Source organism: Vipera berus (genome assembly GCF_964194415.1).
Source record: "Vipera berus genome assembly, chromosome: 6".
In the NCBI taxonomy this organism is placed as follows: Eukaryota; Metazoa; Chordata; class Lepidosauria; order Squamata; family Viperidae; genus Vipera; species Vipera berus.
The window spans coordinates 13,403,436-13,528,818 of record NC_138208.1 but is presented as its reverse complement, the minus strand read 5'-3'; the positions used below and the strand labels follow the sequence as shown (position 1 = coordinate 13,528,818).

The window sequence follows — 125,383 nt, the reverse complement described above, 5'->3', positions numbered from 1 at the left end:
ACCTCCCGGCTAGACTACTGCAATGCTCTCTACATGGGGCTGCCCCTGAGGACCACTCGGAGGCTTCAGCTGGTGCAGAATGCAGCCGCGCGAGTTGTGATGGGAGTCTCCCGATACTCCCATGTAACACCTCTTCTCCGCGAGCTGCATTGGCTTCCGGTTGCCCTCTGGGTGAGATTCAAGGTGCTGGTGATGACCTATAAAGCCCTAAATGGCATGGGCCCGGATTATCTAAGGGAGCACCTGCTGCCAGCGTCAATTTCCCATCGTCCTGTGCACTCCCACAGGGAAGGCCTCCTCAGGGTACCGCCAGTCAAGGATTGCCGACGGGCGATCCACAGGGGGAGGGCGTTCTCTGTGGGCGCGCCTGCCCTATGGAATCAACTGCCAACGGAACTCCGGACTGCCCCCGACCTTCGTTCATTTCGCCGGGACCTAAAAACCTGAGCTATCTGGTCTGGACTGAGGGGTTTAATGTTTTTAAATTGTGATTTAATTTTTGTGGCTAGACTTAAGTCCTTGAACAGACCCATTTCAGTGGGGAGGCAAGGTGTGGGTTTTAAACAGAGTGTAAAGTCCGTGTGTACTGTATATACTCCAAAGGATTATAGCTCTCCTTAAGTAATTATCTGGGTTCAGAGTTCTTTCTAAATTTGTCAAAAATTATTTACTTTTTAAAGTGTTGAAAAGAAAATGCAGGCTGTGGCAAATGGAACACAGAAAACTCTTTAAAAATGAATTTATAGCAGGGAGAACATTCTGAAGAGGTAAGGGTTCAGAGCAAAATAGTTTAGTTGCAGTGTGTAGTAAACACAAAAGAATGGCCTTATTGTACATAGATTACCTTCAATGAAATAAGTAACACTATTTAGAGATGCTATGACTTGGGAATAAAGCATTCCAGATTTCTGATGATCTTGGCTTCCAATAATTCAGCAAAGTTGAAACCGTAATGGTAAAAATGTTCAGGAAATTCAACGGTTTAAGTTAGACTGAGAACCTGAAATTATGGTCCTGAGAGAACAATTCCATTCTGTGAACCAAGAAAACATACAGGGATGTATCCGTGAAATCGCCAGAAGCCAAACTCAACTTAAAAAAGACTTTACTAGTGTGAAAGTGAAGTGTGAGCATCATATCAGCCACAAACCCTTTAAGTATAATTTTTGAATTAATAGAATGTATGACTCCAGAAAGTTTTGGAACCTTATCATAAATAATACTCTAAAAAGCTTAAGAGGAGAAAACAAATAGGAGCACATAACCATTTCTTCAGAAATTATAGAAGTACTTTCAAAAGGGCAGATGTTCAGAATAGACTGAAACTTGAGCCATTACAAAAACAAAATTACTTTTGATAAGTTAGAAATTTTAAAAAAAGATAGAATAAATGGGTCTGTCATGAGAAACAATCGAGGTGAGAAGGCAGAATTTCAAATTTCAGAAGGGAAGGAGAGTGGTGGTCCTTATGTTGCTGAGGGAAGGAGGAAACTGAAATTTACGAAATAACCAAGGGGCTAAGAGAAAACTTGGCTAATTTAAATGAATTCAAGTCTCCAGGACCAGACAGTTGATTTCTCAGAGTCCTAAAGATTCTCCTGTTCAGCATGTTTTCGGTGACCTGGATGAGGGAGCACATAAAAAGTCGACAGATGACACCAAGCTGGGATAGGTGGCCTTTCAGGTGAGAGAAGACTCAAAAAGGTCTAGGAAGGTTTGAGCTGATGGCCAAAATAAGTAAGATGGCATTTAATAGAAATGGACAGTTTTGCAGCTGGGCAGGAAAAAGGTAAGAAACCAGGATAGGGTGTGGAAGACATGGCTTAGCAGTAGCACGTCTAAATGGGAACATTAAAAATGCCAATGCTATCTTGGGCTGGTTTAATAGGAGCATAAAGGTCAGACTTTGGGAGCTAATCCATTCTGCCTTGGTTGGATCCCACCAGGAATTGTGGTGGGCACCAGAGTCAAAAATAACAATAATAAATTGGAATATGTTTTAAGAAAGGCAAACAAGATAATGCAGGCTGAGAAATCTTAAGCCCTCCGAAGAATGGTGAATGGATTGGGGCATGTTAAGCCTTCAAAACAGATGGTTAGGGGTGATAGTTTATCCATCTTCAAGGAGCAGGCTCATTCTCTCTTCTCCCAGTGAGAAGAGCAAAATCTCCTAGGGAGGACCCTGACAGTGAGCCGTCAGCCTTTAGTAAGGCCACAACATGGTCACTTTTCTTGTTTTCGCATGCTGGCTGGGCAATTCTGGGAACTGAAATCTACACCTCTTTAGTATCTATGGAAATTCTCAGTCATCTAGGTCATAGTTGTCTCAAAGATGCTTTTTCAAAAGGCAACTGGACTTTCTGGTTTTTTTCACTTCTCATCCAAGAAGCTTCTTCAGCTCTGACTGGATGGTGGGGAAGGGAAGGATTTATACTCCTCGCAAACAGCTGGTCATTTGCATTCTTTTAGCACAGGGGTGTCAAACTGCCGGCCCACGGGCTGGACGCATCATGATGAACCCGCGCCCACCCCATTGCCGGCAATGGGGAAAAAGCTCCGATAAGTCACGCAACGTCATGTGACATCGCAAATTTGACATGTGTGTTTCAGCAGGTCATTAAGACCACCTGGAGGTTTATTTGTGTCATCAGGGTTACCTGAGTAGTACAAATGGGTGTGGAGCCTTCTTGAGGCTGTTGAAAAGACTGTATTGTAGACTATGGGATGGGATGGGATGTGGTGGGATGGGATGGGATAGAATAGAATAGATATTGGAATGACTAGAATAGAATAGAATAGAATAGAATAGAATAGAATAGAATAGAATAGAATAGAATAGAATAGAATAGAATAGAATAGAATAGAATATTCTTTATTGGCCAAGTGTGATTGGACCTGCAAAGAATTTGTTTCCCATTGCATAAGCTCTCAGTGTACATTCTTCATAAGTTGTGAAATACAACACTTCATCATAAATCATAAGATGCAACACTTAGTGGTAGTCATAGCTAAGTACTAGCTAAGATAGATGATGTTGTATCCCCTCTGTTGAGAAAGCTCTGTTCACTTCTGACATAAATCAGGGGAGTCAAACTGGTGGCCCACAGGCCGGAGGCGACATGATGAAACTGCACCCATTCTATTGCTGGCAATGGGGGAAAAAAAGTCACGATACATTGCAACACATCACCTGACATTGCAAGTGGGACACCTCTGACAAAGGTGCTCTCTTTAACCCTTCTTTCAAACCAGGGTGGGAAAACCAGAAAGTCCAGTTGCCTCTTGAAAAATCTCCTTTGGTACACCTCTTTAAGATTGCCAAGTTTGAAACACACTTTTCTGGTGGATCCTCCATTGAGCGAATGAACTCTCAGCCTTTAATCCCGACGTTTTTACAGTTCTAGGATTACAGGTAGTCCTCGACTTATAACGGTTCGTTTAGCCACCGTTCAAAGTTATAACAGCGCTGAAAAATGTGACTTAGGGCCGTTTTTCAGAGTTACGACCTAGGCAGCATTCCCCATGGTCTCGTAATCAGATGCTTGGCAACTGCTTCATATTTATGACGATGACAGTGTCCCAAGGTGATGTGCTCATCTTTCGCGACCTTCTGACAAGCAAAGTCAATGGGGAAGCCAGGTTCACTTAGCGGCAGAGGGGACCAGGAACTTCTGCTCTCACCCCACCCCAGCCTTCGTCTCAGGGTAGTTTTCGTACTTAGAGGCAAATGGAAAACTCAGTAGGGATCCCTTTAAGATACGGAAGGAAAGGCGAGGCTACACAGCCTTCAGCCCAGGGGTCTTCAAACTTGGCCCTTTTATGACTTGTGGACTTCAACTCCCAGAATTCCTCAGCCAGCCACGCTGGCTGAGGAATTCTGGAAGTTGAAGTCCACAAGTCATAAAAGGGCCAAGTTTGAAGACCCCTGCTTCAGCCAGATGGCAACGAAGAGGGGTTTTTTCGTTTTGTTTTGTTTTTTCTCGGCGTACCTTTGCTGCCCTCTAGTGGCCGCTCGGGCCTCTCGCACCTTAAAGGCCCTGCCGCTCTAGGAGAGAAAGAGCCGGTCGAAAGAACGGCCGGAAGTCTTTGCTAAATTTTCTCTCTCTAAAGTGTGTGTCTTCAAACTTGGCGCTTTTATGACTTGTGGACTTCAACTCCCAGAATTGCCCAGCTGGGAATTCTGGGAGTTGAAGTCCACAAGTCATAAAAGCGCCAAGGTTCCCCACCCATGGCCTAGAACAGGGGGGGGTCTTCAAACGTGGCCCTTTTATGACTTGTGGACTTCAACTCCCAGAATTCCTCAGCCAGCCACGCTGGCTGAGGAATTCTGGGAGTTGAAGTCCACAAGTCATAAAAGGGCCACGTTTGAAAACCCCTGCAAGTCTAAAATCTCACACTTGTGCCGAGGACCCGATCTCCTTCCGCCCTTTTTTCTTCTTCGGGCCAATCAGAAACGACCATCGCCTCGCAGCTTCCGGCAGTGGAGAAAAGAGGCGTCTTGCACGGAGGGCGGAGCGGCCGGCTGTCGAGGTCGAGGCCATGGGGACGGTTCACGCGCGGGTAAGGAGCGCTCGCCCGGCTGACCTTGGGGTGGCGGGGTGGTGGTGGGGAACCCTCTGACCGACGGTGGTCCTCTGGGCATGGGCAGAGCGCCTCCACGCTTAGCCCTCTCCTGCTTTCAATAAAGCGGGGACCCCCCCCCACCCCCCAAATGTGGCAGTGCGTCCATTGGTGGCGTTTGGTAGTCGACTTTAATTCTCTGCAACCTTAAAGCAGCGCCCGGAGACCTGCCTGCCCTCGTTTATTTTTTTATTTTTATTTTTTATTTTAATTCCATTTATATCCCGCCCTTCTCCGAAGACTCAGGGCGGCGGCTTACAAGCTTAGCAGTAGCCTTCATTCTACGTATATGCCTGCTTATTATTTATTTATTTATTTTATTTTATTTATTTTATTTGTTTTATATACCGCCCTTCTCCCGGAAGGACTCAGGGCGGTGTACAGAGCAGGCAAGTCTACAATAAAGCAGTAATAAAACAAATAAATCCCAGATCTATCAGGCCAGGCCGGCTTGCTGGAATAGGTAAGTTTTTAAGTCGCGCCGGAAGGTGCGAAGGTCGGGGGCCATCCGGATTTCGGCTGGCAAGCAGTTCCAGCGGGTTGGCGCACCCACCGAGAATGCTCTCCCCCTGGGGGTCACCAGCCGGCATTCTCTGACCGGTGGCACCCTGAGGAGGCCCTCTCTGTGGGAGCGCACAGGACGGAGGGGTGTTGACGCTGGCAGTAGGTGCTCCCGTAGGTAATCCGGACCCATGCCATGTAGGGCTTTGTATGTCATCACTAGCACCTTGAATTTCACTCGGGAGGCAACTGGAAGCCAGTGCAGCTCACGGAGGAGAGGTGTAATATGGGAGTATCGGGAAGCCCCCAAAAGTGTTCGTGCCGCTGCACTCTGTACCAGCTGAAGCTTCCGAGTGGTTCTCAAGGGCAGCCCCATGTAAAGAGCGTTGCAGTAGTCAAGACGAGAGGTCACAAGTGCATGGGTGACTGTACGCAAGGCATCCAGGTCCAGATAGGGTCGTAGCTGGCGTACCCGATGAACCTGGGTGAAAGCCCCCCTAGTCACTGCTCCTATGTGATCTTCTAAGGAGAGCTGTGAATCTAGGGCTTTCACACACACACACCCAAGTGGCATTATTACAAAGTCAGCTTAATTGCCCCCAACAATCTGGGTCCTCATTTTACCTGCCTCGGAAGGATGGAAGGCTGAGTCAACCTTGACTTTCTCCTGCAACAACCACCCTGCGAGGTAGGCTGGACGGAGAGGCGGGACCGACCCCTCCCCCCCCCCCGATCCTCAGAGCTTCCTGGTTTCTTACCTTCTTCACTGCTCCTCAGACTGGTGCTCATTTTTTTAGCCAATGTTCAAGTTGCGTCTCCCCCTTCCCCCTCTCCAAATAGACACAATGTATTCATTGGATAACACAAAGATGCTGTCAGGGTATATTAAAAAAAATAGTTTTATTCTTGGCGTGGTCCCACCCAGAGGAGCTTTCAAGAGATTGGCATCCCATAATCAAGACAGTTCATGGGTTACACGCTGTGGATCCGAGGCCACGCTTGGAGTACTGCATCCAGTTTTGGTCACCACGATGTAAAAAAAAAGATGTTGAGACTCTGGAAAGAGTGCAGAGAAGAGCAACAGAGACGATCAGGGGACTGGAGGCTAAAACAAATAAGGAACGGTTGCTAGAATTGGGTATGTGTAGTTTAATAAAGAGAAGGACGATGGGGTGACATGATAGCAGCATTCCAATATCTCAGGGGCTGCCACAAAGAAGAGGGAGTCAAGCTCTTCTCCAAAGCACCCGAAGGCAGGATAAGAAGCAACGGATGGAAACTACTCAAGGAGAGAAGCAACCTAGAACTAAGGAGAAATTTAGAACAATTAACCAGTGGAACAACCTGCCTCCAGAAGCTGTGAATGCTCCAACACTGAAAGTTTTTAAGAAGAGACTGGACAGCCATTTGTCTGAAATGGTTTAGGGTTTCCTGCCTTAGCAGGGGGTTGGACTAGATGACCTCCAAGGTCCCTTCCAACTACTACTACTACTACCACTACTACTACTACTACTATTATTATTATTATTATTATTATTATTATTATTATTATTATTATTATTATTTATTATTATTATTATATAGGTAGTCCTCGGCTGATGACAGACTGTTTAGTGACCGTTCAAAGTTACGACGGCACTGAAAAATGACTTACGACTGTTTTTCATAGTTATGACCTTTGCAGCATCCTCATGATCATGTGATAAAAATTCAGATGCTTGGCAACTGCTTCATACTTACGACGGTTGCTGTGTCGACCTGCTGACAAGCAAAGTCGATGGGGAAGCCAGAATCGAGTTACTAACTTACCAACTGCAGTGCTTCACTTAACAGCCGTGGCAAGGAAGGTCGTAAAACGGGGGCAGAACTAGCTTAACAAATGTTGCACTTAACAACAGAAATTTTAGGCTCAGTTGTGGTTGTAAATCGAGGACTACCCATATTGGTTCAGGTGTTATTCACTCTGGATTTTGGTGAGCCATAGTAAACCCCTGACCTAATGTGCAAATATTCTCCATCCGTGCTGGCTGACGTATTCTGGAAGTTGAAGTCCACACATCTTAAAATTGTCACAATTGAAAATTCCTGGCTTAACTGCCAGGACATTAAGACTCAATAAGTGCTGAAAACTACAGTTGAGTGTGGCAATGAAGGAATTAAGGAGATGACCGCTACGCAAAGAAACTCTGGTGCCCCACGCACTGACTTGTTGTCCTTCGTGGTTAACCCAGGGCTTGTCTGTAGAGACCCCAACTGCTTAATATTTGTAATGAAATAGCGATGCACACCTGTGTGGCATGAATGCATTACCCCTTGTATGTAGGTTTCCAGTGTAAAGGATGGCGATGCTACCTAGTTAATACATACACTTGTTTTTGGAAAAAAGAAACAGATCAGTAATCCAGTCGTTTATTTGATTGATTATAAGCTATTGAATCTGCATTTTCAGAGTTTGGAGCCTCTGCCCACGACTAGTCCTGGTTTTGGTGCTGTAGGCGAAGAAGCAGAACTTGTGGAGGTTGAACCAGAAACCAAACAAGAAATTCTTGAAAATAAAGATGTAAGTATTAGGGCTACCTGCCTTCCCCTTGATTAGGTAGACCAGGGGTCCCCAACACCTGGGCCACAGACCGGTAGCGGTCTGTGTCCTGTTAGAAACTGGGCCGCAGAGCTGGAGGGGAGCAGCAGGTAAGCGCATGAAGTTTCATCTGTATTTGCAGCCGCTCCTCAGCATGAGCATCATTGCCTCAGCTCCACCTCACAGGAGCACAAGCCCTACTGCATACAGCGCATCAGAGGGATCTAGGTTAGTGGTGGCGAACCTTTTTGAGACCAAGTGCCCAAACTGCAACCCGAAACCCAATTATGCATCGCTGGGTGCTGGGAGCGTGGCCACTGAGTGGGCGATACTCTAGCGACCCGATCCGGGCGTCGGAGGCCTGGAAAATCGGCCGGGGGGGAAGCGAAATCGCTTTGCAGCCCTAGATCTGGGCAGCAGAAGCAGTTTGCAGGCCTCCAATGCCCAGATCGGGCCTCTGGAGCATCGTAAAATTGCCCCACAGCCATGGATGTGAACTCCAGAAGCTTTGAAAACACTTCTGCTGCCCAGATCGGCTGAGGGGGGGAGCGAAATTGCTCTGCAGCCCTAGATCTGGGCAGCAGAAGTGTTTTGCAGGCCTCTGATACCCGGATTGGGCCGCTGGAGCATCGTAAAATGATCAGCCAGGGGGGTGGGGGCATGAAATCTCTCCGGAGGCTTACCTGGACACGTGCTGCAGCTGCCTCCACCATCCAGCCCGGATCCGCCCAGCTCTTGTAGTTGCTCCCTGACTCAGTGCAGAGAGAAAGAGAGCAAGAGTGCAGGAGCACGTGGAGAGGGGGCAGGGCAGCCTGGCCTCGCCTCCCTCTTGGGTGATGGCACGCGTGCCCACAGGGATGGCTCCGCGTGCTGCCTGTAGCATGCGTGCCGTAGGTTCGCCACCCCTGATCTAGGTTGTGAACTCCCCTCAACCAGTCTGTGGAAAAATGGTCTTCCATCAAATTGGTCCCTGGTACCAAAAAAAGGTGGGGGAACCACTGATAGGGTACTGTAAGGTATGCAGTAAAAATGAGTGCTGTTACAAATGATGCATCTATTTATTTATAATTTATTTATTTATAATGAGACTTGTATGCCGCCCTATCTCCCGAAGGACTCAGGGCGGCTAACAACAGTAAAATACAATAAATACAAATATTAAAAAAGAATTAAATTATGTCGAAGTCCCACTGAAACCAATAAAAACATTTAAAATCATAATTAAAACCCCATTATCATCAGTCCAGGTCGGCCTGTTGGAAAAGATACATCTTAAGGTCACGACGAAAGGACCGAAGGTCTGGGGCCATCCGGAGCTCCCGGGGGAGCTGATTCCACAAACTAGGTGCCCCAACAGAGAAGGCCCTCCCCCTGGGGGTCCCCAATCCGACATTGTCTGGCTGATGGCACCCTGAGGAGGCCCTCTCTGTGCGAGCGCACAGGGCGATGGGAAATCTTTCCTGGCAGCAGACGGTCCTGCAAATGTCCCGGGCCTAAGCCACGTAAGACAACTGTGCTTTACAGAGTTAGAAAGGTGTTGTTGTTTTTGAAAAAAAAAAAGTCTTACAATACTTCTTTTGGGAAACACAAGAAAAACTACGACGAAGTATTTAATGTTTTTAATAGGGGAGGCATTTTGTTTGATTTAACTTAATTAAAATAAAAGCCTGGGCTTCAGTTTTGAAGGAACAATTAAAAAATATTGGTCTTCTCACCAAAATTGCTTAGTCTAGATACTCCCAACTTTTAGGTAGGAGAGGATCTGCTTAATATTGAATGTATCTCTTCACAAAATCTGTGTCAAAATCTTCACGCTGATGGACTCTTTACTAATGCAATAATTTCTAATATCTGCCCATTATTTAATGCTTATTAACTTTGCTTTTTAGGTTATCGTTCAACATGTCCACTTCGATGGACTTGGAAGAACTAAAGATGATATTATCATGTATGAAATTGGTGAAGTTTTCAAAGCCAAAAATCTGATTGATGTGAGTACCCTTAACACGCTTTCCAAAAATCTCGAACAACAGTATTGTATTAACATCTTTATTTAATTCAGTAGAAATTTAGAAATATGATCAACTTGTGTGCCAAAAATCTTGCAAAACTTGACTTAAATGTTTTTAGTATTTTGGAAGCAGGTTCTGAGCTATGTCAATTTGGGATTGTGGAAAGGGACTGATTTTTTTCTCTCTGATGGACACAGATTTATGAATGTCAGGGATTGCTTGTAACAGTGTTAATTCAGAGCATTTCAGTATAAATTATCTCAAACTCAGCCTCTGATTTGAGTATGAAATGAGCTGCCACAGGTGTTTTAAGCTTCAGTGTTGCCTACTTTCATTAAACTACATGAAACGTTCTATAGTTAATGGCGGTGCCTTTGTGTGGCTTTTCCATGTTGCCGTGATCTTTTCCTACCCTTCAAGGGCTGTGGAAATTCTGCATCCAATCTTGAAATCTGGATCAGTAAATTACTGTATATAATATGTATCCGTGCACATATCTGAGAGAAGGAATTGATTTTCAAGACAGTAAAATATCTCTGGGGAGTTGGTTATTTTTTTTTAACGGAAGGATAAATACATAATATGTAGTCCAAAGAAATTAAAATCAGATTTTGTAGTTCCTGTACAGTAGTTGGGGAATCCAATTTCTTTTATGAAGATGCAGCGCTCACTGAGTTAGTTGTATTAATTGGCACCAAATTAATGGATGTCAATTTATCACTTTGGCATTGGAAATATTTGTACTAATTTGATTATGTTTTGAGATGTGAAGCTAAACCTTTTATATTTTGAAGGTGATGAGGAAATCGCATGAAGCTCGTGAAAAGCTCCTTCGCCTAGGAATATTCAGACAAGTTGATGTACTCATTGATACATGTCAAGGTAAGTGGCTGTTCAGACTTTTCTTAAAAGCCTCCAGTGTTGGAGCATTCACCACTTCTGGAGGCAGGTTGTTCCACTGGTTAATTTTTCTCACTGTCAGGAAGTTTCTCCTTAGTTCTAGGTTGCTTCTCTCCTTGATTAGTCTCCATCCGTTGTAGCAATTTTTTAAAATGTCTTACTAGTAATTTAAAACATGTGCTTTGTGGTATTGTTCACTGCTCTTTGTTCAGTCTACTTTTGAGCAACTCTTCCCAGAATCACGTAGTGTAGAACAACTGATAGAAAACTAGGAACTGCTATTTCACTCTAGAGATTTTAGGCATCAAGAGTACAAGCAATGTCAGCTAGGCTCTTCAGGAACCTGTTCGAACTCTCACTTGATGTAGTGTCTCCCACTTGATGTCAGGGCAGTTAAAGTGCTGTTTCCCCCTATTTTATCTATTTATAGCTAAGTCTTTTAACTTGCCAATCTTGGAGCAAATTTATAAATAAAAATCAAGTGAAATAAAAAGGAAGAGTGCAGCTTATACATAGTAATTTGTTGTTAGCTGCGAAGTCGTGTCCGACCCATCGCGACCCCATGGACAACGTTCCTCCAGGCCTTCCTGTCCTCTACCATCTTCTGGAGTCCCTTTAAGCTCACGCCTACTGCTTCAGTGACTCCATCCAGCCACCTCATTCTCTGTCGTCCCCTTCTTCTCTTGCCCTCAACCTTTCCCAGCATTAGGCTCTTCTCCAGTGAGTCCTTCCTTCTCATTAACTGGCCAAAGTATTTTGAGTTTTAGCTTCAGGATCTGGCCTTCTAAAGAGCAGTCAGGGTTGATCTCCTCTAGGACTGACCGGTTTGATCGCCTTGCAGTCCAAGGGACTCGCAGGAGTCTTCTCCAGCACCATAGTTCAAAAGCCTCAATTCTTTGGTGCTCAGCCTTTCTTATGGTCCAACTTTCACTGCCATACATTGCAACTGGGAAGACCATAGCCTTGACTATACGCACTTTTGTTGACAGGGTGATGTCTCTGCTTTTTAGTGTGCTGTCTAGATTTGCCATGGCTTTCCTCCCGAGGAGCAAATGTCTTTTAATTTCTTGGCTGCAGTCCCCATCTGCGGTGATCATGGAGCCCAGGAAAATAAAATCTGTCACTACCTCCATTTCTTCCCCATCTATTTGCCAGGAATTGAGAGGGCCGGATGCCATGATCTTGGTTTTCTTAATGTTAAGTTTCAACCCAACTTTTGCACTCTCCTTCTTCACCCGCAACAAGAGGCTCTTTAGTTCTTCTTCACTTTCTGCCATACATAGTAATAAGGCCCAGCTAATTCGATGGCCCAAGGCAAGGGATAAGCTTGCTCTTCCACCATCTCTCCTTCCTATTGTGGAGATGGAAGCTTGGGGATATTGCCAAATCTCTTTGCTGAGGATCAAAGCAATTGCAGACTTCATCCTGCATTTGCAGGAGTGAGCATGCTGAAGAAGAGCGATAGGGAATTTGGAAGGGCTTATCTTTCTTCCATAGGCTAGAGTTTGGATATTGCCTCCATGCCTGTTTTACCCAGTCCAATAGTCTTTCCAACGGCCGTTGCCTATTTAGGTGTTTCTTACTTGTTTTGAGGTCTGGTTTGTCCAAATTAGTTTTAAATTGTTATAGATCAGTGGTAGAACTCTTTGAAATTTTCACAGTATTTCGTAAGGAAGCAAAACCCAGTAACAGATGGAGACCTTTAAGCAGAGATCAGTATTTTAATTAACTATGTCAGAGCTTGAGCGTGGTGGATACTTGGAATCAGACTGCATATATTAGACTGGGAAATTGGGTGGCCCCTGGGGCTGTCTGCCCCCACTCCCATCTGGTACATGGCTAGAGTTGGGGATGCAAAGGGTCAGGTGTCTGGACATTCTCACTTTCCCAATTGAAACCTAAAAGAGAATGACGGTAACTTTCAGCCTGGGCCTCTTTGGTGCCAGTCTGGCCCTGTAACCACTACCCCAGCCTGCCCCAGCCTCACCGAGACAAGTAAATCACAAGCAGCTTGCCCAGTTCTGACATTAAAAATTTTGTGCAACTAAATCTAAATCTTATCTCACTGTTCAAATTGCGCATATCTTTTTGGCAAGGGGGTCAGGGCTGTTGTCTTCGCTAACAAATGCACATGTGTGTGGGTTTAGGTAATGATGCTCTTCCAAATGGATTAGATGTAACCTTTGAAGTCACGGAACTGAGAAGATTAACTGGAAGTTACAACACCATGGTTGGCAATAATGAAGGAAGCATGGTAGGTCTTGCATCATTGGCGGCTGCTGCTGAGTGTCAGCTCTGAAATATGACAGCTAGGCCTTTTAAATATAAAGACAGTTTGGCTTCATTTTGAGAAAATAATTTTCCAAGTGTACATTCTCCATTTCTCCTGCTTATTCTATAATTACTTAGACAAGTTCAAAGCTTTTAGATTAGTCCACCTTACACTAACGTAAGAAACACCACCTCCTAGAGTTGGACATGATTGGGCTGGGGAAGCCTTTACCATTACCTTAGAGTAAGACAGGGATAGGCAACCTTGGCTCTTTTATGACTCGTGGACTTCAACTCCCAGAATTCTTGAGCCACCATGGCTCAGCTTGGAAACCTCTCCCTTTCCCCTCAGCATGGCTGTCTCAGGAATTCTGGGAGTTGAAGTCCACGAGTCATAAAGCGGCCTAGGTCTAGGCCAGGGGTAGGCAACCTTGGCTCTTTTATGACTCGGGACTTCAACTCCCAGAATTCCTGAACCAGCATGGCTCAGCTTGGAAACCTCTCCCTTTTCCCTCAAGCATGGCTGGCTCAGGAATTCTGGGAGTTGGAAGTCCACGAGTCATCAAAGAGCCAAGGTTGCCTTCCCCTGGAGTAAGAGAACAAGAAGTAGTTTCTTTATTGTCTGGAGGAAGATAATAATGTTATTGGCTGACAATAACAAAATACCGAATGATTAATGTTAAGAACCAAAGAGTTGGATTTTTCAAGATTGTAGGAGAATGAAAGTTTTAAAAAGTTGATAGGAGAAGCTAATGGTAGAGAGCATGTATACGTATGAGCCACAGACTAGTTTAGCATCTATCATGTTTTACAGGTCCTTGGACTCAAGCTGCCTAATATTTTTGGGCGTGCTGAGAAGGTGACATTCCAGTTTTCCTATGGCACCAAAGAAACTTCATACGGTCTCTCTGTCTTCAAGCCACAGCCTGGTCACTTTGAAAGAAAGTAAGAGTTTTAAAGTACGTGAATGCTGTGGGCATATATTTTAGAGTCTCATATTAAAGTTCCCATTAGATCGAGAGGGCTTATTTCCAAGTAAACGTAAATGGGCCGTTCTTTAGGTTTTTGTAAGGTTCGAAAGACTTTTCTTCCGAGTAAAGACTGTATGATCATTGATAAGCATTAAATTGTGGGCTACTGTTTTTTAATCTATAAGATTTTTCTTTTAATCCTAACCTTAAAAGGACCAAAAAAAGCAACTCTCTGTGCAATGGTATGTTTTGTTCTTTAGGATCAAATCCTTCATAGAGACAAATGGAATAGAAGTGTTCTTTCCTTCTCAAGTCTATGTTTGAATTTTATTGCAGGGTTGTTGTTTTTTATTATTATTATTATTATATTTGGTGTCTTGTTTGTTTCTAGCATTTCTCTCAATGTATACAAAGTAACTGGGCAATTTCCTTGGAGTTCCCTTCGTGAAACTGACAGAGGGATATCAACCGAAGTCAATGTAGGTAAAATGGAGCCACATTGTCTGCTGCTTAGCGAATGATGGTGAATAACTGGGATGGCACAGTGCTCTTGACTGGATTTCAGAAAAGGGGTTTAGAGTTAGCAAAACAAACACCTGCAACTGTTTGAGCCCCTGGGTTTTCCAGTCAAACAGTGTAAAACCCCATTAGGTGTGCCTGTTTATTTTGTGATCCTGGAGAAAGAAAAACCATTCGGCATGCCATATAATAATACCTTTTTAGGAGTTGGATTTTGCCTTTCATAAGCCAATATCTGGCCAAACTGGTGAGATTGTTGATGGGTTGCTCCTTTCAGGTATAAAACACTCCCATTGTCTGGTAACCAAATATTCTGTCGCCTGGGGAATTCTGGGATTTGAAGTCCAAACAACTTAAAAATTGCAAAGGTTGAGAAAAACTGATAAGGAGGTAGTTCTTGACTTAACGGCCGCGTTGAGCCCAAAAATTCTGTTGCTAGGTGAGACATTTGTTAAGCGAGCTTTGCCCCATTTTACGACCTTTCTTGCCAAATTTGTTAAGTGAATCACTGCAGTTGTCAAGTTAGTAACACAGTGGTTAAGTGAATCTGGTTTTCCATTGACTTTTCTTGTCGGAAGATGGCAAAAGACGATCATATGACTCTGGGGACACTGCAACCGTCATAAATATGAGTCGGTTGCTGAGCGGCCAAATTTTGGTCATGTGACCCTGCTTGTATGTGTGAAAAACGGTCATGGGTCACTTTTTCAGTGCCGTTATAACTTTGAATGGTCACTAAATGAATGGCTGTAAGTCGACCACTACCTGTACTGTAGATTATGCAAACAGAAAAAGTTTTACTGCTATATAAATTTTCATAATTTTGTTGATTATTGATAATAAAGACATCCACTTTGTATATGTGAATTCATGCTTTATTATATGAGCTCAGTCTTCTTAACATTAGTTCCACAAGCGAACAAATGGAAGATGGAGAAAATTACATATTTTCCTCACCCAAAGTTTGAACTTACTTCTTTCAGTTTCCTATCTGGAAGACCAACCACACACTAAAATGGGAAACTGTCTGGAGAGAATTGGGCTGCCTTTCAAGAACGGCCTCATTTTCTGTTCGAGAAGAAAGTGGACACTCACTCAAGTCTTCTGTATCTGTAAGATTTTTTTAAAAATTTGAATGTGAATTTTAAAGTAACGCAGTTTGCCAAATGGTGGCTGTTTGACATGGTGAATGAGGCGATTTTTTTAGTGCTGAAAAAAAGGTTGGCGAGATGAATGTTGCCCATTCTTGTCATAGGAAACATTCAGGTCTACTGTTTCTGCAGAATTATGGAGACGTTTAATTTAAAATTGCCAGAGAATCCATTTTGTTTTCCTTTTGAAGGTCTCTTAACAATGAAATAAAGAATAATACATTCCAAGCAACTTTTTCCCAACTTAACAATGTTGGCGTTTAATTCTGTCTCATAAAACATCATACTTTGTTCCTTGTTTGTAGCATGCCATGGTAATTGATTCTCGAAACACTTCAATCTTGCCTAAACGAGGAGCTTTGCTGAAGATAAATCAGGTATTAATACCTCATTAACTGTAAGTTTCATTGTAATGTGGAGAAAAATAATGCTTTTGGATAGGAACAGGGAAAATCCAAATTGAGAATGGGGAAATTGAATCTGGCAGGGTGGTGGGTTGTTTTTTTCTTTGTCCCATCAAGTCAGTGTTGACTCTGGGCAACTGCTGGGTAAATCCTTGCAATATTCTTGGCAAGGTCTCAGACGTAGTTTGCCGTTGCCTCTTCCTAGAGCTGAAATAAAGGGATTGACCCAAGGTCATCCCAAGTTGGCTTGTGCCTCAGGTGGGACTAGAACTCACGATCTCCCAGTTTCTAGCCTGATGCTTTACCACTACACAGGTCTGGCAGTAGTCAGAAAGGAGAAAGGGAATGGTGAATCCTTGTCAATCACAAATTAAACCTGAGCCAGCACTCTGATGCAGTTGCTAAAAAGGCCAAGGCTATCTTGCGGTGCATTAAAAGGAAGCAAGGGTTTAGATCACAGGAAGTAATTTTGTTCTGTGTCCTGTACAAATAAAAGAGAATATGTGTAGCTCAGGGTGGAAGTGAGGGGTCCTTGCTGTTCTCTTGAGCTTGCTTGTTTTCTTGCAGACGTTTCATTACCCAAACTAGGTAACATCCTCAGTGCAAGTAAGGAGTGCGGTTTGCTGTCAGTATATATTCTGGTGGCTTGCCCTGCTGGTGGATTCGATCTCCTCACCAACGCTGACAGAACAAGCTAGACTAGAATACAAACTTAACAGCGAACCACAATCCTTACTTGCACTGATGATGTTACCTAGTTTGGGTAATGAAACATCAGCAAGAAAACAAGCAAGGTCAGAGAGCACCAAGTACCCCTCTGTATCCAGCGTCCAGGTTTGGGCATCTCAGTCTAAAATGGACATTGACAGACTGGCATTCAGAGAAGGGCCTAGAAACCAAGGAATAGCTAAAGGATCTGGATATGTTTAGCCTTCAGAAGAGACGCTGAAATGAAAATGTATCAAGAGTTTAGTTAGCTTGAAGAGTTGTCACATTGAGGAAGACAGGGCAGGACCACAGCCCATAAGTTAGAACTCCCATCAAAGGAAGTTGAGGCTGGACATCAGGAGGAACGTCCTGACAGTATGACAGTCAGCTGTTGGAATAGGCTCCACGTGATGTAGCGAGTTCTCCTTCACTGGCAGTGTTGTGACTCCGTGCCAGCCTGTGATCCCGGCAGCTGAGTCTGGGGAATCTGAGGAGGAGGAGGGGCCTGGGGAGCCATTGGAGGCGGAGGAAGGCTCTGATGAGCTCCAAGACTTACATTCCAGTGAGGAGCCTGGCCCTTCCGCTTGTGCTCAAGATGAGACGCAGCTGTGGGGAGGCTGGGTCGGACTCGGAGGACACACAGCTGGAGGACATGAGAGACGCCTGCAAACGAAGACAGGCCAGGAGAGTAGGCCAGAGGGAGGCAATGGGGTGACTCTGGGGGAGGCGGAGAAGGCATTGAGAAGCCACGTCTTGAGGACTGAATTACAAAAAGGGAATGTGTGGGCGGTGCTGGTTGCTGAAGACACTCGTTGCAAAGTACTCCATGGGATCGTGTTCTGTTGGTATTGCCAGTGAATAATTCTGTTTTGCATTGTGTTTCGCGTGGACAATTTTCTCTGTTTGGATTGCGTTTTGTTGCCTTTGTTTTTGGACCATTTGGCAGGTTGGTTACCAATATTTAAAAGGGATTTTGTTTTCTTCTGAGTCTCCAGCCTACTTGTCCAAAGGGGTTTTGTCCTTGTGCATTTAACAAGGACGTACGTAGGCTGGGATAGAACAGGCAGTCTTCCAAAGAGACTGGGTGGTTGTTAGAAATGCTACACTGAAAGGGGATTGGAGGTCTCTAAAGTTCCTCCAGATCAATGGTCCTATCATACTTTCTGCAGTGCAAGGTATGCAGTATAAATTCCTCCATCCAAATCAGTCATATAGCTTGGCGTTGTGCACAGTCGATCAGTTTTCGAAATAACGTTATTTTCATTGATAGCCAGCACTAAATGTATTAGTTTAAAATCAGTAGATGATTAGGGACCCAGTTTATTGTCTCTGAATTCCCCCTTCCCAAAAATATTCCCCCCCCCTTTTTTTCCCCAGGAGCTTGCTGGATATACGGGTGGCGATGTGAGCTTTCTGAAGGAGGATTTTGAACTTCAGTTAAACAAGCGCCTCATATGGGATTCCGTAAGTCCTCCACTTCGGCCTTTCATTCATTGTTCGTGGCAGGAAATGACTTTTCCTTCCTCGTTCTTTTGGAATGTCCTTGTCAGACCTGCTGCCACTTAAAACCTTTAAATAGAAATGATCCTTGGCTGCGTTTGTTGAGAAAGGTATATATTTTTTATTAGAAGTCAACTCTGTCGCAGTAATGCATAGCCAGAGCTGACCACCGTGCGCCAAAATCCCTTAGTTTAACTTTTTTCACCTTTAGTTACCTCCCATTGCCCACCCCCGTGTGACCAGTCTGATTAAGTCAGGATGTTTTCGTAATGGTCAGTTCAAGTGCAGGATGGTGTGCAGCTGGTGTGCTGGGCGATCTTGAAAGCAGCGTCTCGAATAAATACAGCACTTAACTTTCATTTCCCCCCTTGCTTCCCCCCCCTCCTCTTAGTTCATGGCACTGAATAATAGGGAATAGTCTATCACTGAATAGTAGGAAAGCACAAGCAGACATTGAGGTGGCAGCTGACAGTCATAGCATGTTTGGAATTTTTATTTTTAACTGCACAATTTGTAGCACTGAATGAATCGGTCAGTGTAAAATCAGTTCCTTGCTTACACCAGCATTTCTCAATTCCTAAAATTCCCCAGCCAGCAAGCGAGTTGATTCTGGGAGTTGAAGTCCATTCATCTTAAAGGTGCTAAAGTTAAGAAACTGGCTTATGTTGACAAGCTCTTTCAAAGAGAGGAACCGCAGAGACGTTATTGCTTTGGGTATGTCCTGAGGAGAGATTTCACTCATAGGTTCTTGGATAGCAGCCGCTCCCTATCCCAGGACAGACTTTTCCGAAACCTAAAGCAGTTTCAGAAGGATTTGGTAATATCGTAATGGAAGTTTGGAGATAACTAAAAAGTTTGCACGAGATAAAGCTTAGTTATTTTCATGAGATTAAAAAAAAACCTGAAACCAATTCAAAGTTGTTGTATACGGGATGGTCAAGGAAATAATGTACTGTATGCTTCTCTTTTGACTGACTTTTGAAAGTGGCCTCCAGCTTTTTCTCCTGCCTCCATCTCCCTAGGCCAGGGGTAGGCAAGCTTGGCTATTTTATGACTCGTGGACTTCAACTCCCAGAATTCCTGAGCCAGCCATGCTGAAGGGAAAGGGAGAGGTTTTCAAGCTGAGCCATGTTGGCTCAGGAATTCTGGGAGTTGAAATCCATGAGTCATAAAAGAGCCAAGCTTGCCTACCCCTGGCCTAGGCCGCTTTATGACTCGTGGACTTCAACTCCCAGAATTCCTGAGCCAGCCATGCTCAGGGGAAAGGAAGAGGTTTTCAAGTTGAGCCATGCTGGCTCAGGAATTCTGGGAGTTGAAATCCATGAGTCATAAAAGAGCCAAGGTTGCCTACCCCTGGCCTAGGCCTAGGCCGCTTTATGACTCGTGGACTTCAACTCCCAGAATTCCTGAGCCAGCCATGCTGAGGAGAAATGGAGAGGTTTTCAAGCTGAGTTGAAGTCCACGAGTCATAAAAGAGCCAAGGTTGCCTAACCCTGCCCTAGGAGGATCTGGCAGAGCTTTTGGAGAGCACGAATGCAGATGCTTTTCTGCAATGAAAATGTTTATTAAGAAAAGTGTGTGCGAAAAAAGTCAGTTTGATTAAATGTTTTATTTTATTTTATTTGCATATTTTGAATTGTCATCAATAGCTTTTATTTAAGAGATTTCTGTTTTTTTCTGAAGGTTCTCTCAGCTTCTGTTTGGGGTGGAATGTTGCTTCCCATTGGAGACAAACCATCTAGTATTGCAGACAGGTAAGTAAAACTGATTGGTGTGCTTTGGATTGGATTTTTTTTCTCCCTTCATTACAGGTAGGCACATTTTGTAAAATTCCCATGACATATTTCATACACCCTCCCTGTTGAGGTCCAGAGAACCTATTCCTCCATTTGGTGTAATGTAGGAGTTCGCCATTGAGCAGCGTTACCTAAACCAGTACCGTAGATTCCGGCGTATAAGACTACTTTTTAACCCGTGAAAATCTTCTCAAAAGTCAGGGGTCATCTTATACGCCGGGTGCTGAAACTTTAGGGACAGGGCTGGCTGGAAAACCTGGAGCGGATCTTCCATTTAGTCTGCGCAGGGAAAGCGGGACCAATTGGAGTAGAAGCTGCAGTCTGTGATTTTTTACAGGCTGGGGTCTGGGCTTTTTTCCTTCTAAAGTTGAAGAGCAGCTGTAGGCAGGTGGGGAATGCAAGAGCAATTCGAAAGGCAGGTGGGGAATGCGTAGCCAGAGCAGTAGCTTAGCTCTAAGGACACATTTGACTCAGGAACTGGGCGGGCTGGCTGGAAAACCTGGAGCGGATCTCCCATTTGGTCTTTTTTTTTAATCCCATTTATATCCCACCCTTCTCCGAAGACTCAGGGCGGCTTACAATTTAAAGCACAAATCAATGTGCTTAGCAATAGCCTTCATTCTATGTATATGCCTGCCTATTAGAGCTTTCACCCCCCCCCCCCACAAGCAGCATTATTACAAAGTCAGCTTATTGCTCCCAACAATCTGAGTCCTCATTTTACCTACCTCGGAATGATGGAAGGCTGACTCAACCTTGAGCCTGATGGGATGTGAACCTGCACTAATTGCAGGCAGCTGGGGTTACTTAAGGCTCTGCGCAGGGAAAGCTTTAGAGTGAATTAGGAAAAGTGAAAAAGTGAATTAGGAAAATAGGAAAAGGGTTGCTGGAATTGGGTATGTGTAGTTTAACGAAGAGAAGGGTGAGGGGTGACACGATAGCAGTGATCCAATATCTCAGGGGCTGCCACAAAGAAGAGGGAGCCAAGCTATTCTCCAAAGCACCTGAATGCAGGACAAGAAGCAATGGATGGAAACCAGTCAAGGAGAGAAGCAACCTAGAACTAAGGAGAAACTTCCTGACAGTTAGAACAATTAACCAGTGGAACAACCTGCCTCCAGACGTGGTGAATGCTCCAACACTGGAAGTTTTTAAGAAGAGACTGGACAGCCATTTGTCTGAAATGGTATAGGGTTTCCTGCCTTAGCAGGGGGTTGGACTAGATGACCTCCAAGGTCCCTTCCATCATCTTCTTCTTCTTCTTCTTCTTCTTCTTCTTCTTCTTCTTCTTCTTCTTCTTCTTCTTCTTCTTCTTCTTCTTCTTCTTATTATTATTATTATTATTATTATTATTATTATTATTATTATTATTATTATTATTATTATTATTATTATTATTATTATTATTATTATTTTTAATCCACTTGCACTGTTTTATGTTTACATGTTTGATGACAAACAGCCTTATGTTTATAAGTGACAGTTTTCCTACTAAGTACCTGCATGTCATAAGCATTTGAATTAAAATTACCATATTAAAATCAAATCTGATGTTTTTTAATTTTTATTTGGTGTGCGTTGGAAGAGGGGTAGTCTTATACGGCGAGTATAGCCCAAACCCTATAATTTAACAGGAAATGTAGGGGGTCGTCTTATACGCCCAGTCGTCTTATACGCCGGAAAATACGGTATTCTTCAGCCTCAACAGCTTTCAGATGTATGGGCTTCAACTCCCAAAATTCAGTTCAAAAGTTGCCGAGACTGAAACTCTGGATAAAACCAGGTCCAGTCACTTACAACTGTCATGATTTATGATGAAAATTCCAGGCTGCATTGTGGTTGTATGTTGAGGACTGCTTATAATAGATTAAAAATTGTTTATCGTGAGCATATAATGGTTTAGCAGTGGATAATAGCTAGCAGTCGTAATGGATTAGTATCTACTGTGCAGAAGAATATGAAGCTTCTGTTACATTTTTGCCAGTCAACAGTTTAAAAACAGCTTCTTAATAAAATAAGTGGATGGGCTTGTTCCAGGAATCCAGTTAATCAATCAGAAATAATCCAATTAGAAAACTTGTTGCCATTTGTAAAATAAAACTGAAATGTAAGACGTAGATATGAAATACATGTGCTTTATTTTAGCAGGGGAATGTTTCACTGAATTAACTGTGAAACTCTGAATAATGTCCTGTGCAGGCCTTAGACAATTTTATATTTGGTGACTGACTGATCCATCTTTCTTAGTACTGATAGCATTACTGCATTATTATGGTTCATCACATAGTCAGCCAGATATTCAGACACGGTTTGACATTTTTGTCTACCTGTCGAGTCCTTTCCAAGGACCTGGGATAAGCAGATGGATGTTTGTGATGCTAAAGGTATTGTTGCAGGATGTAAGCTGTTCTCAGTAAAGTTGTCTTTTGCAACTGACTGGTGATGATTTGCCAGTGCCAGTGGTATTCAAATAGAATAGAATAGAATAGAATAGAATAGAATAGAATAGAATAGAATAGAATAGAATAGAATAGAATAGAATAGAATAGAATAGAATAGAATAGAATAGAATAGAATAGAATAGAATAGAATAGGTATTGGAATGAATAGAATAGAAATAGGAATAGAATAGAATAGAATAGTATAGAATAGAATAGAATAGAATAGAATAGAATAGATAATGGAATGAATAGAATAGAATAGAATAGAATAGAATAGGAATAGGAATAGGAATAGGAATAGGAATAGGAACCTTGGAGGACTTCTAGTCCAGCCCCTTGCTCAAGCAGGACAACCTATACCAGGGGTCAGCAACCTGAAACAGTGAAAGAGCCACTCGGAACCGGTTCCCTCACAAAAGGAAAAACTGGGAGCCGCAAAAAATATGTGCGTATGCGTGTACATGCGCAGAACAGGGTTTGACTGAAGAGTGGAGCCAAGGCGAGATATGCACCTACCCTGCATATTTGAATTGATTGGTTGAACCTTTTTAGTCCCACTTTTTTTTTTGGACTGCACATGGCAGAGGACTGGGAGCCGCAGGAGACGGCTGAAAGAGCCGCATGGGGCTCCGGAGCCGCGGGTTGCAGACCTGTGACCTATACCATCTCAGACAAGTGATTGTCCAGTCTCTTCTTAAAAATATCCAGTGATGAAGCGCCCACAGTTTCTGGAGGCAAGCTGTTCCACTGGTTAATTGTCCTCACTGTCAGGAAGTTTCTCCTTAATTAATTAATTAATCTTGTCCAGTTTTTTCTCTTGTATTCTGCTGTCTCAGGTATTCCCACATCCACTATCCAGACTTTTTTTTTGCCTTTCTTATTGACAGTTGTGTGGCAGATGCCTGTCTGTTTGAATTCTAAAATCCCAGAGAACTTTAGCTTTTTCATTTTCTGTTACTTCTTCTATTTTACTTGCTCTGTTTTCCCACCACAGTTCTTACTTATAGGCAAATGGTATTTCTTGCAGATGGACGAATGCACTCGGATCAAATCAGTTTATCACAGCCATATGGCCAGAAACAGTAAAATAATGCACTATTGTTGCTACTTTGTCATGCCATTGTTTGTTTGTAGAACATAACTATTTTATTAGTAGTAATATTAATATACTAATTCAGCTTCAGTTGTTAATCAGAAAGACTCCCTCTCTTTAAGGTAGGGCCCTAGGTTTACTGCAGTACTTGCACTACCCAAGCTGCTGTAAAATGTTCAAGTTACAATTATTCGCTTAGCAGTTTGTAATATAGACAGATATTTCTCTTTCTTGATTTTTTTCCCTTCCACTTTTCCTTTAGATTTTATCTTGGTGGCCCGACAAGTGTACGTGGATTCAGCATGTACAGTATTGGACCTCAAAGCGAAGGTATGCATTTCTTTAAGCAGTTGCTTTGCAGTTGTGTTAAGAGGTCAAACAATTCTTGCCGAAAGGTTGCTTAACATTTGAGCAGTTTTACTTGTAATCTATAAACCTCCATCCTGGATTGTTGAGAAAAAGCAATGGAAGCTACGCTCTGGAGTCTGCCAGGATTTAGATCTAGAAAAAGAGGTTCTAATTCAAAGAAGAGGGAGATTTTCCTTCAGAGGCTGAGTAATTTCAGAACTGTGCCATCTTTGGCCTTGAATGAAGTTGTGCTTCCCAAGAGCACAGTCACAATTGGGAGTTCCTCCTGAGTTCTCGGACTCTGCTTACAGCGCAAGTGGGGACTGTGACTAAGGCGGCTTTTGCACAGCTTTGATTGGTGTGTCAGTTGTGAAATTACATGGAATGGAATGCCCTGAGCATAGTCACTGGCATCCTAGCGATGTCTAAATCAGAATATTGTAATTTGCTTTAGATAGAAGATTTAACCTCTGTCTAAATATATTCAATCTCTTTGGCTCTTCTCCAGTGAGTCCTTCCTTCTCATTAGGTGGCCAAAGTATTTGAGTTTTAGCTTCAGGATCTGGCCTTCTAAAGAGCAGTCAGGGTTGATCTCCTCTAGGACTGACCGGTTTGTATAAATATATTCAATCTTATTTCATTCTCTGACAAAGTGACTAAATTAGTAGACCAGTGAAATGCTGTGGACATTGTTGTTGTTATCTGCGAAGTCGTGTCCGACCCATCGCGACCCTATGGACAACGTTCCTCCATGCCTTCCTCTCCTCTACCATCTTCTGGAGTCCATTTAAGCTCACGCCTACTGCTTCAGTGACTCCATCCAGCCACCTCATTCTCTGTCGTCCCCTTCTTCTATTGCCCTCAATCTTTCCCAGCATTAGGCTCTTCTCCAGTGAGTCCTTCCTTCTCATTAGGTGGCCAAAGTATTTGAGTTTTAGCTTCAGGATCTGGCCTTCTAAAGAGCAGTCAGGGTTGATCTCCTCTAGGACTGACCGGTTTGATCGCCTTGCAGTCCAAGTCTTCTCCAGCACCAGAGTTCAAAGGCCTCAATTCTTTGGCGCTCAGTCTTTCTTATGGTCCAACTTTCACAGCCATACATTGCAACCATAGCCTTGACTATACGCACCATAGCCTTGACTATACGCACTTTTGTTGGCAGGGTCATGTCTCTGCTTTTTAGTGTGCTGTCTAGATTTGCCATGGCTTTCCTCCCCAGGAGCAAGCGTCTTTTAATTTCTTGGATACAGTTCCCATCTGCGGTGATCTCGGAGCCCAGGAAAATAAAATCTGTCACTACCTCCATTTCTTCCCCATCTATTTGCCAGGAATTGAGAGGGCCAGATGCCGTGATCTTGGTTTTCTTAATGTTAAGTTTCAACCTAACTTTTGCACTCTCCTTCACCCGCAACAAGAGGCTCTTTAGTTCTTCACTTTCTGGCATCCTAGCGATGTCTTAAATCAGAATATTGTAATTTGCTTTAGATAGAAGATTTAACCTCTGTCTAATTATATTCAATCTTTATTTCATTCTTTGACAAAGTGACTAAATTAGTAGACCAGTGAAATGCTGTGGACATGGTATACTTCAATTTCAGCAAGGCATTTGACAGAGTAGACCACAGCCTGCTCCTTGGTAAGCTAGAAAAGTGGAACAGACAGCATCACCACCAGATAGATTTATAACTGGCTAACAAACCGTACTCAACAATGCTGCTGTTGCTTTTTCTTTTTTTACCGCTTCCTATCTTGCAGTTAAGGGACACGGTGGCTCAGTGGGTTAGGACGCTGAGCTTGTCGATCAGAAGGTCGGCAGTTTGGCGGGTCGAATCCCGAGTGCCGCGTAACAGAGTGAGCGCCTGTTACTCGTCCCAGCTTCTGCCAACCTAGCAGTTCGAAAGCACGTAAAAATGCAAGTAGAAAAACAGGGACCACTTCGGTGGGAAGGTAACAGCGTTCCATGCGCCTTTGGCGTCTAGTCATGCCGGCCACATGACCACGGAGACGTCCTCGGACAAGCACTGGCTCTTCGGCTTTGAAACGGAGATGAGCACCGGCCCTTAGAGTCCGAAACGAGTAGCACGCATGTGCAGGGGAACCTTTATCTTTTACCTTTTTATCTTGCAGTTTAGTCTTCTCCATTGGCTATAACTGTGTTGCTACTGTTTGCTAAGATTTATCAGGCACTGCCTGAAAGAGGTCATTGCATTTCTTGTGTGAGACAAATTATCTGCAAGGCAACGGCGAATTTTTCTTTCAGATGAAGAAGGAAGAACCTTTTTGCTTTGGAAAACGTCTCTTGGATTTGTAGTCTGACAAACATTTTCTGCTGTTTTAGGCGATTACCTTGGAGGAGAAGCTTACTGGGCTGGAGGTCTCCATCTCTATACACCTCTTCCTTTTCGGCCAGGTCAAGGTGGTTTTGGAGATCTCTTCCGAATGCACTTTTTCCTTAACGCTGGCAACCTCTGCAACCTTAATTACGGTAAGGGCTGGACTACTGCAATGCGCTGACCCTGGGGCTGGCCTGGAAGAATGTTCAGAAGCTTCTGTGGTGCAAAATGCAGCAATGTGGGGGGTATGCTCTGCAAGCTGCATGGGTTGGGCCAGTGGCTAAGTCTTCCTATCTTCCTTTTTACTGCTCAGGTGAAGGGCCAAAGGCTCACCTGCAAAAGCTGGCCGAGTGCATCCGGTGGTCTTATGGGGCCGGCATAGTCCTGAGGCTGGGAAACATCGCACGATTAGAACTCAACTACTGTATCCCGATGGGAGTACAAAGTGGGGATAGGTACGTTGGCGTTTTTATGTTCTACTTCTACAGCTCAGAACATACCCAAAGCCTCTTCATGCTTCAAGATAATAATCCCATGTCAAGTAGAAAATACCTGGGCGCAAACATTTTTGGAATAGTCCAAACATCTGTCTACAACTTCAAAGGGTGTGTTTCTAAGTCAAAATGTTTTGTATACCCCTACCCTGCTGGAGAAGACTCCTGCGAGTCCCTTGGACTGCAAGGCATTGAAACCGGTCAGTCCTAGAGGAGATCAATCCTTAATTTTTAAGGGTAATCTCCAAATTTTGGGAGGTAAGGACAAGAATTACACATACCCTTATACATACCACTCAGCCAATTCAAGTAGTGTACTGGATCTCTTTGTGTGTCTAGAGATAACCCTGTCAACAAAACTGCGTATAGTCAAGGCTATGGTCTTCCCAGTTGCAATGTATGGCAGTGAAAGCTGGACCATAAGAAAGGCTGAGCGCCAAAGAATTGAGGCCTTTGAACTCTGGTGCTGGAGAAGACTCCTGCGAGTCCCTTGGACTGCAAGGCGATCAAACCGGTCAGTCCTAGAGGAGATCAACCCTGACTGCTCTTTAGAAGGCCAAATCCTGAAGCTAAAACTCAAAATACTTTGGCCATCTAATGAGAAGGAAGGACTCACTGGAGAAGAGCCTAATGCTGGGAAAGATTGAGGGCAATAGAAGAAGGGGACGACCGAGAATGAGGTGGCTGGATGGAGTCACTGAAGCAGTAGGCGTGAGCCTAAATGGACTCCAGAAGATGGTAGAGGACAGGAAGGCCTAGAGGAACGTTGTCCATGGGGTCGTGATGGGTCGGACACGACTTCGCAACTAACAACAAAAACCCCTGGGCTGAAAGGAACTGGATTTTTTGTTTGTTATTTTTGTTTGTTTGTTAAGTCTTTTTCATTTGACCTAAAATCAAAATTGGGCCTTGAGAGCAGAAGTGGGTTCTAGCAGAGATAAATGCTCCTTAACTTCCTACAAAAAAAGTATAGCTTTGATCCTATCTGTTAAAGCAAAAACATCCCAAGCGTTTCATTAGTCGGAACCATGACACTATCATTGTCATTATCTGTTTAGATTGCTAAGTCCACGGGCTTCTATATGATATGTAGAGAATTGGTTCTTTTTCAGTGATTATAGAGTAAAAGAATGAGTCATTCAGGATCACAATCTGATGTGTTTTGCACATTCCAAACCATTTTCAGGCACACAGAATAAGCTGCCTTTGTGAAACAAAAATAAAGGGACTCCTTTGATACATTAGAGAGATTGATAAAATGTACTGTAGAGACATTTGTCTCCCTGTCTATAGAAAGCATCCACAGCCTTTAGCTTTTAGATTTAAAACATTTATTTTTATTAATGCTAGATGTTGGAAAAGTGAAAATAGCTGTAGCAAATAGACACTGAATCACAAAATAAGCCTGTTGTACACTCAATGGTATTAAAAATCGACTTCAAGATTAAATCCTTTAGCAAATATATTTTTGTTCTTATTTTTCCTGGAATTTTGAACTGTCTTAGAAAAAAAACCATCTTTTTGTTGTTGTTGTTACATTACTTGGAAATTATAGATTTGCCAATCTACTCAGATCCACCTTGATCCAACCTGAAGACCATCTTCAACTCTGTTTTGTGTTGCAGCAAGCAAACCAAATAAGAGGCTGAAAATGGCGGTGTGAATTAGGTAGAAATGAGAAATTGTCCTTAATGTTGCCAGTATGATTTGTGATCTCTAGTCTGGATACTCAAGCTTACCGATGTAAGTTTGCAACAATTCCGTTTTTATTTAGAAGAGATTGTTTCATGGGGCTATCGCTTGGGTCAGTACAAAAGGAGGTTTTATTTTCCAGTAATTTATTTATTTATTTGAAATACTGGAGCGAAACAAAGTGTTTTGAATTTATTGGGAAAAAGAGGATATCATACCTACCCCCCCCCCTTTTTTTTCTTTTTTTCTTTTCCAGAATATGTGATGGAGTTCAATTTGGAGCGGGAATAAGGTTCCTGTAACGTTGGTGCCCTTTTGAAGTGTTGGTCCAAAAGGAGCAGCTGAATTTCAAGTGTGATGGGGGTGATAATCCCATATATATATTTTTTGAAATATAATTATGTATGAAGGATTAACTTCAATTAAAAACCCAAAAAATACTTTATGCAGTGTTTTCTCTTTGATTTGGTCAGAGACAATGTGACCTTTTCTATGGCCTTCAGACCTAGACTTTCATCCCATCACCATGGGATACTGAAATCTCTCAGCTTCCAGAGAAAAAGACGAAGACTGTCTGTCAAATTGTCACTCCACAGAGTAAAATTAAGAGTGAAAGCAGAGATATCAACCAGCTGCTACTACTTCTTGGCGACTTTCCTAAGGAGAAGATGCAGCAGCAGGCTGCTTCCGAGTGCTGGGTTGGTCTTTCTTTTTGAATAAATTGAATGCACGTGAGGAGAAAGAACACACTGTGCACAGATTCAAAAAGCTGTCTTTGAGATCATTTTTTTTTTAAAAAATAAACCTAAATCAAAAGGTAGCACCTTTTCCATCTAAGACATTTTATTATTAAAAAGCCATAGAATAATAATAAAAAAAATGTCATTACCAGGCAAAGTTAGTTATGTTCCCCCCCAAATACTTATTTTTAGCATGATTTCTGTCAGCTATGAGTTAGAACAGATTAGGGGCATGACTCACAGAATGACTAGAACTAAACTTTATTGGGATTGGCTTAGGTCAGGGGTAGGCAACCTCGGCTCTTTTATGACTCATGGACTTCAACTCCCAGAATTCCTGAGTCAGCTGACTCAGGAATTCTGGGAGTTGAAGTCCATGAGTCATAAAAGAGCCGAGGTTGCCTACCCTTGGCTTAGGTAGTAGAAGTCTCTCTGTGTTTTCTCTCTCTCCCCCCGCCCCCCGGAAATGCTGGGCGGCAGGGGGAAGCAGTCTGAGTAATAATTCCTGGACTACTTCTGCTTTTGTTCTTCTCCTAATGGCTTCTGGACAGCTTCTTTCAGATCATTTCCAAGGATCTCTGGATTTTCTGATCTTTATCAAAAAAAAAAGGGATCTCAGGTCAGATGCCAAATGAGATTGGGGTGTAGTTTAGTTCCAGCAAGATAGTTTGTATCTCCTTTATGTTGAATAAAAACATCTAAGATTGTGGATTTCAAAACATGATTATTTTTAAAGGCAGTCTTCCCCCCCCATAAACAGGTGTGCTCTTTAGGTTACATCAAGAAAAATGAATTCTTGGTTACTTCCAGAATGGATATGAAAGCATATAGTAGTATAGATTAGGTCAGTGATGGCGAACCTTTTAGAGACCGAGTGCCCAAACTGCAACTCAAAACCCACAGGTATCGTTGGGTGCCAGGTGCGCATGGCCCATTGGGTGGGCGTGGCTGTGGTGGTAACGACAGACTGGGTGGGACTAAAAAGTTCAATCAATTCCAACTTTGCGAGATCTTTTTTTTCGCCTACGAGAAGTTGAAATTGATTGATTAATTGAACTTTGGGGTTTTTTTGCACATGACGGTGGAGGCCTACAGTGAAAAGGTTTTATAAAACCCAGCTGAAGGCCTAGGACTGGGGTGATGGCGCGCGTGCCACCTGTGGCACATGTGCCATAGGTTCGCCACCACAGCTTTTAAAGAAATAGTCACAATTGCTGTTGATTAACTGATCAGGGACATTTGACTAGCAGCACTTGGCAGCTACCGTATTTCCCGGAAATAAGACCTGGTTTGTTGTTGTTTTTGCCTCCAAAAGAGGCCCCAGGTGTTATTTTGGGGGGATGTCTTTTCCACAGTCTCACCTTGTGGCGGCACCGACAGCCCCGCCCAGCCAGTCCAGTTCGGCCATTTGCCGCCGCTCGTGTGCAGCGTCCCCAGCCTTCATTTCACCATCGGAGGCCTTCAGGAAAGGCCTCTGAAGCCGAGAACTGAGCTCTGGATTGATGCGCAGGAGCCAAGGGGATGGGGCGCATGGGGCAGTTCCACCACACACTCCCCACCCTAGCTTTATTTTCAGGCATGCGCCTTTCCCCGCAAGGAGGGCTTATTTTTGAGGTAGGGTTTATATTAGGCCCACCCCCAAAATCAAGCTAGGTGTCACAGCCGTCCGCGCTGAAAGAACGACGACAACGTGGTACGGGTGACGAGGTTTTCTTTACTTCAGAAAAATCCTAGCAGATACAAAGTCAGTGTTGGGAGCTAGCCGTCCCAACGCGCCTTTTATACATTGGGGGTAATTGGCCCCACCCTTCCCCATGCAAACCAGCATCCGGCTGAGTCTGCTCAAAACCTGCCCCCTTCCCAACTCCCCACACGGCACCCCGCCCTTTGTGCCTGAGCTCCCACACAGCCTCCAGGTGAGTGTATGCCCTTAAACCCCCTGTCGTGCTCCCCCACCCACCTTCTGTACTCCCCTCCACCGTCCAGCGCGTCAGTGTTACAGCCCCCCTAGCAGCCCCCCACAACGCCCCGCTGTCCGGACTTCGTTCTGGCCCGCCCGCCGCCTCCGCTGAGGAACAGGCGGCTGGAGAGTCTCAGGACGAGTTGCGGCTGCCTTTCTGGCTGCCTGTGGGTCCTTTCGGCAACTCCGTCGACGCAGACACGCCGGAAAGCCCCGGAGCAGCTGCCCGTCGGTGCCATGGCCGTGGGACTTGTGCAGCAGCCCGTGGTGGCTGGCAGCCGTTTGACTGCTGGTTGTGCTGCTCCTGGGTGGCTTCAGCAATGAGGTTCGGGCGGGCGGTTTGCACGGCATTCCCCCTGCTCCCCTCGTGATGTCGAGCCCACGGGGCTTGACACTAGGTCTTATTTTCAGGGTAGGTCTTATTTTCTGGGACTTAGCCTCTTCATACCTATGGAAGGAGTAAGGGTGTACTTAGTTTTTCACATATGCCTTCTCCATTTTGGCTTTCTTTTTGTAAAATAAATGATGACATGGAGCAGACATGTCAAACACAAGGCCCGGGGGCCGGATCCAACCCGCGAAGTGGTTTCATGTGGCCCGCGAAGCCATCCTGGAAACAGTGAGGAAACGGCCCCCACTGCCTTGGCCCTGGCCCAGAGACCCTCCTTCTGCCAGAGACCCTCAGATCTGTCCCACTCCTGCCCAGGCCCCCATAGGCACCCTTGATGCCAACGATGTAGAGCTGGCCACGCCCACCCAGTAGGCCATACGCACTCTAGCCACACCCACCCAGTAGGCCACGCCCACCCTGGCCATACCCACCCGGCCCCCTGAGGGCAACCGCAATGCTGATGCAGCCCTCAATGAAATTGAGTTTGACACCCCTGAGTGTTGTTGTTCATCTGAAGTTGTATTTAACTACTTTTAAGAACTGCTAAAGAGCAGATGATTTTTACTACGCCCTGATACGTAAAACATGAGGGTGTATTTGTTCACATGACTGTGTGTTAGTCCATCATAGCAGGAAAAAAAAATGTCTGGTTATCTCTTTCCTGCTAAAATATTTTATGAAAAGTCACTCCTGGTTTTACATTACAGGTAATCCTCAACAGTTTGTTTAGTGACCATTAGAAGTTGGCAACGGTACTGGAAAAAGTTACTTATGATCATTTTTCACACTTATGACCACTGTAACAATCACGGTCATGTGATTTACATTCAGATACTTGGCAACTGACTCAAACTGATGACGGTTGCAGTGTCCCGGAGTCATGCAATCTGTTTTTGCGACCTTCCGACAAGCAAAGTCAGTGGGGAAACCAGATTCACTTAACAACCGTATTCCTAATTTAACAACTGGAGCGATTCGGTTAACAAAGGTGGCAAGAAAAGTTGTAAAACGGGGCAAAACTCACTTAACAAATTTCTCCCTTAACAACACCAACTTTGGGCTCGACTGTCGTTAAGTTGAGGACTGCCTGTAACGGAAAACAAATCCCGTTTTTTTCTTTTCTTGGCCTGGCTGGCTTCCCATTGCTGCCTTCTTTGTCTTCCTAGCCCCAGGGGTAGGCAACCTTGGCTCTTTTATGACTCGTGGACTTCAATTCCCAGAATTCCTGAGGCTCAGGAATTCTGGGAGTTGAAGTCCACGAGTCATAAAAGAGCCAAGGTTGCCTATCCCTGAGGCTCAGGAATTCTGGGAGTTGAAGTCCACGAGTCATAAAAGAGCCAAGGTTGCCTACACCCGAGGCTCAGGAATTCTGGAAGTCCACGAGTCATAAAAGAGCCAAGGTTGCCTACACCCGAGGCTCAGGAATTCTGGGAGTTGAAGTCCACGAGTCATAAAAGAGCCAAGGTTGCCTACCCCCGAGGCTCAGGAATTCTGGGAGTTGAAGTCCACGAGTCATAAAAGAGCCAAGGTTGCCTACCCCTGAGGCTCAGGAATTCTGGGAGTTGAAGTCCACGAGTCATAAAAGAGCCAAGGTTGCCTACCCCTGAGGCTCAGGAATTCTGGGAGTTGAAGTCCACGAGTCATAAAAGAGCCAAGGTTGCCTAACCCTGAGGCTCAGGAATTCTGGGAGTTGAAGTCCACGAGTCATAAAAGAGCCAAGGTTGCCTACCCCCGAGGCTCAGGAATTCTGGGAGTTGAAGTCCACGAGTCATAAAAGAGCCAAGGTTGCCTACCCCCGAGGCTCAGGAATTCTGGGAGTTGAAGTCCACGAGTCATAAAAGAGCCAAGGTTGCCTACCCCCGAGGCTCAGGAATTCTGGGAGTTGAAGTCCACGAGTCATAAAAGAGCCAAGGTTGCCTAACCCTGAGGCTCAGGAATTCTGGGAGTTGAAGTCCACGAGTCATAAAAGAGCCAAGGTTGCCTACCCCTGCCCTAGCCTAACCTACAGCCCGGAGATTTCCTAGTGGTCCCCCCCCCGCCCCCATCAGCCTCAAATCCCAGGCTTGGCTCAGCCAAGAGGCCGCAGCCACCTCCTCTCCCATCCCCGCCTCATCACGCCCCCAATCCTGTTGCATTTCGGAGTCGTTTTCCTCCAGCTTTTAAGAGCTAGAAACAGACCAAGAAGCCGGGAACCCTTTGTCTTTTTATCTTGCTTCCTCTTGAGTTCAGCTCCATACAGATTTAATACACATCTATGTGTTTATCTCTAGGGTTGCATTAGCAGCGACACATTTTAAATGGTTTGCCTTTTTCTAGGATGATTTTTCTACCTGACAGGCTTGCAGTTCTGAGATTTCTTGGTGGTCTCTCATTTTGAGATTAGCCACACTGTGTGCAGATTAGCATTCATTGCCTTGCCCTAGAGATGGGGGAATAACATAAGAAAAGAGACGAATTCATTTATGGATTAATATTTTTTAACAACCTTAAAATTTTAAAACCCAAACGAATAGAGGTAGTTCCCCAATTTACAACTGTTCCATTTGACAACACTACGTACAGTTGCAAGAAAAAGTATGTGAACCCTTTGGGATTACGTGGAGTTTTGCATGAATTGGCTTGGCTCAGCCAAGAGGCCGCAGCCACCTCCTCTCCCATCCCCCCAACCCCATATCACGCCCCCAATCCTGTTGCAATTCGGAGTCGTTTTCCTCCAGCTTTTAAGGACTAGAAAGAGACCCAAGAAGCCGGCAACCCTTTGTCAGGCTTGAGGGCCAGGCTGGGAGGGAAGCGGCGGGGCGGGGCAGCCCCTCCCGAAAAGAGGGACACCTCGTCTGGCAGCCGCAGCCGCAAGCGCCGGGGGCGGAGGAGGGAGCGAGCGGCCGTCTCCGCGCCATTGCCGGCGGGCTCTCGCCTCTCCGTCCAGCCTCCCCACCCGAGCGGCGGCGCCTTGCTCCTCTCCCCGCGCCGCCCGCGGACTTCCTCGCCGTAGCAGGGCGCTGTGAAGGGAGCCGGGCGGCGCGCCTCCGCGGCGGCGGCTTTCCTGCCTTCGCCGCGCCTGCCCGCCGAAGGGGCGGCGGCCAGGAGGGGTGGGCAGAGCCCGGCGCGCCTCCAGCCTCTCGCCCGCTTGTCCATGTAGCCCGGCGCGGAGAAGCCACCGTCCCGTCCGCCCCCAGCCCAGCCCAGTCGCCGTCGCGATGTCCTCCCCGGTGCGCTCGCCCCATCGGACGAGGAAGGACGAGTCTTTCCTGGGGAAGCTCGGAGGGACGCTGGGCAGGAAGAAGAAAGCCAAGGAGGGTGAGTAGCCAGCGCGCCGGGCGGTGGGTGGGGGGACAACCGGCGCGCCTCTTTCTCCGGCTCCGGCCGCGGCCGGGACTACCTTCTCCGGCCCCGCTTCCTTCCAAGCAGATCCATCGGCCGCGGCTTGTGCGAAAGGCTTCGAAACCGGGCAGGGTTAGGAAGCACCCCAGCCGGAGCGTCCCGGGTGAGTTAAGCAGCTCGGGAGAGACCTTGGGGTGGGATTAATCCGTTTCCCGGATTTGGATAAAGGGCGCCACTGTGGAAAGCACCCCCCCCCCCAAAAAAAAGGAAAATAAAATAAATAAAACCTCCTGCAAACAGCTGCAACCCTTTGCCAGGTGAACATCAGTACCTGGACTGGACGCGCCTGTGTTGTGCATGGCCAGCAACCCGCATCTGTAGGTAGTCCTCGACTTATAACAGTTCATTCGGGGACCGCTCGAAGTTACAACGGCGCTGGAAAAAGCGACTTAAGTTATGGCCGTTTGTCACGCTTGCAACCCGTTGTGGTATCTGTCCCCTTGGTCATGTGATCAGAATTCAGAAGCTTGGCAACTTGACTCATATTTAAGACAGATGCCCGTGTCTCGGGCTCACGTGATCATCTTTTCTGATCTTCTGACAAGCAAAGTCAATGCGGAAACCAGGTTCGCTTTAACAACCAAGTTACTAACTTATCAACTGCAGGGATTCACTTAACAACTGTGGCGAGAAAGGTTGCAAAGTGGGGCAAAACCCACTTAACCAGTATCCCACTTAATAACAGAAATTTCGAGGACTACCTGTACTCGAGAGGTGAATTCCACCAAGGAAATAGAGGTGAAGCCTTAAAAGTCTCCTGTTTGATCCCTCCCTTCGGCTTCCCTTCTCTACATTTCCAGTTACTTTGTGGGAATTCTCATAACTATTTGAGCCATGCAAAATGATCCTGAGGGGACTTCAGCTTCCTGGTTAATAGCATTTATGTATTTAGACAGAAGGGCCTGGCTGAAATCTCACTTGAGTTTTGCTTTGCTTTTCTGGAGGATCAGTAATACTGTCCTACTTTACAAGGTTGCTGTTAAGATCCCTGAGTTTATGCATACGACATAATGATGGTCATTTTTAAAAAAATACCTGGCCATATAATAGTTGAAATTTAAGTGAATTTAGATAGCTCAATAATTGAACTGGATGATGCCTGGCCTTTGTGTCACCAAGCTGTAGAAAGGGTTACACTGAAGTGTGGAAGTTTTTATGATGTGCAATCAACTAGGTTGCAAAATGAGAAGGTACAGATAAAATCTGTAAACCGAGTGAACCCCAAAGGAGTTGTTTTTTTGCTTTTTTTTTTTGAGACTTGTAACCTCACTGACCGTAAGAATCTTTTTATCTTGCTTCCTCTTGAGTTCAGCTCCATACAGATTTAATACATATCTATGTGTTTATCTCTAGGGTTGCATTAGCAGCGACAAATTTTAAATGGTTTGTCTTTTTCTAGGATGATTTTTCTACCTGACAGGCTTGCAGTTCTGAGATTTCTTGGTGGTCTCTCATTTTGAGATTAGCCACACTATGTGCAGATTAGCATTCATTGCCGACCTAGAAATGGGGGAATAACATAAGAAAAGATACGAATTCATTTATGGATTAATATTTTTAACAACGTTAAAATTTTAAAACCAAAATGAATAGAGGTAGTTCCCCAATTTACAACTGTTCCATTTGACAACACTACGTACAGTTTAATTTAATTTAATTTAATTTAATTTAATTTAATAACATTTATATACCGCCCTTCTCCCTGAGGACTCAGGGCGGTTCACAGGGCAGAATAAAATAGCGAATACAAACATTAAAATAAGATTAAACAAATTGCCCTAGTTAAAAACAATATAAATACAACACTAAAAACCCCCAGAAAAGTTAAAAAACGAAAAATAAAATAACCCCAACACTCCCCCTCAGGCTAGGCCGGCTTGTACAAACAGAAATGTCTTGAGATCGCGACGAAAGGAGCGAAGATCGGGCGCCATCCGGAGCTCAACCGGTAGCTGATTCCACAGCTCCGGAGCGCCCACAGAGAAGGATCTCCCCCTGGGGGCCACCAATCGGCATTCTCTGATCGGTGGCACCCTGAGGAGGCCCTCTCTGTGGGAACGCACAGGGCGCAGGGAGCTTGATGCCGGCAGCAGTTGCAAGAAAAAGCATGTGAACCCTTTGGGATTACGTGGAGTTTTGCATGAATTGGCCATAAAATGCGCTCTAAACGTCATGTAAGTCACAACAATAGAAAAACACAGTCTGCTTTAAATAATACTACACAAACATTAGCTGTTGTCATGTTTTAATTGAACATAAGATGGAAACATTCACAGTGCAGGGTGGAAAAAGTATGTGAACCTTTGGACTTAACTGGTTGACCCTCCTTTGGCAGCAATAACCTCAACCAAACGTTTCCTGTAGTTGCAGATCAGACCTGCACAACAATCTGGAGTAATTTTGGACCACTCCTCTTCCCAAAACTGTTTCAGTGTAGCAATATTCTTGTGATGTCTGGTGTGAATTGCTCTCTAAGGTCATGCCACAGCATTTCAATCGGGTTGAGGTCAGGACTCTGACTGGGCCACTCCAGAAGGCGTATTCTGTTCTGTTGCAGCGATTGTTTTGTTGAATTACTTGTATGCTTTGGGTCATTGTCCTGTTGCATCACCCATTCTCTGCAGAGCTTCAGTTGGCAGACAGATGGTTGTACGTTTTCTGCAAAATGTCCTGATAAACTCTGGAATTCATTTTCCCATCAATGACAACAATCCGTCCAGGCCCTGAGGCAGCAAAGCAGCCCCAAACCATGATGCTCCCTCCACCATGTTTTACAGTGGGGATGAGGTTTTGATGTTGGTGTGCTGTGCCTTTTTTTCTCCACACATAGTGTTGTGTGTTTTTCCCAAACAACTCAATTTTGGTTTCATCTGTCCACAGTATATTTTGCCAGTAGTGCTGTGGAACATCCAGGTGCTCTTTTGCAAACTTCAAACGTGCTGCAATATTTTTTTGGGACAGCAATGGCTTCCTCCGTGGTGTCCTCCCATGTACTCCATTCTTGTTTAATGTTTTCCTTATTGTAGATGTGTCAACAAAAATGTTAGCATGTGCCAGAGATTTCTGTAGGTCTTTAGCTGACACTCTAGGATTCTTCTTTACCTCATTAAGCATTATGCGCTGTGCTCTTGCAGTCATTTTTACAGGACGACCATGCCTAGGGAGACTAGCAACAGTGCTAAACTTTCTGCATTTGTAGACAGTCTGTCTTACCGTGGACACATGAACATCAAGGCTTTTGGAGATACTTTTGTAACCCTTTCCAGCTTCATGCAAGTCAACAATTCTTGATCGTAGGTCTTCTGAGAGCTCTTTTCTGCGAGGCATGGTTCACATCAGACAGTGCTTCTTGAGACCAGTAAACCCAAAACAGGTGTGTGTTTTTAAAGGGCAGGACAGCTGTCAGCAACACATCCAATATCATCACACTGATTGGAGTCAAGGTTGGCTCACTCCTGGCTCCAATTAGCTCTTGGAGAAGTCATTAGGCTAGGGGTTCACATACTTTTTCCACCCTGCACTGTGAATGTTTCCATCTTATGTTCAATTAAAACATGACAACAGTTAATGTTTGTGTAGTATTATTTTAAGCAGACTGTGTTTTTCTATTGTTGTGACTTACATGACGTTTAGAGCGCATTTTATGGCCAATTCATGCAAAACTCCACGTAATCCCAAAGGGTTCACATACTTTTTCTTGCAACTGTATGTGTATATATCCGAATTAGACTGTGTTGTTCCTCTGTGTCATATTTGTGTCTATGTGGGTATATGCATAATCTTATGTTTATGTAGGGTATATTGGAGATGGTTACCCTTTGAGAGCTGAATGCAACAAAATTTCATTTTAATGTATGCTGATTGGGGTACATTTAAAGCAGGGGTGTCAAACTCAATTTTATTGAGGGCCGCATCAGCATTGCGGATGCCCTCAGGGGGCCGGGTGGGTATGGCCAGGGTGGGCGTGGCCTACTGGGTGGGCGTGGCTAGAGTGCGTGTGGCCTACTGGGTGGGCGTGGCCAGCTCTACGTTCGCATCAAGGGTGCCTATGGGGGCCTGGGCAGGAGTGGGGGAGATCTGAGGGTCTCTGGCAGGAGGAGGGTCTCTGGGCCAGAGCCAAGGCAGTGGGGGCCGTTCCCTCACTGTTTCCAGGATGGCTTTGTGGGCCACATGAAACCACTTCGCGGGCCGGATCTGGCCCCCGGGCCTTGTGTTTGACATGTCTGATTTAAAGTAACAATAAAGCTTATTCTATTCCAGGGGTCCCTGTCTGGGTTGGTGGGAAAGGAAGGAGCAGGCACCTTTATGCGTGCATGCGCATACATGCAAATGTGGCAGCATGTCCGTGCATGCAAACAGGGCTGCGAGCATGCGTACTCTGCAAATGGGGCTGCTAGTGCCGGCACAAGGCTTGTGGCTCGGCTAGAGCCGGTGTGAGGCTTGCGGCTTGCAGTTTAGCTAGTGCCGGCGTGAGGCTTGTGGCTCGCAGCTCGGCTAGCACTGGCGCAAGGGTGTGTGTGAGCACATACGCAGTGGCCAGCCACTCACACGGACCGATGGCGAAGAGGCCACAGCTGGTATTGGGCTATGGCCCCTAGGCTGGGGACCTGTTCTAAGATATAAAGTCAGAAAAGGTGATTTATGATTTGTACTCAGACTTGCAACTGTTGCACCACCCCTGGGCTCACATGATTGCAATTCTGGCACGTGGCAACTGGCTCACATTTACAACCGGTTGCAGTGTTCTTCAGTCATGTGATCATGATTTGAGACCTTTTTTTTTGCTGATTTATGAGGAAAAAACACCCATTGAGGGGAGCTGGACTGCTGTAAAAATTGTTGTAAAATCAGGTCCATCTCGACTCACAACTGCAACAACTTAGAATGGAAATTCCGGTCCCAGTCGTGCTTATAAGTTGAGGATTACCTATATTAAAGATGCATGCTGGGCATAATTTGGAGGGGCAAAACTCACTTCAGTAAATGTCAACTTTTTGAACATGGCGGTGAAACTTTCTTGGCAACTACAGGTAGTTCTTGACTTATGACCACACTTGGAGCCCAAAATTTATGTTGTTAGGTGAGATGTTTGTTATGTGAGTTTTGCCCCATTTTACGACCTTTTTTGCCACGGTTGTTAAGTGAATCACTGCAGTTGATAAGTTAGTAACCCGGTTGTTAAGTGAATCTGGCTTCCCCATTGACTTTGCTTTATCAGAAGGTCGCAAGAGGGGATGAGATGACCCTGAGACACAGCAACCGTCATAAATATGAACCAGTTGCCAAGCATCTGAATTTTAATCCCATGATCATGGGGATGCTGCAAAGATCATAATTGTGAAAAACGGTCATAAGAATCACATTTTTCAGTGCTGCTGTAACTTTGAACATTCACGAAACGAACTGTTATAAGTCAAGGACTTTACAACCTGTAGAAGTGGTTTCCTGCTGCTCTCAACTAGAGTATTATTTTAAAAACTTTCTAGCCATTTTCTGTTGACCTCCCATCCAAAGACTAAGCCTACCTCGCCTTGTTTAGTTGCTAAGGTTGGCCAAGTGCTGTATCAATGAATTTCTGTCACAGGAAAGATTTCATCTGCTAGGTAGGTTGTCCCAAAGTTGCTTTTTCAGGAGGCATCTGGACTTTCTCCTTTTTTTTTTTTTGAAGACATTTCGCTTCTCATCCAAGAATCTCCTAGATGGTGGGGAATGGAAGGATTTATATTCCTTGTCGAGAGCTTGTCATTTTCATTCTTTCATAGCAGGGGTGTCAAACTGCCAGCCCGTGGGCCGGTTTCATCATACCGAAGCCGCGGACACCCCATTGCAGGCAATGTAAAAAGAGTCACGATACGTCACGACACGTTACGTGACGTGGCGAGTTTGACACCTGTGTTTTAGAGAGTGGTTGGGGCCATTTGGAGGTTTTCTGTGTCCTCAGAATCACTCGAGTAGTACAAATGTGTGTGGAGCATTCTGGTTGCTTCTTGGATAAGAAGCGAAACGTCTTCAAAGGAAAAACGAGAAAGTCCAGTTGCCTCCTGAAAAAGCACCTTTGGGACAAGCGTGACCTGGATGACTGAGAATCTCCATAGACACTTCTAATTAAGGGCAGATTAAACAATGGCTTAGCCTCGAAAGAAAAAGAGTGTGAGGTAAATACTCAGGATCAGCCTACCTTCATTCTCTTGAGTATAAGAAGAATAAGAGAGAGTTTTTAGACCTTTCAACAATAGAGTTCCTGCAGCGTTGTGTTCAGTACTCTTGTTTCCTGATCTGGTCTACTGCAAAGGTTGTCTTCTGTCACCTGCTGAATCCTTTCTCCATAAAGATGCTGGCTGCTGCTGAGGGGACATCATAGAATCATAGGGCTGGAAGTGATTTTGGAAATCTTGCTCTCCAATTCCCTGCCTGAGGCAGGAGCTCTTATACCCATGGTGGCGAACCTATGGCACGGGTGCCACAAGTGGCACACAGAGCCCTCTCTATGGGCACGCGTGCCGTCGCCCCAGTCCTAGGCCTTCAGCTGGGTTTTATAAAACCTTTTCACTGTAGGCCTCCACCGTCATGTGCAAAAAAAAGAGGTTCTATCAATTAATCAATTTCAACTTCTCGTAGGGAAAAAAAAGATCTCACAAAGTTGGAATTGATTGATTGAACTTTTTAGTCCCACCCGATCTGTCGTTACCACCGCAGCCACGCCCACCCAATGGGCCACACCCACCCAATGGGCCACACCCACCTGGCACCCAACAATACCTGTAGTTTTGGGGTTGCAGTTTGGGCACTCAGTCTCTAAAAGGTTTGCCATCACTGTCTTATACCATCCTGGACTGTGGTGTTTCTAGGCAACACATCTAAAATCAGGCAGAGTTTCATTGACACTGTTGTGTAATGCCTTCTTGACATTTTTGACTACACCCTGTAGAAATTTTGAGTTCGACCTGAAACGAGCTGAGCGTGCAACTGCAGTGTCCATCCCTAGCTGTGAGCCCAAGAATTGGTCTGAATTGTGCACTTAATATGTCTGTCATCTCTCCATGTTGCCTGTGTATGCTGCCTTTTCACCACCATCTCACTAGACTTTGCCCAGCCCAGTGAGGACCACCCCATTTGGAGGCTGATACGGGAGCCCTAAACAATTGCAAGGGTTATGGCAACCATTTTGCCTCTCCCTTCCCGATTTCTTTAAGATATATTTTAAAAGAAGATAAGAAATGTATGTAATAGAGGTAGGGAAATCAGATATTAACAGAGAAAAATCGGCAGATTTTTCACAAAACTAAAAAACAGTTCCCACACGTCCTTAGAAGCTTTATTATAGCATTAGGAGATATTTCACATTTGGGGTTTTTTTTGGTCAAAATCCACATGTCCCTGTTAAGTTTTAATATAAAATTATGCAGTTTAAGACCGTTCGGTTGACTAAAAAAAGAAAAAAAAACATTGATAGGAAATGATACTTTCCACTAATACTCCAAATCAGTGTTTCTCAACTTTGGCAACTTTAAGATGCATGGCTGGCTGGGGAATTCTGGGAGTTGAAGTCCATGCGTCTTAAAAGTTGCCAGGGTTGAGAAACTGTTCGAAATTTTTCAGTACATTAAAATACGGGCTCCAAAATCCTAATTTTGGGTGTGGCACAATTCTAGAGATGAGACTGTATCCCATAATGGTTTCCCTTTAAAATTAAATACTGCGTGGGATTTGCTCTGTAAAGACAACATTATTCTAGACCTCCAGGCATTGACTCTGCATTCTTTCCAAGCCTCTCCTACTTCTCCCCATCGTGAAGATTTCCTCCTCCCCCCCCCACAGGAAGCAGGAAGGATCTGGCAGGGCCTTATGGTTTCTTGGGGTTGCAGCTGCTGCTCCGGGGGTGTGTCATTTTGCCACCTCAATGGTGCTGGAGTGTGGCAGCTTAGACATGGTCACAGAGAGTGATTGGTGCTGACAATGCTGCAAAACGTACAGTTCCAGAGCCAAACACAATTAGTTTAATAGGTTAGATGTTGGCTATACGCTTAATAAAACAGAGCTGACTTCTCTAAAATGCACCGTGAAGGGCAATAGGGATCCCAGCTACTACAGTGCTTAAATGCTTATTGTCCAGAAAAAAGCAGGCAGTAAAAGGACAGATATACCGGTACTTTGTTTACAAAGTGGCTATATGTGAAATTAACACGATAAGTTATGGGCTTCATCATCTGGGATATGACTGATCTCAAAGAGCTAAGGAGGGCTGGAGCAGAATATTTTTGGAGGAAGGAAGACTAGGAGATGTAATTGGGAAGTTCAGAGCATCCTGGAGGAAGTCAGGGGCCAACCAATTCCACAACGTTGCCAACACTGTCATGTCTTTGACGTTGGGTGGGTATGTTTGGGTTTACGAACTGGCATTTCTATCAAGTTGGGGAGATTTCAGAGACTAAAAAAATTGGGCTGATAAATGAGCTATCTTCCTTTCTTTTTCAGTACAGGAAGTTCTCAACTTACAACCATTCATTTAGTGACTTTTTAAAGTTACGATGGCATTGAAAAAAATGACTTACGGCTGTTTTTCACACTTACGACCGTTGCAGCATCCTCATTGTTGCATGATTAAACTTTGGATGCTTGGCAACTTGGCCAAGTATTTATGACAGTCGCCGTGCTCAAGGTCATGTGATCACCTTTTCTGACCTTCTGACAAACAAAGTTAATGAGGCAGCCAGATTCACTTAACAACCATGTTGCTAACTTAATGCTGTGGTGATTCACTTAACGACTGTGGCAAGAAAGGTCATAAAATGGGACAAAACACACAACAACTGTCTTGCTTGTGGGGGTGGAGCAGAAACCCAGTAGAGACCACCAGCACATGGTATTGTCCGCTTGAAAAGTGTTTCCAGGACAGGCTGGGATTTTTTGTTTTGATCATCAAGCAAAAGGCTCTGAGTGAACTGAGAGTCCCGTGCATGGATGAAAAGGTTTCCATTGATGAATTAAGAGAGCATGAAAATCTTGTTGGTTGTCAGTAAGTAAGCAAGGACGCAAATTCAGCAAAATTTGGTTTTTTACTTTTTTTACCGTAGGTATTTTGAGCTCTACACAGAGTGAGCACATCTGCAGGCTTTGCAGACTCTTGATTAAATTGTGCAGTTTGGGCTACGTAAATAATGATCTCATTGGAATTGTTGGATTTTCCATTCTTTAACTTGGAGAGAAATGTCTAATTAGTCGATAGCATTATGCACCTCTGTTTACTTTCTAAAGAGTTTTTCCCCAGAAGAACTGGATCTGGCTTGAGACCCATGACCTTCTCCCTCTCTTTCTTTTGTGTGTAATTTGGAGAAGGGGATGCACTAGAAGAATTGGAGGGATAAAGGACAGAATTTGGAAAGGGGTGGGTGGGAGAGAATTAATCTGAAGAAATGAAATTACTCTTCTTTAATAATGCTCCTGGTTAAGTGAATGACCAATGTGTAATCCGTATGTCGAGGTGATTTGGAGGAGGAATCAAACTGCAAACTAAATTTGTGAAGCGGAACGATTCAGAGGAAGGGGAAGATAAATTCAAAATTGCATGGAGCTGATGAGACCCTCAGGGAAAAAAAAAGATGACAAGTGTGTGAGGAAGAAAAAGCAGTTCAGAAATTATGTGGCTTTGCAGAATTTTGCCAGGATACAGAGCTACAGATAGGAATAGTGATTGGGCACGGTATAAACTAGATTTGATTAAATTTTGCCTTCTTATAATCCCTTTGCTCACTGTTCTTTTTTTGCACATTGCGTAATTTTGCATAACCCCAAAGCAGCTGTGCACGTGAAAGCATGTGTGCGTGAAAATAATGAAATAATAGTGAACAAAAAGTTCTTCCGAACATGCCATTTGTCCTGAATGGTATATAGGCAACCTCGGCTCTTTTATGACTCATGGACTTCAATTCCCAAAATTCCTCAGTCAGCATGGCTCAGCTTGGAAACTCTTTGGTTCTCTCTTCTAGCCATTTGTAGAATAAATTCCAGCTTTGGTAGTATTCTGTTTCTTCTTTATCTTTCAGCCTCATAGTTAATCTGTCCATCTCCACGCATTCCATTATCTTTTTTATTACTTCTTCTTCTGAAGGTATTCGTTCATTCTTTCAGCATTGCGCATAACCTATTCTTGCTGCGGTTATAATATGTAAAACCAAATATAGGTTTTGCTTATTAATCTTTTCTGGTACTATACCTAATAAAAAAATTCAGGATTAAATACTACATGTTCTCCTAATATTTTTTCTAGCCAAGCATGTATTTTTTTTCCAATAGGCCTTAACTTTGTCACATGTCCACCAGATATGATAATACGTACCTAAATTATGTTTACATTTCCAACATTTACCTGATACATTTTTAAACATTTTTGCTAATCTTGATGGAGGCAAGTGCCATCTATAAAACATTTTATACAGATTTTCTTTATACGCAGTTGACATTGTCAATTTATAATTTCTCTCCCATAATTTTTGCCATTTTTCTAATTCTATATTACAACCAAAGTTTTTCGCCCATCTAGAATAAGGCCATTTTAATTTAGTTGCCTGAGAAGGCTGCTCTTTGTGAAATCTATTGCCCTTCAGACTGATTATTTGTACAAATATGTCATACCTAATTTACGTAGGACAACTGGCAGCCAAGGAACGGAAGAAGTTGAGTTGCTTATTGTTGCCCATTTGCCCAAATTGCTTGATTTTGTGACCTTCAGCTAATGTTGGAAGGCATGAACCAGATCCAGTTCAGAAATGTTGGGATGGTTTCTGTTCCTTCCCGCACCCCTGATTTTGGACCTGGCCTGCTTTTTACAAGGGGTTTCACTTGAAAAAGCCACCCACACAGCAGTCCAGAATGTGCGTTCTATTTCTCTGAGTTGTAGATCTTCTAGGACACAGGTCTGCAACCCGCGGCTCCAGAGCCGCATGCGGCTCTTTCAGCCTTCTCCTGCAGCTCCCAGTCCTCTGCCATGTGCAGTCCCCCCAAAAAAAAGTGGGACTAAAAAAGTTCAACCAATCAATTCAAATATGCAGGGTAGGTGCATATCTCACCTTGGCTCCACTCTTCAGTCAAACCCTGTTCTGCACATGCGTGCATGTACGCGCATGTGCACACATTTTTTGCGGCTCCCAGATTTTCCTTTTGTGAGGGAACCGGTTCCGAGTGGCTCTTTCACTGTTTCAGGTTGCTGACCCCTGTTCTAGGAAGAGAGTTGTGTTGTGGAAAAAAGTCAGGCCTGGTAGCACCATTTCCAACTAACACGTTTTGTGAAAAGGCAGAAATTTTTATGAGCTCACGAAAATCTTTTCTTAAAATGCATGACAGTAATTGGAAAAGTGCTATCAGATTCCGTCTGATCCATTTCTTTCAAGTAGATCTCTTATGCCCAGAAGTATGAAGACCTCGGAAGCCTTCGGCACGCCACAAAAAAATTCAGGAAGATGTTCTGGATAAAAAAAATCAATTATCTTTGGCCAGTTCTCCAAGTCTGAATAAAATAACTTCCTATTAGAATTGTCAGTCTTTTCCCAAAAGAACAGTTTTTCAGGAATTTTTCAGCTTTTGCTCTGTCTTACCACTTACTCATATTATTGGACAGATTAAAGTTTCTTAGGGTTCTCTAGATCAGGGATCCCCAATCCCCGGTCCATGGACCAGTACCGGTCTGTGGCATGCCAGTAACCAGTCCACACAAACAAGGAAAACCCCATCCACGGGATGCAGGCAGCACACAAAACCACACCCTCTGGTCCACGGAAAAACCTCTCTACACAGAACCGGTCCCTGGTTGAATTAAAATACTGAGAAAAATGCTAGTGAGTTCCTTCCTCTTTTTTTTAAGTGGGTACAAAATTCCCCCTTCAGTGGAAAGATCTGTTAAGGATTGTTTGGCCTATGCGAGACAGACTGTTTGTCAAAAGCATTATTTGCAGAGTGAGCATCGCTTCCAGATAGGAAATTTCATTTTTGCCCTTTTATCCTTTCCTTTCCCGGAAAGGGAGATGATAAGAAAAATCCCTGTTGAATTTGCGGACAATAGACCTGTGTCACCTTTGGCTTGGGGGGCCTCTCAAAAGCACCAGTTGCTTTTTTTAAATGGAAAAAGAATTACAAAAGATTATGAACCAAGCAGGATCAAAGATATGTAACACCAATAAATGACTTAACATACAAGTAGTAAAATTCAAGGAAGCAAACATGGGATCTGGAATGCCAGGAAAATTAGGTTTTTTAGCTTATTATTAAGTTACTCATTTATGTTTCTCATCAGTTATTTTAAATGAAAACTAAACATCACCGTTTAACTTAAAAATACTCGATTTACACAATATAAATCACTAACCAGTTTGGTCTAGCTAGCACCAGGCTAGAAACCAAGAGATGATAAATTCTTGTCCTACTTAGGTATGAAAGCCAGCTGGATGACTTTGGACCAGGGGTCTTCAAACTTGTCTCTTTTATGACTTGTGGACTTCAATTCCCAGAATTCCTCAGCCAGCATGCCTGGCTGAGGAATTCTGGGCGTTGAAGTCCACAAGTCATAAAAGGGCCAAGTTTGAAGACCCCTGCTTTGGACTAATCACTCTCTCAGCCTAGTCTACCTCATAGGGTTATTGTTGTGGGGAAAACAGGAGAAATAAGCTTGGACATATTCACCACCTTATATTATTTATAAAATAAATAACTAGAAGCATAGTCTATATAATAAATTAGGTCAGCATTAGAAATCAAATGCTTTGAGTATTCAAATCATTCCATCTGCGCATAGCTGTGTCTGTAGGATACATTAAAAAAAGGCAAGATGGTGGCCATAATGAGGTCAAAGCTGTACCTGTTTTTTATGTGTGATGACACAGAGCCTTGGCCCCTCTGTTGTGGCCACCATCTTGACTTTTTTTTGAATGTATCTTACAGACACCCCTTACAAAAACATGCTAAAGTAAGAAATAACTTGACACTATTATTTCCTTCCCCACCCCCCTTTCCTTATGTCAAATGGGATTTGTTTTATTTGTGCCGATATAGTGCAGGTAAGCAGCAAACCTGTCTGAAATGAAACATTAAGCAGGTATGGATATGGTTAAAACCTGGACAGAATATCACTGGGAAATTTTAGGGTAGAAGACTAAAAGAAAAAAGAAATCTCAGCTGAAAATCCATCCTAGAAAAAAGAAGCTCAAATCACTTCTGTAGTAGTGTCCCAAGAGCTGTATGAGTTCATGAACTCCTGAGAGTTGAGCTTAGACTAAACAAGCTTTACATTAAAAAAAACCAACCACCTTTATTTAAATCAATATAGATGTTTTTTCTTCAGCATTCCTCAAGTTATTAGCGCCGGGAGTTTGCACAATTCTATCTGACATTGTGAATCCCTTCTTTTTGACACATCAGGAATTTTAAACCAATGTTTTTCTACAGGTGAAACTTTAATAAATAATAATCTGTTCAGTCTGCAAGAGGCTTGGGCCTCAGGAAAGGATTCCAAAGAACAATAAGTGGAAGTGTTTTGATCCAGTGGAATGTTTCAAAGATATAACAAAAAGATGGAGTAGCAAAAATGTTAAGAACGTTTTGGAATGTTTTTATTGAGATATTGTTCAAACCTAAAAGTACAGTAACTGAATAGGTTTCTCAAGGCTTTGTGTTGTTTACTTTTTTCGGCCATTCTTTTAGCTCTTTTCTCCAAAGTGCCATGTTAGTGGGACCTCATAAAAGATTATAGTTGAAATAAATGCTTCTTTTCAAAGAAGGTCTCATTTTATGACTGTTGATAATATGAAAATTTTGGACATGTCTATAAAATTTGCAAATACAATTCAGCATTATTTAGTGTTACCCTTGATTTTTTTTAAAAAAAATTGTCATGGTAAATACTTTCTTTGCACAAAATTGACGCGCTTGCATTTTAAAACAAAACAAAGATCTAAAGGAGCTGAATGCAAATGTTTTCCTTATACTTCCCTTATCTAGAATATGTGGGCAGTTGCGTTGACAGGTTCATCCTTGTGAGAAAAGATTGCAGAATTGTGCAATGACGGGAATATTTATTTTGACTTCCTTAATTATGACTTGCTTCCTCTGTAACGGTTCGGTGTTTAATAGCACCAAAAACGTACCCTTAAGATCCTTCCTTTTAACATTTTTTGTGAGGCTGTGGTGCTTAATCAGCATTTTAGGAATAATTGGAGGACTGGGTGGGTATTCCTTAGCTGAAAGTGGTAGAGTTAGACCGCTTTGTCAAAATTAAGCTCTAAGGCAGGGGTCTTCAAACTTGGCCCTTTTATGACTTGTGGACTTCAACTCCCAGAATTCCTCAGCCAGCATGCCTGGCTGAGGAATTCTGGGAGTTGAAGTCCACAAGTCATAAAAGGGCCAAGTTTGAAGACCCCTGCTCTAAGGCAGTGTTCTCAGCCTTGGGAAGTTTAAGAGGTGTGGACTACAGCTCCAAGGGTTCTGGGAGATGTAGTCCAGACCTCTCAACCTTCATAAAGTACAGGTAGTCCTCGACTTATGACCACAATTGAGCCCAAAATTTATGTTGTTAAGACATTTGTTAAGTGAGTTTTGCCTCATATGATTACCTTTCTTGCCACAGTTGTTAACTGAATCATTGTAGTTGTTACATAAATCTGGCCTCCCCATTGACTTTACTTGTCTGAAAGTCGCAAAAGCTGGTCACATGACCCTGGGATACTGCAGCCGTCATAAATATGAACCAGTTGCCAAGCATCCAAATTTTGACCACGTGACCATGGGGCTGCTGCAATGGTCTTAGGTGTGAACAACGGTCATAAGTCACTTTTTTTCAGTGCTGTTTTAACTTTGAACGGTCACTGAACAAACTGTTGCAAGTGAAGGACTTCCTGTAGACAAACTCTTCTATAAAGCATGACACAGAAAGAAGTGTGGGAAAAAGTCTCTTAATAAATACCCTATTTTTCCATGTAGAAGACACTATTTTTTCCTGCAAACACCCTGTTCAAAAATCAGGTGTGTCTTATACAAGTGCAGCGTCTTATACACGAAAAAATAATGGTAACCTCCGCAGCCCAGGGTATGCCTGTGTGGGTTCTTTACATGCCGCTGCCATGCTGCCTGGTGCAGGAGGATATCGCTGGCCCGAGATGCCGCCTGGATGGGGAGTGTTATGTATTCGGTCCTTGAAGGCATTAAGTGAGACGAAGTGTTCAAACAGCAACAAGTTTATTCTCAGTCAGAACATAACAACAGAAGCCCGCTAATAGCTGCTGTGCAGCTATTTATACGGTTGGCCTCTAGGCGGCTACCAATAGATTTAAAGTAGCAGTTTCCCGCCCAAAACCTACTTAACAGACTGGAGACAGCAAGTCTAGCTCAGCCCAGCAACTGTTACATAACATACAAAAGTAGGTCAGCCATTAAGCAAACAGGTAGACACAAAGCAAGTGATTTAAACATATAAGGCCAATACATTACAGGGAGAAAGCCGGCCCGAGATGCCGCCTGGTGCTGGAGGATCACGCTGTCCCAAGGATGCCGCCGGTCCCACTGAAGTTGCCTTCTATGACCCATTTTTCACCGGCGCAGCTCGGGCTGAAGCCACAATAGGCCCTGGGAAGCCGCCTCAGTACAGTGATTGACGGCCGAGGGGGTAGGCGGGACTAAGCCCGCAGAGCGCCATCTGATTGGAGGAAGTTGCCTCCCTTGTGTGATGGCACAGCCACTTGTTTTACTGCCACTAAAGATGTGGTTTGTTTAATATTTAAAATGTTGATTTCTGAACGTTTGTTTAGAAAATTGGGGGCCATCTTATACAAGGGTGCATCTTATAGACAGAAAAATATGGTAGCTTTTTACTTCACAGTCCAGCCTTGAAATATTCAATATTTACCAGTAGAACCAACTGTTTGCATTTCCATTCCACACTATTCAATAAGCAGTGCCATTTTTGATAGTTTGGACTTCTTGATTAGTAGGAGTAGTTTTATTTATTGAGCATGAACAAATAAGTGCAGTCCAAGGAATAAAACAATTGGTGCAATCATTTATTAGATTATATACTTACAGCCATTTGTTCAGTAATTGTTCAAAGTTACAATGGCACTGAAAAAAGGGACTTATGACCATTTTTCAAACTTATGACCACGGTCATGTGGTCAAAATTCGTGTGCTTGACATCTGGCATTTATTTATAACAGTTGCATAGTCCTGGGGGCCATTTGATCACCATTTATAATCTTTCCAGCCGGTTTTCCAACAAAGTTAATAGGAAAAGCTAGATTCGCTTAACTACCGCATCATCAACTTAAAATCTGCAGCGATTTGCTTAACAACTGTGGCAAAAAATGTGTTAAAATGGGGCAAAATTCACTTAACAACTGCCTTGCTTAGCAACAAAAAATTTGATCTCAGTTGTTGTAAGTCAAGGACTGTCTGTAATTAGAACAGCAAAATACAAAGTTCTTAACAAAAAGATGAATATATTTTCAAAAATAACAGGTGAAAATTATACAAGGTCTACAATTTATAGTATTTATGAATTTTAAACTGATATAATGTGTCATAGAGTCATAGTCATAAAAGAACTGTAATTCAACTTTGCTCTTTTGGAGCAGCAGTATCCAGGATGGCCACCAGGGGCAGACTGTTCTACTTGTTTGGCTCAAATAACAGAATCTTGAAAACTTGACAATGTCTATATATCAAAGAAAATCAAGGAATGGCAATCTTGAGTTTCTTTCTAATTGATTTCCCGGGTTTTAAAACAGACTTTTGTAACTGTGACTGCAGAGTTTCTTCAAGACTTACCCCAGCTGGTTGTTGTGGGGGGATAAAACTGGGGGAGGCTGACTTGTCCATACCAGTAAACCAGTAAAATGTAAACTAGCAGGCCTTGTTTTGCCGCAATGAAATATTATTTTGTAAGATTTTAGAAAGTCAAGTGGTTCAAAGAATTGAAGATGCAATTAATAATCCCTCAAAATGACTGGACCTAAGGTATGGTAATTTTTCTTAGTCAGGAACTGGATTAGAGTAGAGCTGAGCAGTTTACTTACTGGCTGGCCACAATCAACCAGTTGGTTGTCTAACCAACAGTTATCTGGAAGTAGTTGTACAAATAAGGCACATGAGGAAGAGAAGAGTTGAGGCCGCTGTGTGGTTTCTTCTGTTTTATCGTCTTCTGGTTTTTTTTCTCTTTTATCATCTTCTGCCTGATCTTCCTGCATAGTCATTTGTGTAAGTGGGAGGGTTTTGTTCTTAAGATTTCCAAATAATTGCTCTCCATTATTGCCAGCAATAGTGGGCTTTTGCAAATCCAGAACAGAAGCTGTTCTTGCACGTGTTTCTTTATCCTTGGAGGGACCGTCAGTTTAACAGTGAGTTGTTTGCTCCTCCTCTTCTGTTCCTTTTGCTTCAGAAGACAGTTAAACGCTTAATTTATCTAAGACTTACATCACAGAGAGGATACTAGAGTTAGTTAACACTGATTATTTAGCATTCCTCTGCTGACTTGTGCTCAGCCTGTAAGTTTGATTGGAGACATTTGCTTAGACAAAGTCTTATAGTCTTGACAGAAGAGCGATCTGTCCCAATTTGATCCCAGTCCTGTCTTGCTGAGAACAAAGGGCTGAGATAATTTAACAATGAAGATTGAGTTGGAACAGTCATTGCCAAATCCAGATGCAGTTTATCGTTCCCATCTGGTTTTTTTTTTAAATTCCCAGACTAGATTTGTGATCAGCCTTCCATCCAAATACCAATGTGGTTCAACTGTGCTTCACTTTTTAAGATCAGAAAAGGTTGGCTACTTCATCTGATATTTTTTTGCTTCACAGGAACCCCAATAAAGATGGAATTGTTGTGTTTTAATCTAAGCCATGGCCAGGCAGTCTCTGAGAATTGGACATGATTGGAAGAAAAAAAAAAATCTAAGCGTTTCTCAACCTTAACTATTTTAAAATAGGTGGATTTCAACTGCCAGAATTCCCCATCCACTATGTGTTTTTAAGTCCAGCCATCAAGCCTCCATAAATAGAGTTCAAGTTTCTTTTCTTTACCAAGGAAAATATGGGCAAGTTAATTTGAAAGTTTTGTTTCAGAGATTTGATTCTATGATGGTTCGTTGACAGAAGGAAGTCAAAATTCAACATACGATTCTGAATCATTGGAAATACATATCTTTTCTTATTCACCCTCAATGTAATATTTTTCAGTTTCTAGCCCAGAAGAATTTATAATTATGTTTTGTCAGAGGTGAAAAGAAGGAAATTAGCATAGCAAGCAAGAGGAATGAATACAGACAGAGAAGGTGTATGTATTTAGGTTTATTATGTTAACGATGATAGTACTAAAATTACTTTTGAAAATATTTTAGCAGGTAGTTAAGTGAAGGTGGCCACCATTTATTCAGTTCACTCAAGGTCCTCAAAGGAAATCAATGACTGCCGTTAGCAATCCAGCGAGACACCCAGAATTCACAGAAGTTCCAAGTTAAAGCACTATAAGCATGTTTCATCATCATCATCATCATCATCCTGTTAGCCATTGTCTATCCACTGCAGGATGAAGGCCACTTCCACATGTTTCCAACCTATACTTTCCTGAGCTTTCTTTTGCCAATTGGGCCCACAGTACTTGCTGATGTCATCAATCCATCTTATTGTAAGTCTCTTTCGTGGACACTTTTTATCAAGCGGGATTCATTCTATGATGTTTTGGTCCACTTGATCATGTTTATTTACACAAATGTCAATGTTAATAACCCTGAAAGAGAGAACAGAGAAATTTCTGACAAGGCTAATTGTTTGGCTTTATTTCTTGCTTGTCAGTAGCCATGCCACTTGTGATAAGTTGAAATTTCTAAATAGCCGATTCTTGCTTATTTCGGTGAAAATGTTTGAAATGGAGAATACATCAGAAAAACGACAGTAAAAAGAATGATGCTGGTTCCTATTTGCAGAGTTGTCACTGTTAAAATAGCAAAGTTCAGTGCTTTCATTTTCCATAAATCAAACACTTTATTTGCATCATGTGTTACTTTTTTTCTTTTAAAAAAAGGGTTGTTTATATGTAGCATTCTAACTGATGGTAAAACAGAGATCTTTTTAAGGTGGTAAGTTCGCCATCCCAGCTTGATTTACTCAGAGAGCAGCACTCGTGTCCCATAATTAGCTGCTCTATTCAGTGGCTTCACAACAGCTGCTGTTTTTCAATACTGTGAAGTTCAGATCTTAGACCAGAAATAACTGCAGCTAAAATTAAATAGTACTTATCATCTAGCTTCTTTTGAATATCCAGATTACCATTCAGAGAAACTCATTTGTAGAGACAATGTAGAAAACAGCTGCACTTTATTTTCAGGGACTATTGACTTCTAACTGCTAGATTTTTAGATTGCTTTGCAAGGGAACTTGTCCTTGTTTGCATAAGATAATGTTGTATTCTATGACTTTTTGGAGGGGCGGAAAGGACAGTTAGATTTCGAAGGTGAGTAGATAACTTAGTGTTCTGTGTTTCTGTCTGTGCTTCCTGAAAAATCTCTTTACGATAATGTGCTGCAAAGCATTATGGAGCATTATATACATTTAAGTGGTATTGTTGTAATGATGATGCTGATGCATGAACAGTACAGAACAGAATAACAGTTGGAAGGGACCTTGGAGGTCTTCTAGTCCAGCCCCTTTCCCAGGCAGGAATATACCTATACCATTTCAGACAGATGGTTGTCTCTTCTTAAAATCCTCCAATGATGGAGCACTCACAACCTCTGGTGAGTGTTGGCAAGTTGTTCCACTGATTAATTGTTCTAACTGTTAGGAAGTTTCTCCTTAGTTCTAGGTTGCTTCTCTCCTTGACTAGTTTCCATCCATTGCTTCTTGTCCTGCTTTCAGGTGCTTTGGAGAATAGCTTGACTCCCTCTTCTTTGTGGCAGCTCCTGAGATATTGGAATGCTGCTATCATGTCCCCCCGGTCCTTCTCTTCGTTAAACTAGACATACCCAATTCCAGTAACCATTCCTTATATGTTTTAGCCTCCAGTCCCCTAATCATCTTTGTTGCTCTTCTCTGTGCTCTTTCCAGAGTCTCAACATCTTTTTTACATCGTGGTGACCAAAACTGGATGCAGTATTCCAAGTGTGGCCTTACCAAGGCATTGTAAAGTGGCATTAACACTTGATGTGATCTTGATTCTATTCCTCTGTTAATGCAGCCTAGCACTGTGTTAGCTTTTTTGGCAGTGGTAGCACACTGCTGGCTCATATTTAAATGATTGTCCAATAGGACTCCAAGATCCCTCTCACAGCTACTACTATTGAGCAAGGTACCACCTATACTATACGTGTGCTTTTGGTTTTTCTTCCCTAAATGTAGAACCTTACTTTTTTCATCATTGAAATTTCATTTTGTTAGATGTGATGAAGTGGTGAAGACAAATATCTTTTTATTTCTCCACTAGGTATCCTGCTCTTCTTAAGAGTTCCAGGATGTTTGACAGGGTTAAAAGGACCAAAATCTACTGGTAGGAAATCTGATACATAATCCCTAGAGATTAATGGATCAAGATGGTCTCATCATGAGTTGTCACTGGAACTCCACTGGCTTTGCATGCCCTTTTATCAATTCCTGAAGATACCAGCAGGAGTTTTTCATACGTGCCATGCACTGGCAGTCTGGTAACCCTCTTTGTGATCTTAAGCTCAGCTTGAGGCCGTGAGAAATGCCAGTTGCCTTTTGTAGAAATGCCCCCTAACTGCCTACTGGGTGCAACTGTGACATATTTTCCTGTTTCCCTGGGGTATCGTGTTTTGATGGGTCTGGTATCTTCCATTTTCGTGGGCATTTGATGAGCAGTGGGTTAATCTCCTCCAAGGATTGAGAGCCAGAAGCCCCTGTTCACACTCAGAGAGAGTGGCAGCTGTTTAGCTCCTGGGTAAAGCATCCATTCTTCTTGAATTTCACTCAGTCTTGCCAGGGTATCTTCTTTTACACCCCTCGCCTCTGCTGGGATTTGCCACTGCTTCTGGAACCACTGTGACCAAATCAATCCAAGTTTGCTGGTCAGTTTCTGCCCTTTGAAGTGGCAACACTGCCTTTCGGAAGGAGGCAACCTTAATGCTACCGGATGCTAGTAAGGCACCTTGGCTCTGTAAAAAAAGCAAGAAAACAGGAGGTAGGAAAAGATATGAGTGAGTGCCTGCTTCTGTGTGGGTTAGCTGCACGAGGGAGATCTTGAAGATACCTGGGCCTTTTTCTGCTAGCATAAGGCCTGGTCTTTGCCATGCTAGGCAGATGTGCAAATGGCTTGTTGAGGAGAAAGCCTTCTTGCATTTCTCTGCCTCCCCCACGTCTCCCAGCTCACTCTAGGACAGTAACAAGAAGAGGATAGTTGTGTTGTGATTTATTTTTAGTTCCACATTCTTGATTCGGCTTCGGAGCGTGGAGATTGCATTGGGAAATGCTGGGTGCTGCTGTTTACACCGTGCAGAGGCAACAATTGGCCGAAAGTGTATCATTATAAGCGATGTTGATCATCATTTGAAGTGATATAATGATGCACTGTTATAGTACCCCAATATGGACTATGGTCAGCTGTTTCTAAGTTGTAACTGGAACTGTGCAATTTGAATTCCAAGAAAGTGCAGGAAATCTTATGACGGTTTTTTACCTGCAAAAAAAGCATTAATGGCAACTGAGGTTTTTTTTTTTTTGTAATATCAGGTCATTCAAATGTCTTGGACCACAGTTCCTATTATCCCCCTCTCACGTGGCTAGTGGCTGTGCAGGGTGTGATATTACAGTCTAAATCAATATTTCTCAACCTGGGCAACCTTAAGAGGTGTGGACTTCAACTCCTAGAATTCCCCAGCCCAGGAGAATTCTGGGAGTTGAAGTCCACACCTGTTAAAGTTGTCAAGGCTGAGAAACTCTAGCCTAAGATTATTTGAAGGGTGGTGCTAGGCTGGAGAAGGTGTTTACCGAACGAATTAAGCCTACATAATCATAATTGGTTGGAAAGGAAATCCTTGGTAAGTACTACAGTAAAACTGGGAAGTTAAAACGGGTACCTGGATTAAGGTAGGGAATTCAAAAAATCAAGAAGGCACTGCTGCTGTGTGATTTAAGTGTCACCTCTTTTTTTTTACATGCATTGTGGTCAAAACGCTGCCTTTTTTCGATCTCCCTTCCACCAAAGGATGCCTCTGCTGCAGAATCTAGCCAGAGAGCAAAGCCAATGACGCAGGGAAGTGACTCTTTCTGAAGAAAATTGCTGAGGATAGCCTGGAGGTGGCAGGGCTGGAATCAAAAGGATTCAAGCAGGATGGAAAAACAGTCCACCTTTGTTCACTGTTTGAGAGTTGGCCTCCTTCAGTGTAGTTTTATTGTCCGGAATGCAATAGTTGCTGCTTTAGCAAAAAGCAGAAAGGTCCATTTTATTCAAGGCCCCTGGTTTTTATTTAATCTGGCATCTTGTTTTGAGGCTGAGCAAGTTGAAAAGCCGTTGCAACCAACAGGACTGACTCCGTTGGTCTCTTGTCTTATTCTTGAAGAATCCAGAAATGCTTCATATCCAGCTCCAGTTTGAAACTGGCTCACGTCTTGAAGAGTCGTTGGAAAACCTGCTGTTCAATCATTGGATACTAATTTCTGGGAGACCTTTCTTTGGCATTTACAGCATGGCTGCTCCACTTGTGTTTTACTAATTACAATTCTCAACCATTTAGCATTTGAGACTCTTATATTGTTAATAGTCTTTAGCTCTTAAAATTGATTGAGTAACAAAATAAAAGACTAGGCTGTGGCTTATTCAGAATAGAATAGGAAATTAGAATAGAATAGAATAGAATAGAATAGAATAGAATAGAATAGAATAGAATAGAATAGAATAGAATAGAATAGAATAGAATAGAATAGAATAGAATAGAATAATAGAATAGAATAGAATGCAATGGAATAATGAATGGACTGGACTGGACTGGACTGGAGTAGAGTAGAGTAGAGTAGAGTAGAGTAGAGTAGAATAGAATAGAATAGAATAGAATAGAATAGAATGCAATGGAATAATGAATGGAATAGAGTAGAGTAGAGTAGAGTAGAGTAGAATAGAATAGAATAGAATAGAATAGAATAGAATAGAATAGAATAGAATAGAATAGAATAGAATGCAATGGAATAATGAATGGAGTGGAGTGGAGCGGAGCGGAGTAGAGTAGAGTAGAATAGAATTAGACCTTGGAGGTCTTCTAGTCCAGCCCCTGCTCAGACAGGAAACCCTATACCTATTCAGACAAGTGGTTGTTCAATCTCTTCTTAAAAATTTCCAGTATTGGAACACACACAACCTCTGGAGGCAAGTTGTTCCACTGATTAATTGTTCTAACTGTCAGGAAATTTCTTCTTAGTTCTTCCATTGTGTTTCAGCAAAAACAGAGGAAGATACATGAAATTAAAACAAATATTATTTTAATAACTTGGAGGAATAAAGCAGACTGCTTAATATACCTACCCCTTTTCATATGCTGCTCACTTACATGCTTAGTTTGTAGTTTAAATTTTGCTCTTGTTTCATAGTTATAAAGACATTAAGAATTTTATGTGACTTGGAAGTAGAATGATTATTTAGTATCCTATGACTATCACTGAGTGTTGTATGTGATGATTTATGATGATTGTGTTTCATGATTATGATCATGATTTACCCCTTGTTACTTGTATGTACATTGAGAGCTTATGCACCGGAGACAAACTCCTTGTGTGTCCAATCACACTTGGCCAATAAAGAATTCTGTTCTATTCTAGCAATGTTCAGTTCTCTCCAACAGATGAGAGCATAATGATTTACGTTTGATTTACCTCTCTGAATATATTATCTGAATTAGTTAGAGTCACTTGAGGAAGAATGAAAAGAGGTAAAATAAAAATGGAAAAGACTCTTCAAAAATTGCAGATCGTGGAATAGTTACGGAGTACAGCTACCCTAAAAGGTGGGGGTGTTTAGCATAACTTTAGTCAGACCATTCGATCCAAGCAAAGAAAAATACAATCAATAAAGCATTAGGCTCCTGGTAGAAGTGAATCAAATTTTAAGCTATATACCATTATGAAGTATTTTGGGCCTCTCCATTCTTTCAGTGTCTGATCTGCAAGAAGAAGGCAAAAATGCTATCAATGCACCGATGTCCCCTGCTACAACTGATCTTCATCCAGAAGATACGTTACTAGGTATGTATGAATGCAACATCACAGACTTACAATGTGAACAAAAGAGTTTTGTTTTCTGTGTGGATGATTGGAAAGGACCAATGATGTGATGCTCCTGGATCTTCTCTCTAGCTGAAATTTTGTTAAACAACATGAGATTTCTGAACTAAAATTAACAATTCATTAATGTAAGAACTGATGTATTCATATATGCTTCCCCCCACACATGCAATCCAAAATTATTATTTTTTATTGCTGACCTTACCCAGATCTGGAACAAAGATCATCTGAATTAGAGCTAGCCAAAGTTGAAATTATTTTCAAAATTTGTGAGTTTCGTACCACTTTCTTTGGATTTAGATTAAGTACTTTCTGAGCCTAATCCAGTAATTAATCCTGAGTAAAAATGCAAGCTAGCATCTATTATAGAAGTATGACTAGAGAAAGAGGATGAATTTTTATTCTCTCTTTGCTTCCTCCCTCCATTGCCTTTGGAAAACTCCTGTTTGAGAGCTACAAGGGTCAGGTCTTTTGCAAGCAAACCAGGGTTAGATATCACATGATCTGAAAGCCCGGTTCACTGACATGTCCTGTTCACCAACACAGTGTGACCCTTCATGCAGTGCCTTTTTCAATCAATCAATTAGAATAGAGCTGGAAGGGACCAGAGGTTCAACCTCCTGCTCAAGGAGGAGACCATATACCTGTGGTGGCGAACCTATGGCACGCATGCCACAGGTGGCACCCAGAGCCCTCTCTGTGGGCACACATGCCATCACCCCAATCCTAGGCCTTTAGCTGGGTTTTATAAAACCTTGTTGCTTTCGGCCTCCACCGCCATGTGCAAAAAAAAAAAAAGAGGTTCTATCAATCAATCGATTTCAACTTCTCGCCGGAAAAAAAAGATCTCGCAAAGGTGGGATTGATTGAACTTTTTAGTCCCACCCAGGCTGCCATTACCACCACAACCACGCCCACCCAATGGGCCACGCCCACCCGGCACCCAACGATACATAAGTGGGTTTTGAGTTGCAGTTTGGGCACTCGGTCTCTAAAAGGTTCGCCATCACTGCCCTATACCATTTCAGACAGGTGGCTGTCCACTCTTTTCTTAAAAAACCTCCAGTGATGAAGCACCTACAACTTCTAAAGAGAAGCTGTTTCACTGGTTAATTGTTCTGTTGTTCTGTTAGGAAGTTTCTCCTTAATTCCAGGTTGCTTCTCTCTTTGACTAGTTTCCATCCATTGTTTCTTGTCCTACCTTCAGATATTTTGGACAATAGGTTGACCCCCCCTTCTTCTTTGTGGCAGCCCCTCAAATACTGGAATATTGCAATCGTGTCACCCCATGTCCTTCTATTCTCTAGACTATACCCAATTTAGATAATTGGATTCCTTTTCAGGTTTATGAGATAACTAGTTTTTGCCATTTATAAATCAGATGGCAGCTGATATCTTTTAATAGCAATTTCTGAAACAGTGTGCTTGTGTTTGTGCCACGATGGCTTTAATGAAGAGCTTCTTTTTGAAATTGCCAGAGGAAAATGAAGAACGTACCATGATAGATCCCACTTCAAAGGAGGATGCCAAGTTTAAAGAACTTATCAAGGTGAGGAATGCTTCAACGCAGAGGTTTGCCTTTCTTTGATGTAGTTTACCTCAAAATGAAAGTGTTTTGATGTTGCATTTCTGGTAGCACAGAAAAATGACTGTTAGAAAATGTCTCCCTAGAAAATACATTTGGAGAAACTATCACAGGAGAAGCTATATAGTAATAAATTATCACTATATAGTAATAAATTTTAGGCAATAAATCCACTGTATTTCTTGTCCCCATTTTTATCTAAGAAGGAAGCTTAGTATGATATATTACAAAGAAAAAAGAAAAATCATAACCGTGTCTTAAAGAATGAACAGTAGGACTAAAATCCGACAGGCAAGAAATCCTTGATTCAAAAACCTAAGTTAAAAATATTGTCTGATTTGGCATGTTAGTATTTTCAGAAATGCCACCTTTATTATTTCTGCCTCCTTCTCTTAATATTGGGAAGAGATGAGATGTGGTAGATCTTCACCTGTATTTATTTGTGGAGAGGTTTAAGAAATTGAATTGTTGTAGAAGGCAAACATACATTATGTTTATTGTGCCAATGTTGGAAATGTTGTACTTTCTTCTCTGTTGATTTACAGAGCAAATTGTAGGTTGGTGTATTGCAGAGGAAATCTCACTTGGTTGCGGGGCAGCCCAGCAAGAAAATCTTATGCATACAGAATGCTGAGTGGGGAAATAATGGACACATCAAGTAGATAGATGTTTGGATGAAAAATGCCGTTAAAAAAATGATAGCCATCTTCTGGGATGACAATGATATGTTTTGCTAGTCAGTCCAGGAAAATGGATTGAAGTTTTAAGAACCACGGTGTCCATAGGATGTGATCAAAATCTGCAAGATTGTGGATGTGAAATCCTATTTGAAGCCTCACTTTTTTTGTACCAAGAGGCAGAGCTTTAGTTGTGAAGCTGTACCCACCCACTTGCAAAGCAGACGCCACCTGGGCACCCCTACTTAAGCACATCAGCGTTCTGCCCACATTTAGATTGCTCTGTACATTCCTTGATAGAATTTCTTTTGTGCAGAAGCATCACTCAAATAATTGTCAATTGACCCATCACAAGACCCTCACTTGACACACCCACACCTGAAGCCCTTACAAACTGCAGAACACTGACACTGACATCCCTTAAAACTCGGTTGAAGATGTTACCTAGCCTGGCAACAAAACATTCGGATACTAACCCACCATCTCGGAGAATGAACCTTCACCCTCAATAATTGTCATTTTATTTATTTATTTATTAAATTTATGTGCCACCCCACCCGTCTTCTCCAAAGATGACTGTGGATGGCTTACAAACATTAAAAGTACTACACATTAAAATAATAAAGAAAAAATATTAGTAATAAATAAAAAGATGCAGAGAAGGGGAAGAGGAACATGAAGCATATGAGGAGGTATCTCAATAAGTTACAATATTTCAGGATGTTTTTTTTCTTAGATCATACCTGATAAAAATGCAGTTTCATTTCAAATGTAAAGTCCATTTTTCCCCCATTATAATATGTATAACATATTAGGGTTAGGGTTAGGGCTAGGGTTGCCTTTGTTTATGACATTTCCAGCAATTACTGTATGATTTTATCTCTAGATATTATTATTGATGAATTTGTATACCATCTGTAGAAAATTTTTGAAATTTTCTTCTAAACTGTAACTTGGCATAAGTGTTTCAGACTTAATTCATAATTTTTCCCATTGTTACCATTCTTAAAGTGCACAAAACCTTTTTAAAATTTTATTTATTTGCAAAAATAAAAAGGAAGGATTTATATCAATATTAATCTTACATAGGCTTAGTGCTATTTATTTACATCAGTATTATGTAATTTATCAGTTTAGATTAGTTAGTCTGACTTTATGAGACAAACAGTAAAAGGTTACAAAATAATATAAACACATCATATTTCTAAATAGTTTTGTGCCTATTAAAAGCAATACAGGTAGTCCTTGGCTTGCAACCACAATTGAGCCTAACATTTCTGCTATTAAGTGAGAAATTTGTTAAGTGAGCTTTGTCCCCATTTGATGACCTTTCTTGCCACAATTGTGAAGTAAATTACTACAGTTGTTAAGTTAATAACCCGGTTGTTAAGTGAATCTGGCTTCCCCATTGACTTTGCTTGTCAGAAGGTCGTAAAAGGGGATCCATGAACTTGGGACACAGCAACGGTCATAAATATGAGTCAGTTGCCAAGCATCTGAATTTTGGCATGTGTTCTTTTTTTTAAAATAAATTTTATTGATTTTCTAATATTCCATTCACATATTTGAAAAGTAACGTGGTGGCAGGGTAGTAGTAATTCAATTACATACAGATATCATTAGTACAGATTTCAGATTGCTACCATAAACGTTTCCTCTCTTTCTCCCTTCATATATACTGTCTTATTTGTAAATTAAAGGGCAAGTTTTATCTTACCAATCACATAGAAAATAACTTTCTTACATATATCCATAGTTTTTAGTTTACACATATTCTAGTGGTTTTAACATACAATCTTTTAGACAATCAATGATCTAATAGATTTTTCAGTTTTAATTTCCACTAACCTTTAGATTTAACGTTTGATATTTATCGTTCCCGAGATTTTTAATATACTCCCAATTCATCTATCACCATTCCTCACAAAACCTAGTATTCAAAATAGACATCCCGTCTACTTAACTTCTCACCCTCTGTGTCAACAAATTAAGGATACAATATGATATCCTTCCTTTTTGCTAGTTTTCAGTTTTTTTAAGTAGTAATCAAAATTTCTTTTTATTTCAGTATTTAATACTGAATTTTGACATGTGTTCATGGGGATGCTACAACGGTGGTAAGTCTGAGAAATGGTCATAAATCACTTTTAACTGAACAGTCATTAAATGAACTGCTGCAAGTTGAGGGCTAGCCATATTCAGTTGCTTTCCTCACAGTGTTATTTAGATGACTTGAATATTTTTTTCCCTCTTTCCTCATTGTACAGGTCTTGATTGACTGGATAAATGATGTCCTGGTTGAAGAAAGGATAATTGTCAAACAGCTTGAAGAAGACGTCTATGACGGGCAAGTGCTACAGAAATTGCTAGGTGAGGTATTATGTGTGAAAATGGTGGATAAGGAGTTGGCCTGGATTAAGCAAACTCAGGCTTAAATTTTGACATAATTGTGTTCCTATATGAAATGGCCTTTGGCAATGATCATGTCGAATCCAAGCTTCTTCACTAGGCTTGAAAGTGATCCTATGCTGGGGTCCTTGAAGGAGGGGCAGGGACTTTGCCAAGGGAAGACAACCTTGGCTCTTTTATGACTTGTGGACTTCAACTCCCAGAATTCCTGAGCCAGCATGGCTCAGCTTGGAAACCTCTCCCTTTCCCCTCAGCGTGGCTGGTTCAGGAATTCTGGGAGTTGAAGTCCACAAGTCATAAAAGAGCCAAGGTTGCCTACCCCTGGACTTGGCAAACAAGCTTAGTCACCTGTTAGGTCCTTTTAAGGCAAAGAGGCCACATCAATGAATGAATAACCATATTAGCTCAGGGACTGGTTATTTTACTTTCCTATATGTATACTGTATCTTATGGCACAAATTTATGCGAAAATCAGCATAAACGTCCACTTAAAGCAAACCATAAAGTTGAGAGACTTTGTTCTGGAAAGATTTAAGCTTTTCTAACATGTGGAATATTCTCAGAATGAAGCTATGTAGGAAGATAAAAGCACAAAGTGGTTCTTGAAACGAGATGGTTCCCATGTGAACTGGATGGGGTGATGGCACTCAAGTGTAAAAGTAGCAGAAGGTGTGCAAAGAGAGAGAAGAGAACCAAGTTGTCATTGGCTAAATCTTGTTGGAGGAGAATTGTAGTTTATTTGTTAATTTAGCGTATGGCATATCATATAAGGAGTAGCAATATATATAAACATTTCACCTAGATTAGTAAAACACAATATAAATGTTTAAAAGATCTATGTTCAAATACCCATGTCTAGGCCAGGGATAAGCAACCATGGCTCTTTTATGACTCGTGGACTTCAACCCCCAGAATTCCTGAGCCAGCATGGCTGGCTCAGGAATTCTGGGAGTTGAAGTCCACGAGTCATAAAAAAGCCAAGGTTGCTTACCCCTCTAGGTCATTTGACCACTGAAGTGCAGCATCATTTATCAATCAGATACTGGACCAGTATATGCCCTCAGCTTACATCCAGTCACAATGTGATCTACAGTTTGACGTGCGACCCCGCAGTCACACTGGGAGAGGATACTATACCCCATTTATACAGAGAGTCCCAGCAGATGCCGTGTGAAGTGTAAATCCTATTCAGGATTGCCCATTGTTGACATGGTAGTTCAAAGCCTGGCACCTTTCTGTGGGGGTCACTTATATGTCTTCCTGTATCTGGGCATTCAGCAACCCATTTGGTTTCCATTGGGAATCGATGTTAAAGTTGTTGGGCAGATGTTGTGCAAGTGGGGGATTCCTGGATTTATCTTCCAGTTGATTCCTGGATTTATCTTCCAGTTGATAAATGAGAAAGATTGGCATGCACCAATAGGAGTGACTTGTTCCTAATTCTTCTGTATTCTTTCACTAGTGCTAGTGCATCTTGCCTTCGTAAAACTGGTGGTGATATATAGCTCAGAATAGAAAGCCAGCAAATTGGAGTGGTTTTAATACACCCGTTTATAATCCTCATGATGCCATTGAGTCTGGCGTCTAACTTACCAGTATGGTAGCTGCTAAGCCATGCAAGGGCACAGTATTCTGCTGTGGAGTAGATCAACCCTAAGGCTGCTGGCCTGAAGGTGGCAGCTGAAGCAGGCCATTTTATTTCCACATCATTTCTGGAGCATGTTATTCCTGGTGTTGATTTTTGCTGCTGTATTCTCTGTGTTATCTTATAGGAGAGAGTCCAGCGCGCTATTACTCCAACGTACTTTAGACGGGGATTATAAGGGAGTACAGTATGTTGGTTTTTTAAAAAATAATCTTTTGGGGCTTCATATGCTAGTTTGTTTTTAAAGCATGTAGTTATGTTTTGTTGGTGCTAGGAGTGAGCCTCCAGTCAGTGAATAATTTCTCCAAGATATTAAAATCTTTGGACAGGACTTGCCTGCCACCTCCAAGTGTTTTTCTTGTGGCCAAATTCATCAGGGTATCCAAATTTGTACCCCCTTTTTGCTGAGATATCTGGCATATCTGTATAAGCTGAGTAGCGTAGGTGTCACTGCAGATTCACTTTGTGAATCATCACATAATGGAAAGCACCATGCCTTGTGAGCGCCCTTACTTGCGCAACTCTAATACAGACTGCTCAGTGCTTGAGCGAGTGTTAGCAAATGAAGCTTTTAATTCAAAAACTTAAATAATGAACATTTGCAAATGTACATCTGTTTCTAGGTGTCCTAAGTTTCCTCTCTAGCAACCTCAATTGGGGCCTGGAACTCTTGTCGCTTCGTGAAACGGTCGCTAATAAACTGTGCTTGTGACCGTGGCTACAGTTTGACTTCAGGTTTTCCTTTGGTTTACCTCCCTGGGATGGTTGCAAATGTGAGGATTGACTGCGCCGTTGCTTTTTCCTCACTGTCATAAGTGCGAAGGGTCAATAAATGAGGTCTGCCTGTAGGGCCGAAGTTGTTGCAAAGGCCTTCGTAAAGACCCCTGCCTTCCCTGAACAATTTTTCTTCTGCTTATCTGTGTTTTCAATCTAGAAAAGCTAGCTGGTCGTAAACTAAATGTGGCTGAAGTGACACAGTCTGAAATTGGACAGAAACAGAAACTGCAGACTGTCCTGGAGGCTGTCTATGATTTACTTCGACCCCACGGCTGGACGATCAAATGGAGCGTGGACCGTAAGCATCAGACTTCGAAAAGCATACCAAAGAACCTACTGTGCTTTACTAATCGATTGTTTTCCACTCTGAGGGTCCGGGGGGGTGTGTGTTAAAAGATAACCCCAAAGAGCACTGAGGCACTATTGCTGGCAAGATCTCAGCGTTTCAAGATTTAAAGAGGGGGATCCATCTCTTACCTTTATTTCATTCAGTGTTAAGGAAAGAGCATGGAAGCTGTGTTGTACAATGAATTTGTTGTTGTTGTTGTTGTTAGCTGCGAAGTCGTGTCCGACCTATCGCGACCCTATGGACAACGTTCCTCCAGGCCTTCCTGTCCTCTACCATCTGCTGGAGTCCATTTAAGCTCAGGCCTACACCTCATTCTCTGTCGTCCCCTTCTTCTCTTGCCCTCAATCTTTCCCAGCATTAGGCTCTTCTCCAGTGAGTCCTTCCTTCTCATTAGGTGGCCAAAGTATTTGAGTTTTAGCTTCAGGATCTGGCCTTCTAGAGAGCAGTCAGGGTTGATCTCCTCTAGGACTGACCGGTTTGATCGCCTTGCAGTCCAAGGGACTCGCAGAAGTCTTCTGCAGCACCATAGTTCAAAGGCCTCAATTCTTTGGCGCTCAGCCTTTCTTATGGTCCAGCTTTCACTGCCATACATTGCAACTGGGAAGACCATAGCCTTGACTATACGCACTTTTGTTGACAGGGTGATGTCTCTGCTTTTTAGTGTGCTGTCTAGTACAATGAATATGGATTAGATAAAGTTGTTGTATTTGCATACTTTAGCATGCCGCCGTGCTGCCCATCACTGGTAAAAAAAAATAGGGAGTTCACCAGGATGGCAGGATGCCTCCTTTTTAGCCACTCAGATTAAAATGGGGCAGTCATAATTTTGATTCCAAATTTCATCTATACCTTACACCAGGGGTCCCCAATCTCGTGAGTTGTGGCCCATTACTCGGCTGTGACCTATTCGGAATCAGGCCGCGGGAGAGGCAGACCAGCGCATACGTGCGCACGCTGCTCCACTCGTGCAAGAGGCAGGCTGGCACGTGTGTGTGTGCGCTGTCCCACTGGCCGTGTGGTCCAGTTCCCCTCTCTCCCCAGGCAGACCGCCAAGCCGCACAGGTTGGGGACTGCTGCCTTACAGCATACCTTAGTCAGGAAAGCTAGAAATATGCTTAAAAAAATTAAATATGTTTTTCTTGGGATCACGTCAGCTACAAAGAGTTTCTGTTCAAGCCCAAGAAATACTTTAATGGGTTCCTGACAGATGTCACACATAGAGGGGGGGGGGGAAATAGCAAAATCTGCCAAATGGCAGTGCAGTGTCATGATCGAAGCCACACCCATTTTGCCTGCAGGTACAAAAGGGGTGGGACTTTGTGCCGCTGCGCCTGCCATTTTCCAGAATTTGACATGCACCTCACTTAACACCTAAACTTCTGTATGCTGCAAATCACATTCACCTGTGGCTGCATTTTGGGCGCTCGGGAACTTGATCACATATATGGCCGTTCGTAGCATCCCACAGTCCTGTTTCTAGCAAAAACACCCCACCCCGAATAACATAGCTTAAAGACTCCAGCCTTAGCTTTACGATTGTGGCACTCACTTAGTGATCATTGCAGAAAAGGTCATAAAATTGGGTCAGTCATGTGATGACCTGCTTTAAGTGACGATGATGACCAACTTACGACCATCACTGTCAGGCTCAATTATGGTCATAAGTCAAAGACTACCTGTAATAAGGTTTTTAGACCCGTTTACTGGCATAAATGGACTCCTACTTTTTCTGTCTGCATTCTTTATGAATGTTTTCCAGGCTATTCTTGAAAGAGAGCCTGGATTTACTGCACTGGAATGAGAATGAGGAATAGATCTGAGTGCTTTGTTGTTTTAAATTCATCCAGATCTTTTAAGAGGCAATGGATATGAAAAAAAAAACTGAGAAAGTGCAAACGTTTAGATTTAGAACGTCTCATCACATGTGACCTGGCCAGCTTTCCTAATCTGCAGAGCTCCCCTTATGCCCACAGTAGCAAAAATAAATATTAGCATGCTTCTGCCACTGATCTGATACAGCTTGGCTTTATGCCATTGCAGCTACTGGAAACCTCTGACCGTCTGTATCTCAGAATAGTACCTGCATTGGCGAAAGATTGGGAAGGGGTGTTACTGCCTTGTCCTGCTGCAAGTTCTCTAGAAGAAAGGACACTGATCTTGGACCATCTGGTTCTTGGAGTTCATGTGATATTTAATGGGAAAGCCAAGTGATTCACGACACTCACCAACTTTCACGGAAGCATTCCTATTCAGAGGCAAGCTGTCTTAGGCAGTGGCACAAAGCCCGAGATCTCGGCAATGTGTCCTTTGCTGTCAGTTTTATTCCCAAGCAGTTGGCTAAGGGAGGCACTTGGGATAGGCAGCTGGAGCCCACTTCTTGCCAGCTCAATCTTATGCATTGATCTGGAAGCCAGTGCCACTGAGTAGTTTCCAACTTTGACAACAAAAGATGTGAGCTTTTAACCTTGTTAACTTTAATTTCCTAGGGACGCGGTGGCTCAGTGGGTTAGGATGCTGAGCTTGTCGATCAGAAGGTCGGCAGTTTGGCAGATCGAATCCCGAGTGCCTCATAATAGAGTGAGCGTCTGTTACTTGTCCCAGCTTCCGCCAACCTAGCAGTTCGAAAGCATGTAAAAATGCAAGTAGAAAAATAGGGACTACTACGGTGGGAAGGTAACAGCGTTCCGTGCGCCTTCGGCGTCTAGTCATGCCGGCCACATGACCACAGAGACATCCTCGGACAAGCACTGGCTCTTCGGCTTTGAAATGGAGATGAGCACCGGCCCCTAGAGTTGGAAACGACTAGCACGCATGTGTGGGGGAACCTTTACCTTTTTTAACTTTAACTTGCTTCGAAACAAGATGGGCAGCAAATAAATTTAATAAACAACAACTTCCTCCCCCCTCCAAATTCCCCAGCCAGAATCCTGTCAGTTGAAGTCCACACATCTTAACGCTGCTGAGGTTGGGAAACCCTGCAATAGGGTTTTGGAGAAAGGGTCTCCATCCTAGTTTCCCTTTGGCCCTGTTGGGCTGCCTTCTCATGTTCAAGGTAGTCATCAGCCCCAGATGGCGGAGCCTGGGTGTGTGCGCCCCACAGCCAAACTTGAAGGACAGCCTAGTAGTGAGTTGGGTTGCCTTGAAGAAATGGGTTGGCTGTGGCCAGGGAACATTCGGAGAAAGGAGATCCGAAAGGAGAGATGGAAGAGGCAGAATGAGGCATCTCTTTCCCCTTCCCAAATTTGGGCCAAAATGGGAAAAAACAAAACAAAAAACAGGTTTCTGGTTTTGACATAGGGTTTGAATGGAATAAAGCTCCTTCCAATTAGACGGCATCCGCAAGGGTGGGAGGACCCCACAAATTGTGATGAAAGAAAGGCTTTCTAAAGATTTTTCTGGATTTACTTTTGTCTATGACAATTGCAGTGAAATGATTACATGCTCAAAGTGGGGAAAGACCCACAATGGACAAATGGATGGTGAAAATAACAGAACTTGCTGAGATGGTCAATTGGCAGCTTTTTATCTAAATTTCATGCTGATTGGAAAACCCTTATTGACTTTTTGCACGATACAGAAAACAAAAATGAAAGTACGATGTACATTTTTGATGTTTAGGGAAACATAGACATTATAAAAAAATGGAATAATGTAATCGTAAGGTAAGAGGTTAATTTACACTTACAACTTGTGCAAGAAAATCGGAACTCGTTTCTTTTATAATTTTTTCTGCACTTTTAGCTTGTTCTTTCCTTATTTGTTTTCCTTTTCTTCCAGATAGATAGATAGATAGACAGACAGACAGACAGACAGACAGACAGACAGACAGACAGACAATCAAGATTTTCCTGGAGTGGAATTAAATAGGCTCCCACCTAAAGACAGCCCAACGCGTTCAAAACTTGCCTTGATAATTTTCTTGGTTTCTTTCTTCAGTGATCCATGGCAAGAACCTGGTGTCCATCCTCCACCTGCTGGTAGCTCTGGCTATGCATTTCCGGGCTACTATTCGTCTCCCTGAACATGTTTCTGTGCAAGTGGTCGTTGTAAGGGTAGGTACCCAAGCAAGATGTTAAGCTTTTTGTGCCTGTGTAATTAAGCTATGTGGTACTGTAAAAATTTAAAAAAAGTAATACACTCACTTCAGATAGATTTGTTTTTTAAAAAAATAATTTTTGAAATGTAGACAATGCCAATAATGCCCATTGCTATTGGTTTGATCCAGTAGAGCAGGGGTCCCCAACTCCTGGTCTGTGGGCCGGCACTGGGTTGCGGCATGCCAGAAACTGGGCCGCGCAAACAAGCGAAGTCCCATGCGTGGGATGCAGGCAGCACGCAAAACCACGTCCCCTCCAGTCCGTGGGAAAACCTCTTGCTCTCCTTTGCACTTTTTCCTAAGTCTCAACATTTTTTTTTTGTACTGTGGTGACGAAAACTGGATGCAGTATTCCAGGTGTGGTCTTACTAAGGATTTATTAAGCAGTACTAATATTTCACGTGATTTTGATTCTATGCCTCTGTATATAGAGCCAGGGGCTGTATTAGCTTTTTTTTTTTTGCTGCTGCTGCACACTGCTGGTTCAAATTTAAGTGATTCTCTCATTTAAAGTTTTGTCCAGATGTGGGTGCGATTTTTTTTCTTTTTGCTAAAGGCAGGAAAATGTATCTGGTTAGGTTGTCTCCTGCCTTCAGAGAGGTTTCACACTTTCATTGGTTTGAGAAAAAGGAGAACTGGTCCTTCTCTCATTCTGCTCCTCTAGTTAGCAAAAATATCACAATCACTTTCTTGTAAGGTTTCATTCCTGTGCACTTCTTCAGTTAGTTCTTTTAGCATTTCACTAGTCCTGACTCTGATTTTCTTCCAGAAGCGAGAAGGCTTACTTCAGACGGCCCATGTGACCGAGGAGATCACTACTACAACGGAGTAAGCTCTGTGTTTTTATTGCTGTGTGCACAAAGTTGAGTTGCTTCCTTTTGGCTGGCACGTAGAATTATTCTCTGGTATCAAATCAGAAAGCATCGCTTTCTTTATCCTCTTATTGGGACTCTCTCTTTAATAATTGTAATATTTATTAATTTTATTTAGGCAATTCATTTATCCACCCATCTCACAACAGTGACTCTAAGTGGCATGAGTAAGCATTAAGAAGCAAACACCCCACTCCGTCCCCAAAACGTTCAATAACACTGATTACCAATACTGATACACCAAAGCAATTACAGTTAGTCCTCATTCAGCAACCGCATCCTTCAGTGACCATTCGCAGTTATGACAGTGACGAAAAAACAACTCTGCAACCTATTTTCACGTATATCATTTCTCTTCTCCAAAGAGAAAAGGCAGAGCAAAGCTGAAGTAAGATCAGCACAGGCGCTTAGTGACCACTTCTGAGTTGCTGGTCTCAATTCTGGTTGCCAAATGAAGACTACTTGTATATAGCACATAGGTAAAGGTTCCCCCGCACATGCGTGCTAGTCGTTTCCAACTCTAGGGGCCGATGCTCATCTCCATTTCAAAGCCGAAGAGCCAGCGCTTGTCCGAGGACGTCTCCGTGGTCATGTGGCCGGCATGACTAGACGCCAAAGGCGCACGGAACGCTGTTACCTTCCCACCGTAGTGTTCCCTATTTTTCTACTTGCATTTTTACATGCTTTCGAACTGCTAGGTTGGCAGAAGCTGGGACGAGTAACAGGCGCTCACTCTGCTACGCGGCACTCGGGATTCGACCCGCCAAACTGCCGACCTTCTGATCGACAAGCTCAGCGTCCTAACCCACTGAGCCACCACATCCCTATATAGCACACACCAAGGGTAAAAAAAAAGCATTCCAGGGACACTAAATAAACAGATCAGCCAACACGCTCACTATCTTGCTAAGATCTGCCAGCCTTGCTCTTCCTTTTCTTCCCTCTCCGTGCTGAGGAGAGAGATCTTACTTCCTGTTGCTCTTTTCCTTGCTCATTTTTCCTTCTTTCCTCTCCTTCACGTCTCCCAGAGCTTGTCCTTCCTTTTTTTTACCTGGCAGAGTTGGGGAGGTCCCAGTGGTGGGATTCAAATATGTGAACAACCTGTTCTCTGTGTGGATGCCGCTTCTGGAAGTCCATTCTGGGCCTGGGCAACAAAAAAATTAGCTGCCGAAGTGGTGCGAACCTGCTGAATCCCACCACTGGCTGGCAACCTTGAGGTGCTGACTGTGGTGATTTTCTCAGCCAGGTCACCCATCATGGGTCACTTCCTCTCCTGGGTAGTTTCCTGAAGTCCCTGTCTGTGTGTCACTCAGCGGTCTAGCATCGCTGGTCATGATCCTCACTAGGTAAAGGTAAAGTTTTCCCCCGCACATACGTGCTAGTCATTTCCAACTCTAGGGGCCGGTGCTCATCTCCGTTTCAAAGCCGATGAGCCAGCGCTTGTCCGAGGACCTCTAAAGTAATTTTGCAAGCTGCAGAGGCAGATGTAGGATGCAGGTTTAAATCCCCTGGTGTGGTGTCCTGATTTCCCGATGAAGTTGCTAGAAGTTACCCTAAAGTGAGGAGTCTTCAAACTTGGCCCTTTTATGACTTGGGGACTTCAACGCCCAGAATTCCTCAGCCAGGCACGCTGACTGAGGAATTCTGGGAGTTGAAGTCCACAAGTCATAAGTGTGAAGACCCCTGTCCTAAGCAAATAGGCAAAGCAGCTTGAATGCCAGAGGAAAGCTGAGAGGAGCAGTTTAAACACATAAAGGGGCTTCTTTGCTGATAGTGAGGTTCCAGGTCTTCCTGTGGGTTCCAGAGCAGCAGGTTGATCCAAAGAAGAGGTGATGAGTTTTCCTGGTGTCCTGGTGCTACTCTCCTGGATAGCCAAGCTTGATTCCCAAAGCAGTCAGGGAAGAACTTCCAATTGGAACCAATGTTGATGGAAGCTGAAAGGCTGGTATAAGTATGCAGAAAAGAGCTTTCCCCACAAGTATTGTCCCTTTGTCCTGCTGTGAATTCCAGCATGGACTGTCTTCTGGCTCCTGTAGCTTATTGCTCCTCTCTTTTGGAGAAGGAACAGATTTTGGTATATTCTCCTTTTCAGCTGTGTCCTTTCTCCAAAGGGAAAAAAAAAGTTTTTTTCAAAGCTCTTTCCTGTCACCCGTCTGGGATAACTCTGCTTTCTGAAATTCCCGATCTTGAGCTTTTCCCCTTCAGAGGAAGAAATGGCATGGTGGGGCAAGAAACGTCTCCATCCTTGTGAGTGGGAATTCAGGACAGCCCCTCTTACCGTGCAGGCAGCAAAGCAGACCAAAGACATAGAGATTAGAAGGGGACAGAAATGGATGTCTCAATGGAAGCGGAAAGTCCTTGGAAATTCATACTGTCATTCCATGATGTGCCGGGAGATGGACAGCAATTCTGTCTGGCTTGAAAAAAACTCTGCAGGCTAGAAACATCAGATCAAGAAAAAAAAACTTAAGAACTATGAACGTTTAGAAAGTCATTAATTTTTTCTTTAAACTTCTTGTTTCCAGAATGATGATGGGACGGTTTGGTAAGTAAAAGATCTTAACTTGGAAAATAACAGTACCTTGAGAGCAAGATGCCAAGTGAAATTGTAGCTTAAATAGTGGCTTAAACTCTTCAGATTTATTATGATTAACGATATGAAATATTTATCATTATCACCTCTGCGTTAAGCATTTTGTGTCTAGGTTGGCTGTAGTTTTGCTCAGTCCAGACCAAGGGTCTTCAAACATGGCTCTTTTATGACTTGTGGACTTCAGCTCCCAGGCCTGAGATGATTGAATAATGACATTATCACAGCATTCATCCAGCATAACAAGGGCAATGAGGTTTTATTTAAACACTGATTGAGAATACTGGAAATGCATCTGATTTTTAAAAAGCAGTAATTCTTCAGTATTTTATTCAAACTGCAAATGTCATGATTCCTCAAAAATGTAACCATTGGCATGTAATCCTAATTCATATTCTACTACTTTGGGGAATCTCTTGCTGGCATTTATTAGACTCCACTAGGATGCCACATGCTCCTTGAAATCACCACACAATGATGAAAAGATCACACAGCAATGTCACGAGTCAAATTATGTTCCTTCTCCTCCTAACTCCTTTTCATCTCTCATGGCTTAATTCAATCTATTTTGCCTTGCATTTCAACTGGAGAATTTGTTAAATTGGGAAAGGGGAGGTTTTAATCTTTCCCCTTTTCCAGAATTTCATACATTCTATTTAGAAAACACATTTCATCTGGAACTGTATGTCTAACACAGGGGTCTTCAAACGTGGCCCTTTTATGACTTGTGGACTTCAGCTCCCAGAATTCCTCAGCCAACATGGCTGGCTGAGGAGTTCTTGGAGTTGAAGTCCACAAGTCATAAAAGGGCCAAATTTTAAGACCCCTGGTCGAGACCATTGCTCATGCTGGAGACAAAGTCCTGCTGGTCTTCCCTATTGCATCCTTCCATTTTCTCTAATTTCTGGGCTTCTCAATCAGCATGCTGGCTCTGGAATTCTATGAGTTGAAGTCCACATATCTTAAAGTTGGCAAGGTTAAGAAACATTGGATTAAAACGTTGTTCTGCTACTGGTTAAATCCTGACAAACCTAGAATGCTGTGTTGACCCATTAGGAAGATGAGGGTTCCTGGAGAGAGTGGGTGTGCATATATCTGTGTAGTTTTGTGCTTTTAGGTGTGAGAATGGTTTGTGTGTGCAAGAGAATGACTGCTATTTGCAGTTGTAAAATGAATTACTTTCATAAATGGGGTGTTACATTTTACAGGCAGCTAAATTTAACCAGTAGTTGTTAATTCAAGTAGGTACTTATTTTCCTGGTGTCTGCTGTTTTGTGGGCCTGTGGCTTCTGACACATATCTATGTCCACATATCTCTCGATACACATTGTACACGTATAGAAGTATAGTCTTACATACAGGCAGATGTACACATTTATAAGTAGGAAAAATCCACGGGATTTGGTTGGGAAACAAGGTAGCATATAATATTTTTGTCTTGTGTTGACTTTTATTTATTCTTTTAGAAAACAATATCATCTTAAATTTAAAACCATCTTCCTTTTAGATACATATGCTTAGTCATGTTTTTATTTTATGCTGTGCTGTATATAAAAATCATTATGTATAATTCTTTCCATTGAATTCTCGGCATTTTAACAGCCATTTTAATAAAACTTTTCTTTTTCTCTCCTAAACCAGAACGAGATGCCTTTGATACACTCTTTGACCATGCCCCAGATAAACTAAGTGTGGTAAAAAAGGTAAAATAGTGTTTAATGAACCACTTCACTACTTTGTTTACTGCAGAATGCTTGCTTCCCTTGGTGCACCAAAAAAGCATCATCAGGGACCAATTTATGCAACTAAACGAAGAACAGGATATTTAGACTCCTGGGATATAGTACAGGTAGTCCTTGACTCACAACGGTTCATTTAGTGACCATTCAAAGTTACAGCACCACTGAAAAATGTGACTTATGGCTGTTTTTCACAGTTATGACCTTTGCCGCATCCCCATGATCATGTGATCAAAATTCAGATGCTTGGCAACTGGTTCATATTTATGACCGTTGCTGTGTCCCAAAGTCATGTGATCACCTTTTGCGACCACCTGATAAGCAAAGTCAACGAGGAAAGCGGACTCACTTAACAACCTGGTTACTAACTTATCAAGTGCAGTGATCCACTTAACAACTGTGGCAAAAAAAGATCATAAAATGAGACGAAACTCACTTAACAAATGGCTTAGTTGTTGTTGTAAGTCGAGTAATGCTAAGAACTCCATATCCTGTCCCTTTAGGTTGCTATTTTCACAGAATAGCTGTCATGGTTCCGACAAATGAAACTCTTCAAAAGAACTTTGAGGCTTTGTTTACCTTAAAGGATCTTTTAGTTGAGTAGCATAACATCGGCACTGCATAATCGAAGCCAAAAACTGAATTCCCCACCCCTGAGCACATAGTATCAAAGCACAATTCCCTCCTCCAATTAACAGTCGTAAATCACATTCCCCAATTAGCTTGAAGCGCAAGCTTCCTTTCCAGCTCTGCAGCCTGCCAATTCTTTATCAGCTCTGGGCTCAATAACCTTGATTCTCAGGCTAAGTTTAGTGTTGTTATGTCTAGCTGGACTCTCATTCACATCCTTGCCCCACCATCATCTAACTCTAAAAGCGAAAGGAAAAAGATGGCTACATTTCTATCTATTGTCAATGCAAAAACATCCAATGTTGGCAGCATTGACAATAGCATTCCAAAGGGTTGAGCTTGTCTTGAGATAACTTTGTGCTCAATGTTGCCTCTGTTCATCTGAATAAGCTTGTGGGAAATTATTAGACTTCTTGGGCAGTTATGTGAAACTCCCCTAAATTCCAAATATTATAAATTTTGTTACGACTCTACAGGAGTTGTACAAAAGGGGGAGGGGCAGAGTGATGCAAGCAGCATTTGGGGTTTTTCCATATGTATCACTGTTGTGCTGCAGGTAAAGCTTCTGCTCCTTTTATTAAAACTGAGAACTTGACTATGTTGCTGTGCAGGACCTAACAATTGAGTGGAAGGCTTAAATGTTACTTTGAATTCTAAATAGTTAGACTCCGTTACTATTATTATTTATTTTTTTTTTAAAAAAATGAATATTGGTTGGATATTTATTTCTCTAATCCCTGTATCCTTCCCCACTTTTCAGTCCTTGATCACTTTTGTAAACAAGCACTTAAACAAGCTGAATTTGGAGGTGTCGGAATTAGAAAGCCAGGTAAGACATCTAGGAACAATACTGGATATTTATACTCTAGCTCCGTGGTGGCGAACCTGTGGCACAGGTGCCACAGGTGACACGCAGAGCCCTCTCTGTGGGCACGCATGCTGTCGCCCCAGTCCTAGGCCTTCAGCTGGGTTTTATAAAACCTGTTCGCTTTAGGCCTCTGCCGCCATGTACCCCTCCCCGCCAAAAAAGGTTCAATTAATCAACTTCGTGTGGGGTAAAAAAAAAGTTCTCGCAAAGTTGGAATTGATTGAACTTTTTAGTCCCACCCAGTCTGCAGCTACCACTGCAGCCACACCCACGTAATGGGCCACACCCACCCAAAGGGCCAAACCCACCCAAAGGGCCATGCCCACCCGGCACCCGATGATACATAAGTGCGTTTTGGGTTGCAGTTTGGGCACTCGGTCTCTAAAAGGTTCACCATCTCTGCTCTAGCTATTTGGGCCAGTAATAAAAGCTGCTAATGAACTGCTGGTCATTTAGAACTATCTTGGCAACCACCTTATTTTGTTGTTTGTGTCCCCAAATATGGATGGGAGATTTTCAGGAGAAGTTTTTCCATTTGGACAGCCATTTGCTTGAGCAGGGGATGGGACTAGAAGACCTCTAATAGGTCCCTTCTAACCTATTACTCTGTGTTCTAAGCAGGTGCCATTGCACTCTTCAATATCTGTCAGCTCAAAGGCAAGGTTGGGAGGCTTTTTATCCCATAGCTGGAGGCCAGCTGAAATCTGAATGGGAATTGATCAATTCCTGGGTCACCTGGGAATGCTTTGGGAATTCTTCTAGACATCCTCTTAAGGTTTCCCTCCTTAGCTGCAGATTAATACCCCAAACTGTTGAGTATTCTGCTCAGACTCAGCCTGCCCGATGCAGTGCTGGCCATGTTGGCTGGAAGATCTTCAGCCCAGTAAGATTATGCTGCCCCTTGTTTCTCATTTTCCTATCTGGCCCTTCTTCTCAGTTTGCAGATGGCGTCTACTTGGTGCTACTGATGGGCCTCCTTGAAGATTATTTTGTTCCTCTACATCACTTCTTCTTAACACCTGAAAGTTTGGATCAGAAGGTGAGCAGTGATTACATCGGGCATTTTATTTATTTATGAAAAGTTATATGACTGCCCAGCTCTATCTCAGTGACTTCAGGCAGCTTATAAGGATAAAAACCCAATATAAAAAAAGCAATAACACCCCCCCCACCCCATCCTCCTGATGACAACGGTCAAATAAGCCAGGTCCCCAGGCCTGTTGGAAAAAGCACTTTACAATGCTTTGGTAAGGCCACACCTGGAATTTTGCATCCAGTTTTGGTCACCACGATGTAAAAAAGATGTCGAGACTCTAGAAAGGGTACAGAGAAGAGCAACAAAGATGATTGGGGGGCTGGAAGCTAAAACATATAGGGAACGGTTGCTGGAATTGGGTATGTGTAGTTTAACGAAGAGAAGGGTGAGGGTGACATGATAGCAGTGTTCCAATATCTCAGGGGCTGCCACAAAGAAAAGGGAGTCAAGCTATTCTCCAAAGCGCCTGAAAGCAGGACAAGAAGCAATGGATGGAAACTAGTCAAGGAGAGAAGCAACCTAGAACTAAGGAGAAACTTCCTGACAGTGAGAACAACTAACCAGTGGAACAACCTGCCTCCAGAGGTGGTGAATGCTCCAACACTGGAGGTTTTTAAGAAGAGACTGGACAGCCATTTGCCTGAAATGGTATAAGGTTTCCTGCCTGAGCAGGGAGTTGGACTAGATGACCTCCAAGGTCCCTTCCAACTTTAATAATAATAATAATAATAATAATAATAATAATAATAATAATAATAATAATAATAATAATAATAATAATAATTATTATTATTATTATTATTATTATTATTATTATTATTATTATTATTATTATTATTATTATTATTATTATTGAGGGCCTTGTGAAAGTGTCAAAGTGGGGACCAATCTTATCTCTGTGGATGATGTCCTATACAGAGGGAGCCACCATGGAGAAGTCCTTCTTGGTCTCGTTAGATGGACCTCTCTAGAAGAGGGGAGCTATAGCCTTCCATGCCTCCCTTATCTGGTGGGTCAGGTAAATGTGATCTTGTCCCAAGTCATGTAGGGCTTTGAAGGTGACAGCTTGTACCTTGAATTCGATCCAAAAGCAAATTGGCAGCCAACGCAGTTCCCCCAGGAGAGATGACACGTGCACATCTAGGCCTGCACGAAACCATATTTTTCAAGGACAGACTCATGTAGAGGATGCAAGAGGGGAAGCAGCTAAGAACGTGGGCAACTGTGAACAGAGATGATCAGGCCAGGAAAGGGCATAACTGGTGCAGAACCAGCTGTTGCGAAAAGTCCCTCCTGGTCACAACTGCCACCTGCTCCTTGAGTAGGAGTTGTGAGTCCAGAAGAATCCCCAGATTATATACTAGGTCCATCTGGGGCAGTGTCACTCCAGCCAAGACCAAAGGTGGCAATTCTGTAGGGACTAAAGAACCTCAAAGCCAGAGCCTTTCCATCTTGCCAGGATTCAGTTTCAGTCCATTTCTTTCCATCCAGTCTTTTAACAGTTTCCAAGCACCACAAGAGGGAAGTCAAAGCTTCACTTAACTTACCATGGGCCGAGACATCAACATATTGATGATATATCAGGCCACGGTGGGAGGTGATCTCACCCAGCGGATTCATGTAGATGTTAAACAGAAGTGGAGAAAGTCCTGAACCCTGCGGGACCCTGCAAAACGGGACAAGGGCTGAACCTCTTGTTTCCTATCAACCAGTGGTGGGGTTCAGCAGAACTGGTAGCTAGATTTTGCTGAGTTCGGAGAACTAGCTGAATGCACACTGCTTACGGAAGTCCAGTCTAGGCCTGGGAGGCCTCGAGGAGGCCTCCCAGGCCTAGAACGGCCCACCGGAAGTGCATGGATGCCACTTCCGGAAGTCTGTTCTAGGCCTCAGAGGCCCAGGCCTGAATCCAATAAGAGAACCGGTTGTTCAGGTGTTTGAATCCCACCACTGCTATCAACCCCGACTGAGAGTGAGTCCAGAGGAAGGAAGAGAACCAGGCCAATATACAGCCTCCCAACTCCTGAAGCTGCCCAAGAAGGATACCATGGTCGATGGTGTTGGAAGACTGCTGAGGGCAAGTAGAGCAAGAATGGACCTGCTGCCCCCATCCCGACCCTGCCAGATATCATCAAAGAGCATGACCAATGCGGTTTCCATTCCATCTCCAGGCCTGAATCCTGACTGGAAAGGGTCTAGATCAGGGGTGTCAAACTGCCGGCCCATGGGCTGGATGCGTCACGCTGAAACCGCACCCACCCCATTGCCGGCAATGGGGAAAAAGTTGCGATATGTCGCAACACATCACGTGATGTTGAGAGTTTGACACCCCTGGTCTAGATAATCCATTTCATCCAGAACCCTCTGGAGCTGCCACACAGCCACGTTCTCAACAACCTTCCCCAGAAAGGGAAGGTTGGAGATGGGATGAAGACTATCTAATAGGGTGGAATTTTAATGATGGCTTTTAAAGAAGAGGTCAGACCACGGTCTCCTTAAAATGCTCTTCCCTCTACTGCTCTTCCAGGCCTGATTGTTGCTTTGTCTACTTCTGGTAGAGGCAATCCATGACATTTCCTGAATACAGATAGTCCTTGACTTAATGACCAGTTGCTTAGCAACCAATCAGAGTAACAATAAACCCTCCAAAAGTACTTATGAACCAGTTCTGAAGTTCCAATGGTCATTCTCTCCCCCCCCCCGCAGTCACATGACCACATTTCAGGTGCTCAACAACCAGCCTGCATTTAGGGTTGCTTTCAGCAGTCTCTGGTCACATGAGTGCAATTTCTGATTTTTTCCCCTGAAAATCAGCGTTTACTTTTGGTTTATAGCAAAAAGGCCCTATAGCAGACAATGTGTTTGCTTAAACAGCCACAGGTGCTTGCTTAACGATTGCAGATTCACTTAAATCAACGTGGTGATTCATTTAATGACTGCTGCAAAAAATTGGGTTGGCCACACAATGACTTGCTTTACAACCATTATGACTTACAGCCATGAAGAGTGGGCTCCCTTACAGTTGAAGACTGGACTGGTTGGGTTACTAGTCTGCAGCTGTGTGAAAATGTGCTGTGAACCTTAGCTACAAATCAAACCACTTTAGCAGCTGGCGAGTCACAGCAACAGATCCAGTAGCTTCACTGTGGTGCATGGGTGGTGTGCGTGAGAGCACAACATTGAAGGAGATCTAAAAATAAATATTTTTGCCTCATCCAGCAATAGCACTAACCTGCAGGTGAAAGTTAAGTTAAGGGATTGGTGTGATTAGTCCCTGGATAAGAAACCACCAAGTGATCAGACTTTTCCCCATAGATGAGAATTCTGATTGCTATACATTGAGAACGAGATGTTGCTATCCCCTCTTTTTTAACAAGGCCGAAATAACTCTGTGGCATATTAGAGTGAGGGGAATAATGCATTTGTGTCAGAGATTGGGGGATTACCGGCAATGCAAAAAGAATTGCGATACATCACGACACGTCACATGATGTGGCGAGTTTGACACCCGTGCACTGGGAGGTCTTTGTCACCGAATGCATCCTGCATTAAGAATGTTCCGGAAAAGGTGAAAATAGACCTTTGGAATTCCTTAATGCTGATGCAATACCTTGTACTGCCAGCAGGAGGCAGCAGTAATGAATGAGAACCAAGCAAGAATTGGAAAGTGGAATCAAGCAACCTTTTAAAATCAACATTAATTCCAAGAGGGAGAATGCCTTTCCCTGTTTTTACTGCCCCAAGTTACATTGCTATGGGTAACTTTAATTGAATTGTTTCCTGCTGTGCCAATATAATGTAATGTAATCCTTAATACTAGCTCATTTTTTAAAAAAAAAAGGGAGAGAAAGAAAGAGGGAATTGTCCTGTCACAAGGAAACATTTTTTTTGTTCACCCACATGCATTTGTAAATGTCATCGATCCTGCAGAATTATTAGACTTAACCCTAGGTCCGCCTTTTTATTTATTTATCAAATGTATATGCTGTTCATTTTAATGTGGGACAACTCAGGGTCTTTGTAATATACTGTAGTCCTCAACAAAGGTGTTCACTTAACATTTATACTCCATTTGTTGTATTTTCATTAAGATGCAATGGATGGTAGGGATGCTCAGATTTAGACTTGGAAGCTAAGCAGGATCAGACTTGATTAGGGCTTGGATGAGAATCCAAGGAAATCCCCAAAGTTTAGTTTAAAGTGGGAAATTAAAAGACACCCCAGAACAAGTTGGCAGTGTTTTATGACATTGCTAAGACAACTTCCATTTGCCAGGCAGTCCATTTGTTAAGTCCTGCCTACTTTTGTGACCTTTTTTGCCATAGTTGTTAAGCTGATCTGGCTTTCCCCATTAACTTTCCTTGTTGAAAGTCAGCTGGAATGTTGCAAACGGCAATCACGTGACCCTGGGATGCTGCTACCGTCATAAATAAATACCGGTTGCCAACTGCACAAATATTCATCATATAATTGTGAGGATGCTGCAGTGGTCATATATGTGACAGATCAGTTGTAAGTCACTGTTTTCAATGCCGTTGTAACTTCAAACAGTTGTTAAACAAGTCATTGTAAGTCAAAGACTATCTGTACATGTGCGTGTGCCTGAGGGCACGTGTTCTGTTACCAATTGGTTCATTATATTAACTGCTTTTGTATATCTGATCTGATCACCCCCAGAGTGATGTAAGTGACCTGCAACAAATGCCTTTTCAATGTGATCCATATTTACCTGAAGGGAAGGCAACCTTGAATGTAGGAGGCCCCCCCCAAAAAAAAGTAGACAGAAAAAACAAAAATATGGCTGTTAACTGCCCAGTCAGAGACTTTGTCTAGTTATGACATGTTTTTTTAGGGGAAAAAAATGGACAGAGCTTCAGTTGCATCATTGCTGCTGTCATCTTGACTTTTTTGACCACACCCAGTGGACACCCCTGCAAACAGACAATACATAAGTGGAACGCATTTAGATAAGCCTAAGTCAACTATTTTTCAACATTGGGAACTTGAAGATAAACGGACTTCAACTCCCAGAATTTCTCAGCCCAGGAAATTCTGGGAGTTGAAGTCCACACATCTCAGCATTCCTACAGCTGTAAATCACCGGCATAACGTGAAGAATACAAGGTTTAGCCTCTCCTTGCATTGGATGAATATCAACTATTGCCTTTTCGTAACATTGGTTACTCAGAAAAGGGGTTACTAGCCGTTACAAGAGTCTGATCACATCTTTATGTCGTCTGATTCCTTCTTCAGGTTCACAATGTCTCCTTTGCTTTTGAGCTGATGCAAGATGCGGGGCTGAAGAAACCAAAAGCACAACCGGAAGGTAGTGCCTGAAGACATGGCTTCTCAGAAAATGAACTTAGGACCTTCCATGTGGATTTTTATGTCTGAGTAGAGGAGATGAACAACTGCTTCTTGCAAATGAGAACAGTATTAAACTAATCCTGTCTATCCTAATGCCACTGGCAATTTTAAACCCTAAGCATTACATGTAAACTAAAACTGTTCTATAGCAGGGCTTTTCAACCTTTTCACCCATTGTACCACTTTTAGGATATGGCAACATCCGAGTACCACCAGTCGCCTAGCTAGGTGTCAAAAACTTGACCAAAAAAAAAAAAGGAAAAAAGTGTTGAAGTACAGGTAGTCCTTGACTTACAACAGTTCGCTTAGTGACTGTTCGAAGTTACAATGGGACTGAAAAAAGTGCCTCCCAAGCCACAGCCGAGCAAGACACCTGCCTGCCCGCCCGGAGGCGCTCTTCCTCCTGGCCGAGGTTTTCATTGTTGTGAGCATTTCTGTTGAGGATTGGCAGTGGGGTGGGATGGGGGGGTGTTTGGTTTTTATTCCCCCCCACCTGCTGGGCGGTTGCAGCAGGTTTTGGTCACTTCACCTGACCCTGGGACACTGTGACCATCATAAATATGAATCAGTTGCCAAGCATCTGAATGTAAGTCACAAGACCCTGGAGATGCTGCAACATTCCAGCTGATCGGCACTTCTTCTGGGCTCAGCAGACGTGCCGGGATCAGCGCCAGGCTCCAGATGGAGACACGCGCTGATCCTGGCGCTTCCGCTGAGCCCTGACAGCCTTGCTCAGGCTTGTGCGGTGCTGCCACCAGTTTAGCTCATTCCCCCTTCCCCGCTACCACTTTTCTAGGATGGTCGCGTACCACCTGCCAGGTGCCAGTGTACCACAGGTGGAACCCGTACCACTGGTTGAAAAGCCCTGTTCTATAGGACAATTCTCAGACAACACTAACCATAAAACCTCACCATAAATGAAGCCATTAAATAAAAAGCGAGAAGATCAAGGATGTTTATCCTTAACCTAAAATCGTACTTCATTCCAAACAGGAATGTTTAGCTCGAAGTGTTCAACACAATCTGTACCCCAAGATGGTTCTTAGATTAGCACTAAAGATAAAAAAAAATAAAGGCTTTATTTCTTCCCGGATTATTTCTTCCCAGAGAGCCCCTAATCCTAAATTCACTCTAATGCCAATAAGAATTTTTATCCCTAATAAATATCCCCAATACTAAGATAATTCTGAAACTATCACTGAAATTCGCTTTAGATCTCAAGAAAGACTAAGCATGACTTCACCTTGATGTCAACAGGAAATTTAATCCATAAAGATATAAACCAAAACTCGCACTAAAGATAAAACTTCATTCTACTGTAAACACAAATGGACAAACTGAAATTAACCTGATATCTCCAGACACTATAATGTTTGGTGTCAGTGTATTCTAATTCTGAAAGAAATATTTTTTACAGGTAACCCTTGGCTTAAGGCAGACATGTCAAACACAAGGCCCGGGGGCCGGATCCAGCTCGCGAAGTGGTTTCATGCGGCCCGCGAAGCCATCCTGGAAACAGTGAGGGAACGGCCCCCGCTGCCTTGGCCCTGGCCCAGAGACTCTCCTTCTGCCAGAGACCCCCAGATCTGTCCCACTCCTGCCCAGGCCCCCATAGGCACCCTTGATGAGAACAATGTAGAGCTGGCCACGCCCACCCAGTAGGCCATATACACTCTAGCCACGCCCACCCAGTAGGCCACACCCACCCTGGCCATACCCACCCGGCCCCCTGAGGGCAACCGCAATGCTGATGTGGCCCTCAATGAAATTGAGTTTGACACCCCTGGCTTAAGGCATTCATTTAGCTGAGCTTGTCGATCAGAAGGTCGGCAGTTTGGCGGGTCGAATCCCGAGTGCCGTGTAACAGAGTGAGCGCCTGTTACTTGTCCCAGCTTCTGCCAACCTAGCAGTTCGAAAGCACGTAAAAATGCAAGTAGAAAAATAGGGACCACTAGAGTGGGAAGGTAACAGCGTTCCGTGCGCCTTTGGCGTCTGGTCATGCCGGCCACATGACCACGGAGACGTCCTCGGACAAGCGCTGGCTCTTCAGCTTTGAAACAGAGATGAGCACCGGCCCCTAGAGTCAGAAATGACTAGCACGTATGTGTGGGGGAACCTTTACCTTTACCTTTTAGTGACTATTCAAAGTTTCAATGGCATTGAAAAAATCCATTTCACTTTGAATTGTTCCCGTCTCCCACTTCTCTCAGTTTTGTATTATCTACTGATCTGAGAAGCATTTCCTTAACCAATTTATCGAAGTAATGAATGAAAATATGGTGGAACCTTAAAGCTATGAAAATCCCAGATTGGTTCTTGAGAACTTACAATTAGATAAACAGCTGAACATTACATTTGTCTTCTTTACAGCCACATGAAGTTTGGTTTCCCTTCCCCTTTGCCATTCTTCCCATGGGGAGGAAATCTTTTCTACGGATTTTTTTTTAATCTATATGTACAGTTTGTTTTGTAGACCACTTTTCTTTTTGATCCTTTTTCTTCAAGCTGCTGAGTTGCTCATTTTTCAGGCCAACAGATTGTTTTGTCATATGGGGTTGATCTGCTTCTTGCTTCTTATTCTTCATTTTATAAGAATAAACAGTAAGCTGTGAAGCCTGGAAATTTCAAAGTCAAGCCATTTCCCACCCCCAACTTGCTCAGCAGTGCTCCAAACCTAGAAATTACCAACATCTGTAGTAAGTGTATTTCAACACTTGTTGAATATTAATGTTCTCACCATTTTTATGTGTATCTAGAAGAGTGAAATTGTCACAAAGACGGGGGGAACAGCCTTGATGTGCCCCCCAGCCTGGAGTCTCCTATGCCACTCTGCCAGAGTTTGGTAACACAATTGCCTAAAATCAATGCTGTGACTGACTGCCTTTATAGGTGGATTTTAATCCAGTTATAAAACCCTTCAAAACAATCCTTTATAGATCTCCGAAATTGGCAGGAAAAGGGTGATACTTGCTGTTTTCTTAGTTGTATTGGCTCTAAAAGAAGGGACTAATATTAGTTGGGAAAGAAAATTAATGTAAAAAATACCAGTTGCTTTTCTTACATGTTATTTACCATCAGAGTTTGATGTTTCCTTAATGGCGTTGTGCTTTCCCTTTTTTCATTTGCAATTCAAAAGCATGTTTTGGTAAAGAAAAGCCACTACACGATTTCTTTTTTGTTTATCCCTCAGATGTCGTCAACCTGGATCTCAAGTCCACCCTGAGGGTTTTATACAACTTATTCACGAAGTACAAGAACGCAGAGTGAATGAAGTTCTCCAGAGAGTGCAAGGGGTGTGACAGGAAACTGCTCTTGATTTTCCTTCCTATGTTTTGTCGTATTTCCAGTCGGTTTCCTAACTTGGTGGCTTTCAGCTGGGTTGGTAGGCAATTCCTTATTATCTCCAAGTGAGTGAGACTGGTTCAAGAATGAAAGCTGTTGTCCAATAATCTGGACGCAACCAGGTTGAGAATGGCTGATTTCCGTTTGCTTTTTGTGCTGTAAACCCTCCGTGCTTTGAGCCCATTTGGAAATGAAATTTTGCTCCCTGGAATATCCGTGTTCTACTTTCGCCCGCTGCAGAACTGCTCCTTACAATCTCCTCTCTTGTGCGAAAGTGCCTTATTCCAGCAGTGGGGGGGGGTGTCGCAAATGGCCTGGCATTGTTGAGAAGAAAGTGCCCTATCTTGGAGCTTGGCATAGGTTTAGTCTGAGCTCCACATCTCACTTCTGAACATGTTTTGATAAATGCTCCAGTCCCACCACCTTCAGAGTGTAATGGAAATAACACTGACCTTCCTGGCAAGATCACTGTAGTGCTTGCAAAGGGCAGAGGCTTATAGGAATGCTAATTGTGATGTGGCAGCTGGTTTTTAAAAAATGTATTCTGGATGAGAATGATATCCATTTGGGAAAAAGAGAGCTCCTGTTTTCCAAATTTTACAGGAGTGATTTTATCTCCTTTTTGCCGTCTAGGCTTTCTTTTCATCTTTTGGGGGGGGGGGGCTCTGATCTAAGACTGTTTTCTAAATCTTTGACTGCATTGCTTCCTTTTTGATATCATCTTATCCCATGACTTTACTCCGTATATTGTAAATCTCTGATGGCATAGTTGCCTGTTTTGAATAAAATAGATCTTTTCTGATGAAAATTCTGGGCGTGTAGAGTTGTTGGTTCCCACAAAGCCTGCTTTGCAAATGGGGATTCCTCATTAAGACAGAGATTGATGGCCTTGCAAAGGAATGGTGATCTCTAATCCTAAAATAATCTTTAAGCCAGTCTTTATTTTAAAAACTTAAAAATACGTAAACCAAATGCAGTACTACTGAGTGAGGAAGAAGGAAAAATAAGTCTTAAGAATGGAATGAAAAATGTTTGCTTCAAAATTATGGGTTGGCAGAAGAAAATCCTGCCGTATTGTTTTTGGATGGGTACAAACGCTCATCTGCCATTTGTCCAGCCTTTTTATGGCTAAATAATGAATTTTTTGAAAGGACACCATCTGTCTCCCCATTCTGTTCTCTTTAAAAAGTAAAGGAAACTGGCCTTGTAATGGCGTTGCCTGATAGCCCAATGCTTTGTGAACTGGTGAGAAGTTGATTACAGAAGAAACGTCACAAATTGGGCTCCCTGTGTTGAGATTCAACGCCTTTCCATTGTGCAACACTCTCTTAAACACAAACATACAGTATTAGATTTGCTAATACGACTGTGGAAAAAGGTTGCCTGTTTTGGTGCATGAGCTGGGTGTAAAAGACTTTCCATCATTTCTACCACTTCATTTGTACTTTGGCATTAAATTTGAAATCTGAACAAAGGCTATTTCCCAATAAAAATGCAAAATTTTAAGTCATGAGCAATTTCTCAGAGATTCTGTGCAACAGAAGGCAACAGTGGTTTATCAATATGGTTTGTCCAGCTGCTACAAAGCACCTCAGCCCCTTCATGGCAGGTGGAAGCTTCCTTAACAGTACAAATCCTGTAGAACAGAATAGAATAATAACTTTATTGTCACTTTAAATGTACACTGATCGGCATACATTAAAATGAAATTTCATTGCAGACAGCTCTCAAAGGGTCATCCCTCCAATATAGACTTAGTAAATATGACAAAAATAAATAAATACAGAATTATGAATATACCTGACACAGAGAAACAACACAGTCTAGTTCGGATGTATACATGTACATGGTGAGAAAAACGAATCTTGCTTTTTTACCAGACGGATGGCCTAGGGAACAAAAAGCTGTTACAGAATCGGGTAGTCCTGCTACAAATACTTCAAAACCTCCTCCCAGAGGGGAGCAACAGAAACAGACTGTAAAGTGGATATGTGGGGTCCCTAACAATGCTTTGCGCTCTAAGCACATAGCGCTTACAAGCAGCATCCTGAATGCCAGGGAGCGAGCTTCATATGATCTTCTCGGCTGTCCTTACTACTCTCTGTATGGACTTTCTATCTGAGGCATGGCTGCCACCAAACCAGACAGTGATGCAGTTTGTTAAAATGCTCTCAGTCGTGCCTCTGTAAAAAATGGCCAGGACAGAAGGAGAAAAATGTGTTCTCCTCATCCGATGCAGGAAATCCAGAGGCTGGTTTGACACTGTACTATTGTAGCTGGTGGACAGCCATTTGTCTGAAATGGTATAGGGTTTCCTGCCTGAGCAAGGGGTTGGACTAGATGACCTCCAAGGTCCCTTCCAACTTTATTGTTATTATTATTAAGCTGTGCAAATGTTCCTGTGCACAATTCAAAGTGCTGGTTCTGGCTTGTCAAGGCCTTCATGCCAGCAGCAACTTACCTGCAGGACCATCTTCTTCAAAGATCCCACATCCATCACGTGCCTTCAGATCTGGAAAAGGCCCTTTGCATGTCACTCTCCACCAGTCATGATGTGAGCAAGGTGGGAATCAGGTGTAGGAATTTTTGGAGGCTGCCCCACCTGCTTGGAACAGACCTGTCTCCAATGGCTCAGGTAAAAGAGCCTTGGTGGAGCAGTGGGCTAATGCCTCCTTAAGTAACACCAGCTGCCTGCAATTAGTGCAGGTTCGCATCCCACCAGGCTCAAGGTTGACTCAGCCTTCCATCCTTCCGAGGTAGGTAAAATGAGGACCCAGATTGTTGGGGGCAATTAAGCTGACTTTGTAATAATGCCGCTTGGGTGTGTGTGTGAAAGCCCTAATAAGCAGGCATATACATAGAATGAAGGCTACTGTTAAGCTTGTAAGCCGCCCTGAGTCTTCGGAGAAGGGCGGGATATAAATGGAATTAAAATAAATAAATAAATAAAAAAAATCATTGTGTTTGCAATGATCAAAATGGGGAAAATGGAACTGTGCGTTTAGGACTTTTGGCTGGACTCCTGCTATTTTAAAGGGCATTTTAGTTGTTTAAAGTTTTGAGTTGTAATTTTAAGCTTAATAGTTTACTTGTATATAATTTGATTGTTTGGTGATTTTAATGGACTCTTTGTGGATTATAGTTTTCAATCAATAATGAGAGCCACATAGAGTCTATTGAGTGACAGTAGGATATAAATTACATACCAACAAATAATATGATTAAACTTCTGGCACAGGAGGGCAGTATGCCAATCAAATGTCATGATGCCTAGAGATAATTGATATTTATATCTGCTGCAGTTTAAAAGAAGCAACATATAAAGCCAAGTTCCCAACATGACCCTAAATTGGAAGCCTTGCAAAAGGTAAATTATATTTTCCAGATTTATATTAGCTAAGAGAACTGCAGTGTCTGATAATTTTCTGATGATATAGCATTTAGGAAACCCTTTTATTAATTTGGATAGGTTAGCTGATCAGTTTCCCAATCAGATGTATTTTCAGGATGGTGCTACTTAGCTATCCTGACGCCCTAAGATAAGAACTTCTGATTATTTCATGGACATATTCATGTTTTCTTTTTACACACAGTTTACCAGTATGTTTTATCAATTTCTCAGTCTAGAGATAAGACCCAAATAATCTTGAAATTCCTTAGAATTCTCCCATCCATACACAGACCATGGATGACCCTATTTAGCTTCTGAGATCAGTCATAGTGGATTAGAGGTGCTGGCATCTGTTGTTTAGGCCAACAACAAAGTCCTAGTTCTCAATCTCTAAGAAATAACTAGCCACACCAATGCTAGCAATGTGGCTGTTGGGGTACAGCAGTTTATGGGGCTTCTGTGGTATGACAGTAATGAGGAAGATCCAGATTATTGATCTCTTGGTCCTCCTTGATTTAGTTGCCAAAGTGGTAAAACTCAAAATAGTTTCCTTATTATTATTCAACCAAGACCCATTATTCAGCAATTGCTCTTGAACTGGTCACCACCATTCTCCAAGTTAATTGCTCCAAGTAGCCTGGCACACCCATCCCATGGCCCCCGGGATCGCTTCTGCAGGCCTCTAATGCCTCCAGTTGCCCGGTGCCCCCCCACAGCCCCACAATTGTTTCTGCATGACAATGATGCCAGTTGCCCAGCGCACCCCCCACATGACTCCTGAGATTGCTTCTGCACACCATTGCTGCTGCCAGGTGCCTGGTGCACCTCCCCATGGCTCCCACAATTGTTTCTGTATGCCACCGATGCTGCCAGTTGCCTGACACCCCCTTACAGCCCCCACGATGGCACACTGCCCCCCCACAGCCTGCCACTGATTGCTTGCTTGCCGCCAGCTGCTGATTGGCTGGCAGCTTCTTGTCCCGTGCAACGAAAGGCCTGGGTCAAATGGCGCCTGAGGGAAATGGGCCAGGACAAAGGGAAGGGGGTGGAGGGCCAGGGGGCCATTGGCCATGGGGAATTGCCGAGGGAGGACCAGTGGTGGAGGAAAGGTGGCTGTGAATCAGCTGAGCCAGGTGGCTGGAGGGCCCCCCGAAGTGGGTGTGGCCAATGTTTGGCACCTAAATGTCCTATTTCAGACCCGAATGCCCCATTTATCATTCAAACTGATGCTAGTGATGTGGCTTTTGGGATAGGGGGTCGGAGTAGCTTATGGGGCTTCTGTGAAAAAGAGATTAAAGCCTAATATTGGGGTGGGGGGGTGAGGTGGGCTGATTAAACTTCATTATAATGGTAGGTTAAGAGTGCCTGCTTTCCTTCCTCCAGATATGGGTAGGCTTTGACATACTACCATAACGGAGGCTGCCAATTACAGTCATACCAGATTGTTGGGGGCAATTAAGCTGACTTTGTAATAATGCCGCTTGGGGTGTGTGTGAAAGCCCTAATAAGCAGGCATATACATAGAATGAAGGCTACTGCTAAGCTTGTAAGCCACCCTGAGTCTTCGGAGAAGGGCGGGATATAAATGGAATTAAAATAAAAAATAAATAAATATGTTGCAAGGGTTGTAAAACAGGCCAGTTTTATGACCACTTTTTTGTGGTGGTTATTCAGCAAGTGCCACAGTCGTTAAATGAACCCATGCTTCACTATGGATGTGGTTTTGCTGAAAACTGCAAGTGCTGGTTTTCAGAGAAACCATTATAAAATGTGATTATGTGGCTGCAGGACGCTGCAAATGGTTGTAAATACGGCTATTTTGCCTAGCTCCCAAAATTTGGTCACGGAGAGGCCCTGACTGTCAAAATTTCAGAACAGGATCGCAAGTCTCCTTTCCCAGGTTGGCTTTAACTTCAACCGGTCATAAGTGGAGGAGTACCTGTAAAAAGTTTGAGCAAAGAACTGACAACATCCTAATTAAAGGATTACAGGAAATTGTTCTATCCACGGAGATTAGTAAGAAATTTCTGCAAAGGTGCCCGAAATAGCTATTCCTATTTCTCTATCTCATTTTGACAGTTCTAGTGATAGAGGTATATTACACGCAGGGGGACACCACAACTGAAGCACCATCTCTTTTCTGAGTGCCCTCTTGTACAAAAGTAGTAATTCTGCCATCTGGTTGAATTCAACCCTTTCCTGGGGAGACTTCTAACTGGGTGCTATTGGCAAGCATTCAAGCCCACCTCCCCACCCAATCAGTGAAAGTTTAATTAGGAAGAGAATCAGGCAGACATGCATCCTAGACAATTACCTATCTGGCTCGGATACGTTCCCAGTCAAACAGCACAGATGGTGCAACAGGTTTCCCTTGGCTACAGCTGAGGGAGGAACAGATGCCTGGTGATCTCTTTTGCTAAATTTTGCTCATGTCAAGTGGCTTTGCCTGCTTCAAGAGAGGAGGCAAATTGTTGGGGCTGTGTGTGTGTGGGAGCACACCGGGATTAGATAAAAATCACCCCAACTGATGTATCTTTTTAGAAGGAAGTGTGAACAGAACGAAATCATTTCAGTGTGTCTTAATTTCTTCCTGCTTAAAAAAAAGTTTACTGTAAGCCAGCTGCTAAGAAATATTTTGCTCTCTGATTTCCTATTTTTTTTTAATATGTGCATTTAAGCTGTTTTTACAGCTGCTCTAAACTTGCAACATAATTCTTCAATGTTTGTCTGATGAATCCACACGACTCCATTTAATTCCATGTTTTATACAAGGAGGCTTATGAATAATAATAAATTTGGCTTTGGTAGTGAGAGGTGCCTTATTTAAAGGCACATTCTTTGGAAAGGAAATTGTCTATATCATTCTTGACTTGAAGTCATATGTATGAAGCAAGCACCAACGGTGACTGTATTTGCCCTGATAATGGGCAAGAATCTGTTCCCAGCATTGACACCAAATATTTACTATTCTCTCAGTCATCTCCCTTAAAAATAGCCTCTGCAGATTTTTCCTTATCAATTTTTTTTTATTAAATTATGGTCAATAATGAGAAAGATTAAAAAATAAAATAAAACTCAGGAACAATAACCAAACCCAGCTAAGATACCAGGTACTGGCTATTCTATACCTATACATTTGATTTTTTTCACCTCTGAACTACATCTTGTAGGCTATAGCCAAATGCTTAATTCTGTCAAAATCCTTTTGAATCTTGAGTATATCCTCCAAAGCCTTAGCAGAATAACAGAGTTGGAAGGAACCTTCAAGGTCTTCTAGTCCAGCCCCCTACTCAAGCAGGAGACCCTGTATCATTTCAGACAAATGGCTGTCCAGTCTATTCTTAAAAACCTACAGTGATGAGCACTCACAACTTCTGAAGGCCAGCCCTTCCACTGATTAATTGTTCTGTCAGGAAATTTCTCCTTATTTCTCGGTTGCTTCTTTCCTTGATAAGTTTCCATCCATTGCTTCTTGTCCTGCCTTCAGGTGCTTTGGAGAACAGATTGACTCCCTCTTCTTTGGGGCAGCCCCTGAGATATTGGAGCTCTGCTATCTATCATGTCAACCCTAGTCCTTCTTTTCATTGAACTAGACCAGGGGTAGGCAACCTCGGCTCTTTTATGACTCATGGACTTCAACTCCCAGAATTCCTGAGCCAGCTATGCTGGCTGAGGACTTCTGGGAGTTGAAGTCTATGAGTCATAAAAGAGCCGAGGTTGCCTATCCCTGAACTAGACATACCCAATTCCTGCAACCGTTCTTCATATTTTTTAGGCTCCAGTTCCCTAATCATCCTTGTTGCTATTCTCTGTACTGTATTTTTTCTAGGTTCTCAAAATCTTTTTAAATTGTGTTGCACAAAACTGGATGCCATATTCCAAGTGGGGTCTTGCCATGGTATAATACAGTGGTACTAATCTTGATTCTATCTCTCTATTAATGCAGTCTAGGACTGTGTTAGTCTTTTTTGCTGGCTGCAGAACGCTGCTGGCTCATATTTAAGTGATTGTCCTCTAGGTAGGATTCTAAGATCCCTCTCACAGGTACCTGCTGTTGAGCCAGGTTCCACCTATTCTATACCTATACATTTGGTTTTTCTTGCTTAAATATAAAACATTACTGTTATTACCATTGAGCTTAATTTTGATAAATAGGGCCAGTGTTTAAGTCTGTCGAGGTCCTTCTATATCTTGAGCCTATCATCTGGAGCATTGGTTATTCCAGCCAGCTTGGTGTTGTCTGCAAATCTATCCTCTTATCTAAATTGTCTGTGAAGATATTGAAGAGTACTGGGTCTAAGTCCCTTGCGGTATTCCTCTGCATACTTCCCTCCATGTAGATGCAGTTCCATTGAGGAGTACATGTTGAGTGTGGTTAGGCAGCCAATTACTAAGTCATTTGGTGGTGACGCTGTCTAATTCACATTTTTCTATCTTACCAAATAGTAGATTGTGGTTTACTTTATCAAATGTGTTAATGAAGTCCAATTAATTATGTCCACAGCATTTCGCTGGTCCCAAAATTTAGTCACTTTGTCAAAGAATGCAATAACATTTTATCTGGCAGGATCTGTTTTTGACAAACCCATTTTGGCTCCTCTTTATAACTTTGCTTGCCTCTAGGTGTTCACAGATTCATTTCCTGATTATCTTTTCCGGAATCCTCTCAGGTATTGATGTGAGGCTGATAGATCTGTAGTTTCCTGGATCCATTCCCCACCCCCCATTTTTTTTAAGATGGGAACCATGTCAGCTCTTTTCCAGTCTCTGGTAGTTCCCCTGGTAGTTCCCCAGTGCCCCAGGAGTTTTGAAAGATAGGGTTCAGTGGTTCTGAGATCATGTCTTCCAGCTTCTTCAGGACCCTGGGATGCAATCCATCTTGACTTTGTGATTTGAAATTTAAAGAGCTCCCCTTCTATCCCTTCATCCAGATTATTTATTAAGAATAGACGATGGCTGGACCCCCTGTTAAGCATGAGCCCACAGTGTGCTGCAGCTGCCCCCAAAGCCAATGCAATCCTAGTCTGCATCAACAGTGAGATAGCATCTAGAACACGAGAAGTGATCTTTATACCAAACTCGTGAAGCCATACTGAGAATACTGCATCCAGTTCTAGTCACCACGATACAAAAAAGATACTAAGACCCTAGAAACGGTTCAGAAAAGAGTAACAAAGATGTAAGGTGTCTGGATGCTAAATTGGATGATGAACAGTTGAAGGAGCTAGGTATCAAAATTAGGGGTGACATGATAGCAGTCTTCTAGTAGCTGAGGGGCTGTCACAGAAAAGAGGGGATTAACTTTTCATCCAAAGCACCAGAGGGCAGGACAAGAAGTAATGGGTGGAAGCTTGTTAAAAAGAGATAGATCTAGAACTAAAAAGAAGTTCCTGACAGAGAACAAAATCAGTAGAATAGCTTGCCTCCTAGAGTTATGGATGCCCCATCGCTGGAGGTTTCAAGAATAGACTGGACAACCATTTAACCAAGATGGTATAAGTTCTCCTACCATGTGCAGCTGGTTGAATTAGAAGACCTTTGAGGTTCCTTCCACCCCTATCATTCTATATTCTATGTTGAAGAGCATTGGGTCCAAAACAAAAGCTTGAGTGCATACTTCCCTCCATGTAGATGTAGTTCCACTGGGGACTGCATGCATAGTAAAAAGGAGGGATATACAGTATGTCCTGTGGAATGCAGAGATACAACTCCCAGAACACCTGGTCAACTTTTTCCAACTTTTTGCCACTCTTGGCCATTGGCCACATGGATGGAAAAAGGAGAGAAAGGGCAGTCCGACATGGTCAAAGGATGGGAGACCAACCCTCACTCATTTTGCATCCCTCTTTTTGTTCAGTGCCTTGACAGCTGGGAATCCAAAAATAAGGCACTTGGCTATCTTTTAATAACATATTTGTTTCAAAACACATTTGTTTCTGGAGGAGGATGGTTGAATACTGCTGAGCCTGCTGGAGAATGTGACACTTAGCCCACCATTTTGTGACACCTAGTAGCTGAGCCAAAAGAATGTGTTTCAAGTGTTGTCCTGCAGTTCTAAGTGTCAAAACCAATCTTTGGATGAACAGTCAGAGCGTTCTCTGACTAAATACTCATGGAATTTAACTGATCCCTGACTGAAAGGATATACCCATTTCCTCTTTCTATTCACAATTTATTCATTCTTTATTGAAGGCTGTAAATCAGCCAGAATACTGTCGGTCAAAACAGTATTAGCAGTATTAATTTTGTTCATTTCAGCCATACTTGTAAAGTATGCTCAAAGCAGGTGAGTATTATCAACTAATTGCAGATTGTGGGTCTGATTAATTCCACAAGTGAATTTGGAATCAGGAGTTTGGATGGCAAACAGCTCAAGCCAACAGATGTCAAATTCCCATTTTAGTAGGAAAATGGTTCAGAGAGGAGAAGTTTAAATACTACCATTTCAGTCTGGGACTGAATCTGCTTCAAGATAACTTTGTGATACAAAAGGTAGAAGAAGAGGGAACCAGTGGGACAATTAACTATACTGGACTGAATTGTTACTAAGAGGATGAAACGACTGAGTGAGTAGAAGTTTCAGGAACTTTGGGGGAGAACGATCATGTCATATCTGAATTCACCACAATGCAATAACAGGTTACTAAACCAAGTCAGACTACTGTTTTAGACTTTAAGGGAGCCAAAGAAGAGGGGATTGACACCAGAGGACAGGACAGGACAAGAAGTAATGAATGGAAGCTTGTTAAAGAGAGATCCAACCTAGAAGGATAAATTTTCTGCCAGTGAGAACAATTAATCAATGGATATTTTGCCTCCTGGAGTTATAGGTGTGCCATCACTGGAGATTTTCAAAAATCAAAAGATTTTTCAAATGAACAACCATTTGACTGTGATGGTTTAAGGCTCTTGCCTTGAGCAGGGGTTGAGCTAGAACAGAAGTCCCCAACCTTTTGGGCACCAGGGACCGGTTCCGTGGAGAGAGTTTTTTCCACGGACCGGAGAATGCGTGGTTTTGTGAGTTGCCTGCATCTCATGGATGGGGCTTTGCTTGTTTGTGTGGACTGATTGCTGGCATGCTGTGGCCCAGTACCGGTCCACAGACCGGGGGGTTGGGGACCCCTGACCTAGAAGATCTCTGAGCCCTATGTTTCTATGATCAACAATTCTTCTATGTAAGGAAATTGGGAGCCACAGATATCCAATGATGTATTTTCCACAACACGTACTCCTACTAAAGCAGAAGAACCAGACATGGTGCCAGTGAATTAACTCATTGAAGCTCAAAAGAAAACAATATGCTAAGAAAATGGACATTGCCAATGCCAATACAGTGTTGCCAAACATTTAACAAAGTAGATTTTGTTATTTAACCCCACAACTACAGAACACTACCGCATCATTTCTATAAATAATCCCGTTGATAGTCTCCAAACAAAAGAACAATAGTAATAATTTTCATATAATAAATTAAGTTTATTTTTTTATAAACATTTGCATTTACTGTTCTTCTGCAGTTTCTAAAGCAGTGATGGAGAACCTATGACATATATGTCAAAGGTGACACGCCACAATGTTTTGGGTGACATACTAGTGTTCACTAACACTTAACAATTCTCAAAAGCACGCCTGTTCTTGGACAATTTTCAGAAGCTGAGGAGACCACATGGGAATCAGATGTTCTCTTCTGTCCCTGCTGGAGCCTCCCAAAAGGGCTGTATTTCTGTATCTCTGTATTTCTATATTTTTGTATTTCTCATTTTTACTTAGTTATGACTGGATGGTGCAGAAGAGAAATGAAAATACATTCTAAGGTTTTATAACTTTTCCTGACACTAGATGGCACTGTAGACCTTATTTTGGTGTTTGTTTGACTTTTTTGTTTTTGATATGAATGATGGTTCTTGTAGGACTGTAACTTGCAGTGCTGCTTTCTTTCGACAAGCTGTGTCCCTTACAAGGAACAAGAGGGAAATTACAATTGCTTGCAAGTAGAGCAACTTATTTGCAAGGGCTTTAACCCGGAGCTGAAGCCAAATCTCCACCAGCAGGACTTGGCCATAAAATGTTTGCAATACTGGATACCCCTGGTAAGAGAAGAGGAGAATGAGCGTATAAAAAAGCTTGGAGTTTGGGGACATTTCTTGAATTCCCTGGCTTTCCATGATGTGAACCATGGTACCTTCTTGGGCCAGCTCTGTGGCTTCGTAGTTTTGTGCCCCCGTGTGGCAGTGATTCTAATTCTACTTTATATATATATATGGTCATTGCCCCCAAATAGCCACCACGTTCCGCCTCCTGGGAATCATATTTGCGAGTTTCCTCAAGGTTCAGGCTTGGCTTCCTTGCCATCTCATATCTGCATAAAGTTGTTGGGACAGGTCTTCTAAAGATTTGGTGTGAAGATGACGTTCAGCAGTCTCTCCTTTCAGTGTGAACCAAAAGAGATGGTAGAAGTAGTTGGATTTGCACCTAAGGGCAGCAATGGACTGTGTTATGTACTGGGCTTGTGGTGATACACCACGTGTGTTACTGGAGCGTCTAACGGCTCTCCAGTATTCCAGACTTGCTGTCTCCTCTCCTGCAATTGGCTAGGCCCAGGCGGCTTGAGTGGGTTCAAACCTATTGGCTGCCTCCTAGGGGCTAGACCAGGGGTGTCAAACTCAATTTCACTGAGGGCCTCATCAACATTGCGGTTGCCCTCAAGGGCCCAGGTGGGTAGGGCCAGGGTGGGCGTGGCCTACTGGGTGGGTGTGGCTAGAGTACGTATGGCCTACTGGGTGGGCGTGGCCAGCTCTACATTGTTCGCATCAAGGGTGCCTATGGGGGGCCTGGGCAGGAGTGGGACAGATCTGAGTGTCTCTGGCAGAAGGAAGGTCTCTGGGCCAGGGCCAAGGCAGTGGGGGCCGTTCCCTCCCTGTTTCCAGGATGGCTTCGCGGGCCACATGAAACCACTTCATGGGGCGGATCTGGCCCCAGGGCCTTGTGTTTGCCATGTCTGGGCTAGACTATATATTGTGGCTGGTTGCAGCCCAAGTTCCAGTACAGTTCCAGCAAGAATAAAAGTATGAGTTATCCTGTACTCAGCCTCGTGTCATCATTCCTGCTCCCAGGAGCCCACAACTTAACAGACTGGGTGGGGAGAAATGGCCGAGACTGAATTTCAGGAAGGCAGAATCTCTCTTGGTAACCCGTATTTGCTCCATGTGTTGGTCTTAACTCTGATGGAGGGTGAGGTGCCTTCTCAGGGACCAAGTAGAGATTTTGAGGGCGCTCTTGGAGGCTGAGTAGTTGGTAGAGGAGAATATGACTCCAGTGATCAAAAGCTTTTATCCACAGCTTTGGCAGGTAAATCAGTTCTATACCTTTCTCTTTGGAAATAATCTGTCCTCAATAGTTCTTACGTTGATCACTTCAAGATTGGATTATTACAATATGATTGCCCATGAAGATCTATAGATGGAGTACAATCGTATAGAAGCTTGAAAGACAAGTGTGATTCTTTCCCAGATCAGTAACAAGAGCCCTGCCGTGTAGTCCCAAAGCCACAATTACATCCCACAAATGACAGCCATCCCTCCCTCTTGGAAATGATGTCTTCTTTCAACAGATTTCCCTTTCTTCTTGGTAAAGGTAAAGGTAAAGGTTCCCCCGCACATGCGTGCTAGTCATTTCTAAGTCTAGGGGCCGGTGCTCATCTCCGTTTCAAAGCTGAAGAGTCAGCGCTTGTCCGAGGACATCTCCGTGGTCATGTGGCCAGCATGACTAGACGCCAAAGGCGCACAGAATGCTGTTACCTTCCCACCGTAGTGGTCCCTATTTTTCTACTTGCATTTTTACGTACTTTTGAACTGCTAGGTTGGCAGAAGCTGGGACGAGTAACAGGCGCTTACTCTCTTATGGAGCTCTCGGGATTCGACCCGCCAAACTGCTGACCTTCTGATTGACAAGCTCAGCATCCTAACCCACTGAGCCACCACGTTCTTCTTGAGTGGGTTATAAACCAAACAACCATCCAAATAATAATCCTGTTTTTAATGCTGTGGGAGGTTTATTTATTTAGTCTGCTGCAGTCCAAGAGATTCTTAGCAGATTTCAGCCAGAACAATAAATCCCCCTGGAAGAATTGCAAATGACCTTGGAAGTCTTCTAGTCTGACCCACATATCAAGCAGGATAAATATACCATTCTGTACCATTCTGGATAAATGGCTGTCCAATTTCTTCTTAAACACCTCCAGTGATGGAGCACCCACAACGTTCCACTCATTACATTGTTCTCATTGACGGGAGATTTATCTTTAATTCTAGGTTGGATATCTCTTTGATAAGTTTCTTTCCATTACTTCTCGCCTTGTCCTCAGATGCTTTGGAGAATAGGTTGACACCGTCACCTCTGTGATAGCCTCAGACATGACTGCTATCATGTCACCCATAATCCTTCTCTTTGTTAGACTAGACATATCCAGTTTCTGCAACTGTTCATCATGCATAATGCTTTTGCCTCCTAACCATCTTGGTTGCCCTTCTCTGTACTCTGTCTAGGGTTTCAACATCTTTTATGTATTGTGGTGACCCAAACTGGATACAATATTCCAAATGTGGTCATCAGTGCAATATATAGTGGTATTATAGTGAACTTGATACTATCTCTCTGTTGATGTAGCCTAGGACTGCATTAGTTTTTTTGGCAGCGGCAACACAATGGTGACTCATACTTAAGTGGTCGGTCACTGGGACTCTTAGATCCCTCTCGCTGTTACTGCTATTGAACCAGGTACCACCTATTCTATACCTGTGCATTTGGTTCTTCTTGCCTAAAGAGCCTTGGTGGAGCAGTGGGCTAATGCCTCCTTAAGTAACATCAGCTGCCTGCAATTAGTGCAGGTTCGCATCCCACCAGGCTCAAGGTTGACTCAGCCTTCCATCCTTCCGAGGTAGGTAAAATGAGGACCCAGATTGTTGGGGGCAATTAAGCTGACTTTGTAATAATGCCGCTTGGGGTGTGTGTGTGAAAGCCCTAATAAGCAGGCATATACATAGAATGAAGGCTACTGCTAAGCTTGTAAGCCGCCCTGAGTCTTCGGAGAAGGGCGGGATATAAATGGAATTAAAATAAAAAAATAAAATAAATACACAACCTTACTTTTTTGCATTTTCTTAAGATAAGGCTGAGTGTTCACGTTTGTTAAGATCCTTCTGGATCCTGAGCCCAACGTGTTGGCTATTTCACCCAGCTTGGTGTTGTCTGCAAATTTGATGAGTTCTCTTTCTGTCTCCTCATCTAGATTATTTATGAAGAACTTACAAACAGTTCATTTAGTGACCGTTTGAAGTTACCATGGCGACATGACCATTTTTCACACTTATGACTGTTGCAGCATCCCAGTGGTCGCGTGATTTACATTTGGATGCTTGACAAGGGGTTCCTATTTATGACGGTTTTGGTGTCCCAAAGTCATGTGATGTCCTCTTGTGACCTTCTGAGGTCAACGGGGAAGCCAGATTCACTTAACAACCATGTTACTAATTTAACAACTATGATTCACTTAACAAAAGTGGCAAGAAAAGTCGTAACATGGGGCAAAACTCACTTAACAAATTTCTCACTTAGCAACATAGATTTTGGGCTTGATTGTGGTTGTAAGACTGAACCTTGGGGTACCCCACTGCATATTTCCTTCCATGTAGATGCAGTTTCTTTGAGGACTACAGATTGAGTGCAGGCAGTTGAGAATCCATCTGGTGGTGATGCTGTCTACCCCCCCATTTTTCTATTTTACTAAGAAGTAGGTTGAGGTATACTTGGTCAAGTACAGGACTGAAGGTGAGTAAGTATTGTACGTATATCAAGCAAGCAACTAAAATGCAATAAAAATAGATGGTGACACCAGTTAAAAAACAAGAGATTGGGCTTTAATAATTTCCTAAAGCCTAACAAATTGGGAGTTAGTTGGATTCAATCTGAGGAGGTAGAAAGGTGTGGTTGCTCCTGTTTGTGCCTTAATCCTTCTGTAATACCTGTTACATATTAATTTGCTTTTCACATTCATATCCAGAATACTCTCTTCATTTTTCCATATTTTTAATTTATCGTGTTGTTCATTTTTCTCAGGACCTCCCCTAAATTGTACATGGCTTAGGCCTGGGATACTTGCAGGACCATCTGCTGCCGGGAACGACTTCCCATTGCCCAGTGCGCTCACACAGAGAAGGCCTCCTCAGGGTACCGTCGGCTAGACAATGTCGGCTGGCGACCCCCAGGGGGAGGGCCTTCTCTGTGGGAGCGCCAGCCCTATGGAACCAGCTCCCCCCTGAGCTTCGGATGGCCCCAAATCTCCGTTCCTTTCGCCGCGGCCTCAAAACACTCTCAAAACACTGACCTGGACTGACAGGGATTTTAATTATGTTTTTAATTTTTAACTGTAATTTTAACTTATTTTAATTTTAATTTATTCTACAGGGGCTATTAATTTAATTTTCTTTTAACTTCTGTATTATTGTATGTTATTGTTGTTAGCCGACCTGAGTCCTTCGGGAGATAGGGTGGGATATAAGTCCCAATAATAAATAAATAAAATAAATAAATAAATAAATTGACTTATTCAGCCTTATGCATCTGGTTACCTCATTTTTTTACACCATCACAAATAATGCTGCCTCTTGGCATCAGGAACATGGCATCAGATTGATGTCTTGAGACTCTCTTTATAATGTGGGATAAATGGAATGCCTAAATTACATTTCAGCATTGTCCAATGAGAAAGGCAAGAATTAGCAGATAATTCATTGATGGAGATGAGAGAGAGAATTGCAGGCTCTTTAAAAAAATAATAATTTATATGCATGCCCGTTTCTGATGGGGCCTCTTGACAACTGTTAATGGGGAGAAGAGCAGATCAACAGGTTAATCTGTTAGGAGGATATACATGTGCAAGATAAAAATCTTGAGCAGGAGAGATGTTAAAATTTTCCTCTTGAGTTGCTCCTATCTACTGAGCATCAGAAAAATCCCACAGGTTCTGCAGCAGATGTTGCAAAAAAAAAAAAAGCCACAGTGGAGAAAACCTAGAAATATTTACTGCAAGGAAGCCAAGCCCTGATACAAAATTTGCAACCAGTTGTTGAATTTTATTTTTTCATTTATTTATTCTTGCTTTAAAGCTTTAGATATTTATGTATATTTAAATCAGCTCTGAGCTATGGAATTTATTAATTTCCCAGTTTGTCAAAATAAATATGTAAAGAGTGAAGGGAATTGATGAATTAGGTTACAATGAAAAGACATTCGGAGGAAGATATTAAAAGACTTGCCCCTATTTGGAAATGAAAACTTATTTTGATTAGAGTCCCTCTAAAGAAAGCAGGGATACGGGGTGGCTGGAATCAGTTCTGTATTGCATTTCAAATACAGACACTCCTCGACTTACAACTGGTTGCTTAGTAACCATTCAAAGTCATGACACACATCCTTGAAGAGCTACTTAAGGCATAGCTTCAAAGTTACAATGGCTGCAGCTCCTGGGTTCTTGGCAATTAGCTCACCTTTACAGTCATTTGCAGTATTCCGGGGTCGTGTGGTTACAATTTTTGACATTTTATGACAGTTTCCAGCATTTACTTTTGGTTTCCAGCCAGTGGTGGGATTCAGCAAGTTCGCACCAGTTCGGCAGAACCAGTAGCTAATCTTTTGTTGCCCAGGCCCAGAAGCGGCATCCCCACAGAGAACCGGTTGTTCACATATTTGAATCCCACTACTGTTTCCAGCAAAAAGACACCCATTGGGTATAATGGAGTCGTTTAACAATTACAGTGTTTTCTTAATGACCACCACAAGACATGTAAAGTGGGTTCTGGTCACATGGTGGCCTGCTTAATGACTGCAACAACTTATGACTGCAATTCCTGGCTCAAGTTACAGTAATAAGCTAAGGACTACTGCTACTTTGAAATCCCACGTTGTTGTTATACAAATGACTAGAATATATTAGGTAAATATATCGGGCGCGGTGGCTCAGTGGGTTAGGATGCTGAGCTTGTCGATCAGAAGGTCGGCAGTTTGGTGGGTTGAATCCCGAGTGCCGCGTAGCAGAGTGAGCACCTGTTACTCATCCCAGCTTCTGCCAACCTAGCAGTTTGAAAGCACATAAAAATGCAAGTAGAAAAATAGGGACCACTACGGTAGGAAGGTAACAGCGTTCCGTGCGCCTTTGGCGTCTAGTCATGACGGCCACATGACCACGGAGACGTCCTTGGACAAGCGCTGGCTCTTCGGCTTTGAAACGGAGATGAGCATCAGCCCCTAGAGTCAGAAACAACTATCATGCATGTGCGGGGGAACCTTTACCTTTACCGTACTAGAATATATTACTGTGTAAAAAGCATATAATGTTATCTTCTACTGTGCCAAAACAGAGTTGGAAGTCAATGCTTTTCCCCCCCTTTTTCTCCTTTTCCCCTACACTCTGTCTTCTTCCCTTTTTCCTCCACTAGTTTTCCATAATTTTTTTCATTTTCCTTTGTGTTTTATATTCAACACAAAATTGAATTTAAAAAAAAAGAATTTAAAAAAGAAAAGTTCTGTCACTGATCTCTGAATCTGAGTCTGCAGCAAGTGGTAAGACCTAGCCACCTAGATTGTCAAAAGCTAAGAACCTTGGACCAGTTTACCAGCAGCAGGAAGGGAAATTGTAGGAGCTGAAGTCCACATGTCTCCAAGTTGCCAAGGTTAAATATCCCTGGTCTAGGGCATGCCTGCAAAGAAGCAATGGACAAGCAACTTCCATATTAAATATCTAGCGAGATTCTCAGTCATCCAGGTGTGGTTGTCCCCAAGGTGCTTTTTCAGGAGGCAACTGGACTTTCCTGTTTTTCTTTGAAGAATTCCCCACCGATCCAGTCAGAGCTGAAGAAGCTTCTTGGATGAGAAGCGAAACATCTTCAAAGAAAAAAGAAGAAAGTCCAGTTGCCTCCTGATAAGCCACCTTTGGGACAACCATGAGCTGGACGACTGAGAATCTCGCTAGATATTTAGCTATGAACTTCGAGATGAACACCCTTCGAATGGTGAGGGACTGTGAACAGATTTCCAGGAAACATTGCAGACTACAGGAACCCTTTTTGCTTCAGTTTGAGACGTTACCGTAAGGGACTTCCAGTGCCCCCTTTTTCAGTGCCCTGAATGGTGAATAAGCTAAAAGTTTAACTTTTACTTAATTTATGTCGATGAAGATTCTCAGTCGTCCAGTGTTGTCTGGAAGTTGAGTCAGGGCAATTAGACTTATTTTCTTGTTTTTGTTTGAAACGTTTCGCTGCTTACCCAAATAGCTTCTTTAGCTTCTTCTTAATTTATTTTATTCAATTCATAGTCATACACTCAATGAAAAACCCATAACTTTTGACCTACACCGAAAGAAAAAAAAAGGATACTTCTACAAAAACGAAGTACAGGACACTGAGATGGATAGGAATTTAGTCTATGTAAATTGATGAAAACCTCTTGCAAGATCCATTGTGCCCCTGTTGCACTTCCCCCTTTCACTTTCTTAAAGGATGGCACACACCTAGGCAATGTCGGCTTCTCTGTTAACCCTTCCCCGACCTTTGTGCAACCATGCTGGTCTCATCTGGTTTATTTTATTTATTTATTTTTCCTGTGGTATTGTTTTTGCTTGGGCCTTCATTATTCTCATTTTTCAGGGCTTCCGAAGAGTCTTGAACTGATTTTCCTTTTAGGATAGCCAGCTCTGGAATCCTTCCTAGTCTCTATCTTAGTTTAAGCCCTCTTAAAGTCTAAAATAACAGTCTGAGTTTGATTCAATTAACTATGGTTGCATTATGGTGAATTTATGTATGACATGGTTGCTCTCCCCTAAAGTTCCTATAACTTCTACCCCCTCAATCATTTCATCCCTATTAATAAGTATTAAGTCCAATATAGCTATTCCTCTAGCCCTCTCCTATAATTTTTGGATAACAAAGTTGTCAGCTAGGCAGGTCAGGAAGTTATGCAGATTTTCTTTCCCAGTTGATGTTAGGGTAGTTAAAGTTTCCCCTTATTATAGTTGTGTGTTTCCTGTAAAGAGTTTGTCTATTTCGTCCAGTTGGCTGGATGAGTGGCTTGTAGCAAAATCATTTCTTCTACTACTAATATTTACCTAAATACTTTCAAGAAAGCTTTCATTCCTAGTATTGTGAATTTCTGTGGACATCTAATAATTCCTTATGTACAATGCAAATCCCTCCCTTTTGTTGGGTCTGTTTCTTTTGAACAATTTACATTGTAGTTGTGTGTTCCAATTGTGGGTTCCATCCCACCAAGTTTTAATAATAGCTGTAATATTGTACTTGCTCTTATGTACTAGTATTTCAAACTCTCCTTGTTTGTTCCTCATACTATGAGCATTGGTATACAGGTATATGAGCCCTTTATGTTTGACCCTGGGTTTGCTTCCTGTATCTCCTGATTTGTACTTGTGTGTACCTACTTCATTACTCTATCTATATGGAGGATTACTTCTACATGAACAATTCTAGATTGGCACTTTAAGGTGGGTGCCTGCAAGAAGGTCAAAGAAATCAAAATAAAGGTGCCTGCAAGAAGGTCAAAGAAATCAAAATAACACCCACAACTGCATGATCAAAGCCATGTCCTCATTTTACTTGCAACACAGGTAAGCTCAATTGCACGGTCCCTCAGCTTTGTTGACATCTCCTGTTGTAAACTTATTTGCTCCAAGAATTTATAATTGTTTTTCTCCTAATCTCAAAATTTTATGTGACAGCACTGTCATCAATCCATGGGCAGGATGACAAAATACAAAGGGGACTACAAAATGTATTTATTGAGGAATGATATGAATTTCCTTAAATGCATTCAGCATGAGAAACCACATCTAAATATACTATAAGGACAAGAACCCAAATGAAGTAACTTCAACAGCTCCTTAAAATAACATCAAATAATAAAGCCAACAGTATGGTGACAATTAGCAAGAAATGCTGGATTTTATACATTCAAGACAGTATGACTTCTAATGAAAAATGGATGCATTCTTTCCATGGTTCCTTTCTGGTATATTTGAGAATTATATTTTCTTGGAAAATGTTTTTTCAAATTCATGTGTTGCTACGGGGCAGATATATTCCTTGTCAGAATTAATTGATGGATTAATTGATTTGATCTGATGTGATATGATTTGTATGGCCACCCTACTTGCTGTTTCAGCTTACAATTGGGTAGAGGTACACAATAGAAAGTAAGGAACTGAAAACTAGACACAGAAAATAACCAGAAGAGTTAAAACTCATTGCATATTTAATTCAAGATATTTCATTTCTGAATAGATTCAGCTCTGACTCTGGTCCAATGTCTAGGAAGCCACCAACATTTTGGGGCCATGTGAAAGGGCAGTGGAGTCAAGGCCATCTGAATCTTGGGGCAATTGTTGCTCCATAGGACAGGCACTATGATAGAGAAGGCATATGTATCAGATTTCACCAGGGGATCCAGTGATTTGGTGATCCTGCACATGTTAAGTCCAATTCACCTTTTCACCTAGATTTTCTCTTTTCCTCATATCTTGAAAATGGAATGCAAAGGTGGGAGGGATGAAGTCTAGGCAGCTGAGAGCCAAGGCCACTTGAAGGAGAAATGGATTGTTTCCATAGACTATTTGACAATGTGAATACTCAGTGGGCAGGGGTGAGGGAATCTATTGTTTAACTAAGCAAGCCTTTGAGGGGGAAAACCAGACCTGGTTTTGCTTTCTTCTGTGCCAGTGTAAATTTTCAGTAAAATATTATACTCTTGGTAAAATCATGTCCCAGGGGGTTCTTTTTCTGGAAATGCCAACTGGACAGTTGACAGCTGCATTAGCATTTTGGCTTCAGTGCTTAAGAAAAACCAGGTGTTCTGAAGGTCAGCAGGATTGGGGCAGTGTGTATCTGCATGAAGATACTCTTCCCTAAAGCAGGTCCCATGTCAGAGGAATGCTTCTTAGGAATTGACAAGTGACATTTCTTCATCTAGGGGACCTGGAGTGCCCTGCCAGATCTGGTGGATTAGGTTGGTGGGTAACCTGGCCCCATGCCATGTAGAGTATTAAGGGTGATAATAGCACCTTGAATTGCACACTATTGAAAGGCTTCTGTGCACTCACATACCCAGGGTGTAAGCATTCTGGACTGTTTGAAGCTTCTGAAGTGTCTTCAAGGGCAGAAGATCCATGTTGATCATGTTACAGTGTTACAATGGTCCAATTAGAATGTTTCAAGGATATGAATATTTTTGAGCAGCACCTCATGTTGATGGGGTCTAGTGCCAATTGGCATATGGATCGCTGATTTTTGTATTAACATCAACTTCTGTAAAGTGCATCACAATAGTCCAAATGGATGGTGATGAGACCATGTGCTGCTGTCACTAGATCCCTGTTCCAGGCAAAACCATAACTGCCATACCAGCTGGAGTTGGGCAACGTGCCCCCCGTCCATGCCCTTCATTTGCAAAAATAAGCAAACATTTCAAGCTGTTTACAATTTTTATGTGAACATCAGCCTACATTACCATCTCCACCATCTGGCTACACCAGACTTTTTCCTCCATGTCCAGGATGCAGTTGTGTGATAATCATGCAGCTAGATTCTGAATTAAGTCACTGGCTGGCTTTTCAATGCCATTCTCCACTTAAAAAACAATGTGAAAAAAGTTTAGGAATCCATGTAGACGTTTCTATCTTGAAGCAATATGCTTCAACCTAAGAAGTAGGTTATGGTCTACTTTGCCAAATGCCTTACTGAGGTACAAGTATACTATGTTCACAGAATTTCCCTGATCCACTAATTTAATCACTTTGTCAAAGAGGGCAATAAGTTTGGTCTAGCACAGAGGTAGGCAACCTTGGCTCTTTTTATGACTCATGGACTTCAACTCCCAGAATTCATGAGACAGCAGGTTGCAAATTCATTCTGTGCCTTAACTTTCCTGACTTCCTCCTTGGAGATTCGGGCTATTTGCTGGTATTCTGTCTACTTCTTTCCATTTTTTATACTTATCCTTTTTATTCTTCTTACATCTAACACTTTTTTCATTAGTTCATTTTATATTCTTAATATTTTGTTATCTTGTTGAATTTTATGGAGTACTATATGTTAAGACCTGTGATTACAACAATAAACGTACTAAAAATGTCATCTATTTCAATTCTCTGTGTAGCTTAGAAGCCTCTGGGGCAGTGTCTCTCAATCTTGGCAACTTTAAGACATGTGGACTTCAATGTGTGGCTGGCTGGAGAATTTCAGGATTTGAAGTTCACATATCTTAAATTTGCTAAGGTTGAGAAGCATTGCTCTGGGGCTTTTCTGAATGATGATCATTCGACTTCTGTTTGAAGTCCTCCCTTGACAAAGAACTCAACAAAAGAGTAAAAAGGAATAAGTCACTCCCTCTTGTATGTAACATCCCTGCAGATACTTGAAGGCTGATATCATATCTTCCCTCAATCATCTCTTCTGTAGGCTAAACATATCCAGATCTTTTCATTGTTCCTCACAGGACTTGATTACTATACTCTTACCATCTTGATAGCCCTCCACCAAACTCATTCCAATCTGTCACTGTCCATTTTTTTTTAGATTTTTTAAAATCCTGCCTTTATTCTAACAAGTAAATCAAGGAGGTGACATACCTAATACTCCTATTTTACCCACAACAGCAACTTTGTGAGGTCAGTTGGACTGAAAGATGGGAACTGGTCCAAAGCCACTCAGGTGGGACTAGAACTCATAGTCTCCTGGTTTCTAGCCTGGTGCCTTCACCATTTGACCAAACTAGCTGTCTAGATTTTGAACTATGATGTCCAAAACTAGACACAATATTCCAGGTGGGATTTGACCAATTTGGTGACTCTTCTGTTTTCTTTTCACTTCACGATGAAATCATTTAGCAACACCCACCCCACTGATAAAATTTTGGGAGGGCTTAAATCTGCTCATGCTAGTTCAAATGAATTCATCTAAATCTGGATTGAAGCCACTGTGTTTTCTCTAATATCATATGCTTACAAGTCTTCTTCCTTTTCCCAGTCACTGATAGGAAAAGGTTAGATTACTTGAGGAAAAATTGATGGAGTTCTCCATATGAAATCATATATGAAGTTATGTGCCAGACATGTTGCATAATATATAGAACTAATATTTTTGTTGAAACTTCATTTCTGAGATAGCTATTTTTTTATTTTGCAATTCCACTATTCCTGACAGTTGGCTATAAAAAAATCAAACATTATAGGCTTCTCAGTCCTGTTTGAAACATAAATTGATTTTTTATCGTCCTTGTTGGGAATCCTTTCAATTTTAAGCTCTCTGTAGCTTCTAAGCTAATCAGAAAATCAGCTGATTTTCAAGGGAATAATAGCTGACTCTAAGTTGTTTTCCTGGCAGATCTTGCCATCTGTTTTGTAAAGTTTTTGTCTTCTGAGGTATCACAGAAAATTTTCTATGTTGCAGAGCCAAAATTTTCCTTTAATATTACCAGGCTGAAAAGAAATAAGTATTCCATTTTTTCCCCCTTAGCATATTCATAGATTTTCTAAATATTTCCCTAGTTTCAACATTACATCTTGAAAAATGCAGTGGTCTATAAAAACCCTTTTTCTAAGCCTGTCTGTCTGCAATTGAAGTCAACATTTTTCAAATTTAGCACAAACTCCAATGCCATTTTAGGAGCACAAGTGTTCTGGCTGTGCTAATTTTAGAGAAGGACTGGGTTTCCATATCAGCAGTATTTAGAGGTAGTGAATAATCCCTGGAAAAAAATCTCACCAATTGACTTTGGATTATTTGGTGGGGGGACGGGGAGAGAATTGGACTGGACAAATTTTCACCATATTCAAGACTTTTAGAGTTGTAAAAAATCAAGATGGCAGTTATGGCTATGCAGTCAAAACCTTATTTTTTTGCATGTATGTGTTATGTGTATAAAAAAAGGGGAGAGTCTCCAGTAAAAATAGGAAAGATTTTGGTCCCCAAGTTTCAGGAACATATAAATCCAATTAGCTTAAAATTGTTCTTTTAATGCTTTGATTCCCCTGGGTAGTCAGACGCCGCTATTCTTAGAGGGTGGGATAGAAATTCCCTTCCCTCTCTCCTCACAGGGGGAAAGATATTTCAAGCAGCTTTTACAGGAACAGAAAGTATTTAGGGTAAAGAGAAGATCAGATCTCACCCAGTTTCATCCGCACTGCTTTCGAAGTGCTTGATGGTGAGTTTGACTTTGGCTGTCTAGTCTCCGCAAGTTTGGAGGGCTACCCCGGATTGAGTGGAAGGGCTTCCACCCTCCTGCGATCAAGCCGGGGTCCCCTCCTTGCTTATCACCCCTACAGGGCAACTTTCGATCCTTTCCAGGGTCCCCCAGCGAAGGGAAATTGGACGTGGAAGACGGAGCTCGCCTTCCAACATCCGTGGCAGCTGCGTCGGCAAACCAGAAGTCCACAGTTACTGTTTTTGAGCCAGGTCTCGACTAATCTGTACTTGTACCTTTGGTTTTTCCTGCCTAGGTGTAAAAATCTTGCTTTTCTCCACATTAAATTTCATGTTGTTTGATAGGGCCCATTGTTCAAATCCATCAAGTTATTCTTGGATGCTGAGTTGTCTTCTGGGGTGTTGGCTATTCCTCCCAGCTTAGGCCATGCATATAAAAACAGGTGGAATTTCAATTGCACTGCCACCAATCCATGTTGACTTTTTTGATAATATCTGATGGACATCCCTTCATTCACCTGAATAAACAGACCCAAAGCCTATTGGGGTATCTCTGCTTTTTAGAAATTAGATCCCTTCCAGGCAGAGTGAATAATGTACTCATTCTACCAAGCATACAAAGCCGACAATAATGCTATGGTGTTAACAGAAAATGGCTTTCCAATATATACTTATAGTCGCTAATAAATGCTTTGCATGAATTGACTTATCTGTACCATTAGTAGCTTTTAAGATACACTCAGCCACCAGTTTTAATAATCATGTAAGTGCAAATAAGACTTCGGCACCATCAATGACGCCTGCTGATAGAATGACAACCTGTATTACAACATATATTTAGGGAAACACAGCACATCCTAGATCACAATAGTTTCTTAGCACTTTGGCACTCCTGCTTTTGCTGTATCCCCTCCAACATACAAAGTTTCCTTACTTTCTAATTATTATTTTTTTACCCCCCCTAGTATTTTATCCCTATTTTACACATAAGAGATATTCCACAGATACTTAAAACAAAGGTTCTAAGTTCATGCATTTGTTAGAGGGCACAATTGCTTCCTTTCCAAGGATACATACTGTAATGGAATTGCTGGTATAATAAGTAACCACAGAATCCTATGCTGGCTTACTAAGTCAGTTCTCCTGTGTTCAGTGGTGGCTTCTTCGCTGGGAGATTGTTATGAGATTGGTGCTTAAATCAAGGGTGTAATCGAGCACTTAGAAGGGTATTTATCATATCCACGTGTCCTGAAGCTTGTGAAGAATTTTAACCTCAGTGGAGGAAAGCACAAAAGCTGCCTTACTCTTGTTGAACAACTAAACAGAGTCCAATTGTTCAGAAACCATTATTCAGGGATTTAGAGATTTTGTGGGAAGGATTTCTGCAGAAGTCATTCACGCAGTTACTAGCAGGAAACATAACAAGGTTATCCTCAACTTACAAACAAGTTGCAACGGCACTGCAAAAAGTGACTTTATGACCAACCCCCGCACTTATGATTGTTGCAGCATGCCCATGGTCATATCAAAATTTGGGAGCTTGGCAACCAGCACATATTTCTGATAGTTGCAGCATCCTTGGTTTACGTGATCACCATTTTCAATTTTCCCAACAAGCAAAGTCAATAGGGTAAGCTGGGTTCACTTAGTGACTGCATGCTTCACTTAACAACTGCCGTGATTAACTTAACAACGATGGCAAAAAGCTTATAGAATTGGGTGCAATTCACTTAAAAACTGCCTTGCTTAGCAACAGAAATTCTGGTGTCTGTTGTGTTGTACGTTGAGAGCTAGCCCTCAAGAGTTGATCTCAATGTGAGGACATTTTAAGCTTTCGGGTCTTAATCACAGAGGAAAGAGGCATCAGCAGTAACCTTTGGTCTAAGAAAGTGGTAAGGTTGCCCTATTTTGTATCAGTAATGTTGGAGAGAAGACTTTCTATGCCTGTGGTTATACATTAGTCATAAGAAAGTATAAAATTTCAGCATCAAATTCCTGGGTGTGCAGTTAACAAGTAGGCTGGCTTGGTCGCTCAACAGCGAGACCCTGGTGAAGTAGGCACAGCAGCACCTGCATTTCCTGCGTCGCATGAGAAAAGCACATCTTCCTTCCCCTGTCCTTACCACTTTCTACAGGGTTCGATTGAGAGCATCCTGTCATGCAGCATCACAGTCTGGTTTAGAAGCATCACTGCTTCAGAGAGGAAGGCAGTGCAGAGAGTGGTGAGGACGGCAGAAAAGATCATTGGCAGTTCCCTCCCTTCCATCCAGGACACGGCACATAAGTGATGCTTGAGCAGGGTCCGTAAGATTATCTGGGACACTACACATCCTCTTCACGACCTGTTTTCCTTGTTACCTTCTGGGAGGAGGCTTCGTGGTATCCGAAGCAGAACATCTGGATTCAGTCATAGTTTTGTTCCATACAGTATTAACCTTGTGAACTCTCAAGCTTCTTCTTTCTGCTATACATTCAAGATGGACAGTGATTAATATTTATATATCTTTATATGTAGGGATGTAGGCATATACATATGTTGTACATAGCATGTTTATATGTGTGCTATGTATGTGTACACTTTTGAAAGCAGGCAACCGAATTTCATTTTTAATGTGTGCCAGTGTGCCCACAGTAAAAAATGATATAAAGGTTATCTTATCTTATAAAACTCACAAGGGAGTGTCGTATAAATGGTTTGTAAACACAAAAACTCATCTGGAGCTTGTTTTCAGTGCTGGAACCCCTTTGGATAGGGGTTATCATCATTTCCAGAATGATGATTTTGGCACCTTACACAGGTTTGCCTGCTGCTATTGTGATTGGCACTTGAACATGGAAGAGGTGCGAAGACACTCAGAACTGTGTAGAACCTGCTATCCCAACGGCACAAGGTTTTATCATGACCTTGTGGGGATTTGGCTATCCTGCTGCTTTGGAAGGGCAAGGCACAATTACCAAAATAAAGCCAAAGGGAATTTTATCCTACTCCTCATCAGAGAGGATCACTGCGAAAATGTAGGGAACACCTGATTCAGGCTAGTTGGGGCTGCTATCACGACACACTTGATTTCTCCTGCAGACACTGTGACAGTCAGGTTTTCTGTCACTTTTGAATCCACCCTGATAGGAATCTGATACGTCGACTTGAATTTCACTCTACGGCAAGTTTACATGTGTCACATTCATTTTAAAGAAGCATGCTGACCTAAAATTTCCCCCCGGTAATTCTGGTTTCTTTAAATACATGTTTAAGAATAAAACCCCCCCCCCAAAAAAAACCCACTGCAGTGGTAATCTAAAGATGCCCTGAGAGATATTTCTTGAAGATCTCATTAATTTTTTATTAACAAAAATAAATAAAAGGGGTTGTTTTATTCTCACTCATGACTTACGTTGTATTTAAATGTCTGGCAAGGCTAAGCTGTCTCGATCTGGAGAAGAGACTCAGAAGCATTTCACAGAGCTGTTAATCCCTGCGTATTCCAAAACCCTTTTTTGGAGATTGAAGAAAAATGCCATACATATGGCTTCATAGGGTTGGAAAATACTTTGGAGATCTTCTAAGTCCAACATCCTCACCTGGGCAGGAATCTTCAGATTGTCCCTCACCAAAGGTTGACTAAATATTTGCTTGAAAACTTCTAGCAATGGAGCCCCAAGGTTCCCAGTGGGAGGCTGTTTCACAGCTCTCCCAGTCAGGAAATTCCTCATTATTTTGAGCTTGGAACTTCCTCTGAAAAGCTTTCATGGATCTGCATTGTTCTATTATTTTAGTGTGGTAGAATTCTAATAACACCCTTTACCCAGGATCTCAAGGTGGGCTTAGAATAAGTTCCTAAGTACTGTAGAACAGGGGGCCCCAACCCCCGGTCTGTGGATCAGTACCGGCCCGCAGCATGCCAGCAACCAGTCCCCACAAACAAGCAAAGCCCCATCTGTGGGATGCAGGCAGCACACAAAACCATGCCCCCTCCGGTCTGTGGAAAAACCTTTCTCCACAGAACTGGTCCCTCTTGCCCCAAAGGTTGGGGACTTCTGCTGCAGAACTATGAACATTGAGATGTGGACATTCTGTGGTCCAAAAGCTGCTTTAACTTTGGGATTATATATGACTTTATATGTCCTGTTTGTTTAAATCACAGTTTCATATACCGGGTAGCATCATTATTATTATTATTATTATTATTATTATTATTATTATTATTATTATTATTATTATTATTATTATTATTATTATTATTATTATTATTATTATTATTATTATTATTATTATTATTTTATGATGCTAGTTGTTAAATAGTGGGTTCTTTGGTGCAGGAATGAAAATGAGGAACTGAGTACAGGGTAACTCATAGTTTATTTCGTGCAGAACTGTACCGGGGAAATGGCTGCAACTAGCTGCAATATATAGTCTAGCCCCTAGGTGGCAGCCAATAGGTTTGAATCAACCATTGCCGCCTGGAGATAGCCAATTGCAGCACAGGAGACTTGTAGTCTGGGTTGCTGGAGAGCTGTTAGCTGGTGGTATTCCTCAAGAGCCCAGTACAAAGCACTAGTCTTCTTTCCCCTTTTGTTTTCCAAGACCAATGCTAGATGCCTTCCTCTGGATTTTAAGCAGTGTCTCCAAAGGTGGCCATTTCTTTCTTTCAGGCATATCTCTCAGCTCAGCTGCATCAGCACTGACTATTTTCTTTGCCTGCTGTCAATTTTTTTTAGTCCTAGGACACTTAAGTTCTGTCACCCAGGTGAACTTCTGGCATTATATCCAATTCTCTGAGGGTGACCCTCATAGCTCATTGGCTCCCGCAGCACAAAGATTCTTCCTCAAAGGATTTCTTCCCAAGCTACTTTTCCCCCCTGCTCCATTTCAAAACTGCATTTATTGGCTTTGCATCCAGCTAGCCTGATTGGTGCCACCGTCAGCGTTCCCTCAAAAAAGCTCACATGGAAGTCATTTCCTGCTGCTTAGAGTCAACACACACAAGGGGGGGAGTGAAAGAACTACCACTGTGCTACTTGCAAAGAGTCAAAGACAGGGAAGCCCACACAGGGTAGAGAGGAAATAAAATGGCTTTATTTTATTTAAAAATGCTCGTTCCCCGAACTTTAGAATTTCTTATACAAGTATAGACCCAGTCTATATGAAAGTCTGTATAAAAGTTGCCCACTTTAATTGTTTATTCTTATCCCCCCTTTCCTCCCCCCCATAAGCAGCTAAAAACTATGGCTGTATTTACACGATATGTTTGCCATGATTAACTCAACCTCCACTGAATTATCCCAATTTGGCTGTGTATTGGGGTACAGTGACTTGAGCAAATTACAATGTCATCTGCTTCCTATTTTATTTTCCTTTGGGGGGGGAAATGTAGCTGCCTTCCAATCATCCTCCCTCTAAACCAAGACATTGATGAAGATGATGGTTATCACATTGGAGTCAACTCTATTTATGACCACATAGATATTCTCCATGGCAACCTAACTGGTCCTTCAGGTCTTCCAATAGTGCATCCATCACTGCTATAACTGAGTTCATCCACTTTGCTGCTGATTGCCTCTTTTTCTCCACCTTTCCCAGTATTAAAGCATGAAGTGTCTGAAGCAAGATAATTTAGAGCAGGGCTTTTCAACCTTTTCACCCATCGTACCACTTTTAGGATAGGGGAACATTCAAGTACCACCAGTCGCCTAGCAAGGTGTCAAAAACCTGATGACCAGAAAAAAAAGGAAAAAACTGATGAAGTACAGGTAGTCCTCGACTTACAACAGTTTGCTTAGTAACTGTTCGAAGTTACAATGGCACTGAAAAAAGTGCCCCCAAGCCGCAGCCAAGCAAGACACCTGCCTGCCCCCCTGGCGGCCCTCTTCCTCCTGTCCGAGGTTTTCATTGTTGTGAGCATTTCTGTTGAGGATTGGCAGCAGGGGTGGGGTGGGGTGTGTGTTTGGTTTTTATTTCCCCCATCTGCTGGGTGGTTGCAGCAGGTTTTGGTCACTTCACATGACACTGTGACCGTCATAAATATGAATCAGTTGCCCAGCATCTGAATGTAAATCACAAGACCCTGGAGATGCTGCAACATTCCATCTGATCGGCGCTTCTTCTGGGCTCAGAAGCACCAGGATCAGTGCCGAGCTCCAGCTGGATCCTGGCGCTAATCCTGGTGCTTCCACTGAGCCCTGACAGCCTCGAAGAAGCACCGATCAGCTGGAAAGCGGCACTGATCCTGGTGCTTCTGCTGAGCCCTGACAGCCCTGCAGCTCCAGCCATGTCTCACTCAGGCTTGTGTGGTGCTGCACCAGTTCAGCTCATTCCCCTCCCCTGCTACCACTTTTCAAGGATGGTCGCGTACCACCTGCCAGGTGCCAATGTACCACAGGTGGTACCCATAACACTGGTTGAAAAGCCCTGATTTAGAGCCTGGTCATTTGTGTCTCAAGTGAGAACTTTGGGTGGGCCTGTTTAGTGATCCATTACTTTATTTTTCCTGACTGTCCATGGTATTCTCAGGAGTCTTCTCCAAAAGCATCAATACTACTTTTATCTTACTTCTTCAAGGTCCAACTTTTGCTGGACCTTGAAGAGATACTGTAGTGTCCCATGAAATTTCATTGTGCACTGCATGTGCATGCATGTATTTGTTCATGCTATGTTTAGGTAACAGTTTCGTTTCTTGGACTGCACGGTGGCTGAGTGTATCTGTATTTTATAAAGATGGCCTCTCTATGTGCTGTTTTAAACTCCTCCATTGCCAAGAGATAGAAAGGCATCCTGGAATTCACTTGTTGCTGTCTGACCAGGGCTAAGCTGTGCTCCTTCTGGGATTAAAGTAGCATCAGTTTCATTTCTATAGTCAAATGTGCTGTGTACTGGGTTCTTTGCTTGAGTGAAGAGACAAGGTGAGTGAGTTCAGTTAGAAACATTCTTTATTTGCTTGCAGGAACTGAACTGGGGAACAGGGCTGCGAATGCACCTATTTATACCCTGGCCTCTAGGTGGCAGCCAATAGGTTTAAAGCAAACTATTGCCACCCTAGAAGCAGCCAATGGCGGCGCTGGAGACGGGTTGTCTGAGGAGCTGGGAGCCGTTAGCCAGCTCCCTGCTTAAGCAGCCTTCCAGCAATCAAACCCACGTGATACACTTAGTAAAACAAAGCCCAATACATTACAAAATGTATCTACAAACCTTTTTAAAAAATCTCTGTCCCTACACAAGTAGCAGGGCAGAGTAGAACCATAGAATCATAAGGCTTTAAGGGACCTTGGAGGTCTTATAGCCCCATGGTTGCGAACCTATGGCACGGGTGCCAGAGGTGGCATGCAGAGCCCTCTCTGTGGGCACGCATGCCATCGGCCCAGTCCTAGGCCTTCAGCTGGGTTTTATAAAATGTTTTTGCTTTAGGCCTCCTCCGCCGTGTGCAAAAAAAAGATTCAATCAATCAATCAATCAATTTCAACTTCTCGCGGGGAAAAAAGATCTCGCAAAGTTGGAATTGATTGATTGGACTTTTTAGTCCCAACCAGTCTGCCATTACCACCACAGCCACGCCCACCCAATGGGCTACACCCACCCAATGGGCCACGCCCACCCAGCAGCCGATGATACATAAGTGGGTTTTGGGTTGCAGTTTGGGCACTCAGTCTCTAAAAGGTTTGCCATCACTGTTCTAGCCCAACTCCTGCCCAAGGCAGAAGTCCTTATTCCATCCTGGACAAATGGCTATCCAATCTTTTCTTGAAAACCTCCACCAATGGATCACCCACAAAACCAGGAGGCAAGCTAATCTGCTGACTAATTGTTCTCACTGTCAGGAAATTCCTCCTTATTTCATGGTTGGATCTCCCTCTGATGAGCTTGGGCACCCATTGCTTCTTGTCCTGCCCTCAGCTGCGGCCCCCTCTTCCCTTCAAGTATTGGAAGACAGCTGTCATGTTACCTCCAAGCCTTCTCTTTGTATGCCTAAACTTACCTAGTTCCTTGCTCTTCATACGGTTTAGCAACCTGAGTAGTGCAAATGGATGTGGACCCTTCTTGGAACTGCTGAAAGGACTGTGTTGTAGACTGGAGATAGGTGAAGTTGTATTTCCTACCCCTCTGCTGAGACAGGGCTGTTCAACTGAGGTGGAAGGATATCACATCATCTATCTCCAGTCTGCAACACAGTCCTTTCAACAGCCTCAAGAAGGCTCCACAACCATTTGCACTACTCAGGTGACCCTGAGGACACAGATAAACCTCCAGGTGGCCTCAGTGACTCTCTAGAGCAGGGGTAGGCAACCTCAGCTCTTTTATGACTCGTGGACTTCAACTCCCAGAATTCCTGAGCCAGCCAAGCTGGCTCAGGAATTCTGAGAGTTGAAGTCCACGAGTCATAAAAGAGCCAAGGTTGTCTACCCCTGCTCTAGAAGAATATAAATGACCAGCTGTCTGCAAGGAATATAAGTCCTTCCATTCCCCACCATCCAGTCAGAGCTGAAGAGGCTTCTTGGATGAGAAGCAAAATGTCTTCAAAGAAAAACAAGAAAGTCCAGTTGCCTTGTGAAAAAGTTGCCTTTGGGATAACTATGACCTGGATGGCTGAGAATCTCCATAGGCACAAAAACAAAGATTGCATAGAGTCTCTGGAAAACCCAACAACTATTCATCACACAAGGGGTCCATTAGCCTACTCTAATCCAAAGCATGGGTATACAGTTAGATTTAAAGGGCAGGATGGGAACCCAATGAGTCTTGGAGGAATAGCGTTCTAGAAAGCAGGGAAGAAGAGGCCCGTTTATTGGGTGCACCAGATGACAAAATCCTAACAAAATGTAGTCTCATGAGTTTGGAACATGGCAAATGGCTCAACATGTGGTATTGTACCCCCGGGGGGTGGGGAGGGGCACCAGAACAAGTGTAAGTATCCCCAGGGAGGTCTGTCATAACTTTGAATGGTTGCTAAGTGAGCAGTTGTAGGTAGAGGACTACCTGTAGTGTGCTTGGCACTGTGTGATTTCTTTTGCAAAGCCATTATAGAAGCAGACAGGAGATCAGCTAAAGGATTTTTTTTTGTGAGCAAATAGCTTTAAGGAGATGGATTGAAACATGCATTACAATTTTAGAAACAATTCATTGCACAGGAACAGTACAATGAATTATTTCAGGAAAAAAATAATCCCAGCTAGGGTGCCTCTGGTAGCTGAATTTTTAATCCACTGTTTTGAAATAATAATTGTTCAAAATTTAACATTATTTTAAAAACAGTCTATAAAGACACTCTTCTTCCATCAGTCTAAATGACTCCTGGGGTTTACATGAATGCACATATGTGGTTTGGGCAACCATGCTTTGCCATTGCTTTTTTTCCTCTCCAGCATTTTCTTGTGATATCCAACCCAAACTGGACTTTCCTTCATTTACCAAGCGCTACCCACAATCTGTAATCCTTCAGTTCTAGCTTACCATAGGAAATGGGATGTTGATGTGAACAGAATGGTGGAATGGGATCAAAGTCATTCCTATAGCAAATGAGGATTGCTGTTGGGTCCAATGCTTCCTTTTTAAAGATGGGAGGTCGAAGACCTGCTTTCTAGACAGGTGTTAGAAGATTGTGAATGGGTTTGCAGAACACAAAGTCATGAACCAAAGTCATGAATGTTTTTCTTCATCTTCAGTGGTGGGAGAGAAGACAAGATGAGCATTGCCAAATCTGGATGGTCATGAGATGCACCAAAGACGTAGTGACTCAGCTGGTCATCCAGATTTTTGGCACATGGATCAGTTAACACTAATCTCTAAACACAGCAGGCATGATTAAGCACTGGGAAAGAGGGACAGTTATTGTAACAAATATCCATCCCTGCCCATATCTCTGCTTGTTTGAACTAGGGAGGGGCCTGCCTGAGATGTTTTTTCAGGTTACTTGAGAAAGTAACCTGGGCTCAAGCTTCTCTTATCTGGACTGACCCTTGCCTTAGTTATGCTTCTATCCTCCAAGGCCATTCCCTCTTGCCTCTACAAGTCCTTTACAGGTCTCCTTTCAGCCTGTTCCCCAGGACTCCCTGAGAGCCCAAGACTCATATCTAGTGTTTCTACACTGGCAACTTGATACAGACAATTAATTCTAAATTGTTACCTCTCACGACTGCCATCTTATCTCTTTTGTAATGTGGGATCCTATGGGGTATATTGTCTTTTCTTCTGGGCTCGTCATGCCATAAAGGTTCCTTTATGACTCTACATATGAAATAGACACAGCGTTCCCTATTTTGCTTGGTTTTTCCCCTAGAGTACCTTCTCAGGCACTTAGAAGTGTTCAGTGATATTGTTCACAACACAATATGAATGTGAGTGTACTGTAGAATGAGTGCACTGTACAAAGTTTCTCTTTCTAAAAAGGAGAAAACACCAAATGTTTCAATCCTTTGATTGCATAATGCACAATTATGCTTTGGTGGAGCAGTGGGCTAATGCCTCCTTAAGTAACACCAGCTGCCTGCAATTAGTGCAGGTTCGCATCCCACCAGGCTCAAGGTTGACTCAGCCTTCCATCCTTCCGAGGTAGGTAAAATGAGGACCCAGATTGTTGGGGGCAATTAAGCTGACTTTGTAATAATGCCGCTGGGGTGTGTGTGAAAGCCCTAATAAGCAGGCATATACATAGAATGAAGGCTACTGCTAAGCTTGTAAGCCGCCCTGAGTCTTCGGAGAAGGGCGGGATATAAATGGAATTAAAATAAAATAAATAAAATAAATTATTTTTCTGCTGATATGTCTTTACCTCATCTTTCTTTTTTCTTGTTTACAGTATTTTCCTCTTTTAAATCTTTCTTTCATATCTTCCCCATTGTCGTTTGTGAAAAAAAGTATCGTAAGCAGGAATCAGGTCCTTGTTGGTGTTGAAGGAAAAGTCTTCTTCATGGTTCAGTCCAAGCTCGGAATAAACAACATGGCGACTGCTTTAGAAAGAAGATTGCAGTTTATTGAAGAGGAGAGCCAGGCAGAAAGATGGCTCTGGAAATAAGCCACTTGCCTGACGTGGCCTGGATGCCATCTGTGTAAAATTTCTGTTACTTATTTTGCAGCATTCTCTGTAATTGTCACGGAGGTTCTTAGTACTAAATTGTGAGGCCTGGGATGATTGAATAATGACATTATCACAGCATTCATCCAGCATAACCAGGGCAATGAGGTTTTATTTAAACACTGATTGAGAATACTGGAAATGCGTCTGATTTTTAAAAAGCAGTAATTCTTCAGTATTTTATTCAAACTGCAAATGTCATGGTTCCTCAAAAATGTAACCATTGGCATGTAATCCTAATTCATATTCTACTAATTTGGGGAATCTCTTGCTGGCATTTATTAGACTCCACTAGGATGCCACATGCTCCTTGAAATCACCACACAATGATGAAAAGATCACACAGTAATGTCACGAGTCAAATTATGTTCCTTCTCCTCCTAACTCCTTTTCATCTCTCATGGCTTAATTCAATCTATTTTGCCTTGCATTTCAACTGCAGAATTTGTTAAATTGGGAAAGGGGAGGTTTTAATCTTTCCCCTTTTCCAGAATTTCATACATTCTATTTAGAAAACACATTTCATCTGGAACTGTATGTCTAACACAGGGGTCTTCAAACGTGGCCCTTTTATGACTTGTGGACTTCAACTCCCAGAATTCCTCAGCCAGGCACGCTGGCTGAGGAATTCTAGGAGTTGAAGTCCACAAGTCATAAAAGGGCCACGTTTGAAGACCCCTGATCTAACATAACTACAGAGAAGTTAAAGGAGGCTGGCTAGAAAGAAAGAAATGGAAACACATGAAGCAGCCTCAAACAATGACACCCAAATGCTCTTCCACATAACTGGAGACTTGACAGCTACCAAATAAAAACTAATGTGCCCATCAGAGATAAAAATGGGAAGATACTTCTTGGACAAGAAGAACAGGGCATATGCTGGGTTGAACATTTCAAAGAGATATTGAATCAGCCACATCCAACTGTAAAGCAGCCCATCACCCATTGATGTGGCTGTATATATTGGTCCAATCACTCAAACAGAAGTGGAGAAGAATTCGCATTGTTCTTCAATATGAGCACTGAAGAACAATAAAACACCTAGACTGGATCAAATATCAGCTGAACTCCTGAAACATGGTGGCAAGGCAGTCATTTGTAAAACTATTAAACTACTACATGATGGTTGGCAAAATGAATTGGTTCCAGATGACTGGAAATAAGATATCATTATCAAGATACCCCAAAAGGGCAACCCAAGTGACTGTAACAATTGGAGAAGTATCACACTTTTTTTCAGTCCCTGGAAAAGTGCTATATACTGGCCTACTCAAAAGACTCCAAAACAAGATTGAACAATGTATGTGTGAAGAACAAGGTGGATTTAGAAAAGGTTGCTCAGATCTTTTCATTGCAAAATATCATTGAACAGAGCAAGGAATACAAAAAATGGGTGACAATTAACTTTACTGATTTAAAAAAACAACATTTGACTCTGTCAATAGAGAATCATTATGAAACAGACTGCAAACATATGGTATCCCCAAGAGATACGTTAACATCTTTAAAAACTTTTACAAGAAGACTAGGTGCTGTGTAGAGACTGAAAATGGCAGTGCTCACTTCTTTGTGATTAATATCGGTGTAAGGCTGGCTTCTGTCCTATCTCCATTTTTATTTCTGATTATCATGAACTGTACCATGAAAAAGGCAATGAATAAATTGGATTTCGGCATTCTGTGGAATAAACAAGGCAAATGGACTGACCTAGATTTTGCTGATGACATTGCTTTCCTTGCAAACACTAAGACACAGCTGAAAGATATGCCACTGGCACTTGAAGCAGAGGCAAGTAAAGTGGCCTTAAAAATTAGTGAGGACAAGACCAAGTTGATGCAAATTGGCAATGTTCAAGGCAACACTCCAATAAGGAGGCCAGGGCTTAAAATTGGTGGAACAATTTAGCTATTTTGTCTTGTTTATGGAGATTCTCAGTCATCCAGGTCATGGCTATCCCCAAAGTACTTTTTCAGGAGGCAATTGAACTTTCTTGTTTTTCTTTGAAGACATTTCGCTTCTCATCCAAGAAGCTTCTTCAGCTCTGACTGGATGGTGGGGAATGGAAGGATTTACATTCCTTGCATTCTTTTAGAGAGTCATTGAGGCCACCTGGGATTTTATCTATGTCCAAACCCATTTGCACTACTCAGGTGACCCAGAGGACACAGATAAACCTCCAAATGGCCCCAACAACTTGCAAATATCTAGCTGTCTGGAAAAGCACCTTTGGGACAACTGCTGTCTTCCAACAAATGCGCTCAATATCGACTACTCTATAAACACAGCAACCAAGATCAGATTATTATTTAATGTGATTGTCATACCAATAGCCATCTATGCCAGTGAGACCTGGAAATTAACAAGAACTGTTCATAAGATCAACAATTTCCAACAATGTTTGATTAGAAGGACTTTTTTTTATCTCATATCAGGTCCATGTCATGAACAAGGAATTTCTACAAAGGATTCCCGAAAAGTTTCTGAGATAATGACAGAACATAGAATGCACTTTCCTGGACACGCATTTTGCATGAATGAACAATGTCCAGCAAAGACCACAATCAATTGGATACCTCCAGATGGTCTGAGAAAAAAGAGGAAGGCCAAAGAAAACCTGGTGCCAAACATTTAACAGAAT

The 125,383-nt window shown here is 42.6% G+C and overlaps 2 protein-coding genes across 6 annotated transcripts; both read left to right on the top strand.

Moving 5' to 3' along the window:
• The first annotated feature begins 4,470 nt into the window (after positions 1–4,470).
• SAMM50 (SAMM50 sorting and assembly machinery component) lies at positions 4,471–28,769 on the top strand. Its single transcript, XM_081331374.1, has 15 exons — positions 4,471–4,560; positions 7,571–7,681; positions 9,589–9,690; positions 10,506–10,593; positions 12,759–12,865; positions 13,697–13,827; positions 14,245–14,332; positions 15,356–15,484; positions 15,829–15,900; positions 18,013–18,099; positions 19,819–19,889; positions 23,728–23,795; positions 26,149–26,295; positions 26,457–26,598; positions 28,586–28,769. The coding sequence occupies exons 1-15, from the start codon at positions 4,540–4,542 to the stop codon at positions 28,629–28,631; spliced, it is 1,410 nt and encodes a 469-aa protein (XP_081187500.1). The 5' UTR covers positions 4,471–4,539; the 3' UTR covers positions 28,632–28,769.
• A 5,690-nt stretch (positions 28,770–34,459) lies between these two features.
• Positions 34,460–88,524, top strand: LOC308670133 (beta-parvin). Of its 5 annotated transcripts, none has more exons than XM_081331369.1 (13): positions 34,460–34,717; positions 58,927–59,016; positions 60,534–60,604; positions 63,585–63,687; positions 66,306–66,446; positions 70,434–70,549; positions 71,363–71,421; positions 73,991–74,010; positions 75,697–75,758; positions 77,185–77,253; positions 78,230–78,331; positions 83,579–83,651; positions 86,883–88,524. In XM_081331369.1, the coding sequence occupies exons 1-13, from the start codon at positions 34,618–34,620 to the stop codon at positions 86,957–86,959; spliced, it is 1,083 nt and encodes a 360-aa protein (XP_081187495.1). In that variant the 5' UTR covers positions 34,460–34,617; the 3' UTR covers positions 86,960–88,524. The 5 variants fall into 5 exon arrangements, with proteins under 5 accessions (XP_081187495.1, XP_081187498.1, XP_081187497.1 ...); XM_081331371.1 differs by lacking the exon at positions 34,460–34,717 and adding an exon at positions 52,101–52,173; XM_081331370.1 differs by lacking the exon at positions 34,460–34,717 and adding an exon at positions 53,286–53,458.
• Positions 88,525–125,383: the final 36,859 nt, after the last annotated feature.

Coding starts and splice junctions, on each gene's coding strand:
- SAMM50 (XM_081331374.1), top strand. CDS start 4,540: ATGGGGACGGTTCACGCGCGG. Junction 4,561..7,570: donor TGGGGACGGTTCACGCGCGG/GTAAGGAGCGCT, acceptor CTGCATTTTCAG/AGTTTGGAGCCTCTGCCCAC. Junction 26,599..28,585: donor GGAGTACAAAGTGGGGATAG/GTACGTTGGCGT, acceptor TTTCTTTTCCAG/AATATGTGATGGAGTTCAAT.
- LOC308670133 (XM_081331369.1), top strand. CDS start 34,618: ATGTCCTCCCCGGTGCGCTCGCCCCATCGGACGAGGAAGGACGAGTCT. Junction 59,017..60,533: donor TCCAGAAGATACGTTACTAG/GTATGTATGAAT, acceptor TGAAATTGCCAG/AGGAAAATGAAGAACGTACC. Junction 71,422..73,990: donor GAGATCACTACTACAACGGA/GTAAGCTCTGTG, acceptor TCTTGTTTCCAG/AATGATGATGGGACGGTTTG.